The sequence below is a fragment of the Balaenoptera acutorostrata genome, chromosome 5 (assembly GCF_949987535.1).
Source record: "Balaenoptera acutorostrata chromosome 5, mBalAcu1.1, whole genome shotgun sequence".
Lineage (NCBI taxonomy): Eukaryota > Metazoa > Chordata > Mammalia > Artiodactyla > Balaenopteridae > Balaenoptera > Balaenoptera acutorostrata.
The window spans coordinates 55,998,039-56,136,647 of NC_080068.1; the positions used below are offsets into that span (position 1 = coordinate 55,998,039).

At 36.9% G+C, this 138,609-nt stretch overlaps 1 protein-coding gene and 2 pseudogenes across 1 annotated transcript; all 3 read left to right on the forward strand.

Annotated features, from left to right (window-relative positions):
• The first annotated feature begins 17,091 nt into the window (after positions 1–17,091).
• LOC114235477 (U6 spliceosomal RNA) lies at positions 17,092–17,191 on the forward strand (annotated as a pseudogene).
• Positions 17,192–19,442: 2,251 nt separating this feature from the next.
• On the forward strand, positions 19,443–101,922 carry TMPRSS11E (transmembrane serine protease 11E). Its single transcript, XM_028161717.2, has 12 exons — positions 19,443–19,576; positions 29,630–29,684; positions 71,766–71,836; positions 73,688–73,812; positions 78,668–78,789; positions 80,973–81,040; positions 84,526–84,689; positions 92,329–92,367; positions 93,864–94,041; positions 94,895–95,154; positions 95,761–95,903; positions 101,761–101,922. Exons 1-12 carry the CDS (start codon positions 19,443–19,445, stop codon positions 101,920–101,922), a joined length of 1,521 nt encoding a protein of 506 aa, XP_028017518.2.
• A 5,622-nt stretch (positions 101,923–107,544) lies between these two features.
• On the forward strand, positions 107,545–108,462 carry LOC103007346 (RNA-binding protein with serine-rich domain 1-like; annotated as a pseudogene).
• The last annotated feature ends 30,147 nt before the right edge of the window (positions 108,463–138,609 follow it).

Below are 138,609 nucleotides of genomic sequence, written 5' to 3' on the forward strand. Positions count from 1 at the left end.
GTGGCTTTCCTCTTTATTTTCATCATAATTATGCTTTTTTTTTCTGGTTATTTCATGTGAATGTTTATACATATTGCATTTCAAAATGATTTTGTAGTTGCGAAAATGACTATTTTGAAATCTAAAGACAGATGAACAAGCTAACCCTTTGGGATCTGACTGTGTTAGAACTATAAGGTCCCGCTTATTTTTCTTAGCATTTGTCTTCTGGTTGCTGATTATTGTTACCGTTCCTCATGATTTGCTCCCCAAAGAAGCAGGATCTGTGAGACCTGGTTCCTCCGCTTCTGATTTTGATCCATCCCTACAAAACAGGTTAAGTCACAAACTCCCTTGTTCATTGCCGCAATAAGCAGGGTAAGTGAGAATGACCTATAGTACTTTCTTTCAGACGATCAATCATTCAACTCACTGAATGTTAATTACTAATTTAACCCTGGAGAGGGACATTTCCTTTGTTATTCTCTGTAGGAAGATATATTCTTCAGAGATCCACAGTTCTTTTATATCATAATGTAGAAAAGGTAATATATTCTTTTATGAAACACCTGAAATTCCAGCCTCTATTTAATAGAAAATGAACATTAGTCTTTATTTCATTTACCCTTTTTTCTAAAATTGTTTGACATGACTCTATATGAAAACAGGTGATCCTTCTGCTAGATCAGGAACCAGAGCTTCAGTAGTTAAAGAGAAATCATAGAAACTCATCCACAAGTACTGTATTTTTGTAATTTTGGAGTTGCTATCTGCTGATATTCATCAAAAGCTATTGGTTAAAAATGATATTGTGCATATGAGGTCAGATATCTAGGCTCCTATATCTTTGAATAGAGTCAGGTAAAATACTTTCTTTTAGAGGCAAGAACTATTTCATTGACTTCTTTCCCTGGAACCCAGAAATTACCGGGCATAGCTCAGTAAGCGTCTGAAGTAAATGTTTGTCTTTTGTTGTTCTTTTTGCCCAGAGTACAAACTCTCTTTGTATATTTGGGGAATTCTCCACCACAAGCATCTTTGACAGAAGCCCCAGAGGCCATATGCTCTGTATCCCAACTTCCTTTTCAGCTAGGGCGCAGGAACATGACCAGGGCTCAACCAATCAGCTGAACCCACTCGACTTTGCATCGGGAGCTAGTGGAGAATCTACTCTGATAGTGGTAGCAGTGTGTAAGCAACAACCTGTGGCAGGGCACCAGTGAAAGTGGAACCGGTATGGCATATGGTGTCTGGTTGCCAAAAGTGAGTGGCTGTCCAAGTGAGTTGGGGGGGGGGGGGTGCGGGGTGGGGGGGAGTGGAGCTGGAGCCAGGGCTGCTCGAAGAGCAAAGGGCTGGGAGACCCGGCACCTGCCTGCCTCTCAGCTCGGTGTCCTGCCCGCAGGTGGTGCTGCACCCGCAGGGCTACAGGCCCTGCCAGAGGAGCTGCAAAGGCAGCGTGAGCTGCGGGTGCAGGAGGACCTAGAGGAGGCTTAGGTGGTGCCTCTAGGACCTGGAAGAGGCCCTGAATGAGTGAGCCTCTGCCACCATCCACCATCGCCCCAGGGGGACTACAGGCTCCTGGGGCACTCTGGCATTTCTGGGCCTCCGGATTCCCCCACGCATGAAATGGGCTATGATTATCAGCGCTCCCACCCTGGGGCCCTCTGACCCTCCTTGGTTTCGATATTGGGGCCCCACTCCCATCAGGGTCCAGGAGCTCCCCACTGCCCCTGCTTGCTGAGGCCCCAGAGCCCTCTGACCCCTCTCTGCTCCTCTCGCCTGCAGGCCCTGATCTGTCCATTTGCAGTCGAGCAGGATAACGGACAAGGAGGAGCCTTCCAGAGGTTGAGAACATTGGATAATGGAGTTCTCCCCAGAAAACATCGGAGCCTAATCAAGAATTGTCCCTGCCTCAAGGGCCATGTCTGCCCAATGGGATCTCAAAATTGGTTCAAACCAGCGACTGCTGTTTCTTTTTTTTTTTTTTTAAGATTTTTAGAAATTTCATGTAATGTCTGAAACATTTATATTAACATATTTCCATACATATTTCCATACAAATACAAATATAAGATTTTTAGAAATTTCATGTAATGTCTGAAACATTTATATTAACATATTTCCATACATATTTCCATACAAATACAAATATAAGATTTTTAGAAATTTCATGTAATGTCTGAAACATTTATATTAACATATTTCTATACAAATAACCCAATGAAAGTTTAGTATTAGTTGTTTTGTTTGTTTTTTTATACTGCAGGTTCTTATTAGGCATCAGTTTTATACACATCAGTGTATACATGTCAATCCCAATCGCCCAATTCAGCACACCACCATCCCCACCTCATCGCAGTTTTCCCCCCTTGGTGTCCATATGTCCATTCTCTACATCTGTGTCTCAACTTCTGCCCTGCAATCTGGCTCATCTGTACCATTTTTCTAGGTTCCACATACATGCATTAATATACGATATTTGTTTTTCTCTTTCTGACTTACTTCACTCTGTATGACAGTCTCTAGATCCATCCACTTCTCAACAAATGGCTCAATTTCGTTCCTTTTTATGGCTGAGTAATATTCCATTGTATATATGTACCACAACTTCTTTATCCATTCGTCTGTTGATGGGCATTTAGGTTGCTTCCATGACCTGGCTATTGTAAATAGTGCTGCAATGAACATTCGGGTGCACGTGTCTTTTTGAATTACGGTTTTCTCTGGGTATATGCCCAGTAGTGGGATTGCTGGGTCATATGGTAAATCTATTTTTAGTTTTTTAAGGAACCTCCATATTGTTCTCCATAGTGGCTGTATCAATTTACATTTCCACCAACAGTGCAAGAGGGTTCCCTTTTCTCCACACCCTCTCCAGCATTTGTTGTTTGTAGATTTTCTGATGATGCCCATTCTAACAGGAGTGAGGTGATACCTCATTGTAGTTTTGATTTGCATTTCTCTAATAATTAGTGATGTTGAGCATCTTTTCATGTGCTTCGTGGCCGTCTGTATGTCTTCTTTGGAGAAATGTCTATTTAGGTCTTCTGCCCATTTTTGGATTGGGGTGTTTGTTTCTTTGATATTGAGCTGAATGAGCTGTTTATATATTTTGGAGATTAATCCTTTGTCCGTTGATTCATTTGCAAATATTTTCTCCCATTCTGAGGGTTCTCTTTTCGTCTTGTTTATGGTTTCCTTTGCTGTGCAAAAGCTTTGAAGTTTCAATAGGTCCCACTTGTTTATTTCTGTTTTTATTTCCATTACTCTAGGAGGTGGATCGAAAAAGATCTTGCTGTGATTTATGTCAAAGAGTGTTCTTCCTATGTTTTCCTCTAAGAGTTTTATAGTGTCCAGTCTTACATTTAGGTCTCTAATCCATTTTGAGTTTATTTTTGTGTATGGTGTTAGGGAGTATTCTAATTTCATTCTTTTACATGTGGCTGTCCAGTTTTCCCAGCACCACTTATTGAAGAGACTGTCTTTTCTCCATTGTATATCTTTGCCTCCTTTGTCATAGATCAGTTGACCATAGGTGCGTGGGTTAATCTCTGGGCTTTCTATCTTGTTCCATTGATCTATGTTTCTGTTTTTGTGCCAGTACCATATTGTCTTGATTACTGTAGCTTTGTAGTATAGTCTGAAGTCAGGGAGTCTGATTCCTCCAGCTCCATTTTTTTGCCTCAAGACTGCTTTGGCTATTCGGGGTCTTTTGTGTCTCCATACAAATTTTAAGATGATTTGTTCTAGCTCCGTAAAAAATGCCATTGGTAATTTGATAGGGATTGCATTGAATCTGTAGATTGCTTTGGGTAGTATACTCATTTTCACAATGTTGATTCTTCCAATCCAAGAACATGGTATATCTCTCCATCTGTTGGTATCATCTTTAATTTTTTTCATCAGTGTCTTATAGTTTTCTGCATACAGGTCTTTTGTCTCCCTAGGTAGGTTTATTCCTAGATATTTTATTCTTTTTGTTGCAATGGTAAATGGGAGTGTTTCCATAATTTCTCTTTCAGATTTTTCATCATTAGTGTATAGGAATGCAAGAGATTTCTGTGCATTAATTTTGTAACCTGCAACTTTACCATATTCATTAATTAGCTCTCGCAGTTTTCTGGTGGCAGTTTTAGGATTCTCTATGTATAGTATCATGTCATCCGCAAACAGTGACAGTTTTACTTCTTCTTTTCCAATTTGTATTCCTTTTATTTCTTTTTCTTCTCTGATTGCCGTGGCTAGGACTTCCAGAACTATGTTGAATAATAGTGGTGAGAGTGGACATCCTTGTCTCGTTCCTGATCTTAGAGGAAATGCTTTCAGTTTTTCACCATTGAGAATGATGTTTGCTGTGGGTTTGTCATATATGGCCTTTATTATGTTGAGGTAGGTTCCCTCTATGCCCACTTTCTGGAGAGTTTTTATCAGAAATGGGTGTTGAATTTTGTCAAAAGCTTTTTCTGCATCTATTGAGATGATCATATGGTTTTTCTTCTTCAATTTGTTAATATGGTGTATCACATTGATTGATTTGTGTATATTGAAGAATCCTTGCATCCCTGGGATAAATCCCACTTGATCGTGGTGTATGATCCTTTTAATGTGTTGTTGGATTCTGTTTGCTAGTATTTTGTTGAGGATTTTTGCATCTATATTCATCAGTGATATTGGTCTGTAATTTTCTTTTTTTGTAGTGTCTTTGTCTGGTTTTGGTATCAGGGTGATGGTGGCCTCATAGAATGAGTTTGGGAGAGTTCCTTCCTCTGCAATTTTTTGGAAGAGTTTGAGAAGGATGGGTGTTAGCTCTTCTCTAAATGTTTGATAGAATTCACCTGTGAAGCCATCTGGTCCTGGACTTTTGTTTGTGGGAAGATTTTTAATCACAGTTTCAATTTCATTACTTGTGATTGGTCTGTTGATATTTTCTGTTTCTTCCTGATTCAGTCTTGGAAGGTTATACCTTTCCAAGAATTTGTCCATTTCTTCCAGGTTGTCCATTTTATTGGCATAAAGTTGCTTGTAGTAGTCTCTTAGGATGTTTTGTATTTCTGCGGTGTCTGTTGTAACTTCTCCTTTTTCATTTCTGATTTTATTGATTTGAGTCCTCTCCCTCTTTTTCTTGATGAGTCTGGCTAATGGCTTATCAATTTTGTTTATCTTCTCAAAGAACCAACTTTTAGTTTTATTGATCTTTGCTATTGTTTTCTTTGTTTCTATTTCATTTATTTCTGCTCTGATCTTTATGATTTCTTTCCTTCTGCTAACTTTGGGTTTTGTTTGTTCTTCTTTCTCTAGTTTCTTTAGGTGTAAGGTTAGATTGTTTACTTGAGATTTTTCTTGTTTCTTTAGGTAGGCTTGTATAGCTATAAACTTCCCTCTTAGAACCGCTTTTGCTGCATCCCATAGGTTTTGGGTCGTCGTGTTTTCATTGTCATTTGTCTCTAGGTATTTTTTTATTTCCTGTTTGATTTCTTCAGTGATCTCTTGGCTATTTAGTAACGTATTGTTTAGCCTCCATGTGTTTGTCTTTTTTACGTTTTTTTCCCTGTAATTCATTTCTAATCTCATAGCGTTGTGGTCAGAAAAGATGCTTGATATGATTTCAATTTTCTTAAATTTACTGAGGCTTGATTTGTGACCCAAGATGTGATCTATCCTGGAGAATGTTCCGTGTGCACTTGAGAAGAACGTGTAATCTGCCGTTTTTGGATGGAATGTCCTATATATATCAATTAAATCTATCTGGTCTATTGTGTCATTTAAAGCTTCTGTTTCCTTATTTATTTTCATTTTGGATGATCTGTCCATTGGCGTAAGTGAGGTGTTAAAGTCCCCCACTATTATTGTGTTACTGTCGATTTCCTCTTTTATAGCTGTTAGCAGTTGCCTTATGTATTGAGGTGCTCCTATGTTGGGTGCATATATATTTATAATTGTTATATCTTCTTCTTGGATTGATCCCTGGATCATTATGTAGTGTCCTTCCTTGTCTCTTGTAACATTCTTTATTTTAAAGTCTATTTTATCTGATATGAGTATAGCTACTCCAGCTTTCTTTTGATTTCCATTTGCATGGAATATATTTTTCCATCCCCTCACTTTCAGTCTGTATGTGTCCCTAGGTCTGAAGTGGGTCTCTTGTAGACAGCATATATATGGGTCTTGTTTTTGTATCCATTCAGCCAGTCTATGTCTTTTGGTTGGGGCATTTAATCCATTCACGTTTAAGGTAATTATCGATATGTATGTTCCTATGACCATTTTCTTAATTGTTTTGGGTTTGTTTTTGTAGGTCCTTTTCTTCTCTTGTGTTTCCCACTTAGAGAAGTTCCTTTAGCATTTGTTGTAGAGCTGGTTTGGTGGTGCTGAATTCTCTTAGCTTTTGCTTGTCTGTAAAGCTTTTGATTTCTCCATCAAATCTAAATGAGATCCTTGCTGGGTAGAGTAATCTTGGTTGTAGGTTCTTCCCTTTCATCACTTTAAGTATATCATGCCACTCCCTTCTGGCTTGCAGAGTTTCTGCTGAGAAATCAGCTGTTAACCTTATGGGGGTTCCCTTGTATGTTATTTGTCGTTTTTCCCTTGCTGCTTTCAGTAATTTTTCTTTGTCTTTAATTTTTGCCACTTTGATTACTATGTGTCTCGGCGTGTTTCTCCTTGGGTTTATTCTGTATGGGACTCTCTGCGCTTCCTGGACTTGGGTGGCTATTTCCTTTCCCATGTTAGGGAAGTTTTCGACTATAATCTCTTCAAATATTTTCTCTGGTCCTTTCTCTCTCTCTTCTCCTTCTGGGACCCCTATAATGCGAATGTTGTTGCGTTTAATGTTGTCCCAGAGGTCTCTTAGGCTGTCTTCATTTATTTTCATTCTTTTTTCTTTAGTCTGTTCCGCAGCAGTGAATTCCACCATTCTGTCTTCCAGGTCACTTATCCGTTCTTCTGCCTCAGTTATTCTGCTATTGATTCCTTCTAGTGTAGTTTTCATTTCAGTTATTGTATTGGTCATCTCTGTTTGTTTGTTCTTTAATTCTTCTAGGTCTTTGTTAATCATTTCTTGCATCTTCTCAATCTTTGCCTCCATTCTTATTCCGAGGTCCTGGATCATCTTCACTATCATTATTCTGAATTCTTTTTCTGGAAGGTTGCCTATCTCCACTTCATTTAGTTGTTTTTCTGGGGTTTTTTCTTGTTCCTTCATCTGGTACATAGCCCCCTGCCTTTTCATCTTCTCTGTCTTTCTGTAACTGTGGTTTTTGGTCCACAGGCTGCAGGATTGTAGTTTTTCTTGCTTCTGTTGTCTGCCCTCTGGTGGTTGAGGCTAAGAGGGTTGATGGGAGGCTCTGGTGGTGGGTAGAGCTGACTGTTGCTGTGGCGGTCAGAGCTCAGTAAAACCTTAATCCACTTGACTGTTGATGGGTGGGGCTGGGTTCCCTCCCTGTTGGTTGTTTTGCCTGAGGCAACCCAACACTGGAGCCTACCCGTGCTCTTTGGTGGGATTAATGGCAGACTCTGGGAGGGCTCACGCCAAGGAGAACTTCCCAGGACCTCTGCTGCCAGTGTCCTTATCCCCACGGTGAAACAGAGCCACCACTTGTCTCTGCAGGAGACCCCCCAACACCAGCAGGTACGTCTGGTTCAGTCTCCCCCAGGGTCACTGCTCCTTCCCCTGGGTCCCGATGCACACATTACTTTGTGTGTGCCCTCCAAGAGTGGGGTCTCTGTTTCCCCCAGTCCTGTCACAGTCCTGCAATCAATTCCCACTAGGCTTCAAAGTCTGATTCTCTAGGAATTCCTCCTCCTGTTGCTGGACCCCCAGGTTGGGAACCCTGACGTGGGGCTCAGAGCCTTCACTCCAGTGGGTGGACTTCTGTGGTATAAGTGTTCGCCAGTCTGTGAGTCACCCACCCAGCAGTTATGGGATTTGATTTTACTCTGATTGCGCCCCTCCTACCGTCTCACTGTGGCTTCTCCTCTGTCCTTGGACGTGGGGTATCCTCCTTGGTGAAGTCCAGGGTCTTCCTGTCCGCGACTGCTGTTTCTTATTCTCCTTTGAAATGGAGTATTTACTGTGGTTATCTCATCCCTACTCCACCATTGTAATTAGATATGCGTTTGGGTGAAGATCACTTACTTGTCTCTTTGGTTCATTGGTCTCCAGAGCCTAGGGCCTCACATCTTAATTAGATGAGAAGGACTGCATGTCAACTGGAGAGCCTGGATTTTGAGTTCATACAGTTAGTGATTAAAGGTTTTGGGTTAGTGGTGGGGGTGAAGGTGTTTCCTGTGTGGGAGGATGAATAAAAGGGATAATGAGTGGCCAGAAAGGAAGACTGTGGCAGAGACTGACTAGATGCTCTCTAATCTTATTCCCTCCTCTAGGGAATATGGGAATGCTATAGTTCAAAGTGCCTCTTGCAGTTAGATCAACTAGATTGAAGCCATAGGACTTGTGAAATGTGAAACAAAATGGAGTCACTTACGTCAAGGGGTTTTAAAATGGAGCTGATAGGCCATTAAGGAGGTGGACCTTACACAGGTCCTCACTGGGTGGAGCCATGAACTTTTGAACTAGGCCAAACCACAAATATTCCAAGGACCCAGCAAGAATACTTGCAACTTGTCACAGTAACAGACTTTCCCTTCTCCCTAGGGATAGCCTGAGAACTCAGTCATGTTTAGCCAAGACTAGCCTCTGTCTCTAACTCCAATTAAAATTGTTTGTAATGCAAACCTCCCTTCTTTGCCTTTAAAAGCTCCTGACTTTTACTCCCTGGCTGACACTGTTTGAATTGAGTCTGTGTATCTGTGTGCCAGGAATTGTAATCCTTTGATCCCAAATAAACACTTTTTGCTTGATTATTGTTTCCTAGTTTTATTTAGGTTGACAGACTGGTAAAGAGACTGTGGACAGAAGCCATTTGTGCCACTTCCAGACCTGGCTCCTTAAATGTCCTTCATAATTTTCTGTGCACTCTCTTCATTGCCCCAAGACTATAGGTGAAGGATTCTGAGAGAGTGGAGCTTCCCTGAATCAACATTTGGAAGATAGCTGCTGAAGAGAGCTGCCAGACCAACTTTGGATTGTGGCTTTGTCAAATCATTAAGATTTTGATATGGCAAATACAGTAACTGTCACATTCAAAGATACAATACAGAAGAAATTATGTAAGCACAAGTCTGAATTTTATCTGTTGGAATGTTAGAAAAGAAAGGGGATCTTATTACAGGGAATTCTTAGATTCTTTGGAATATAGCAGAGTATATTCTAAGCATAGATAGGATTGTTAGTGAAGAAGTAGATACATGGACAAAGAATATTGCCTGCCATTCCGGTAAAGAATGAATGTTGCCCTCCATCAAGCCATAAGCCACTGCAGTTGCCCCCGACGATGCACACTGAGGGGAATTCAGGATGGAGAAAAACAGGCTACTGGCCCTACATAGTTAAGATGCATATCAAAGGAATAATTTCAATCAGCCCAGACTCTTTCATCTTCGCATATATGGAAAAGCACTAAAATCATTAACTTGAGGTGGTTTTTTTGGTAATTAGCAGTAATCTTTTGATGTTTGACTATATATTTTTTTCCAGCAAAAACTCCTATATATCCTGGCTCTTTCCTTACCTCTTTGGAGCAGTTTCCTCAGAGCTATCTGAGTGGCTGTCTTCCCATGCTATAGTCCTCAGTAATGTCCCCAAATAAAACATAACTCTCAAATTTAAGGTTGTACATTGTTTTTCAATTAACAGAATAGAAAAATGGAAAAAGGTTATTAGCTCTTCAAAACAGAATAAAAGCCAGTAACAAGCAAGGGGAAGATAAGAAGTGGTCTTAGTGATTCCCAGGACTGGGGATGGGATGAGAGGAGGAGATGGGGCGTCACGTAAGTGACTTAAAAAATTTTGGTGGAGGTTAAGGTACTTTTAGTGAGCCCTATGGATGGGAATTATGTGTTCGCCTTACCCAAGGAACAGCTTCGGTGCCCAGGAGGATAAAAGGCTCAGATTTGCTCATCTAAGCCATGAATGGTTAAGAACTCCAAGGAAAAAGTTTATAAGTGCATAAGATGATGGAAATATGGTTTTAAGAGAAGTGAATTATTGGAGAGTTTGCTAAGGAGAAAGAAGAATTGAATTTTTGAAAAGGAGTCAGATTTGCTGACTTTTTAATCCTTAACAGTTTCTGAAATAAATTCCATTTATATTTTTATATTTTACAGCACTTGCTACCTTTCTCTTTAAAATTTACCCTGTTCATAAGGAGATAAGTTAATTTCTTTATCTATGTTTATTTATCATTCCTAGTGTGCAGAGAATTCAAAGTACACTGAATACTCTGAGTGTAAAAAGAATAAAGATTCTAGTCTGTAAGGAGTTTGCAATTCATTTCAACAAAATCTATTAAGCTCAGCAGTGAAGATATAAGGATGAGAAAGTTATAATACCTACCCTGAAGGAATGAACAGTCAGTTCTTAAGGAGGACTATTATTCTTTACCCAATTCCATTGTGTGGGTTTTTTCCCCACACCATCCAGCAATTTTCTATCACCACCTGGGTGTCCCATGATTCATTTCAATTCTGACACTATCTATCCAGAGATAGCATCAGATTAACAGTTCAGTCCAACAAGACTGCCCTCCACTTCATATGCCAATTGCAAGTCCAAGTTGTCCCCTGTGCTTCTGACCTGCTGGCTATAAATCAGAGGTTTCCATGCCCACCCCCTTGGGTTTGACTGATTTGTTAGAGCAGCTCACAGAACTCAGGAAATGAGTTTACTCACTAGATTGCCAGTTTGTTACAAAGGATATTTTTTAAAATATGCAGTAACAGTCAGAAGAAGAGATACATAGGACAAGGTCCTAAACAAAGTAGCTTCTGTCCTCATGGAGTTTGGGACCTGGCACAGACGATGTGGAAGTGTTTTGGTTCATGGAAGCTCTCGGAACCCTTTCCTTTTCATCACAACAGGCTTGAATGATTAAATCACCGGCCTAGGATGATTGAACTCTATCTCCAGCCTCTCTCCTCTCCTTGGAGGTCAGGAGGTGGGATTAAAGGATCCAAACTTCTAATCATGTGGTTGGTTCCCCTGGCAACCAGACCCCACCCTTAGGTGATCTAAGGGCTTCCCAAAAGCCACTCATTAACATAACAAAAGACACTTTTATGGCACTAGTCACTTAGGAAATTCCTAGGGTTTTAAGATCTCTGTACCAGAAATGGGGATGAAGACCAACTATATATTTCTTATTATAAATCATAATATCACAATTACCTACAATGTAAAGAGACTGTTAAAATCCAGTGAAATAGTTAGCATAGTGGTTAAGAGCATAGACTTTTAATCCAAATTGCCTGGGTTCCAAATCAGTTATTTCATTTACTGGGTGCATGGCCTTTGAAGAGTTACTTAACATTTATTTGCTCAATGGGGAAAATAATAGAACCTTCCTCATAGAGTTACTTTGAAGTTTAAGTGATTTAATAGGTTCTTTTATCTAAAGAACCTAGAACAATGTCTAGCACATAGTAAACACTATATGTATTAACTATGATTATAACAGAAGAATTGATGCCGAGCAGGGCCCTGTGCGGCTCCTGGGCAAAGAGGCCTTTTTGTCCCCCGTTTCTCGTAGGCAAGACTCCAGCTTCCATGACTTTTCCTGAGTTCCAAAGGGCGGATTCGAACAGTTGCTAATCAAGGGAGGAGCAGCCAGGAAACCACCTGAGGTCAGATTAAAGGGACCAGAGAAGCTCGTCAAGATTAGAAGACCTGACCACTTGAGACCCTGCACACCCCCTAATCTTGCCAGCAACCCCACCCTTTTGAAACTTTGTGGAAGAAAGAAGAACACAAGACTGTTACTTCCTTGATCCTTATCACATACCTCTGGCCACGAGTCCTGACTCTATAACCTCTCCCTATTCCTTAGTGAAGTGGGCACAGTTCTTGAGTTGCTAGTTTTCCCTCTTTTCCTGGTAAAGAAATAAAGCCACTCTTTCTTTCTCTTCCATAACTTTGTCTCGTAATTCTGTTTGGCGTCGGTGCACAGAAAGCCAAGATTTTGGCAACAGAATCTGTTACCAAACCCAAGTTTGTGTGCCCAATGCACAGGGAGGCCAGACAAATGGAAACATTGGAGTTTGGAGCAGAGAAAGGTTTATTGCAGGGCCAAGCAAGGAGAACAGGTGGCTCATGCTCAAAAAACCCAAACTCCCTAATGATTGTCGGGGAAGAGATTTTTTTTTTTTTTTTTTAATAGTTCAATTTCTGTAAAGACAGTATGTTGTGTGGCACTTTTTAAAAAAAATTTTTATTTATTTATTTATTTTTGGCTGTGTTGGGTCTTCGTTTCTGTGTGAGGGCTTTCTCTAGTTGTGGCAAGCGGGGACCACTCTTCATTGTGGTGCGCAGGCCTCTCACTATCGCGGCCTCTCTTGTTGCAGAGCACAGGCTCCAGATGCGCAGGCTCAGCAATTGTGGCTCACGGGCCCTGTGGCTCACGGGCCCTGTGGCTCACGGGCCCTGTGGCTCACGGGCCCAGTCGCTCCGCGGCATGTGGGATCTTCCCAGACCAGGGCTCGAACCCGTGTCCCCTGCATTGGCAGGCAGACTCTCAACCACTGCGCCACCAGGGAAGCCCCTGGGGAAGAGATTTTATAGGCAAAATCTGGGGGGCGGGATGCAGAGTATGTGACTTTCTACTGGTTGGTTGGTGGTGAGGTAACAGGGCAGTGTTCTAGGAATCTCAATCTTGAGCCTTCTGGTTCCAACCAGTCTGGGGTCTCAGCATGCAGTTACCATCCTCCAGCTGGGTGGGGGCCTTAGTTCCCGTAGAAGAACTCAAAGGTATATTTTTATGTATATTCCTTGAGGAGGAACTAGGATTCTGCTTTCTTGCTGCACTATTGTTTCTTGACTGCTTTTCCTTTGTTTCTGCATTCTCTTACTTCCCTGACTTGCAACTGTTTGAAACTGCCCTTTGGAATTCAGGGAAGGTCTAGGAGACTGAGCCTTTTTCCTACAAACTAGAAAAGGAAAGGCTTTTGTACCCAGGATGACTCCACAGGGTCCTGCTTGGTTTCAAATCTATGATGTACTATGGGGGCAAGGAGAAGGAAAAGGCTAATTTAGTCTCAGTCTGGAGAAGAATCTCAAAAGAGCTGGACTTTGCAGACCAAGGAGGAGATATGTGTATCAAATCATATTTGAGAAACTTTACAGACGTGTCAGTTTTTAGAGTGTATAATCTGGATGAATCCTTTAGCATGAATTCATCATTCAGAGCATGACTCCCTCCCAGATGAGTATATTTATGCCTGTTGGGGTCTTAAATGAATAGCTAGATCTGACTTGAAGCAGCTGTATTATATCCAGCTTAATGCTTACAACTTGGTTTATAATCCCCTCCCCTTTTTAGATCACACTTAGAATTATTATACAGTTTAAGTCCTTATTCAGAAAAAAGAAGAGGATTGACTCACACTTTAGACATTTTCTCTCCATGTTACTAGTTTTAAAACTTGCTCAACTTAGTAATAACAACCAGTGGTTCCTCCCCTGAGGGTCTCATGGTGGTTTCCTCAAATTGAAACCGAGCAGGACCCTGTGGGACCCTCCCAGGTACAAAAGCCTTGTTGTGTCATTGTCCCCACCTCCCCTACCCCCCATTTCTTGTTTGCAGGAAAAAGGCTTCAGCCTCCTAGAACTTCCCTGAGCTCCAAAGGGCAGATTCAAACAGTTTGTGATTAGGGAAATGAGAGAATGCAGAAACAAAGGAAAAGCAGTCAAGAAACAATAGTGCAGCAAGAAAGCAGAATCCTAGTTCCCCCCTCAAGGAATGCACATAACAGTACACATTTGAGTTCTTCTAGAACTAAGGCCCCCCATCCAGGTGGAGGATGGTAAGTACATGCAGAGACTCCAGACCAATTTGAAGCAGAAGGCTCATGATTGAGGTTGTGGGAACACTGCCCTGTTACCCCACCACCAACCAACCAGAAGAAAGTCACACACCCTGCAGCCCTCCCCCAAAATTCTGCTTACAAAAACTCTTCCCTGAAACCCCGTAGGAGAGTTCAGGTCTTTTGAGCACCAGCCACCTGTTCCCCTTGCATGGTCCTTTCTCTGCTCCATATTCTGACGTTTGGGTTTATTTGGCCTCGCTGTGCATCAGGCATATGAACTTACCTTTGGCAACAAAATGAGTCAACAGCATTAGCTCCAATGGCAGGAGAAAAAGATGTCTAAATCACACATCAACGTTCAATTGACTAGTTTAGCTAAAAGAATATGAAAGATCCAACAACTTCTAAGAGGCCTTTTTCCAGATAAGAATGAAAGGATTTATTAATCCACTGATAAATGACTGCCTTTTCTCTATAAAAAATATTCTTTGCTCTTTGAAAATGAGAAACTGTTAAGTTCTCAATTTCATTCCCAGGGACTTTCATAATTTCAGACTTTATTGTGGGTGAGTGTGAGCAGCATTTGGAAGGCTACAAGCAAAGGGAAGAAAGCTGCAGAAAAACACCAGCTTTTGGCATTTGCCCCAGGGCTTTGCAACCAAAGCACCACCGCTTCTTTTTGGGGTGACTACACCCTCTCTTCTCCAGGCACTGTGGTCTCTCCTGTATATATAAGAGCATTTGTCTCTCTGACAAAGTTTCATTGTCAGGGAGTTTCTAGGTAGGGATCTCTGAGTCAAAATTCCGAATTATATGTATCCACCTACCCTTATAGTATAATTACTCTCTTGGGGCTTTTAAAAAATAACTACATACATCAACAGTTTCACAACTGCTTAAGTGAGTGGTAAGATTAGTAGGCAAACTCCTAGAGAAATTATGCAGGTGACAACAGTTATTAATGTACACACTGTTAAAATGTTTGCATGTTGTCATGATGGTACCGAGGGACAAAGTTTGAAGATTTCATCAACATGATGTTATTGGCTTGGCACTTCAGAACAAAAATAAAGGAATTTCTAAGGGTTGCTGCCTTGGCTGAATGATGCCTACTTTGGGGTTTTCCCTCATAAAGAACATTGTGCAGTATTTTGGGTGGACATTAAAGAATTTTTCCTTTAAGAACCACAACTAAAAACTACATTCTGATAGCTGCTTTATTATGTCTATATGATAACTAGTCATCAACAATTTTTTTCTCTATTAATTTTGAGGCAGCAGATCCATGGGCTCTGGCTAGGCATTTAAAACTGGCCTCCTGCTTACATTTCTTGGGGCGAGAAAAAGGTGGGCTTCAGGCTGGACACTTACAACTAGCCTCCTGTTTGCATTTCCTGAGACAGGAGATAGGTGGGCTCCAGGTTAGATATTTACAACCAGCCTCTTGTTTACACTTCGAAATAGAAGTAACAACAGAAACAGGGTAAATAGCCAGGCTTTGTCTTCTGATGACACTTTAAGATAACAGTCATGGCAGGAACAGAGAGGGGCTAAACCTTGTTTGAGTAAAGGATCAAGAGGTCATATATTTCCCATCCTGGGGCTAGGGACACTACACATGCACAGAAAGGCTCCTTGGGCGTCAAAAAGTAAGGGGCACCATCCCATAATATGTGATGCCAAGGGCCCCCCCATAGGTATCTGGGCTGGAATCCATCTTGGAAAAAGTGGCACACCCATGTTGGGAAGGGTCCTAGGGCAGGTCAGGTGTGGAAAAAGAAACCAGATAATTGGCCAAAGGTAAACAAAGACCTGAAAGAACTGCCCTGTATAAATGAGACACACTCTGTCTCTCTGGGTGCGCATCTCTGCCTTGCTTCTGTTTTAGCTAAACCATCTGTTTCTCTGTGTGCTCTCCCACTTGTTGTACTGTGTCTCTAATAATAAACTTTGTACCTATTTTTTACAGTTTTTGCATCCTCGAGAAATACATTTTTCATGGGGGGCAAGAGCCAGGGAAAATTTGCTTCTAGCCTTTAGCCCTTGCTGGTCTAGCGGTTAGGATTCCTGGTTTTCATCCAGGCCACCCAGGTTCAATTCCTGGGCAGGGAGCTAAGATCTCGCTTCACGCCACCGCTCACTGCTGCCTCTCCGAAATCAATTTCACTTTGGTCAAATATTTCCCAGAATGAAATTAGAGGACAGGAATTTCCTGCATATGAGTAAGTTCATTTATTATGAAACAATACACATCATAGACTATTAGAATTGAGAAAGACCATAGAAATATTTATTTTACTAATGAATAAACAGTTTGGTCCAGGAGATGAAGTGATTTGCACATTCTGGTGGTGTAGGGCCTGCAAATTTCCTTAAGTTATTTCTGGGCCTTTTACCTTAATTTCTCACTCAAATTCACATTATATAAGTGATCAGACAGTTCATGGAACAGTGCTTGATACTACGAATAAATTGGGCTTGCTATCTCCGTTTCAAATGCTTTCTAGCTGTCCATCTTTCTGGCCAGATGGAGGGTAGGACTTGGTCTAGCAGCTCACTTTAGTACAGGTGGTGAATTTGCCTAAGTGTGAACTATAGCTTACCCAGCTGGGCCCAGAACATCCTTCTACACTGGTAAGGTAATACTTCTGCCTTTGCTGATTCATCATTTTTAATAGAGTATTTAAGCCTTTTTATTGTGCTGGTCTCCTAAATTCCATCTTTTTATGCTCCCAGCATTCAGGCTAAAAAAATAAACAATTTCATCACCAAAGTCTTTTTAGAAATAAAATAATTATTACTTTTTTCTTATTCTATGTATCTATTGTAAACATTTGAAACATTACATTAAAATAGAAAGAAGAAGAAAATCACTTGATCTGGGATAATCAAATTTTTTGGAGGAAAAAGAAATTTTGTGTTTGTTCTTAACCTCTAGATAGTAAATGAATGCTCATTACAGAAACTTCAGACAATACTGATAATCAAAAGAAGTTAAAAATTTAGAAGTCAGGTAAAGATAGCCACTATTATATTCTTATTTGTGTTTTGTTTGGTTTTTCTGTGTGTGTGTGTGTGTGTGTGTGTGTGTGTGTGTTAATTTGGGACTTGATGATTTTTCAGATCTAAATAATATCAAAATAATAATTAAAAAAATACAAACACCCCAAATAAAAATCTGAGCAAGCCTAGTGCTTGTTTCCACAGCAAATATACTAAAATTGGAACCAGACGGAGATCGGCATAGCCTATACCAAGGATGACACATAAATTTGTATAAGTGTTCTTTGTTTTTCAGTTATGCAAGATAAATATTACAGTTCAATAAAGGTGGGGGAAAAAAAGTCCTAGCTTACATTTTTTCATAACAAGGCTGGCCTTTAATGAATTGTGACAGTGAACTAATCCTTTTTGGCATAGTGCCATTGCTATAGCTACAAACATAGGTGTCACAGCAGATGTTGGCTGCGGAAGCTCCTGAGCTGCTGAGCGCACCCTCATCAGCTTTGTTTACGTGGGTGAGGTGCTTTTCTCTGTGCTCCACACCCTTGCCTCCCTGCAAGATGCATCTGAAGGCAGGATGCTGTCTTCCTCTTGACCTATATTTCTACTCTTGAATTGCAATAGAGTTGGGTCACCGGGAGTTCCGTCTTCTGCCTTGCCATCTGAGATTTGAATAAGGAGGAACCTCTCCTTGGCAGTATGAGGATGTTAACAAAGGCCTCCAGGTGGAAAGCATTTGGCCTTGACATCATGTAGAAAAGAGAGGAGTAGTTGGAGAGACAATAATTCTAGAATTGAAGAGTTTTAAAAAGAGGAGGAAGGATTTCCTCTCCACCTTCTGTTATTCAACCAACAACCTATGAACATATGTACGGCTTTCAGAATGAGGAATTTAATACCAGAAATGCAAAACTAGAGGCCAGCTATGAGCTCCAAGGTTTAGGGGACCTATTTGCTAACCCTCTTTCCCTAAATATCATTTACAGAAGTAAGGGAAATGTGTTTCCTTTTAAGAAAAGCAACCCTGGCAAGATAACAACTTTTCTATAGGAATCAGTCAATTCTATTTTTCTGTTTCTGATTGTCTCCAATTCTTTTTTTTTTTTGAATTTTTGAATTTTATTTTATTTATTTTTTTATACAGCAGGTTCCGATTCTTAAACAACATCTTTTTTTAAAACTCTCCAGTGGTAGTATGGATTAAGCAGGTTTCATTGTCTCCACTGAAAATGAAGTATTGCTTAAGTGGAAAATCATGCCTTGTTTGGAGTAATTAAATGGTTTAAGCTAAGGCTTTCCAACCCTCTACTCCCCCCACCCCCGTGAGAGATATTAATATAGAAAAGTCTGCCACTCTGGTTTGCAATATTTATAGAAACTCCAACTGAGTGCTAGTTTACAAGGAAAGACATCTGCTTATTTTTTGTATTTGCATTTTCTGTGTTACCTTTTAGCATAAGATCTTATATATATCATTTTTCAGTAATAAAACAATAAATACTTATTGAACTAAGAGCTCGAATCAAGGGAAAACTTAATTTTGAGACTTGGAGGCAGAAAAACAATGTTACAAATCTTACTGATTATTTCATCCTTAGTTTGAACATTGGCCATAATTTAGTTGAAATATATGCATTTATATAACCAGTATTAAAAAAGGTTATAGAAAGATCCCCCAAATGTCTCAGCTTTCTCTTCTAGGAAGACTGTATACAAGCATTATAGAAAGTATATATTCCTTTTCACCTTGTAATATTTATCCTTCTGCAATGTGAGGGAGAAACTTTTAGATAGTAGGCTGATCTAAGAAAAGTGATTTATTCTTTTGGGAAATATTTCTAATGCATAATTTACTTTGACATACCTCTCTGGATTCAAGTCTGTGTTGTGTGACGTAAATGAATATTTTCAAAGCACTTTTCAGAAGAAATAGCAAAATATATGTACCCATAGCACTTTTCTTAAGGCAAACTCTCTAGTTGCATACGTGCTGTGTTAGGCAAGTTTCCTATAATGGCACATGTCACACGTCAGGATTTTTGCCGAAGTTAGTTTCTACATATCATTCTGCATTTGTCACGCCTAATGTGAGCTTGTGTATACACAAGTGGCTGTGTCAGGACCATTTGGCAATTAATCCATTAAAAACATTGCTATACTGCTTTTCAAAAAAAAGGGAGGCAAGGCATAAATTATTAATGCATATCCCTTTCCAGAGGAAATGAAAGAGATATCTTAAATTATTTTAAAATCCAAGTAAGGATGTAAATTGATGAATAAATAGTGGAGAACAGATGAGAGAGTTTTCAGATAAGGAAGATCTGAATTCCTTATTTCTTTTCTTTGGACAAGATTTATGAACTATTTGTCTGGTTCCTCGCTGTGGTTGATTTGAGAGCAGAGGACATCTTGCCTTTGACTACTAATGCTTTCCGGTCATCCTACTCCTTTTTTAGTAGATTGAAAGTATCCTGGGACGGTTTTAATCTATTTCTTGGTTGTCATCACCCTCATTTAATTTTACCTGTTGTTATTACCTCATAATGCCTGTGCCTCAGGCAGCAACCCTCACTTCAGCTGCCAAGGTCAGCAGACTACAGTTTGCCAAAGAGGGTGACTCTCCTAGGCCCATACACCAAGTGTATCTAAGGGCCCAGCTGGGCTCTGGTGATAACTGGTAACTTCAAAGTTATCTTGTTTCTTCAGTTTTTCCAGTATATATATATTTTTTGCATACTCTCTAAAGTTATACATGATAATTGGAAAAATTTGAGAAGATAAAAGCAAAACAAGAAAACTAGAATGTATATCAATTAGTTAAAAAAAAAAAACCAGACTGTAAAGAAAATAAAAACAGAAAGGAAGCATTTCAAAATAACATTGGATTAGTGTTTTCTTCTCCTCATCCTCTTCCTCTTTCTTTTTCTCACTTCCTCCTCCTCCTTATATTTCTTCTTTCCCTTCCTTTAAGTAATTTCTAAGATATCCAAGGGCAAGGCTATGCAGTTACAAAATATTCTACTCCTGACTAAGAAGAATATACATTCTCTCTCTCTCTCCCTCTCTCTCTGTGTGTCTCTCTCTCTCAATAGATAGATCTGTATATCCACATGGTAGCATGCAAATTTTTAAGATACATGTATAACATATTCTAGATTGAGTTCCAGCACAGACCATAGTGTTAGGTTCCCGCATTAGGAATACTTGTAGGAATAAATATTTGTTGCATGAATAAATGAATGAACCAATGGCTTACTGTGTGCCAGGTTCAGTGTCATTCTTTTAATGGATAATCTCATTGGGTTCCAACAGTGAAAAGGATGGGAAATGTAGCGTGTTAAAGAGACACTTGTTGACCTCATGGTGAGACCCAGCTCATAGATTCTACAGACCAAGGAGAGACTGTGAGACCTGAATCCCAACCAGTGCCTACTGCATGGTAGTAGGCATGAGCTTGGATTTTGTAGAATAGGACTGATCAAAAATTCTCAATTTAATTCTGCATTCTATGTACTTAATGTTTGAGATCTGTCACATTGTATTGGTGGTACAAATGCTTGTGCAATATTTCAGATATGCCCTATGAGTGCCAGGAAAGGAGTGAAGGTATTGAATATTTCATTTGTCAATATTCCAAGAAACTATTGATTTAGGGAAATTTGTGAAAGAGCTCATAGTGTCCAGTCATACAGTAGACCAATGAAGTACATATCTCTGAGTATAGCTAAAGTTCAAGTCCCTCAGTTAAATCAGCAATGCTTTCAGACATAAGTAAAATTTCTCCCTTCATTAATTGATATTTATGTGCCTATTAAATATGGTTATGCATTGCACATTCTTTGAACTTTTTAACCATCAAATTAAAAATTAATGTGATCCAATTAAAGAATAAAATTTAACCCTATCTCTTCAGTATATAGGGACACTAGGGAAACACAAAGAAACATGTTATATCCTTATTATAGGACGCATAGAACAAAGACGGAAGACTGTGGACAATGTTATCATTTGCATTGTTTCACCATCATAATATTCTGTGACTGTGTTTTGACTTCCTGATACTGTGTGCCTACTTCTTTGGAAAACATAGTCCTAGCACTGTTGAAGTCAATGAATGTCGAGCCACTACTGTAGGTATTCTTTCTCTCAGAACTTTAGATAAATTTAGAATTCTTTTGTGTTCCCAATATCTGATCATCATTTGGTTTCCCTTTCCCCTGCCATTGTATTGGAAAATAATCCTTCCTGAAGTGAGTAATACGAGGAAGGTGATACAGAAATATCCCATAGACAATAAAGTGTGTGAGGAGGACAGTAAATACTAGCAGATTAACTTGGAATAAACACATCGGTGGATTGAGCTAAAATTGGGAAGCCACAATTTAGTATTAAAGATGGCAACCAGGAGTACATGACTGAATTACAAAGCAGGAAAGATTAGACAGAGAAAGGAATGGAATACAAGTGATGGCCATCAGTGAGAAGGTGGCCAGGGTAAAATGAATTATGAACAGGAAAGAAATATTTTAAGATTGACACCATGGATCTTGAACTACAGCCAGAAATATATTGACATCTGTGAACACTGTGGGTCTAGGGCTGAGAATAAAGGCATACATGGTCTGGCAGACCCACTCTGATTTCTAGTTCTGGGATTTTTTCCAGTTCCACTCAATGTCCCATCCTCCTTAAAGTCCTTTGCATCCTATTCTCTTTCCCCCCTAAAAGCCCATAGTTTCTCTGATACTGCCTTCCAGAAACTGGGGTCTTGCCTTCAGAGTTAAGGTTTCCACTGGTAAGAACTCACAGAGGTAGTCACATTGCTGCCTGGATCTCTGCATATTGCCTACTGACTACCTGTCATGCCTTGGCCATCTTCTGTTACATTTTTCTCACCTGGGATTTGATTGTTTTCTTGCCACTATACTTTCCAGGTAGTATGTTCTACTTTGCTTCTCTGAGCAGACACTTGTGTAATGCTGGCTCTGCCCCTACTTGCCTTTTGTTGGAGCTGGTGCTGGACCTGTGTTTTGGACTATCCCAATGGTAAACAAACCGTAGTCCTCATTCATTCATTTATTCATCAGACATCACTTATGCTCCTACTATGTGTTCAGCGTTGTGCTAGGTACTTGAGATATAATGACAGAAATAACCATGGATGGACACAGGAACTCTCACATACTACTGACGGGAATGTAAATTGATAAAGTACATTGGGGAGCCATTTGACACTATTTTGTAAAGTTGCACATGGACACTTTCTATTATCCAGCTATTTCCTCTCTCTGTTTACACTTATAAAAGCACTTGTTTCTCTGCATGTGCTGCACTTTCATTTACCATAGACTTATAGATTACACAAAATTTATAATCAGTAGACATTTTGTATAGGTACTTTTCATAATTATGAAATGAATTAAAAACTAGTCACATCAATAGAATGAATTTGTTAAAAATAACCCAACACACAGAAGCCTTGTTATCCTTTGCTTGTTCTTTTCTGACACGTTGTAGTCTGTACGGCATTGCACAGCTTGAGTTCACAATGACTCTTTAGTGACTTTCCATCAAAACTGAAATACTACTTCTCCTTGGATAATGATGTTCAGCTGGAGCTTCACCTCTTGTGTTTAAGCAGTTCCTTCCAAACAGAGGATACCCACCCCACTTCCACATTACACCCAATCCAGATACTTCCCCTCCTGTCAAAATGCTCAGTCTTGAACTGCAGGGCAGCAGATCCTTCCAAATGCAAATACAAACATACAGACTTATATATTGTCAATTTTTTAACATACAGAATTCTCTTCTTTTTTGGCTGCGCCATGCAGCATGCAGGATCTTCCCAGACGAGGGATCAAATCCATGCCCCCTGCGTTGGGAGCGCGGAGTCTTAACTACTGGACTGCCAGGGAAGTCCCAGAATTCTCTTCTATACAATTCTATTATACATGTGTGCAAAATATTCATACAGATTAAACATTCATGACAACAGAGGAAAGTATAAGTTTTAAGATGTGTTCTCTGTGAGAAGGCGTGACCCACATCTCAATCGGTGATACCCTGTAGCCATTAATTTTGTTACTGTTTTTATTTTTTTCCCTTATTTACTGACTCCAAAGGAAAACTGCTTGATTTCTGTTCTTTTTAAAGCCAAAGCCTGGCAACATGCCTTCTCAAGAAGTTAAGACTGAGTGAAAAACAAGTGAGAAAATGGTTGTAGGTAAATGTGAAGAGGTGACTGTGAGATGACCTCCCCACCTCCTCCCCCAACTTGTGCCGCTTCATCAGCTTGTCACTACAAACTGAGGTTACCTTTTATTTTTGTGTCCGGATAATTACAGGAAAAGATTGTCTATCCACTTGCCAGATATTAGCACCCACTTATCTACCACACTGTTTGGAGAGTGTCCAGGATCCTGCCTCGCATGTGACTAGGAGCTTTGCTGCAGTCTGGTCCCCCTCTGCAGCCTTCCCATCCTGCTGGCCAAGGGGATATTTGTTACCTTTGCTGCTAGTGAAGTTGATCAGACTGCCACTCCGCCTCTAACTGCCCAGCTCCTAGGAGGGGACACTGTTCTTGTAATTCTCCATAAGATGGTTGAGACCCTGCTAGGACCTTTGCAAGGCTTGGGTGGTGTAGCAGTTGTGAACTCAAATGTCAACAGAGGTCTGGCTGGTAATGGAAAGGTGTGAAGGCTGTGTGGTGTAAGAAGAGTGGCCATGACATTTGGCTGCAATATCAGGAATAATGTGGGCGAGAGTGGTGGTGAACTGGCTAGTACACGCCCGATTTAAAGGGAGAAGCTGCTATTTAGAGCCAACTGATTGTTGACCTGTGGGAACAAAGACTTAGTTTTGCCAGATCTGATTTTGCAAGAAAAGTCTGAAAGTCATATTTTTAAATGAAACTTTATTTTTAAACACTGGTACCTGATTCTTTTTTTTTTTTTTTTAAATGACACTGCCATGGCCAAATCAAACTTTTTTATGGGTTTCTATGGGACTATGAGCCACTAGTTTATAATCATTTACTAACAGCTGCCATCATAAGTAGCTACTCTTAGAACCCAAAGCCCAACTATACTTCCAAGTCCCTGCATCGCAACCATCGGACTTCCACGTGGCATGTGTCAACACACACACATATACACAAACAGTGCCTGTGAGTGAGAATTCCGTTCTTAACACGGGATAATCCGCATCCTTTACACTAATGGGATCTGGTTCCGCCAACTACTCGAAACAGTCATGGTGTTTGCCCAACTCCATCTCAAATAATACTTTATGTGAAAGGGCTGCATTATAGTCCAGATGTCAATGTACCAAATTCAATACAGTTTGCTTCCAGTCTTGCCCTCAAGGTGAGGCAAAGGAAAGTTGCAACTGCACATATAATATGATTTCATCACCCGCCTGAGTGGGAACAAATTCATTTTTTTAAAAAAATTATTTATTTATTTGGCTATGCCAGGTCTTAGTTGCGGCATGCAGGATCTTCACTGTGGCTTGCGGGATCTTTTAGTTGCGGTATGTGGAATCTTTGGTTGCAGCATGCGAACTCTTAGTTGCCGCACGTGGGATCTAGTTCCCTGACAAGGGATCGAACCCAGGCCCCCTGAATTGGGAGCACGGAGTCTTAGCCACTGGACCACCAGGGAAGTCCCCAGGAACAAATTCTTAAACAAAAATTATAAACACAACTTCTAAGACCAAAATAATAATTTTCTGGTAGAGGATAGGCTGAATCCAGATTTAAGAGAAACTATCTTCAGCTCTGCGGAAGCTGTCTTGCTAGTAAACCAAATTTATACAATTTTATATTTATATTTATATACACTTAAGCCCAGTGTCAGACCTCTGATGGGGGCTGCTTCCCCACATTCAGGACTCTCCTCAAGAATATTGGAAAGCTACTTGTGTACAAGTGTAAAGGGCCCACCCAACTTCCACATCAGAATGCGGAAAAGCTGCATGCCACTTTCTAATTGGAAGTTTCTCCTGCTTCAAAATTTAAAGTTCACTCTTCATTAGATAGTTCCAGAAACTTGATTGAAGGCAAAACAAAAGTAGAGAAAGAACAATTCAGCCACAGAAGCAGAAACAAGTAGAGTCCCAAAGTTGACCTCCCATAGTAAAAAAACAGCATGACTCTAAGGAGAAGGTGAGAGGTCACCTCTAGTTTTTGGATAAGCCAGCTATAGATATCCATTGTAGGGAATAAACACTGGGTACATTGGAACTCCATAACTAATGCCTTTCGTTCTGATTTCAGGCTCACTAGAGAATATTCTGATACTTTGATTTTCCCAGTAGATTTGCCTCCCAGAAGAGAATGTGCTGGTCAGGCCAAACTGAAAAATATGTCCCACTTAACTAGATTGACAATATTTCTCATTGTAAATTAACAAACAAGTGTTCTGATTAAATACTTTAGTTACACAACTATATTATATAACTATATGTATAAATATATTGGGAGTGTTTTATGTATGTTACATACTCAAATATTTGATAATTTGATTTTAAATAGGCATTCACAGATGGCAACATGGGTAAATTAAAATATCATCTTGTGTATTCATTTTAAACTTTTCTTTATTCATGGACTTGAAAAATGAAATTTTATTTCTATTTCTCAAATTATTTTTCAAGGATAAATAAATTCACATTCCTCTATGAGCAGAATTTGCACTGCTGTTAAGAGGGAGGAATTGGAGAAAATTCACATTTATTGACAGCCTAGTATTGTCTGGCTCCTTAAATATATTATGTCATTAAGTATATTATGTCATTTATTCTGCACAATAACGCTTGGGTAAAAAAGGTATTCTTGGGGCTTCCCTGGTGACGCAATGGTTGAGAATCTGCCTGCTAATGCAGGGGACACGGGTTCAAGCCCTGGTCTGGGAAGATCCCACATGCCGCGGAGCAGCTGGGCCCGTGAGCCACAACTACTGAGCCTGCGCGTCTGGAGCCTGTGCTCCGCAACAAGAGAGGCCGCGATAATGAGAGGCCCGCGCACCGCGATGAAGAGTGGTCCCCGCTTGCCGCAACTGGAGAAGGCCCTCGCACAGAAACGAAGACCCAACACAGACAAAAATAATTAAATGAATTAATTTAAAATAATAATAATAAATTTAAAAAAAAAAAGGTATTCTTCTCATTTGATAAAAACAGGTTTAGGCACGTTTAGTAAAACTTGCCCTGAGTCACACAACTAATAAATTGCAAGGTTAACATTTAAATTTAAAGAAATTAAGGATTCTTTTATTTCTTCTGATTTATTATTGACACATTATAGCCTAAAACTCTAAAAGAACATATAATCTTGTGTGTTTTACTAAAAGTTTCAATCTGTCCTAACCAAGGTTCAAGAGGTATTTGAATGACCCAAATTGGGAGAGGTGGAGACTCAAGTCTGGCAGACATGTGAGATTGTAGAAGGATGGGCTTTACAGACAGGAGATTCAGGCCAGAGACATTAGCCTTCACGTAAAGTTAAAACTTAGATCATTGTTTGTAAGTTGGTGGGGAGGCACAGGGGAATGGGTAGAAAATCAGCATGTGAGCCAAAGGAACAAACTGAGTGTAGCTCCCAAAGAATCAATTTAGTTGCAAAGAAACAAACATATACATGCACACATAGTAGGCAATTGGCAGGAGGCCTAACGGTAGGATCAGCTATATACTATATCTGAAATATATAAACTTATTTACATATTTAATGTTAAACTAAACTCATACAGAATTGGAAAACAAGAGCATCAAATTCTCAATTACTGTTTTCTCTGAAAATGGCTTTGTTTACCCGTTAATTGGACCAGGTATAGAATTTCAGGTTCAAAGTTTTTTTCACTCAGTGTTTTGTTCTGTTGTGTCATTGCAAGCAGCATGCTGATGAAATCTGTTTTTATTATCCTGTAAGGAATCTGTCTTTTCTCTCTAGTGGCCTCAAGACTTGCCTCTTTAACTTGATATCTAAGATTTCATCATCTAGTCTTTGTGTTTCTAATTTTGTGTGGCACTCGTGGCCCTTTTGAAGTCTCATGTCTCTGCAAAGTTTTGGAGAATGCTAGGTTGTTACCGCTTGAAATATTTCTTCTACCACATTCTCTCTAAATCTGCTGAAGGGTGTTATGCCTGGAGGTTACAACCAGAAAGACCTGATGAAGGTCTTCTGGGTTAGGAGTGCTCCTCGTTCCTCTCAGTGTCACCAGCCCTCTAGCATGCTGCCCTATTTCTCTGCAATAAGTGTCCATATTCATCTTTCCTGAAGGGAGGTAGATACTATTTGTCTTACAGGAGCGGGAGGAGAGAGATATGCCAGGGTTGACTTGCCTGGCTCCTCCCTTTGTGGTACTCCAACTAATCATCCTGTCAGTTGCACCTGGGTCTAGCTCCTTTTCTTATATTTCATCTCGAGGCATGGAGTGCTTGTGTTGTTGGTCTTACCTCCTAGGTTAGAACTTTCCCAAGAGAAACCTGGACTCTGACCTTTCTCTTGTCTGCTTGTATTTTTGAAAGGTCAATTACTATTTCTGCAATTCTTTTTTTGTTTGTTTTTTACTATGGCTATTTTATTTATTTTTAATATATATTTCCCTTAATTTCTATGAATTTAGTGTAAAAGGGGAGATCATATCAAATGTTTACCATTTTGAAACTGGAAGTCTGCCCTCCACCCCTTTTTTTTTTTAATTATTATATTTGTTTTGTACTTAATAATATGGTCAAATAATTACCCATGGAATTATCTCAAAAAATAAACTTAAAAAAACTAATTGGATTTTTCCTTGTATTCCATATTTATTCCTTATAAACTTACCTCAGTCTTCATTCCCCAGATCTATTTTCCCCCAAACATACACATACACATCATACACTTATCATAATCATAAACATTTATTACAGGTAGATCTAACTATAGTTTGAAGACATAACTCTTCACTAAAGGATGATGGAGAAGCAATGAAGGCAGATCTGGTGGGTATGGTTGATAGCATTAAAACAATTGACTTTTAACCTATGGTTAGTCATGGCTATGGAACAAAGATGGGTGAAACATTCATTCAGATTTTAAGTTATTTATTTATAGCTTGATAATATTTTTCCTTTTAATTTTTCCTAATGCCTAAATATTAGGGTTTAGGGGAAGAAATCATTTTCTTCAGACAAAATAACAGTCCCAAAAAGCAAAGTTTTTCTTGTTTTCAAAAACATCATTTTTAAAGTTATTAATAGAATAGATCTATTATTAAAACATTTCTTTTTAACTGTAGGTATTTGGCACGGAGAGTTTAGCTGTATTCAACCTTGTTGATTTGTTCCTGCATTTGTGCAATTTTATTTATAGGTTTTCTTCAGTTCTTATATATCAAAAGCAAGTGAGAAATAGACTCTGTATGTGCATGTATTCTGAGTTTTTATTAACTGACTGAAAGAGGCTTTTATTTTAGAAAATAAATAGTATTTATATTGTATCTATCCTCATAGCTATTATTCTACATCCAAGTAAGTACCTTGTTACAGCTCTTATCTTTTACCTCTCAAAGTAATGAAAATGAAAACGTTTATCATTTGACAACTGTCTCAAATCCTTAAGTATACCATACCCTAGATAAAATGTCTACTACTGGTAAGAAGAATGAGCTTTTTATGGGTATGATATCAAGAACTGACAAACAATATGGAATAATGGAGAACACACAAAGGCAGTTCCCAGAAAAAATTATTAGGGATTTGTATTTCTTGTGCTTTGAATATGTTGATAACTAGCCTAAAGGAAAGGATCTCAAATCTCAGACTGGTTTATGGAAGGGACCACTCACTGTCATTATGGCTCCATGAGTATTCATGGAAAGTCCTGTTTGGTGGGACTTATGCCTTTTTCTTACATACAAATCCAAGTTCAATCATGCTTCTCTTTTACTTAGACCTCTTACTTCGATGCTCCATGGTTCTCAGGAATGCTGCCCTGCTGCATCCTCAGCCATTCCTTTCACTAATTTCTCATTTGTTCCCTATCCTCATCCCTGATATAGTGGTTCTGATTTTTTGACACATTGTTCAAACCTCCTACTTTTGTCCTCAGCATATTCCCAAAACAACCTCTGCCTCACAGATCTTCTGTCTTGAAAGTCAGTGCTAATGTCCCCTTAGCCTGATCCAGCAATCTCTTTCTGATTCTCTTTATGGACTCAGATCTGTAGCCAGATGGCCTGTGTCCTAATCCAGCTACACTATTTACCAACCGGGAGACTTGGGGTACATTATTTATCTTCTCTAGGCTTCTGTTTCTTTATCTGTAAAATTGGGTTAATACTTGTTGTGAGTGTTAAGTAAGCTAAACATATAAAGAACTTAGTATAGTGCTCAGCACACTATAGAAAGTTCTCAGTAGTTGGTAACCATTATTGCTGTGGTTGTAAATTTTTCTCATTCATTTGTTCAGTAATATTTATTGAATTCCTATTACATGCTAGGCCCTGGAGCTATAGAGAAAGGAGTCTAGTCCCTGTGTTAAAGAAGATCATAGTCTAGTTAGGAAAATATACAGGGAAAGAGAAAATAACAATGATGTGAGATGAGAAATACATACAATGAACCACCAAAATTGACACTGGACCTAGATTTACTGATATGGAAAGATATCCATAAAATATTGTTAAATAAAAAATAGATAGAAACCCATTTTTAATACATGTTCTATTATTTTTCCTCTAAGCAATGCTGAGCACCTGAAATACTTCAAGTACATGGTAGATACTGGGAATACAGAGGTGAGTAAGACAGACATACATATGGAGTTTGTAAATTTGGTGGTGGGGAAACTGGTACTGAACACGTAATTCCAAGTAGGATGCCTACTATGAAGTAGATGTAAGAAATGCTATACCAGCTTTTCCAGAGCTAAACTAGATTAGAAAATCACTTCTCTGAAAATGTAACATTTAAACTGAGATTTGAATGATAAATACAAGGTACTTCCATGAAGCACTGGAGTAAAATTGTTCACAGCAGAGCGAATAGAATGACAAACTCTAAGGTGGACAGAGCATGGTATGTATAAAGAGGTGAGAACTCCAATGTGGCATGAGGAGGAAGAGGTGGGGAGAGTGGCATATAGTAAGTATGGAAAGGTAAGTAGCGACCAGATCTTTCCTGGCTTTTATAGGTTATAGTAAGGGTATAAAATCTTTCCCTAAAGGCAATATGAAATTTTAAAAGACTATTAAGGAGAGGAAAGGTTTGAATAATCTATAGTTTAAAAAAGATCATTGCCCGCATTGTGGAAAATAAGAAGGGGCACAAACCACATAAGGAGGAGGACATATAGCAAAATGTGTTCACTTGTGGGCACAAAGTGAATATCTGGGATAGTAACAGATTTGACTAATTTGATTCTCTTTAAACTTGTTTTCTATATTTTTCTGAAAATTTCACAATGGATCAGTATCATTTTTTTAATAGTAAAAATCAATAAAACATATATTAAGAATGCTAATACAATATAATAGGTGCTATAGCTAAGGCAAGTACAGATTAGGAAGGACACCTAATCTAGACTAAAGGAGAACACCTACCTAGAAAAGGTGAAAGATGAATTAACTGCTGAGGGATGAGTAGTTCAGCCAGACTAAGAAAGGGAAAAGAGATCTTCTTAATCAAAAGCAGAGCATTTATAAAGATATGTTGATTAAAGGGAAGGTAGATCAGAGTGCAAAGTATGCCATGACCAATGATGTGGCTGAAGAGGCAGGCAGGGGAAAGGCATTAGATATTATGCTAATAAATTTAAAATTTTTTCTTCAAATGGTAAATAGTAATTGAAGAAATTTTAGCAAGAGAGTGACATGGTGAGATTGGCATTTGAGAATGATCATCCTAGCAAGTGGGATAATGTACTGCATGAGAACAAGATCAGATACAGAAAGACCAATTCAGAGTTTGACTCATGTATTCAATAATAATAGTACCAAATGCCTCATAGGTAATAACTATTAGATCAGGCATTGGAGAAACAGTGGTAAACAAGGGAGCTCCAAGGTGCAGAATGGCTCATCAAGAATGTTTCTTCTACTTCCAAGAAAGCAAGTTAATGACATTTTATAGTACATGCTCTTAACAAAAGATCATTTTTCCCCCTTTCTTCTTTTAAAATAAGATATTTTATTATAGGTACTCTGTCTTTGGTGTGTTTTTATTTGCCCTTCTGAATCCACTGTCCATCCTTCACCCCTCTCTACCTTATTCTTATTCCTCTCTATGCCTTATTCTTATTCTACCTTTGTCCTGGGAGGCAGACCTGTTTAGACAACATTAATAGATTCTTACATCTTCTGACTTCCATTTAGTTTCAGCCAATAGGGAGGCATAGCAGTAGATCAGGGACGCGGTAAAGGATGAGATAAGGGTACTTACCTCCTGGCTCCCTCCCTGCAAGTTTGCCTTCTGTGTCCCTCAACTGAAGGTCACTGCTCATCTCAAGCCAAATCACTCTATGTGACTCTTTCTCTCCTTTGACTTCTGGCCTAGGGGCTACAGCTTAGCTGCTACAAAATCTCAGGTTCCTGCATTATACCTTATAATTCCCCCACATCCACACCTTAGAAAATAGTCCCTTTATAAACAATCCTCCCTGAAAATAATCTATTTAGTTGTGCCATCTATTTCTTCTTGGGACCCTGATTGAGAGAAGAATGAATTCATTGTCTAATCCATGACTGATATTTTGAAACTTCACAGTAGAGTCTGACTCAGCTGTACTGAGGGATATCGTACAGAAAGCTTGGACTTGAAGAACACTGAGCTCAAAACATTGTATGAGGGAAGGTCTAAAAGACATGACTTTATGTAGTTTCCCATTGGGCAGGAGGTGGGCATTTTTAGTGGCACGTGAATTATGCTTGGTGAAGACATTTTTAGAGCTATAAGCATGTCTCTGGATATGTGATAAGCAATGGAAGAATAGATTGTAGTGAATATCCACTATGGTTCTATTTTATGCCAATAATTTTTCTTTTAATCTTATATTCATAAAATAATCTGGATTAGGACACTTGCTAATTCAGCAAGACTTTTATTAGAACAAAAGAGTATGATAGGACATAAATTTACCTGTCTGGGGACTTCCCTGGTGGCACAGTGGTTGAGAATACACCTGACAATGCAGGGGACAGGGGTTCGAGCCCTGGTCCGGGGAGATTCCACATGCCACAGAGCAACTAAGCCCGTGTGCCACAACTACTGAACCTGCACTCTAGAGCCCACAAGCCACAACTACTGAGCCTGTGCGCTGCAACTACTGAAGCCCGCACGCCTAGAGCCTGTGCTCCACAACAAAAGAAGCCACTGCAATGAGAAGCCCGCGCACTGCAATGAAGAGTAGCCCCAGCTCGCTGCAACTACAGAAAGCCCACGTGCAGCAATGAAGACCCAACACAGCCAAAAATAAATAAATAAATAAATTTATAAAAAATAAAAAAAATACCTGTCTGTGCATGAAATCTAAAATGATATGAGTAATTGAGATTCTGACAACACTCACCTTAAATTAAGGCAAGTAACCGGGGAAGTAGCACAGATGCATTCAAATTTAGTAGAACACAAATATTTGCAATATTTATGGTTTAATCATGTTCTTTTTATCACGACATGGTATTTGATATGACTATTGAAGTGACTATTCATATTTGAACTATTGCCCCTTTTCACATTTTCTTCACCCATACTAGGAGTCCTTAATAATGAATAAGAATGTTAGGGTTAAAAGAGAAATTATTGTCTAGTCTCTTTAGATAATCCTAATCCTAATCTCGTAATACAATATCTTTTTTGAAAAGATTGCATTCAGTCAAAGAATAATTGGTTAACATGACATATCAAGCTTAAAAAACCCTAAATGGGACCTTCTCAATACCTGTCTTTCCCTACAATAAGCAGAGTTTCTTGAGAGGTCACTATTTTCTGACCCTTCTGAATGATGCATGAGTATACCAGGAAGACAGTCATAACAAATCTCTTGACACTGAGCCCTACCTTTTCCTGCAGCTCAGTGGGAAGGAAGTTTGCATAGCATCCTATATGAGGTGGCAAAATTGTTCTAGTATTGGGTTATAGTAACCTTTTTCCTGATTAAGAGTGGAAAAGAAGACAGTACCATGTAAAACTTCCCATGGATTCACAAGAAAGAACTGCTATCTTGGTGTCAAATCTTGAACTTAGATAAAATGGTTTTGAACATTGTTGCTATCTTATTATAGTGGTCATTCAATGGAGGGGTTGTCCTGCCTTCAGAAAGGGTACTGATATTTAGATCATGTCCTTAATGGATTCATTGATAAAGAACTTCATCCATTTGATAGTACAAGAAGATTGCAATTAAACTTTGGAGATGTTGGAAAGGTATAAGTGCACAATAGAATACTGTATGGGTATTCAAAATGATGCTATAGAAATGAATTTGTTGACATGGGCAGATGTTCATGATATATACACTTAAGTAGACAAAAAGACTAAACTGAATGAGTTAGGATAGTTTTGGCAGCAAGTAACAGAACATCCAACTCAAAATGAATTTAAAATGATGTATTTATTATTATAATTATTAGATGTGTTAATCCAATTGATCTAGTCCAGAGATAGGGCAGGCTTTACGGTTGGTTGATTCAGTAACCTAACAATGTTATCAAGGAAACTACAATAGGCAGAGCTTGTTTCTCTTTGCTCTATCACTCAAAATATCTGCTTTATCCTCCAGCTAGTTCCCCAAATAATTGTAAGATGGATTCCAGGTGCCATTTGGTATAACTACTTGATTCCTCATTAACACTCAGATGGAGAAGAAGAGAATGGCTGACTATCACTTGCTGTAAAGACTGAAGAGGAACCTTTTTAGAAGTCTCTAGCAACCACTTCCTCATTTATCATTGGCTAGAATTGCATCATATTCAGATTTCTAAGCTCATAGTTGGCAAAGGGAATGTGACTCTCTTTAGAGTAGTCAGGCTCACTCACTGAGCTAATATCAATTTCCCAAACCAGAGTATTGCCATTCAGTGGAGTAAAGGTGAAATGCATTTGGAGGGTCAAATACAGTTTTAAAAATATCTATCTATCTAATGTCTATCTTTGAATAGAATAGAAAATTAATCCCACAGTATGATAGCATTGGGCAATGGAATTACATTTCTTTTACATTTTTTTCCTTTTCCTTACCTGTATGTAATAGTCTTCTATAACTAAGCATGCACTGTTGTTGTCTCTTTAACCTTTTACTATGGAAAATTTCAAGTCAATCCAAAAATAAAGGAAATAGTATAATGAACCCTCAAGTATCCATCACCTAGTTTCAACAATTATCAACTTGTGACAAATCTTGTTTTATGCATTGTTTTTGTAATAAGAAAAAAGTTGATTTTAGTTAAAAAAGATGTTAAGATCTAGTCACCTACTTATTTTCTCTAATTCATAGAATTCACCTTTATGCAAATCAGTAAGATTAAGCTAAGGATAGACCAATATTGTTCTTACCAGGTGCCTGAGATACTTCTCAAATTGTGCCCAGTGTATTTCTTTGAAAGTTTGGTTTTGCTCAGCTTCTTAGCCTGCCTATGCTTCTCAGAAATTTGTGCTGCAGTATCCCCAATATCAAGAGGAAAAACACATGACTCTAGGAACTTGGTATCAAAATAAAGTGGCTCACTTGAAAGCATAGAGTTCTTTTGAAATTTCATTTTTACTCTTAAAATCTGTGAAAATGTGCATTTTAGTCTATGTTTAATAGAAATAGAGTGTTCTAAATTACTCACCGTTGAAGAAATTTGATACTGTAGGGAGATGGTCCATGTTGGTCTTATGGCTTCCTGTCTTCCGAGGCACCCTGACAAATACCCCTGTGAACACAAGGTCCCCAGTTTAAGAGGCACAGCCTTTTGAGAGGCGCAGGCTTTTTTTTGCATTTCAGACCCTGATTCTTCCCTTTGACTTTGTTTCCTTGCCTTTGAAACCCCATTCTTTTTAAGGACTTCGGAATTCAGTGTTCTTGCTTTTCTCCACTGCAGACCTCCTCAGTTAGTGTACCCTACCCTAGGGACTAATCCTTAGTTGTCAGCCCTACTGACTCATCTTGGCCAGGTCTGGCCCAGTACCCTGCAGGAAGATCTTGGACCCACAAAAACACAAGGTTGAAGATATGTGTTCGTTTAACAGATCTTTATTGAGTGCCAACTATGTGTCTGGCACTTAGCTAGGCCTTGGGAATAGTGTAGTTAAAAGAAAAGACACAGTTCACTGTCATTAGGGACACAGGAATATACAGACAATTATAAAATGGGCTGAGAAGAAGTGCACATAACATGAAGTATAGCATCCTATGAAGCTCAGAGCAGGGCTCCTTAAGTGGCTCAGGAATGTCTTCCAAGAATGTGATGCAGTATAACAAGAGGGGAGACGAGGAAGGAGTGGCTTGGTGGTAATTTTCTATATTTGAATGAAAACTTACTCAGGTTCAACCACACAGAACGGTTTCTTAGAAGTAAAGGGATAGTCAAAAGTGGCATTCAGTATGGGAAATTGTTTCCAGGGCTCCTTTTACACTGATCTAGAAAGAAGGGACTAGCACAAAGACTTTGATTACTTAAGGGGAGAAATTAGAAAAAACAATTGTATTCCTTTCAGACTGAACTTTTTGGTCAACATCTTACAAGTGTATTGTGTATTTTATTCGAGTCTCAGTGCTATTTACTCGTGCTGTTTCTTCTTCCCGGAATGAATTTTCTTTGTATCTTGGTGAAACCTTAATCATTGGTGAGTCTTTGGCCTTCTACAAAATCTCTGCCAAGCAGAATCAGTTGCTTCATTCTCTTTCCCCTTAACCCTTTGTTTCATACCACAGGTGGAGCTTCCATCCCTATCTGCCTCTCCTCCTACGCCTTCCTGCTTGCAAAAAGCAATTAATCATTCTACCTTCTAACTTCAGAGCTCTGTATAGTATTTAAATATAATAAATGTTTTAAAGAAATATGTGTATTAAACTGATTAAAATTTAGTTTAATTTTCATAGTCAACTGATTATTTTGATTACTCTATCATTAAGACTATACTCTCTCGGTATTCAAAAATTTTGTTTATTTTTCCTTTCTTGTTTCTCAACAAAAGAATGAGGTAGTGGTGGTGACGTTGGCATTTGTTCTGAAATCATCTTGATTAGGTGAATAGGATGTGAGACTGATTTCTCACTGAGTAATTCAGAAACAAACACACCCAAGCAATGGTGAACTCCTCTAAGGTGGAGATAGAGGGATAGGCCTGTCCACGCAGTTAATCAGGGCTGAGGAATGGAGTTGAATGAGAAAACAAATGAAGAAAGGCCTGTGCCTACCCTTTCCATGCTCTTCTACAGATGTACAGTCCTGCACCTCAAGTTACTTAAGCAAAAGACTGTCTTATATTTTTGACTTTTTCTTTTCCACTGTTAGCCCTCCTTTCTCTTCCATTTCAGGTATATATCAGACACAAAAATGCTGTAGAGTGACTCTTGGTACTGGATGTTCCCCCTTAAATCTTTTTCAGACCATGAAAAAAATGGCATAGCATAGCCTGTTCAGGTGTTCTATTTTTAATAATTTGTATCTCATACTTCCACATGTTCCACACAGAGGGCAGATCTCATTATCACTTGTGTATTTTGCTATAACTTTATTAGGCCCAAACAGAGCTACTAATAGGTAGGAAAACATATTACTGTAATAAATTAGGATTTGGGATGGTGACAGGAAGTTGTGGCTTTCAGAGACCAAAATAGCCTTGTTTGTGATCTTAGAGGAAAACCAAGAGTTGTTCACTTAGGGCCAGTTTTAAACAAGCAGAACATCGTATTTTACAACAATATTTCTGGTAATTTTGCAAATGCTTTTGAGTGATCCTGCTGTACTAGGCACTGTGCTAGATGCTTTGCAGAATAAAAGATGAATAAAATAAAGTTATTTCCTTAAAAGAGACTGCAGTATCAGTTAACCTTTCCCTTCACTGTAATCAAAATCATTTGTAACTTCCAAAGAGAGACATATGTGCCAAACACAACCTGCTAGAACTTATTTAAATAGCTATTCTAGGTTCCACAGTTCAAGTTCAATTAATTTAGCATCACTTAACCTCATTTAATTTGGACACTTCTAGTATTAGAAAATATCTTCTATACTATCATCCATCAAATTATTAATATTGTTAAATATCTTCTCCTATCTCTTTTTTAGAATGAGGCTTACATAAAACTATAGGTAAATTATAAAAAGAAACCAACTAAGACTTTTTATCTTTGGATGTTGAATAGTGAACTCCTCCTCTAAGGCAATTTAGATAATTTACATATATATGTATATGTATATATATATATTCTCCTTATGATTAGCCTTATAGATTCAAAAATGGCAATACTTTTGGTCTTGAATTTAATGACTTATCAAACATAACTTAAAGCTGGAAAACCACCAATCTAGAAGGTAAAAGTGCACTATTAAATTATGGTAGTTAACTCAGCCTATAAACTAGAACTAGACTGATTTGGCTCAAATCCAAGATTAGACACCAGTGTGTCACCTAGGTTAAGTTACATAAGTCCTGTCAACACAACCAAAAATAAACAAGTGGGACTATATCAAGCTAAAAAGCTTTTGCACAGCAGAAGAAACAATCAATAGAGTTAAAAGGCATGAGAGAAAATATTTTCAAACCATTTATCTGATACAGGGTTAACCTTCAAAATACATAAGGAACTCCTACAACTCAAAAGCAAAAACACTAGTAACCTGATTATAAAAATGGGCTAAGTATTTGAACACACATTTCTCTAAAGACATACAAATGGCCAACAGATATACAAGAAAAAAAATCACTAATCATCAGGGAACCTAAGTGTCCATAGTCAGATGAATGGGCAAAGAAAAAGTGGTATATAAATACAACTGAATACTATTCACCCTTAAAAAAGAAGGAAATTCTGAAATGTGTGACAGCATGGGTGAAACTTAAGGACATGATGCTAAGTGAAATAATTCAGTCACGGAAAGACAAATACTTTATTATTCCAATTATATGAGGACTCTAAAATAGTCAAATTCATAGAATCAAAGAGAATAGTGCTTTCCAGGGGCTGGGGGATATAAGAAGTTACTAATCAAGGAGCATAAAGTTTCAGTTAAACAGATGAATAGTCTCTAGAGATGTGCTGTACAATATTGTACCTAGAGTCAACAATAATGTATTATACATTTAAAAATTTATTAAGAGGTAATATCTCACATTAAGTATTCTTACCTTAATAAAATACAATTTCAAAAAATTACATAAATCTTTGTATCTCAGTACCCTTGTCTGCAAAATGGAGATGGTAATAATGCCTATTTTATAGGGTTGTTGTGAAGATTAAATCAATAAATGTGTGAAGTCCTTAGAAGAGGCTATGGAACAGGTAAACACTCCATAATTGTTACCTGTTACTATTTTTACTTGAGTGTGAGGGCCTGCTCCCTAATTATACCAGTAGTCTCCTACTGTGACACAAAGACATTGGGTACAAAAAAAAATCCTCAATAAATAATTCATCCAACAAGTATTATTTTTTTAACACCTTTATTGGAGTATAATTGCTTTACAGTGTTGTGTTAGTTTCTGCTGTATAACAAAGTGAATCAGCTATATGCATACATATATCCCCATATCCCCTCCCTCTTGCGTCTCCCTGCCTCCCACCCTCCTTATTCCACTCCTCTAGGTGGTTGCAAAGCACCGAGCTGATCTCCCTGCGCTATGCGGCTGCTTCCCACTAGCTATCTATTTTACATTTGGTAGTGTATATATGTCAACGCCACTCTCTCACTTCGTCCCAGAATACCCTTCCAGCCCCCGTGTCCTAAAGTCCATTCTCTACGTCTGTGTGTTTATTCCTGTCCTGCCCCTAGGTTCATCAGAAACATTTTTTGTTTTTTAGATTCCGTATATATGTGTTAGCATACGGTAGTTGTTTTTCTCTGTCTGACTTACTTCACTCTGTATGACAGTCTCTAGGTCCATCCACCTCACTACAAATAACTCAATTTCATTGCTTTTTATGGCTGAGTAATATTCCACTGTATATATGTGTCACATCTTTTTTTTTTAACATCTTTATTAGAGTATAATTGCTTTACAATGGTGTGTCAGTTTCTGCTTTACAACAAAGTGAATCAGTTATACATATACATATGTCCCCATAACTCTTCCCTCTTGCATCTCCCTCCCTCCCACCCTCCCTATCCCACCCCTCTAGGTGGTCACAAAGCACCGAGCTGATCTCCCTGTGCTATGCGGCTGCTTCCCACTAGCTATCTATTCTATGTTTGGTAGTGTATATATGTCCATGCCACTCTCTCACCTTGTCCCAGCTTACCCTTCCCCCTCCCTGTATCCTCAAGTCCATTCTCTAGTAAGTCGGCATCTTTATTCCCGTCTTGCCCCTAGGTTCTTCATGACCATTTTCTTTTTTTTTTTTTAATTCCATATATATGTGTTAGCATATGGTATTTGTTTTTCTCTTTCTGACTTACTTCACTCTGTATGACAGTCTCTAGGTCCATCCACCTCACTACAAATAACTCAGTTTCGTTCCTTTTTATGGCGGAGTAATATTCCATTGTATATATGTGCCACATCTTCTTTATCCATTCATCTGTCGATGGACACTTAGGTGGCTTCCATGTCCTGGCTATTGGAAATAGAGCTGCAATGAACATTGTGGTACATGACTCTTTTTTTTTTTTTAATTAAATTAATTAATTAATTAATTTTTGGCTGTGTTGGGTCTTCGTTTCTGTGCGAGGGCTTTCTCTAGTTAGGGCAAGCGGGGGCCACTCTTCATCACGGTTTGCAGGCCTCTCACTTTCGTGGCCTCTCTTGTTGCAGAGCACAGGCTCCAGACGCGCAGGCTCAGCAGTTGTAGCTCACGGGCCTAGTTGCTCCACAGCATGTGGGATCTTCCCAGACCAGGGCTCAAACCCATGTCCCCTGCATTGGCAGGCAGATTCTCAACCACTGTGCCACCAGGGAAGCCCCATGACTCTTTTTGAATTATGCTTTTCTCAGGGTATATGCCCAGTAGTGGGATTGCTGGATTGTATGGTAGTTCTGTTTTTAGTTCTTTAAGGAACCTCCATACTGTTCTCCATAGTGGCTGTATCAATTTACATTCCCACCAACAGTGCAAGAGGGGTCCCTTTTCTTCACAGCCTCTCCAGCATTTATTGTTTGTAGATTTTTTTGATGATGGCCATTCTGATCAGTGTGAGGTGATACCTCATTGTAGTTTTGATTTGCATTTCTCTAATGATAAGTGATGTTGAGCATCTTTTCACGTGTTTGTTGGCAATCTGCATACCTTCTTTGGAGAAATGTCTATTTAGGTCTTCTGCCCATTTTTGGATTGGGTTGTTTGTTTTTTTGATATTGAACTGCATGAGCTGCTTGTATATTTTGGAGATTAATCCTTTGTCAGTTGCTTCATTTGCAAATATTTTCTCCCATTCTGAGGGTTGTCTTTTCGTCTTGTTTATGGTTTCCTTTCTTGTGCAAAAGCTTTTAAGTTTTATTAGGTCCCATTTGTCTCTAGGAGGTGGGTCAAAAAGGATCTTGCTGTAATTTATGTCATAGAGTGTTTTGCCCATGTTTTCCTCTGAGTTTTATAGTGTCTGGCCTTAGATCTAGGTCTTTAATCCATTTTGAGTTTATTTTTGTGTATGATGTTAGGAAGTGTTCTAATTTCATTCTTTTACATGAAGCTGTTCAGTTTTCCCAGCACCACTTACGAAGAGGCTGTCTTTTCTCCATTTTATACTCTTGCCTCCTTTATCAAAGATAACGTGACCATAGATGTGTGGGTTTATGTCTGGGCTTTCTATCCTGTTCCATTGATCTATATTTCTGTTTTTGTACCAGTACCATACTGTCTTGATTACTGTAGCTTTGTAGTATAGTCTGAAGTCTGGGAGCCTGATTCCTCTAGCTCCATTTTTCTTTCTCAGGATTGCTTTGGCTATTCAGGGTCTTTTGTGTTTCCATACAAATTTTGAAATTTTTTGTTCTAGTTCTGTGAAAAATGCCATTGGTAGCTTGATAGGGATTGCATTGAATCTGTAGATTGCTTTGGGTAGTATAGTCATTTTCACAAAGTTGATTCTTCCAATCCAAGAACATGGTATATCTCTCCATCTGTTTGTATCATCTTTAATTTCTTTCATCAGTGTCTTAAAGTTTTCTGCATATAGGTCTTTTGTCTCCTTAGGTAGGTTTATTCCTTGGTATTTTATTCTTTTTGTTGCAATGGTAAATGGGAGTGTTTCCTTAATTTCTCTTTCAGATTTTTCATCATTAGTGTATAGGAATGCAAGAGATTTGTGTGCATTAATTTTGTATGCTGCTACTCTACCAAATACATTGATTAGCTCTAGAAGTTTTTTGGTAGCATCTTTAGGATTCTCTGTGTATAGTATCATTTCATCTGCAAACAGTGACAGTTTTACTTCTTCTTTTCCAATTTGGATTCCTTTTATTTCTTTTCCTTCTCTGATTGCTGTGGCTAAGACTTCCAAAACTATGTTGAATAATAGTGGTGAGAGTGGGCAACCTTGTTTTGCTCCTGATCTTAGAGGAAATGGTTTCAGTTTTTCACCATTGAGAATGATATTGGCTGTGGGTTTGTTATATATGGCCTTTATTATGTTGAGTTAGGTTCTCTCTGTGCCCATTTTCTAGAGAGTTTTTATCATAAATGGGTGTTGAATTTTGTCAAAACCTTTTCCTGCATCTATTGAGATTATCAGATGGTTTTTATCCTTCAATTTGTTAACATGCTGTATCACATTGATTGACTTGCATATATTGAAGAATCCTTGCATTCCTGAGATAAATCCCACTTGATCATGGTGTATGATCCTTTTAATGTGCTGCTGGATTCTGTTTGCTAGTATTTTGTTGAGGATTTTTGCATCTACGTTCATCAGAGATATTGGCCTGTAGTTTTCTGTTTTTGTGACATCTTTGTCTGGTTTTGGTATCAGGGTGATGGTGGCCTCATAGAATGCATTTTGGAGTGTTCCTCCCTCTGCTATATTTTAGAAGCCTTTGAGAAGAATAGGTGTTAGGTCTTCTCTAAATGTTTGATAGAATTCACCTGTGAAACCATTGGATCCTGGGCTTTTGTTTATTGGAAGATTTTTAATCACAGTTTCAATTTCAGTGCTTGTGATCGGTCTGTTTATATTTTCTATTTCTTCCTAGTTCAGTCTTGGAAGTTGTGGTTTTCTAAGAATTTGTCCATTTCTTCCAGGTTGTCCATTTTATTGGCTTATAGTTGCTTGTAGTAATCTCTCATTATCCTTTGTATTTCTGCAGTGTAAGTTGTTACTTCTCCTTTTTCATTTCTAATTCTGTTGATTTGAGTCTTCTCCCGTTTTTTCTTAGGCTAAAATTAGTCTGGCTAATTTTTTTTATCTCCTCAAAGAACTAGCTTTTAGTTTTATTGATCTTTGCTATTGTTTCTTTCATTTCTTTTTCATTTATTTCTGATCTGATCTTTATGATTTCTTTCCAATGCTAATTTTGGGGTTGTTTTTTTTTTGTTCTTCTTTCTCTAATTGCTTTAGGTGTAAGGTTAGGATGTTTATTTGAGATTTTTCTTTTTTCTTGAGGTAGGATTGTATTGCTATAAGCTTCCCTCTTAGAACTGCCTTTGCTGCATCCCATAGGTTTTGGATCATTGTGTTTTTGTTGTCATTTGTTTCTAGGTATTTTTTGATTTCCTCTTTGATTTCTTCAGTGATCTCTTGGTTATTTAGTAGCGTGTTGTTTAGCCTCCATGTTTTTATTTCTTACAGTTTTTTTCCTGTCATTGATATCTAGTCTCATAGCATTGTTGTCGGAAAAGATACTTGATACAATTTCAATTTTCTTAAATTTGCCAAGGCTTGATCTGTGACCCACGATATGCTCTGTCCTGGAGAATGTTCCATGAGCACTTGAGCAGAAAGTGTATTCTGTTGTTTTTGGATCGAATGTCCTATAAATATCAATTAAGCCCATCTTGTTTAATGTGTCATTTAAAGCTTGTGTTTCCTTACTTATGTTCATTTTGGATGATCTGTCCATTGGTGAAAGTGGGGTGTTAAAGTCCCCTACTATTACTCTGTTACTGTTGATTTCCCCTTTTATGGCTGTTAGCATTTGCCTTATGTATTTAGGTACTCCTATGTTGGGTTCATATATATTTATAATTGTTATATCTTCTTCTTGGATTGATCCCTTGATCATTATGTAGTGTCCTTTTTGTCTCTTGTAATAGTCTTTATTTTAAAGTCTATTTTTTGTGATATGAGAATTGTTACCCCAGCTTTCTTTTGATTTCCATTTGCATGGAATATCTTTTTCCATCCCCTCACTTTCAGTCTGTATATGTCCCTAGGTCTGAAGTGGGTCTCTTGTAGACAGCATATGTATGCTCTTGTTTTTGTATCCATTCAGCCAGTCTATGTCTTTTGGTTGGAGCATTTAATTATTCATATGTATGTTCCTATGACCATTTTCTTAATTGTTTTGGGTTTGTTATTGTAGGTCTTTTCCTTCTCTTGTGTTTCCTGCCTAGAGAAGTTCCTTTAGCATTTTTTGTAAAGCTGCTTTGGTGGTGCTGAATTCTCTTAACTTTTGCTTAGCTGTAAAGGTTTTAATTTCTCTGTCAAATCTGAATGAGATCCTTACTGGGTAGAGTAATCTTGGTTGTTGCTTTTTCCTTTTCATCACTTTAAATATGCCCTGCCACTCCCTTCTGGCTTGCAGAGTTTCTGCTGAAAGATCAGCTGTTAACCTTATGGGGATTCCCTTGTGTGTTATTTGTTGCTTTTCCCTTGTTGCTTTCAATATTTTTTCTTTGTATTTAATTTTTGATAGTTTGGTTAACCTGTGTCTTGGCGTGTTTCTCTTTGGGTTTATTCTGAATGGTACTCTCTGTGTTTCCTGGACTTGATTGACTATTTCCTTTCCCATGTTAGGGAAGTTTTCAACTATAATCTCTTCAAATATCTTCTCAGACCCTTTCTTTTTCTCTTCTTCCTCTGGTACCCCTATAATTCAAATGTTGGTGCATTTAATGTTGTCCCAGAGGTCTCTGAGACTGTCCTCAATTCTTTTCATTCTTTTTTCTTTATTCTGCTCCCTGGCAGTTATTTCCACCATTTTATCTTGCAGCTAACTTATCTGTTCTTGTGCCTCAGTTATTCTGTTATTGATTCCTTCTAGAATATTTTTAATTTCAGAAATTGTGTTGCTCATCACTGTTTATTTGCTCTTTAGTTCTTCTAGATCCTTGTTAAATGTTTCTTGTATTTTCTCCATTCTTTTTCCAAGATTTGGATCATCTTTACTATCATTACTCTGAATTCTTTTTCAGGTAGTTTGCCTATTTCATCTTCATTTATTTGGTCTTATAGGTTTTTACCTTGCTCCTTCATCTGTAACAAATTTTTTTGTCCTTTCATTTTTTTTTTTGGATGGGTGGTGCTGTATTCCTGTCTTACTGGTTGTCTGGCCTGAGACCTCCACCACTGGAGTTTGTAGGCACTTGGATAGAGCTGGGTCTTGGTGTTGAGATGAGGACCTCTGGGAGGTCCAATTGATATTTCCTGGGATCTGAGGTTCTCTGTTAGTCCAGCAGTTTGGACTCAGAGCTCCCACTCCAGGAGCTCAAGCCTGACCTCTGGCCTGGGAACCAAGATCCTGCAAGCTAGTCATTGGAGGTTCCTCCCATCCCCTTAGGTGTCTGTAGTCCCCTACTGGTGCCTGGTAGGTGCCCTAGTTGTCCAACAAGTATTTGAGTGCTTATGCTTCAGGTGCTCTGTAGGTCCTAGGGATAGAGTCAAAGAGAACAAGATAAAGACTTCAGCTTAAGGGCTTTCATTCTAATGAAGGAAATTGACAATAAAAAAGAAACACCTATATATAAATAATTTTAACAATTAATAAGTACTTTGAAGAAAAGGCAGGCTAATGGGATGAGGACTGATGGGGGATATTAATGGGACAGACTGTTTCAGATGGAATGGTCAGGACTCTTTTGAGGAGATGTTATGTGAGCATAGATATGAGTAAAGTGAGAGAGTAAGTGCTAGGAAAATCAATGAGAAGAAAATTCTAGAAAGTGGGAACAGCAAGTATAAAGGCCATGAGGCAGATCTGAATTCAGGGGTTCAAGAGCAAACAGAAGGCCCATCTAGTATTTGGAAATGAGGTAGGAGTAGCCAAATAATTTTGGATTAATAATAGATATATTCACTGAATCAACAAAAATGATGGAACATTATGATAAAAAATACCTCAAGAAGTATAAAATCTTATAGAAATTAGAGGATATACTAGATATATTTGTAAACAAGATTTTAGCTTTCTGAGTAGGACTTTTTCTGTTGCTTATAATTGAAAAGAACAGCTAAGTAATACCCTTCCTATGAAAACCTCCAAAGAGATGCCAAAAATTGGGGTCAGTCACTGCCCTCCACCAAGGGTAGGCACACTGTGAGGTAAAATAACCTGCTCTCCTAACAACAACCAGCACTCAACTCCTCATATGTATAAAGAGAAAACTAGGGAGAAGAGTGGTAAGAGCCAGCAACTCCTGAAGATCACAGACCTCAGAGGAAAAGGTTTCTCCTCTTCCCAAGGGAAGAAAAGAGATTATTCTCTTCTCTTCCTGAAGCCAAATGATGGCAGCCCATTGGGAGAATCATGTGTAATGAATGTCTGTGTGTCTCTGCAAGAAGCAAGAGAGGTCAACCTGGAGCTGCTATGGCAGAGCCCTGTTGTGAAAGTCTTCTTGGGGAAGTTAAGCATTTGCCATCTGATGTTTAAGCACCACCTATGAACCAAAGACAGCTGCTCACTTCTAGTCTTCAGATTTTTGAAGAGGAGGAGCTCACTGCATTAGCTCACATTAACAGGGAAGTAAGGGACTATGGTCTGGAGTTTGTTCCTGAGAGGGAATACATAGCCCCCTCTAACCCATGCTGGTGTTCTGTGGCTCTTGGAGGGTTCAGAAGATGATGTCAGTGGTTACCTTGACTATATTTGAAGCAGCATAGAGGAAAAGAAAGGGGCAGGATAGCTGCTCAGTGAGGCGAGGGAGTCAGGAGCAGAACCGGTGTCAAAGCCCAAAGTGGACATGGTTACCTTTCCCTGAGGGATTCCTCAGTGATTGGGAGGCTAGGATAAAGCTGAACACCATCCAAAGAAAACTAAGCACATCATCAGCAAAAAACTCTCAATAACAGAATCTATTAGCAGTAGACAAAACTGGATTGAACCAGAGAAAGACCTGGGATGCTTTCCCACACTGACACATAGCTGATTATGTAAAATTTCTACTACCCTATCTCCCCTGTCTGACCCCAAGCTAGAAGAAATAAGCAGTGAGGAGGAGGAGCCAGACCTCCTTCCAACTTCTCTACTCCAAGCAGCCAGCATCATAGTTTATGCTTGTGTTAAGGGAAAAAGGAGGTGATTGTATTTGTATCAGATTCACTATTGAAGTTTTACACTAGACAAAGGTTTAAAATTAGACTATAATTAACAGAAAATGATCGTATGTACCAAGATTTCTTTAAGGAATATGAAAAGGAGATTTGGCACATCATGGATAGACGCTTTTATTGGAATAAAGATTAACCTATTTTGCATTTATGCACCTATTGAGATACATTATACAATTCATCAAACTATGAGACATAATAATACAAACTACACAGGAGCTAATAAGGAGTCAAAGTGCACTAATCTAAAATCATAGTCTCATGGGGTTTTATGTTATTTAAAAGTAAAGTTTCCTCTAGCTCCTCAGTTTTGATAAAGTATCGATATTGTCAATTGCCTCTTTGGTGTAACAAAGTAAATTAATCTTCCCTCAATCAGCAATGCATAATCCTAACTCTCCAGGCCTTTGTCAAGGATATGAACTCAGAATCTCCTTTTCTGTTCTTATAAAGGTCTTCTGAGAGAAGTGATATTTAGGAATGTTCATCTAAGGAACATAGTATCCCTAGTTAAGGTAATTCAAGTTCTACCTTTGGATCAAGCTAGACCAAAAAGTTTTTTCTTTTCTATAATGAGAATTGTCTAAGTTTCTGTTGTTATCCTTACTGCCAGGAAGTTCAAAGCCAAATTGCCAGCTCTATCAAAGCAAGTATAAACAATATAGATAGGATACTTGCATTTGTAGTTTTTCTTGAATTTGATCCTTATTTTATCAATATATTTATACATCTTGGGGTGTCTACTTGCAAAGAGGTAGAGTGTAGATAAATAAATTTAATTAATATCTCAGGAAGAGTCTGTTCAGAAGACTGAAAGGTGATCCCTCAACATGAAATTGATAAATCTTAAAAAATGTTTTTTAAAGACTAATTTAAAAAAAATGTTTTAAAATTAAAATGTGTCCAAAAATGTTATCCTCATTCACTCACTAGTTTAACAACATTAACTAGTCTATATTGTATATCCCAATACGTTAAACAATAAAAAGATTGTTTTAGCATTGTTATTGTCTGTTAATTGTAAAAACCATGTCTCTGGTTTTTGCTATATGTATCACTATGTATTGTAAAGCTTAGCAGATCCTCATGTCAATGGCCAGGAAAACTATCCCTAGCATCATGGAGATAGATATAGCAGGTGCAAAACATCTTATAGAGGACTTTTTGTTTTTCATTTTATAACACTTTATTTGATTAAAAATTTGCCTTTTCTGTGTACACTGGAATGCTTTATTCCCTATGTATTTTACAGAGTTACAATCTCTCATTTTAAATATTATCCCAAAAGTAATTTCAGAAAAAAAAAAGGTTTTGTGAAACTAAACTTGACTTTAAAAAAATCATATGGACAAACAACTCTCAAACAAAACTGGATTAATAATATTTCTTGCCTGTTTAACTACATGATAGATTTCTTGTCCCTGTCCCCTTTCTCAAAAAAAAACATCATGTGGAAACTAAGCTAGAGAAGATTCTTCCCTAAGGCAGTTAAGGGAAAGGGAAGGGCCAGAAATTTCTTTGGCAAACAATTCTATCCATAGCCATTTGTGTGTAACTGTTTTGCTTCAAGTACAGTACACTCTTTGGAGGGAAGGTGAGATGTTGTTCAGAGTGGGAGTGGTACTCTCCAACCAGCTGAAGTGCAGGAAGTCATCTACAGTCATCTACAGCCTCTTCCCCATGCTTGCGGCTGCATCTTGGAATCAACTCTGCCAACCCTATGAGTGCAATACCAGGTTAAAAGCCAATGCTAGTTTGGCTAAGATAGTCTCTTCCACTGCAAAACAATGGATAAGATGGGACTGCGAAACAACCACTACATGATGACACTCAATAAAAAAGGTTTAGGGGAGATAAAAAAAGGATTTCAGAGACAGGGACAGATAGGCTGGTGAAAAACAAATCACATTTTTGCTAAGAAAATTAGATAAAGGAGAGTGACAGAATGGTGATAGCTTGTTCTTCAGAGGAGCTCTGCATGATCTCTTTTTGCTGAAATAGAGGCCAAAGGTTAATTAATTATATTAATGCTCTTTGTTTTCTCAGCTTAAACAAACTAAGGTGCATGTGTACCTTCAAAACAATACATGATAAGGGGAAATGGATCCACAAATGACAATATAGCTATGTTTACTCTGATAACTAGCTCATTCACTAGTTTAACATTGGTCTGTTTGTCACATACAACCCAATAAACTGGCCAATGAAAGGATCGCTTTAGCATTACAGAGACATAATCTAGGTATAACTTTGAGGGTTTCCGTAAATTAATCAGATTACTATCCTTAAGCATCCATGCATTGATATTATCAGGCATAAAAGAACTTGGTTCAAGCCAGGGGGCTTGAACCATCCATGACTAGCCACACTGGCACTATACCTCTTTAGCATATTCATCCTTGTGGCCATCAGATGCTTCATTGCTATGACATTGCTAAATATGTAAAGAACTATGGAATAGTTTGTTGGCTGGTAAAAATGCCTGTGGTCTACTTGCTATTTTACTAGTTATGCAATGTGACATATCTACTGTGGGTTTCTAAGAGACTCGAATCCACAAATATATTCCTCCTGACTCTGCTTCCACATTGCACAGAAGGACACAGGGAAGACAGATTGTCCTATCTCAGACACAAAGAGGTGGATAACTCTGAATACATTTTCTTCACACCATAGTTTAGGGCAAAGGATTGCAGAATAAAATTTATGATTTCAGAAAAACAGTGTAAAGAAAATAAATATTTGAATGAAAGACAAATTTTTGCTCTAAGATACTTTTTTTTCCCTCTTAGAGATCAATTAATTTAAAACTGATTGGCTTTGTTTTTGTATCCCATAACTCTAAGAATGACTTTTTTTTCTTTTTCTTTAATTTTGAATTTTATTTATTTTTTTATACAGCAGGTTCTTATTAGTCATCAATTTTATACACATCAGTGTATACATGTCAATCGCAATCGCCCAATTCAGCACACCACCATCCCCACCCCCCCATGGCTTTCCCCCTTTGGTGTCCATACATTTGTTCTCTACATCTGTGTCTCAACCTCTGCCCTGCAAACCGGTTCATCTGTACCATTTCCCTAGGTTCCACATACATGCGTTAATATACGATATTTGTTTTTCTCTTTCTGACTTACTTCACTCTGTATGACAGTCTCTAGGTCCATTCACGTCTCAACAAATGACTCAATTTCGTTCCTTTTTATGGCTGAGTAATATTTCATTGTATATATGTACCACCACTTCTTTATCCATTTGTCTGTCGATGGGCATTTAGGTTGCTTCCATGACCTGGCTATTGTAAATAGTGCTGCAATGAACATTGGGGTGCATGTGTCTTTTTGAATTATGGTTTTCTCTGGGTATATGCCCAGTAGTGGGATTGCTGGATCACATGGTAATTCTATTTTTAGTTTTTTAAGGAACCTCCATACTGTTCTCCATAGTGGCTGAATCAATTTACATTCCCACCAACAGTGCAAGAGGGTTCCCTTTTCTCCACACCCTCTCCAGCATTTGTTGTTTGTAGATTTTCTGATGATGCCCATTCTAACTGGTGTGAGGTGATACCTCATTGTAGTTTTGATTTGCATTTCTCTAATAATTAGGGATGTTGAGCAGCTTTTCATGTGCTTCTTGGCTATCAGTATGTCTTCTTTGGAGAAATGTCTATTTAGGTCTTCTGCCCATTTTTGGATTGGGTTGTTTGTTTCTTTAATATTGAGCTGCATGAGCTGTTTATATATTTTGGAGATTAATCCTTTGTCCGTTGATTCGTTTGCAAATATTTTCTCCCATTCTGAGGGTTGTCTTTTCGTCTTGTTTATAGTTTCCTTTGCTGTGCAAATGCTTTGAAGTTTCATTAGGTCCCATTTGTTTATTTTTGTTTTTATTTCCATTACTCTAGGAGGTGGATCCAATATGATCTTGCTGTGATTTATGTCAAAGAGTGCTCTTCCTATGTTTTCCTCTAAGAGTTTTATAGTGTCTGGTCTTACATTTAGGTCTCGAGTCCATTTTGAGTTTATTTTTGTGTATGGTGTTAGGGAGTGTTCTAATTTCTAAGAATGACTATTAAAGAAATACCTTGAGTGCATGAAAGGCTCCATTCAGTGGATAATTTTGTATAATGTTTCATTCCTCCTTCTTTCCCTGTTATTCTTCAAATTTATATTAAAAGGTAAGTAATATCATGAAATTTGATAACACACACTGTTAATGCTCTTTGCGTAGGGTGAATGAAGGCCTTCCACTCATCCTCTATTTACATATCCTTAGTCTCTGGTTTTCTATAATTTCTAGCTTATATTCATAGGGTTTTAAAAAAAATTCATGAAAGCCCTGTCATTCTTTTCATTTACATGTTCAGGTATACATAAACTTAAGTAACAGGACCATAGGAAGGATTTATTTGAGTTTGGAGTCTGGATTTTGGTAAAGAAAAAGAGTCATGGGGTTCTGTTAAAATGAGTCTGACAAGTCTTGGCCCAAAGTCACTGAGGAAGAATATGTCTTCCTTTGAAAGCAAGAGTATAATCAATATTTTCATAAAATATTAATATGAAGTAGAATATAGTATGTCAAGCCAGTATTAACATTTCATTAATGAGGATTTCATTTTTTAAAGGCTATGTAACAAGAACAGATTAATCTCATAACCTGGAAGTTTTTACTTCATTATTGTTTCTTCTTTATTTCTGGCTAAATTGTACTTTCAAGTGAGTAGACAGAAACATGATACTATATATTGAATAACTTCAAGTAAATATCCATGCTGTTCTTCAGTGTTAAGTGATCTCTTGGCTAGAATAAAAAGGGTAGATGTGATGCTCTCTCTAGTCCCAAGTACAGTGTGCGCCAACGTAGAGGTTTCTTGAGTTACTGTTAGAGAATGATTCCAATTCTTGGCAGCCTAATCCCACACTTCAGTATGGATCCCAACTTCTACATCTGTTCAGATGAGCCATTGGCTAAATGCATCTGTTCAGATGAGCCATTGGTTAAATGGCTGTGTAGCAGTATTCAACAGTATTTATTTGTCTTCTTTATGGTGATTTTTAGGACTGGTCACACATACCCCCTTCCTCCTTCATTCCCTCTCTCTTTTCCATGCATATTTTTGAGAGCCCATATGTCTTAGGAATAAAGTTACTGTCTGTTAAGAATTCACAGTCTACTGGGGTTGAGATAAAAATAAAAAATTCTAGTACAATATGGTAAGTGTTATGATACCATGAGAACACAGAGGAGAAACACCTAATCTAGTTTATGGGGATTAGGGGAGGCAATTTAAAGATTATACTTGACACAAATACACAGATATTTGCATATCCATGTGTCAGCACACATTTTAAAAAACTAGGTTATTATCATTTCAGAAATAAGGTAGTAATGCCTCAGTGTTGGCTGATATGCCTGTCTCTACCATAGTAAAAGAAACACACTCTTAATTGGGGGTTAATATTTGCAAACTACTTCACTTTTCTACTAGAATGGTGGCACATAATTTTGAGATATTAATGCTTTTCTAATCTCTGTTGTATTTTCAACAGCTGACTTATAGTAAATACCGAAATAAAACTTTTATAATATGCATGGTAGAGTGGAAAGCATGTCAGATTAGTTTAAAAAAAAATAGGTGTTAGTCCTATATAGAGGAAGTAACTAAGTGATTTTGACCAACTTAACTTAATTAAACCTCAGTTTCTTCATTGGAAACATGAAGAAGCTGAGCAAGATGATTTAAAAATTTTTTTTTCTATATTTAAACATCTGACTTTTATTGAAAAAAATCTGGTTTATATTAACATTTTGAAATCATTATAATAATGATCTGAAGACAATAGATTTTAAGTTCCCACTCCTAGGAAGTGCTTATATTATTTATGTTCTCTCCCTTCCTATAAAATTTGACTTTATCTTACTAGTCACACAGTTCCCATCACACTAGCCAAGACCCGTCAGACTGGTTCTAGTTAAATCATCAGTGACTTCTTTCTTCACCTCAGTCTAGCCTACAAAGCTGCTGATAGAGCCTGGATACACACACTTGATGGCAGACCTCGGTCTCCACAGGATCATTCCTTTCTGGTCAGCAATGTATCGGTGAGTTTTCTTCTCTTTTCCTTTGTCTTAAGTTAACTTGTTTTAAATGGCATGAACCACACCAAGGAATGTGTAGATCTCCAATTTAGATTTGTTTAATGTGGAAAAATACTTTTGATATTTAACATGAAATTATGTCAAGAAATAGGTTTCTCTTCTTTCTATACTAGTGTTCCCTGTCCTCTTGTGTCCCATCCCAAATGTTTATGTACTTTCAGAAGAGTTCAACAAAAGATAAAGGCACATGGTGTTTGACAACTGTCTTTTAGTTTGTTTTGTTTTGAGAAAAATAGAATGTGTTTTTAGCTTGGGTTTTATTTGTCCCAAGTTATATTATATTATATTATATTATATTATATTATATTATATATTCTATTTAATACTCAAAATTATACATGAGAAAAAAATCTAAAACCATGAAGATAAAACTTACACCTCTTCCAGTAAGTAAGTAGTATAAACTAAAAAAATTATATATGTTTTAAAAGAACAAGAAACAATTTAAGAAGACAATGTGATTAAATTATCATAGTTGGATTTTTAAAATAAATCCAATGATGTACCTGGCCACAATCAACTTCTCTAATAGAGAAGTCATAATTATTCTGAGGTTGTTTTCTTTAAAAGTTAGAAACTAAACAGTAATAAGATTTCAGTGTACCAGTTTGGGCTCTGAAAATAATTTTATCTTCATGTTAAAAATTCATTTTCTCTGATTGAGATATTGGCATGCTCTTTTTTATTAATTTCTGTTTTGAGAAGAAAACAGTTTGAAAAGTATAAAGCTTCTAATGGAATCTTAATAGTGAAAAACACTCAGGCTCTGTAGTTGTTAGGAAGAAAGTTCTACATAGTCCTCATGAGAAATTTAATACTCTCTATATTTGTTGATGAATCAACTAAGAGCTACAGACATCACAAATTAAATCAGACTTTTCAAGGCTTCTTGCCTTCTGCAAGTACTTCTCTATAATCCATGAAGGTTTTGTGTCCTACCCTTTTTACCTGGATTATCTTTAAGAACATTACTATAGAAAACAGTGCTTTTATTTAAACATATAATTTCTATCAAACTCAAGATTCTAAATTGATTTCAGGCTTTGTCTATGCTAAATCTGAGTGAGTCTGGAGTTTCTGTAGGGGAGTTATAATTCAGAGGTATTGGAAAGAATTTTTCTGAGTATAGTCTCTAATTTGAAGCAAAGATGTTTTCAGTCTTGCTTCAGAGTAGATGGAAGATACCTCTCAAGGAAAAACAAACAAACAAAAAACTCCTTCCTGATCTAAAAATTGTATACAAAGTGGAGCATATCAATGTTTGAGTCGGCCTAGGAGATGTTCAGAGAATGGGCTAGAGTGAAAAGGGATTAAATTTATTAGCACATTTGCTGGAATAAGTGTACCAACAAGAATGCTTTGAAAAAAGAGGTATATTGAGATATATAGGCAATTCCTTTTTAAGGCCATTTGCTCATAACTGGGAAGGCATATCAGAAACAGGTGGAGAGTTTTATCAAATGGCATGTTCCTTCCTCTTTGACCAAATTTTTGATAGCCCCTTCCTCACTCCACCTGTTCTAAATGAAAACCACTATGTTAGAATTTAAAGGTTAGAAGAAATTTGGACCAGGTAAACATTGTTCTTCAGATGCTATCGTTTTCTCCAAACTCTAATTTTATACTATCCTCTGAATATGAAGAAATCAACACATTAATTTTATAAAAACACATACAACAGAAGGTTAAAGAAAACTTTTTCAGGTATAAGTTTATAGGGAAGAGATTTGAGAAGAGAAGAATATATTTATTAAATACATTTATTATTGATGGGAATGTCTGCCAACTGTATTCACCAGCAACCATTGACAACCAGCAACCACTGACAGCAGACCAAGTTTGTAGACATTAATATCTACACATGTTTAGATAGATGAAGGTAAACTGAGTAATATTCAAATGAAACAAAATGGACAACTATAATTTTTACTTGGTAGGGTAAGCATTATCTCTCAACATGTGACCCATGGACCCCCTCCATTAGATTCACTGGGTACTTATTAAAAACAGAAAAGTCCAGTTCTCATCCAAGAAATTCCCATGAATCTCTGGTTGAGGCATGGGAATTGTATTAAAAGTTACACAAGGTAATTCTTATTTACTGTACAGTTTGAGAAGAACTGATACAGTACAAAGCCATAAAAAAAAGGAACTTGTAAGATAGAAAGAAATTAAAGCAGAAATGAAATAGGTCAGTTTTTGAAGTGGTAGCTCTTTGTTTTATTTAAACTGGTATAATTATACCTCAGTGGGAGGTGTTCTCTCGCAGTTTACCTTTTCCTCCAAGGGAGAAGAGTAGTCATTTATGCGACATAGTGATGATTAAGGAAAAGAGGATAATTTCAGGATGTCTGGAAAACTGAAGGGAGGATACAGACATAATTTGGGTAGTTTGTGTCAGACAGGGAGGGTGGTCTTATTTGGATTAAGAATCTATTTGTTTACAGGGAAAAATCTCAATGTAAAATTAATCTATTGCAGCAACCTCTTCCTTTTTGCCCTGAAATTAGTCAATAGATAATGATACTGAAGGGTCCCTCTACTGAGGTGTAGGTCCAGAGTTGCTTTATGATAGTGCTCCAAGCATTCAATGCTGTGCCTCACTTCTTTGGCTAAGATCAGTCCTGGTCCATGTAACAACTTTTAATGAGTTCTCATTGTGTACTAAGTTCTGTATGGAAGAAAACTTTGTTGAGCACCTATTATGTATTGCACATTTTGTAAAATGCTATCTGATGGAATTTTGGCAATACTCTGAGAAACCATTATTGTTATCTCTCCTTAAAAAGATGAAATAACTGCAGCTCAGATTGTCCAGGGTTAGTAAGTGTTGGATCTAGAACCTGACCTTGGCATTTCTGGCTTTAAAGTCTATATTCTTTCTACTGTAACACACTGTCTTATCATGTGTGGGAAGCTAAAAGAAGAGTCTTTGGAAAGTTTGTCCTCTAACAGAGAAATGGAAAACGTGCACACATGCATATACACACACAGAGAAAATGTGTATGTATGTGTAGGCATACATGTTTGTATAATGTATAGGCAAAGAAATAGGTCAATACAGGTTAATATGAAAGAATGCACATATATGCTGAAGAAGGAAGGGTGGTGCTATAATTTTACTTTCATTGACAGGTCTTTACAAATGTTTTGAAGAATGCACAGACTGCCGTTATTTAATTTTCTTAAAACTGTCTCTGTATTTAAACAAGATAAGAACATGACCTAACTTTTCCGCACTATCTCAAAGGTGATCGGTGACTGCGAGTACAGCACTTCAATTATATCATCACTGTTTTCTAAAAAAGATTGCAACATTTGCTATTGCGTGAAAATCAAGTTCATCTTAGTGAACCATTTCATGGAAGGAATTCATCAGTCTGTTATAACTGTCTAGTGAACCTTTGTTATTTTTTCATTATTGTCTGCTTCCTCCAAAAATATCATTGCTTCAATATAATAAGGGAATAAATAGAAACATTCAAGAAAAAAAGCAACATCATGTGCCTCCTTGTCAGCACTGAGATTTATAATTATGCCTGATACTTTTGTGCTTGAGCATGGGGCTACTGGGCAGTTGTGGAGCAGGTCTTCCAAGATGGTCGGTGGCGAAATGAGTGCTCTGTCTGCGTTTCATGGCTTTGTCAGGGTTAGATTTTAGAGGAACTCCACTAAGTACGTCTCAAAGCACACTCCTTTGAACGTATTCTCATCGAAGATGGTGGATAAGAATTGTGAAGAATGGTGTCACGGCTTCAAGCATAATTTGATAGGTTTGAAATGAGTGGATTAGAGGGTAGGAAAATTTTAAGAGGTTGAGAAAAAAAAATGGGCTGCAGAGATACCAGGTCACGCCAGAACCTGCAAGCCCAACCTTCTCCCAGGTACATATATGGCCTGCATGGTTGAGCAATTTCTGAGATTTGTAGAATAGTAATTCTGAGATGATAGAACTAAGCTTAGGGGAATCCAAAGTATCAGTCACCATTAAATTCTATCTTGCAGTCTTTCAACATTTTATCTGAAGATGTCAGATGACGTCTTTTTTTTGAAGCTGCAAAAGCAGATACAGAAGGATTTAGCACTCTGTTTAAAGTTGAGCTATGAGTCAGTGCAGAACAAATAACAATTGCTATCATTTGTTTCACATGTACTGTGTACCAACTACTGTTCTAAAATAGCATGCGCATTTAATCTTTATAACAAACAATGGTTATATTATTGTACCCATTTCACAGATGAGGAAACTGAGGCTCAGACAGTATTTGCCCAGAAGTGATAATGGCAGAACTGGGAATTAACCCAGGTCTATCTGACTCCAACCCATGCTCTTAATCACAATGCTATAGCAGCCCCACAATTCCTCCTTTATCTACCTAGGTGATGCTACTGCTATGCTGCTTTAACTGTCTTATTGTGTTAAAAGATATAAAAGTTATATTTACAAGGAACAATGTTATTGTTCAATGGATAATCTTCTAAGTAGACCTCCAAGGCTTGTAGACAGGAAGCATCTCTGTCTTCTATAAATTAAGGGATACCACAGTCAAAGATTAGGTAGTTTGCATGTGGTCACAGGAATGGGTGAGTCAGTCAATACTAAAGCTCGAATCTGTCCTCCCAGTTCACCTGTGTACCGAGTCCAATGCTGTCAAGTAGAAGAGTTAAACCAACACAGGTGTCTACCTGACCCAGGAAATATTATTGTTACTGTTATTACTATTACCGTTTGAATTTGTATAGACTTATATGGACTTTTAAAAATTGGTTATTGCACATTAAAAGTTTAGCAGGTCACAGTAAAATTCAGAGTGTATATATAGTAGGATATATATGTATATACACATATATAATGTATGTTCTTTACACATAATTCCAACATATATTCTTATTTGATACCTATCAACAACTGTGAGGCAGACAATTTTAATATTATCATGACTTTACAGATAGGAAAACCAAAGATTAGGAAGACTGAGACTTCCAAATCTCTGAGTAAGTGATTGGTAGAACTGGAGTTTGACATACATTTCTAACTCTGGTCCTGAACTTTCTAATACTCCCTGCTGCCTCCACTACATCATGATCCCTGGAATCACAAGCGTTCCCTTGGTTAAGCAGAGATAACTTTCCTTTCTCTTTAAACAATTAGCTTAACCCTTGTGTCTCAACTTTCCTAGTCTAGAAAATACCAAAGATAATAAATAATACGTCTAAAATATTTCAAACCAATCTTTCAAACCTTACAGTACATTCAAGTTGTAATTAAGCACTTGGATATATATTACTGGATTCAACAGCAAAGCTAGATTTGGGCTTCTTAAGTAGAGTTCTAAATCCTTGCACAAAACTGTATACGTCATGGCTGACCATTGGCTTGATGTATAGATTCTTAGAGCTAGAAAGGTCCAAAGATGAGTAGTTTTACACATTTTCTTCACCAGTTGAATCCCTTCCGCACATAAGGCTAATGCAAGCCCCTGCTGCGGGGAGCACTGTTGCTCCGGGTGGAGTGGGAATAAGGCTTGGGAGCCTCACCTGTTCCATCTTCTCCTTATCCCCTCAGTCACATGAGGCAATTTGAGGGATTTTTCAACCTGTTTTGAAAGCAAATTAATTCCTCATTATGAAGGAAGAATAATGACAAAGCCAACATTTGCTGTGCATGTCCTGTGTACTTGGCACAATGCCAATTGCTCTATAAGTGTTATTCCATTTAATCTTTAGAAGAACCCTATAGTTAGGTTCTATCATTATCCCCATTGATGGGAGGGGAAACGTAGACTTAGAGAAGGTGAGTAACTTGCTTGGAGCCATCTAGCTAGTAAGAGGTAGAGCCGGGGCGAAACCCAAGCTGTTTGAAGCAAAAGCCCAGACCTACATCCACTAAGCAAGAAAATAGAAGTCATTTGCTTAAAGTTGTAGAACTTTTTACAATGAGATCCTCGATGAAAACTTGGTCTCCTTATTTATTAGTATCAGATTTATTACTTGTATCTCAAAATTGTGCCGCTAGAAAATATTAAGTAAAAATATTTTATTAAGTAAATATATTTCTTGAATGTCCTCTTCTCCCAAAGATAATTACATAAAAAAATCACAATTTACCTTGATTGCAAGTAATCTGTCTTGCATATTGCAATAGTATCAGCTTAGATATGAGTGACAGGAAGCTTAGGATAAGTGGCTTACATAATATGTCATTTTATTTCAGTTTAATGTAAAGCAAGTCTGGAGATAGTCAGGTAGGGGCTGATAGGGAGGTTTACCAAGTAATTAGGAATCTAGGCTTCTACTGCTGTGCTGTCCCATCAACATGAATATATATCCTCCCAATCATGGTTTAGTATGGTTGCCTGAGCTCCAACTAGCACATCAGGATTCTACCCACAGGAATAGAGACTCCATTGGTCAGAACTTATATTCATAGGGAGAGTCATGGATAAAGGACATTATTCTATTTTCCAGGGGGCCATATGCTCAACCAAAAATCAAAGATTCTATTATTAAGGAAAATATTTGGGATAGGCACCTATGAGTCTCTAGCACAGACATGCTTAGTTCGAATGATGAGAGGTATATCCTGTTGTGATGAACAGTAGGCAGATGAATATATGGGTCTGAAGTTTAGACAAGTGATCTGTATTTATAGATTTGGTAGCCATCAGCATTTAGATATGAATTAAAGACATGGACATTAGTGACTGAAAATATTTAGTTCTTTTGGATAAAATAATACTTTTTAAAATAAATTTATTATTTTTGGCTGTGTTGGGTCTTCATTGCTGCGCACGGGCTTTCTCTAGTTGCGGTGAGCGGGGCCTACTCTTCGTTGCGGTGCGCAGGCTTCTCATTGCGGTGACTTCTCTTGTTGCGGAGCACGGGCTCTAGGCGCACGGGCTTCAGTAGATGCGGCACATGGGCTCAGTAGTTGTGGCTCATGGGCTCTAGAGCTCAGGATCAGGAGTTGTGGTGCACGGGCTTAGTTGCTCTGCGGCATGTGGGATCTTCCTGGACCAGGGCTTGAACCCACGTCCCCTGCATTGGCAGGTGGATTCTTAACCACTGCGCCACCAGGGAAGCCCTGGATAAAATAATACTTTTATAATTTTATGGTATTTGAACAGTAAATTCTACCTTATTCTAATATGAATCTGAGCATATTTCACTGTTATTATTAAAATATCAATATATTGAAGTATAATTAAGTAAATATATTATTAAGTAAATATATAATGATCAACTTCACAAATTTGTGTTCCATCCAAAAGTTAAGACTCAAAACTTCCATTATATTATAGGTCAGCAACTGAGGCAGGAAATTCATTAATCAAGAAATCCCTCTTTTGGAAGAATAATACAAACACTAACAGTCAATACATTTCCAGTTGTCCCTCATTGCTAAATTAATTCAGATAGGGTTTTATTATATACAGAAATTTCTAGATTAGCTGAGGGATTCTTTGTGTATGGCTTACAGTACTTGCCAGGGAAACAGCAGCCAGGAGAACACCACACAGTCTAGCACATGTTGCAGTTGGCACACTCCAATTTTAAGGCCCATCCGTGGCTTGCACAAAACGCAGTCTTACAAGTCTAGGAATTTTAAAACTGGCTTAGGATGCAAGTAGTCAAGAAACTTAATGACTTCCTCATATGAAACTTGGATTATTTCAAATGACTTGAAGACTCTTAATCTGACCATTCCAAATGATCTGGCATGTAGCCATGAGAAAAATAACGTGAAAAATTATGTTAATGTTGATTGTTTAAAAAGTGCTAAATTTTAATTATAATAATGTTGAGCATTTTTAGGTTATTTGAGGCATGGAAGGAGAGCTTTGGTGGAAATTAAAGAGCAGCCAGATCAATTAAAATTCTCATTGTTTTCTAACAAATGAAGAAAATGAGAGCGTACTCAACATCATTTAAGTTGGGGGTTACAGGATGCTGGAACTTCCATGATGTTGAATATGCTCTCAGATTTCTCATCTGAGAAACTTAGGACTTAGATGAAAGGACTTAGTCTTTCAATAAAAGTTCTAAGATGGAGACACAGGTCACTGGTCTTTCAGTTCAGAGTTATTTCCACCATATCATGCCAACTTGCATAAGAGGCATCTAGACAAAGTCATGAGAAAGATTTGGTAGAAAGATATCTAATGTTACAAAAAACTTCTGAAAGGCAGTGCCATACATTAGCAGCTTCAAGAGTGTCTCTAGCTCAGGTTTCTCAACTATTTTTTCTTCTGATACACTTGCCACAACATAGTCACACACTCCCTGTTAATGCTTTTTTTTCCTTCCACATTTTAAAGTGCATACGATTCCCTATGACTAGCTGCAACGGTGTCTCTTTTCAACATTTCTGTGGGAAACTGCTGCTTTTAAAATTGCTCACTCAGATCATTTTGACTTATTATCTTGAACTGCAAAGAGTGTGAAGAAAATAAAGCAAATATGTTAGTGTAATTAAGGGTTAAAGTAGCTCACTTTATAATTCTATAGACCCATACCTAATTACTTAATAATATCTTTAATTTTTTTGCACCCCATCTATCTGTGACTGTAAATTTCTAGAGGTCAGGCAGAGTGCCAACCTAAATCTCAGTTTGTAGTTTCCTGTGCTGCATCATATCTGGCTGGGAACTTAATAAAGAGCTAGATGATAACACAGTGGAGATCAGAGACATTCGTTATGGTTGAATTGTCATTAATAGTTATATAACACACATGTTCAATAAAAGCCTGATGATACCATATTTGTAATCACAAATTCCTTTTAAAGTAGGTGGGAGGAAAGATATTATCACTTGAGTTTTATGGTTAGTTAAATATAGGAGTCGTTAAGCTATGGGTTTTACCGAAGTTAACAGTCAGTGGTAGGGTTTTCTTTCATTCCCAATATTGATTAAAAACTTACTATTGCACTAAGCAATACTATGCTTATTAAAAACTTATTATGGTACTAAGTAATACTATATTTTCAAGTCTAGGATTTCAACCTGTAGGTACTTTATAATGTGAAAATGCCACACAGAGCCATTTCAATAATTCGCAAAGTGTTGTCAGGTATTTTAAAAAATTATCTTAGAGCTTGGTATAAATAATTTCACACTGCTTCCCCCACATAAAATTGCTTTTACTGAATAGTCATTGGTGCCATTTTCCAGTATTGAGGGGCATACTAAGAGTATTCTAAAACTAATTTTTGTTTCTATGCTAAGAATTATGTGGAGAATAGAGTTCATGATATTACACAGTATTCTTTTTATTAGAATCTGAAAGAATTGTATTGCGGCTAAGTAATTGATCAGTTTTAATCTTATGGGTGACATGAAGAATGTACCTGAATAGGGTTTAGTTATTTTCTTGTTTAGTTTTGTTTAGTGTTGCTTTTGAGTTGGCTGCTAGAAAGCTACAAAGTTTGTTCTCTGACTTAAGGAAATAGCTAGATAGGAATTATGATATGTAGTTTTAGCACTATTCTCATTTTGTGTTTTCACTTATGTTTTGCTTTATTCTTGCATCTCTATGTTTAATTTAATACCATATATGTAAATGTAATTTAATACTATATATCATTTAATAATTATATAAATGTAAATATATATCTTTATAAGCTACCTTAAATCAGTCTAGAACAAAGTAGAATATAAATAAAAACATTTAGAATAAAAACGAGTTTCCCACCATTTGTCTTGGTGCTATAAAAAGAAAATGGAAACAGTTGTCTGGTAATTAGACTACCACCTTGTTATGATTGTAATTTCTCTTTGAGAACTATTCATAGTTATTATGGTAGGGAAAGCACACATAATTCAGTCCAAGGGCCTGGCTGATGCTATCAGACACTTTATAGTTATGTTTGTATAACAGTGGACATGACAGCAGTATGTTATTCGTAATTTATTTTTTGAATTTTATTTTATTTATTTTTTTACACAGCAGGTTCTTATTAGTCATCAATTTTATACACTTCAGTGTATACACGTCAATCCCAATCTCCAAATTCATCACACCATCCCCACCCCGCGCCGTTTTTCCCGCTTGGGGTCCATACGTTTGTTCTCTACATCTGTGTCTCAATTTCTGCCCTGCAAACTGGTTCATCTGTACCATTTTTCTAGGTTCCACATATATGCATTAATATACGATATTTGTTTTTCTCTTTCTGACTTACTTCACTCTGTATGACAGTCTCTAGGTCCATCCACATCTCAACAAATGACCCAATTTCATTCCTTTTTATGGCTGAGTAATATTCCATTGTATATACGTGCCACATCTTCTTTATCCATTTGTCTGTCGATGGGCATTTAGGTTGCTTCCATGACCTGGCTATTGTAAATAGTGCTGCAATGAACATTGGGGTGCATGTGTCTTTTTGAATTATGGTTTTCTCTGGGTATATGCCCAGTAGTGGGATTGCTGGATCATATGGTAATTCTATTTTTAGTTTTTTAAGGAACCTCCATACTGTTCTCCATAGTGGCTGAATCAATTTACATTCCCACCAACAGTGCAAGAGGGTTCCCTTTTCTCCACACCCTCTCCAGCATTTGTTGTTTGTAGATTTTCTGATGATGCCCATTCTAACTGGTGTGAGGTGATACCTCATTGTAGTTTTGATTTGCATTTCTCTAATAATTAGGGATGTTGAGCAGCTTTTCATGTGCTTCTTGGTTATCAGTATGTCTTCTTTGGAGAAATGTCTATTTAGGTCTTCTGCCCAGTTTTGGATTGGGTTGTTTTTTTTTTTGTTTGTTTGTTTTTTCACACACACACACACTGTATTTTATTTTTACAAGAGATAAATAAACTGACACCAAGCATTGTAAATGGATGACCACAACAAAAGCAACAATGATTGCAATTACCAAACAAACTCATACTATGTCATAATATTGACATTCAGTCCAGTAATCCTCCACTGTAACAGCTCCTTTACTTTGCAGTGAAAATTGATTTATATATTTTTTGCCTCTGAGTCCTTGTGGGATTTTTTCTTTTTATTATTCAAACAGAAAGTCACAAAAATTATAATCATCCTCATCAGTTCCCTCAGTCCCATGTAATTTTTTTTTCATCTTGATCTTTTGTTAGCACTTTTATGAATTCATCAGCTTTCCATTAGTGTTCTGAAAATGCTTATTCATTCAGTTCAGCAGTATAGTCAGTTACCAGAAACCTGTACTTGTCAGAGTCTTTTCCATGAATTCCTTGAAGATGAAACCCCTTTATAGGAACATATTTGCAAAAGCATCAGAGTGGGTTGTTTGTTATTTTAATATTGAGCTGCATGAACCGTTTATGTATTTTGGAGATTAATCCTTTGTCCATTGATTCGTTTGCAAATATTTTCTCCCATTCTGAGGGTTGTTTTTTCATCTTGTTTATGGTTTCCTTTGCTGTGCAAAAGCTTTGAAATTTCATTAGGTCCCATTTGTTTATTTCTGTTTTTATTTCCATTGCTCTAGGAGGTGGATCCAAAAAGATCTTGGTGTGATTTATGTCAAAGAGTGTTCTTCCTATGTTTTCCTCTAAGAGTTTTATAGTGTCCGGTCTTACATTTAGGTCTCAAATCCATTTTGAGTTTATTTTTGTGTATGGTGTTAGGGAGTGTTCTAATTTCATTCTTTTACATGTAGCTGTCCAGTTTTCCCAGCACCACTTATTGAAGAGACTGTCTTTTCTCCATTGTATATCTTTGCCTCCTTTGTCATAGATTAGTTAACCATAGGTGCGTGGGTTTATCTCTGGTCTTTCTGTCTTGTTCTATTGATCTATGTTTCTGTTTTTGTGCCAGTACCATATTGTCTTGATTACTGTAGCTTTATAGTATAGTCTGAAGTCAGGGAGTCTGATTCCTCCAGCTCCGTTTTTTCCCCTAAAGACTGCTTTGGCTATTTGGGGTCTTTTGTGTCTCCCTAAAAATTTTAAGATTTTTGTTCTAGTTCCATAAAAAATGCCATTGGTAATTTGATAGGGATTGCACTGAATCTGTAGATTGCTTTGGGTAGTATAGTCATTTTCACAATATTGATTCTTCCAATCCAAGAACATAGTATATCTCTCCACCTGTTGGTATCATCTTTAATTTCTTTCATCAGTGTCTTATAGTTTTCTGCATACAGGTCTTTTGTCTCCCTAGGTAGGTTTATTCCTAGGTATTTTATTCTTTTTGTGGCAATGGTAAATGGAAGTGTTTCCTTAATTTCTATTTCAGATATTTCATCATTAGTGTATAGGAATGCAAGAGATTTCTGTGCATTAATTTTGTATCCTGCAACTTTCCCAAATTCATTGATTAGCTCTAGTAGTTTTCTGGTGGCATCTTTAGGATTCTCTATGTATAGAATCATGTCATCTGCAAACAGTGACAGTTTTACTTCTTCTTTTCCAATTTGGATTCCTTTTATTTCTTTTTCTTCTCTGATTGCCATGGCTAGGACTTCCAAAACTATGTTGAATAATAGTGGTGAGCGTGGACATCCTTGTCTTATTCCTGATATTAGAGGAAATGCTTTCAGTTTTTCACCATTGAGAATGATGTATGCTGTGGGCTTGTCGTATATGGCCTTTATTATGTTGAGGTAGGTTCCCTCTATGCCCACTTTCTGGAGGGTTTTTATCATAAATGGGTGTTGGATTTTGTCAAAAGTTTTTTCTGCATTTATTGAGACGATCATATGGTTTTGATTGTTCAATTTGTTAATACGGTGTATCACATTGATTGATTTGCATATATTGAAGAATCCTTGCATCTCTGGGATAAATCGCACTTGATCATGGTGTATGATCCTTTTAATGTGTTGTTGGGTTCTGTTTGCTAGTATTTTGTTGAGGATTTTTGCATCTATATTCATGAGTGATATTGGTCTGTAATTTTCTTTTTTTGTAGTATCTTTGTCTGGTTTTGGTGATGGTGGCCTCATAGAATGAGTTTGGGAGTGTTCCTTCCTCTGTAATTTTTTGGAAGAGTTTGAGAAGGATGGGTGTTAGCTCTTCTCTAAATGTTTGATTGAATTCACCTGTGAAGCCATCTGGTCCTGGACTTTTGTTTGTTGGAAGATTTTTAATCACAGTTTCAATTTCATTACTTGTGATTGGTCTGTTCATATTTTCTATTTCTTCCTGGTTCAATCTTGGAAGGTTATCCCTTTCTAAGAATTTGTCCATTTCTTCCAGGTTTTCCATTTTATTGGCATAGAGTTGCTTGTAGTAGTCTCTCAGGATGCTTTTTATTTCTGCAGTGACTGTTGTAACTTCTCCTTTTTCATTTCTAATTTGATTTATTTGGGTCCTCTCCCTCTTTTTCTTGATGAGTCTGGGTAGTGGTTTATCAATTTTGTTTAGCTTCTCAAAGAACCAGCTTTTAGTTTTATTGGTCTTTGTTATTGTTTTCTTTGTTTCTATTTCATTTATTTCTGCTCTGATCTTTACGATTTCTTTCGTTCTGTTAACTTTGGGTTTTGTTTGTTCTTCTTTCTCTAGTTCCTTTAGGTGTAAGGTTAGATTGTTATTTGAGATTTTTCTTGTTTCTTGAGATAGGCTTGTATGCTATAAACTTCCCTCTTAGAACTGCTTTTGCTGCATCCCATAGGTTTTGGATCATCGTGTTTTCATTGTCATTTGTCTCTAGGTATTTTTTGATTTCCTCTTTGATTTCTTCAGTGATCCCTTGGTTATTTAGTAACGTAGTGTTTAACCTCCATGTGTTTGTGTTTTTTACGTTTTTTTTCCCTGTAATTCATTTCTAATCTCATAGTGTTGTGGTCAGAAAAGATGCTTGATATGATTTCAATTTTCTTAAATTTACTGAGGCTTGATTTGTGACCCAAGATGTGATCTATCCTGGAGAATGTTCCATGTGCACTTGAGAAGATAGTGTAATCTGCTGTTTTTGGATGGAATGTCATATAAATATCAATTAAGTCCATCTTGTTTAATGTGTCATTTAAAGCTTCTTTTTCCTTATTTATTTTCATTTTGGATGATCTGTCCATTGGTGTAAGTGAAGTGTTAAAGTCCCCCACTATTATTGTGTTACTGTTGATTTCCTCTTTTATAGCTGTTAGCATTTATCTTATGTATTGAGGTGTTCCTATGTTGGGTGCATATATATTTATAATTGTTATATCTTCTTCTTGGATTGATCCCTTGATCATTATGTAGTGCCCTTCCTTGTCTCTTGTAACATTCCTTATTTTAAAGTCTATTTTATCTGATATGAGTATTGCTACTCCAGCTTTCTTTTGATTTCCATTTGCATGGAATATCTTTTTACATCCCCTCACTTTCAGTCTGAATGTGTCCCTAGGTCTGAAGTGGGTCTCTTGTAGACAGCATATATATGGGTGTTGTTTTTGTATCCATTCAGCAAGCCTGTGTCTTTTGGTTGGAGCATTTAATCTATTCACATTTAAGGTAATTATTGATATGTATGTTCCTATGACCATTTTCTTAATTGTTTTGGGTTTGTTTTAGTAGGTCCTTTTCTTCTCTTGTGTTTCCCACTTAGAGAAGTTCCTTTAGCATTTGTTGTAGAGCTAGTTTGGTGGTGCTGAATTCTCTTAGCTTTTGCTTGTCTGTAAAGCTTTTGATTTCTCCATCGAGTCTGAATGAGATCTTTGCCGGGTAGAGTAATCTTGGTTGTAGGTTCTTCCCTTTCATCACTTTAAGTATATCATGCCACTCCCTTCTGGCTTGTAGAGTTTCTGCTGAGAAATCAGCTGTTAACCTTATGGGAGTTCCCTTGTATATTATTTGTCATTTTTCCCTTGCTGCTTTTAATAATTTTTCTTTGTCTTTAATTTTTGCCACTTTGATTACTATGTGTCTCGGCATGTTTCTCCTTGGGTTTATCCTGTGTGGGACTCTCTGCACTTCCTGCACTTGGGTGGCTATTTCCTTTCCCATGTTAGGGAAGTTTTTGACTATAATCTCTTCAAATATTTTCTCTGGTCCTTTCTCTCTCTCTTCTCCTTCTGGGACCCCTATAATGTGAATGTTTTTTCATTTAATGTTGTCCCAGAGGTCTCTTAGGCTGTCTTCATGTCTTTTCATTCTTTTTTCTTTATTCCGTTCTGCAGCAGTGAATTCCACCATTCTGTTTTCCAGGTCAGTTATCCGTTCTTCTGCCTCAGTTATTCTGCTGTTGATTCCTTCTAGTGTAGTTTTCATTTCAGTTACTGTTTTGTTCATCTCCTGTTTGTTTGTTCTAGGTCTTTGTTAAACACTTCTTGTGTCTTCTTGATCTTTGCCTCCATTCTTTTTCCGAGGTCCTGGCTCATCTTCATTATCATTATTCTGAATTCTTTTTATGGAAGGTTGCGTATCTCCACTTCATTTAGTTGTCTTTCTGGGGTTTTATCTTGTTCCTTCATCTGGTACATAGCCCTCTGCCTTTTCATCTTGTCTATCTTTCTGTGAATGTGGTTTTTGTTCCACAGGCTGCAGGACTGTAGTTCTTCTTGCTTTTGCTGTCTGCCCTCTGGATTATTTGTAATTTTATAAGTAGTAATTTATTTGTATTTCTTTAAAAAACATAGCAATGAAAACATGATCCATGAGCATGTATTCAAAATTTTAGTTCCACCTTGGATATTTTAATAGTCTTGTTCTAGACTATAATAAGAATCTAATCTTATAAGATTGAAGATCTCCCCAATGCCAGCTGATATGAGTCTTCCACAAAGCACAAAGCATCTGAAGTTTTTGTGTGAATAAGACAAGCAGGCACAATCTATAAGGTAAAGAAATGAGCTAGTGCCAAATACACAACAAAAACTGAATAAATATTTATTAACTAATATTTTAAAACTTAAGCACTGACTTAGGGAATTAGTAATGTCATAAGGTACTATGCTGTTTCTTCATTGTGGTATCTTTCCTTATGCTTTTGTTTGGATATTGTAATTATATACAGACATTCAATGACCGCAAATAAGAAGTGTCTCCTGAAATTAATGTCTCCTTATTTTCATTTATCACTTTCTGTACTATGATAACATTTACAGTAGATAGATAAAATCATATTTGCAAAATTATATATTTTAAACAGGTGAAATAGACATATTAAGCACAACACTTGATTATTATATAAAGTGTTTTATGGAAATCAGGCTTTACTTAAATAGTAATTATTCTTCACAATGTCTGACCTTTCTTTTCTTTTTGTAATATTCCAAGTTCTTTTCTAAGACTAAGGCAGAACAGAAGTGCTTTGAGAGAGGTTGAAACCCATATTGTGGTACTGACAAATGGTCAGTTCAATTTGGCTTAATCAACTTCAATTCAATCCCCTCTGTGAATATATATTGAGCATCAGAGTGGTCAGAGAATAAAGAGATAAGTAAGGCACAGACATTATCCCCAAGAAGCTCAAACTGTATATTATGATGTGATACTTAGGGGTGAATATAGCTTACTGAAATAAAGGGGACTTTTCTGAACTGGCTCTTAAATGCACAAAGGCTTTTATGATGCAAGCAAATTACAGACTCTGAGTTACTCCATATAGGAGGCAGCAGGAACAAAGGCAAAGAGCTAGAAAGCTCATGGGGAAGAGGGGTAATGCCAGGCTAACTGAGGCCAACTTGGGTTTCAAGTGATCTCAGCCACTGGATCTATCACTTCCAGAAAGAGCACTTACTGTAATGGACAATGATTCAGAGATTGGGGAGGCAGACGAGAAACCTGTTATCGAGCTGCACGATGAGTTTTAGTGACAATTATCAAAACAAAGTTAGTGGTAATGGGATTGGAGACACACTAAATTAGATTTGCCATGCAGTTGAGACTAAAAAATGAAAAGACTATTATAACTTCCCAACACAATTATCATTGACTTGTAGGCTATTGCTTATGTCAGCCATCAGTAAACTATGGCCCAAGGGTGAAATCCAGCCCACGACCTGTTTTGAGCTTGAGTTAAGAGTGATTTTTATACTTTCTAAATGGTTGAAACAAATCAAAATAAAAATAATATTTCATGACAAGTGAAAATTATACAAAAGTCAAATTTCAGTGTACAGAAATAAAGTTTTATTGGAACACAGCCATGTTCATTTGTATATGTATTGTCTGTAGCTGCTTTTGCAGTACAGTGGCAGAGCTGACTAGTTGCAATAAGGAGTGTGTGGTCCAGAAAATCTAAAATAGTTACTATCTGGACCTTCACAGAAAACTTTGCTGACCTCTGGCTTAAGTAGTTAATGATGCATTAGCATCACCAGCTTTATAGATACTGTGCCTGTGTTCATTCAAAACAGCTCAGCTGGACTGAGCTGGTGAAACATTCCAACTAAGAATATCAGCACTGTTTACCATTACAGAGAATGGGCAACGAGTTGGACATCTACTATTAATCGGTCCATGGTGGTGGTGTTAGGAAAGCATTTGTTCTGGTAAACTTTCCTCTGAAGCACTGTGAGCCTTGACTTATGGTTCTCCAGTGCTTGCCATGTGGTTTATTTCTGGTAGTATGTTTTTTCTCCTCCTCTTTTTGTTGTTGTTGCTGCTGCTTTTCTTTCTTATACTATTCTAGAAAAAGACACATTAAGAAGAGATAATGATAATGCACCTCTGGACTTGTCCTCTGGCAATTTGGAGCTTATAAAAATATAACCATATTTTAACTGCTATATTCACCTGCTACATTCACTGTCTAATTACACATCCTCAACTGAAAAGAAAAATCATAGAAAGAAATCTGATACCACTGAAGCTATTAGAATTTATCCAGTCTGTCTGAAGGTGGTTTTACAAGAGGAGGTTCATATAAGTTTCAACAGGCCCCAGTAATGATTGGACAAGTGTTTATGTGCAGGAAGAGGTTAGTTACACAAGTGTCTGTTGATATGTAAAATAGATTTATTCCTCCATTTTACTAACTTTTTTTAGCACACTTCTACTACATCTAATTTGGAGCAATTCAGTATGGAATCACTTGCTGAGAAAGCAAACAAAAAAAGTGATTAAGAAACAGGATGAATCAGTTTGAAAAGCAATCTCATACAGACTGGGAAGGGAAGAGATAATGTTTCAAATGAAAAAAATCTCAGTAATGTGGTCATTACCATTATTATTAATAATTAAAATAATGATGATAATAATAATAGTCTTTACTATTTGTACAATGATTTTCTACTGGGCAGCTCAAAGTAATGAAATACTTCATTATTTTTATCTCTAAGAGCTCATCAAGTTAGTAAGGGTCTGGAATTCTTATCCTTGTTTTTCATATGGAGAAAATAAGGGAGAGAAATGAATCTGCTGGTACCACACTATACAGTAGGTTGGTGGTCAGAATCAGAAACATACTCTCTTAACTGTTTATTCAAAGTGTTTTTGATGGATTCTCTTTTTTCTTTATCCCATACTATCCCTATTATTTCCCTCAAAGCCACCAAAGACAGAGCAGCCCTAAAATAGTGTTGAAAGGTGGGAGACAGGAAAAGAAGACACAGCAGTACCTCAAACAAGATAGTGATAGGAACTCCATGAAAAGACATGTATAACCGTCCTCGTTACTTTCTCTCTCTCTTTTTCTCTCTCTCTCATTTAATTCAAAAGCATGATGTTTCTTTTTTTTTAAAAATCCATCATAACATAAAAAAGTACATAAATTAAAATTAAAGTTGCTCTCTTACTTCTGTTATTCCACTTCTTACTGTTAAAAATTTTGTGTGTCTTTCTATATACTTCACTATGCATCTACACATATAGTTTTATTATGTACAAAAACTGGAACATAGGATGCATATTATTCTGCAATATTTTTTCATTAAAATATATCATTGACATTTTGCATGTTAATACGGGTAGCTCTACCTCATCAATTTAATGGCTGCATTGTTTTAATTTTCTGTCTTGATTAAGAGTTATTGTAGAATAAATAGAACTTCTGTCTTATATTTCACAGTTCTACATATTCTTTTGACGATTATATCAATATCAATTGTTTCCTACATTTACAAATTCATATTCTTCATCTGGCATGTATTGAAACTAGTTGAGAAGCCCTTCCCTCCCCATATTCCCTCCAAACTTTTGCTTATGTCTGCTATATGCATCTCCTTTCTTCTGCAGCAAATGAATAGCAAGCATTCAGGGATGAAGGAACAGGAGTCAGTTTATAAGTTTCTTATGCATGTTTTCACGTAAGAAATGTGCAGAAGAGAAGTGGAGAAGTGTTTTTATATTACAGTAATTGTCATTCTAGGAACAGGTGCTTGGAATCCCACTCAAGGGAGAACTGGAGATGGAAGAGATTGGGGAGAGAAAGATAGTTTCCTCGGCTACAGCCCCATGGGGATATAACAGAAATAAGGGAGGAGACCAAGTAGAATCCCTGGAGCCTTCCACTACATTCCAGTGACTTCAGCAGGGCAGAGTCATGTGGCGATGACACTGTTGACTTCTGCAACAGTGTTCCCGCCAAACAGGACATTGAGACAGACCCAAGATGGGATGATGGTGTGCCAGGGACCAGAATGATTATGTCGCTTCCTGGTCTTGTATCATCAGGAAACGGAGTTCCCTTGATTTCTGTAAGCAACGATTATTTATTGTGAAATGCTTCACAGTTTCCAAGAAGTTTTCACATTTATGATCTCATTCTGGGTCCCACAGTCAACCATGTGCTTTAAACAGAATGGGTAGGCTGTCTCTTATTGACAGATGGACAGACTTAGTTCAGAGTCTAAATAACTTGTCCAAGCTGGTAAGGAAAGGGCTGGACTTGGAATTCTCTTTATTCTGAAGCAACCCCAGGTGCTCCTTCAGGATAACACTGCCCTTTCCCTCAGTTCTTGTACCAGACTGCTCTGAAGATAAGAACACATGCCTTGATTCTACCAACATGCTAAATACCTCAAGAAATTTAAAATAACAGCATCGTATTTAAACAACTTGGCCAACTCTGACTTATTTCATTTTCTCTAACTTTTGAGTTTGTTTAGCAGCTATTTTAACACAAGGGAACGGCAACTTTACTAATCAAACAAAAATCAGGTTGATCAACATTTTTCAGTAACATGTATTTTTGAAGGCAGAACAAATGGGAGAGGTTGAGGAAGTTTCATGCAGAAGGGATTTCCTGCAGCGTTGCTGAAGTTTAGAGGTCAATATTAGCTCAAACACTCAGGTTCTTTAGAAGAGACCTCTAGTTTTCTCTTATGTGTATCCTCTAAGTTTGTTTCAGAAAAATAGTAAGAGAATAGAATTAGAAACTCTGCCCTGAACCTAATATGGTTCAAACTGTAACATATGTCATAGGCCATTTAAGATTCTACAGTGGAAGTGCCCGACTTGGTATCTTGCACATAGCTGGCTCAGCAAATCATAGCTAACTCTTAAATACCACTTTCTACATGCGAGGCACTGTTGTAGTCACTTTACATACAGTAATTCATTTAATCCTTACAATAATCCTATAAGATTGGTACTATCATTATCATCTTCATTTTTTTAAAAATTATTTATTTATTTATTTATTTATTTTTTGGCTGTGTTGGGTCTTCGTTTCTGTGCGAGGGCTTTCTCTAGTTGCGGCAAGCGGGGGCCACTCTTCATCGCGGTGCGCGGGCTTCTCACTATCGCGGCCTCTCTTGTTGCGGAGCACAGGCCCCAGACGCACAGGCTCAGTAATTGTGGCTCACGGGCGTAGTTGCTCCGCGGCATGTGGGATCTTCCCAGACCAGGGCTCTAACCCGTGTCCCCGGCATTGGCAGGCAGATTCTCAACCACTGTGCCACCAGGGAAGCCCATCATCTTCATTTTTTGAACGAGGAAACTGAGATACAGGGAAGTCAAATTACCTGCCTAAGGTCAAGCAACCAGAGCCAGGAATGGCTTCAGCAGCCGGGGATTAGGGTGTGTTCTAAGACAAAACAGTACTCTTCCTTCTAACTGAGTGTCCTGAATTAGTTCCCCAGGAATATCTACTTCACCTAAGGAGTGGGTATGGGTGTGCACTGTAATATAATCCATCTGTTTGCTTTCTTTCTCAGGCCAGCTGTGGTGAGGGCCAGGACGAGAGCTTGTTTGGAGCCCTGGGTTATTGGCCTCATCACCTTTATATCCCTGATTGTCCTGGCAGTGTGCATCGGACTCATCGTTCATTATGTGAGATACAGTAAGTATGGGTTGCCCTGGCATCATGTGATTTACCTCAAATATTTCCTGATTACATACATGTTTTGATTTGCCTCAAGCTGATTCATTCATTACTATAATTTGTTTGCATAGCTGGTACAAAGAACTCTTCACCTGCCTTGTTACTCATTTAATCCTCACAAGCCAAGGAGGATTCTTTCTTCTATCTTTGATGTAGCAATGCTTCCTGCTGGGAATAGCATGCTAGCTTTCATATTCATTAACAAGCAATAATCAAGTCTTAATTAAGGGAAAACCATAGGAAAGCTACAGTCCAATGTTTGGAGTTGTTTGAGGTCATAGGACAATCATCTTGATTTAAAATAACTCTAACTCATTGAAATCCTGACAGCTCAATAAATTGTACAATCAGGGGTCATAGGGAAGTAGGCTCTATTTTGTACTAGTTAGTCGGGAAAATGCCTATAGTAACATATTGTTGAATAAATGCCTATTCATTATTTTAAAATCATCTTGGTATATATTGCAAGTGATTAAAGAAGATAGGATATGCTGAGAATATTAATTACAAAGAGGTTCACTCTGTGGTAATCAGGTACCTCCCTGCTAGATGAACCCTGAACACTGCTATGTTATTAGAAAGGTCCCCAGGGTACTTCAGAACTCTTCTTCTAGGGCATAACAACCCTTCTGAAGTTTCCTTCTTACTCTGTCTCAGGTTTTAATTAGTTGACTCCACTTTGACCTATTTGTTTAATATCTCCCTTAGTGACTAGATAATGCTTTGATGTTCAAGACCCTGTAACCAAAGAAGCTAATCACTGGATTCTAATTTAATTGGGAATTTGCAGCAGTTGCTTTTTTGTAAAGAGAGATGGTGATCTGTAAATTGGTTATCTTCTACTAGCAGACACAAATCCAATCTTACTTTCCTAAACAAGGTGGATTATTCCTGAAAGAAAAAGTATTCAAAGATTTTTTTTTTGGGGGGGGATAGAATTTGCCCATATGCAGGTCTTTGAATTTGGACTATCTGCATTTTGACAATTTCTCTGGAGCATGTTTTTTAGTATAAAAAGAATAGCTAAAATAACTTTATAATTCTACAGTTCTGTTCTGAATATATTAAGTCCCATTATGTTGTAAGCATCATTATTCCTCTCCATGGATGCCTATGTTTTACTCATTTTTGTATTTCTAGAACTTATTAAAGAACTTATTAGGCACATATTAGATAATTAATGTTTACTGTATACTGAATGATAAAAATAAATGAATCATACCTATGATATTTTCTTGGGGTATATTTTGGTTTGTCTGACTTAACAAGGAATTCCTAGTCATCTTAGGGATCTTATTACTTCAGTGAGAGAAAATGTTCTTACTACTTCTCCTTTGCCTCCTCCCAAGCCAAGTATTATAAGGCTTACAAATCTTACTCATATGCATACAATAAAAACCTGGTAAGATTTCAGTAACCTGTTCCTGTGTACCCTATTGTTGGGATGATAAGCTGAGTAATACACAACGTCCGCTGCCCACACAGCACACCTGAATAAACAGCAATAATAAACACATATGATATGTGTTATTGTCATATTTGTGACCTGTCTTTTGTTTAGAGATGTAACCTAAGAACAGAGTAGATATAACATGAGAATTTAGGTGCTGGCACGCCTAGGTAACCAAACTGAGCCAAACGAATCTATTGTAGAAACAGGCAGATAAAGATTGAGGTGATCAGACTGCATCATTTTGGCATAAAACCCAGGACAGCATAGAACTGTGTGTTCAGTTTTTATCCAGTGGCCTTTGGGACTGCGTTTCTGTCCCTTTTGTGATTTGAATGACAGCAGGTGAATCTATTATGAACATCATTGTAGGTTATAGAATCACAAAGCTGTTAGAAAATTATCAGCAAACTCATGTTCATCCTTATTTTTCTTTTCTGTTAATATTCTCAATAATATTTTTGAACAACTGCACATGCCGTATAATTCTGGTAACTGGAAATATGTTTTGAAACATATTTGAGTCTATCAGGCAAATTAAAATATTGACTATAGATAAGTTGTTCATTTGGTTGAAGCATATAAAATTGCTGATATTTGACCATTTTTAACCTATATAAATGGCAATTTCAAATAATTCAATCTAATAACTGAAAAGAAACAGGTCTAAGGATGTAGAAGAGTATGTTCTCCTCCTCTTTAGAACCTTACTATTCAACATGTGCTTAGGTACCAGCAACATCAGCCTCATCTAGGAGCTTGTTAGAAATGCAGAATCTTGGGCCCAACTTTATTTCTTTAATTTTTTATTGGAGTATAGTTGACTTACAGTGTTGTGTAGTTTCTGCTGTACAGCAAAGTGAATCAGTTATACATATTCATATATCCACTCTTTTAAAAATTCTATTCTCATATAGGTCATTACAGAGTATTGAATAGAGTTCCCTGTGCTATACAGTAGGTTCTTATTAGTTATCTATTTTATATCTAGTAGTGAGTATATGTCAATCCCAATCTCCCAATTTATCCCTCCCCCCATTTCCCCCTTGGTAACCATAAATTTGTTTTCTACATCTGTGACTCTATTTCTGTTTTGTAAATAGGTCCACTTGTACCATTATTTAAAATTCCACATATAAGCAATATCATATGATATTTGTCTTTGTCTGACTTCACTCACTATGACAATTTCTAGGTCCATCCATGTCACTGCCAATGGCATTATTTCATTCTTTTGTATGGCTTTCTTATTCCACTGTGTATATGTACCACATCTTCTTTATCCATTCCTCCGTCGATGGACATTTAGGTTGCTTCCATGTATTGTAATAGTAAATTTACAATACAATACAATTTACAATACAACACAATTGCTATTGTAAATAGTACTGCAATGAACATTGGGGTATGTGTATCTTTTTGAATTATGGTTTTCTCCAGATACATGTTGGGCCCAACTTTAGACCTAAAGTAAACTATTGGTCAATATTTAGATAAATTAAAAACGTTACTTGAAATTGTATATATTGTGATCTGCTTGCATTTCAGGTCAAACAGTCCATTCAGGGCAAGGGCAAGGTCATTCAGTGAAAGAGAGGGAGGAAGGCAAATCCTCCCTAGACCCTCACTTGAGTGGCTGATGCTCAGGAGACCCTGACCTTTCAGTGTCATCCATCTCCTTTATGCATAACCAACCCCTCCCCAGGCCTTGTCCGAGTCTGACCAGAGACTTCCCTTTCTGTCCCAACAAATCCTCTGGATGGCTAGAATGTTCTTTTGGAATTTATTGGTAGTTTTCTTTTTTCTTATATAACTCTCATGTAAAACTAGAGATTTCTCCTATAGCCTCAGTGAGTGTATTTGGCTTTTCCCACTCCAAGAACCAATATATAATGAAAATTTGTGCTTTGGGAGTTAGACCTTAGCTTGAAACCCAGTTCAGTCTTTTCTGGCCATGTCATGTTGAGGTTGGGCAATTTATTTACACTTCTGAGATGGTAGTCCTTATCTGTTAAATGTGGATAATACTACTTTCTTATGGGGGTTGTTTTAAATTGAATGAGATACGCAAATATGCTTGGGACACAGGTGTCTAATGTTAGTTTTCTTTCCCTCCGGGGTTTAAGTGAGGGAAAGGATGAGAAGCAAGAGAACAACTGAGATTGATGAGGCACACTCCATTTTCCTATCATAACCATACGCAACCATCGTGTTCTAGATGCTTGGCACAGAGTCTCTCACAGAAAAGATAGTCGGCATGAATATTCATGGAATGAATCTTCTGAGCTCTGTGCTTGCTTCATGTACAGGAGGGTAGAGGAAAAGCTGTGTTGCACTAATTCTTCCGCAGACCAAAAACATGGGCTGCTTGAACTGGATGCAGAAAGTGGAGACAATGGCTAAAGAAACAGACAAACCAATTCCTATGGCTGGTGGGAGAAAATAAATGGAGTGACAAGGGAACCAGGTGAAACTAAGTAGTGTCTCTGGAGGGTTATGGCCGGTGGCAACTCTACCTCCTTAAACTTCTATATACTGAGCTCCTAGCATTTTAATCCCTACCCTCATCTCCTTATCCAAAATAAATATTCTTACACTAGAGTCCCTATGGCAAGAATTGATGTGTAGTTTATGGAATTGGAAGAAATCTACTTTTTAAATATAAAAATGCATTTACTCTTGGGAAGCTTCTGAATCTATTCCTGTTGATATGCTCAGATGGTGTGACTTACTGCTTCTTGTGGCTTATTCAGGAATGGATAACACATGACTAATTAGCCTACAGGAACACCAAGCATTTCATATGGCTTTTATACTCTAAATCTTATGATGATGAACGTTGTTGTCTTTTTTTTTTTTCTCTTTTTTTCTGCCTTCTCTGGTTTATTTATTTATTTATTTATTTTTATATTTATTCTTGGCTGTGTTGGGTCTTTGTTTCTGTGCGAGGGCCTTCTCCAGTTACGGCAAGTGGGGGCCACTTCTTCATCGCAGTGCGCGGGCCTCTTCACTATCGCGGCCTCTCTTGTTGCGGAGCACAGGCTCCAGACGCGCAGGCTCAGTAACTGTGGCTCACGGGCGTAGTTGTTCCGCGGCATGTGGGATCTTCCCAGACCAGGGCCCGAACCCGTGTTCCCTGCATTAGCAGGCAGACTCTCAACTACTGTGCCACCAGGGAAGCCCACGTTGTTGTCTTTTATTTTGAGATAACCATAAAGGTCAGAACAGGATGATGGAGATGATGACCAGGGTAGGACATTGTTTCCTGTCTCAGTCTGTCTAGCAACTACCAAATGGGGAAATGATGATGCTTTACACACATCTGATAAAAAGTATGATGAGTTTTTTCCTCTATCCTTGTAGATCAAAGGACGACCTACAATTACTATAGCACATTGTCATTTACAAGTGACAAACTATATGATGAGTTTGGAAAAGAGGCTTCTAAAAATTTCACAAAAATGAGCCAGAAAATTGAATCAATGGTAAGCATTTTATTCCCATTTCTAGAGTATTTGCTATCACTTTTTACCATAATTTTTAGTATCCTAGCTTCTCAAACATCCATTCAACTGATCTTGTATATCTTGCAAAATGGGGAGAGGCCCTACCTGAGAGATATAAGATAAAACTAACAATACATGACTTGGAGGAATATGCCTTACAGGGCTAAACCTAGTGACTCTTAGCCATTTCTTTTTGTACATCCTACTCACCCTTCCTTAGCTAGTGCTACAGTATTGATCAGCAGCGTCTAGAAATTCTGAGAATATTAGGGTGACCCAAAATACAGTTGTTGTATTACTGATTTCCTAAAGAAGAGACCTTTAGCAAAAGGACACAAGATTGAAACTATTCAGACACATACTTGAGAAGTATTTTAGTATTTAAAAACATCCAACCTTGGACAAGTTTTTGGCACATAAGTCTATAGGAAATCCTTGGATATTCATCTTTATCCTTAGGGCATCAATATTCATCCTGAGGAATGAATTGAATATTTTAAATAGTGGAAAATTTAGCAGTATAGGCCAAAAGAGCAAGAGCCTGGGTGATGACTTCTCTTCATTGTCAGACTACTTAGAGAATAATTTAGACTTTTCCTGGTAGTCTGTGAAGTAATTAGTGAAATGATGTGATGGAAAGCACCCTAAACTAGGAGTTGGGACACCTAGTTCTAGTACCGTTTACTAGCCAGTGATGTGTCATTGGCATATCTCTTTATCATTCCGGAAAAATTCTCTTATGTGAAAATTAAGGCACTAGACTAGAAAATTTCCAAATTGTCTTCCAGTTCCAATATCCTGAGTGAGAACAGAATGGCAGTGGCCCACCTGGAAACTGCCTGGTAGACTAGGAGCTGGAGGATTTGGATACTTTGCTGAGGAGAGGGTCAAATCGTGGTTGTATTTGTACTTGTAAACACCAAACCAGGGAAATAGCAAATAAGCTCTTTTTAAGGAGCTATATTTTAGGATATATACACATATATATGTACATATATCTCCTTAAAATATAACATATACTAAAGGAAAGGAAATGGAACTAAAGAGATCAAGTAAAGATGCAACTATTTTCCTTGTTTTTTGTGCCATTCACTAAAATTTTTATAAGATCCAGACTGACTTAAATATATAGGAATATAAATAGGACTCTAATACTCTTAAAAATTAATAATTTTGAAATTGTTTGATAAAAAAATAAACCTTTAAATAAATATTTCCAAGTGAATGCTGTCATTAGAGAACTCATTTGAATTGTGCTGATTTGTCTCATAATTGAAGTAACTTTCCTTGGGCACAAAGACTCAGAAGTCAAACAAAATGTAAGAAAGGATAAAAAGGCTCATTGTTTCTGTCAGTCAATTACCAGCTTGTAGTATCTGTGTTTGGTAAATATCCATACAGTGAAAACAAGAAACACTTGATGTGTTTATCTTGACTTTTAATTTAAAAATTTAAGTTGGTTAGAATTCTTATTTGTAGTAGTAAGAAATACCTCCATAAAATACATTCTTCCACCCTATTAGAGTAAACCTTATAGGAGGTATTAGGCTATGTATCCCAGTTCACCTGGGCCTTCCTAAGAGCATCTTGAGTGCTGAATTGAGTGCAGATTATGACAGGATATTTGGTAACTTTTTCACCAGGTTTGAGAAACATGTGACACCATTATGCATTCATTTCCCCCTTCCAAGTACTAATCAAGCCCGACCCTGCTTAGCTTCTGAGATTAGATGAGATCCAGCATGTTCAGGATGGTGTGGCCATAGATTGTTCTTATTTTTATGACCTACCACTTGACAGAGTTTTTTCATTTCCTTTGTTTATCTACGGTAACAGTCTGTATCTCACGGTGTGGATGCTTACTCTTACTTTTCAAAACCCAATCTGTTTATTGTCTTTTGTCTCTTTCTGAGTGTAATGCAGAAGATGTCACTCCTGGCCCCCCTACTATGGTCCCCCAGCTCCTATAATTCCTAAGGCAGAGTTCAGTTGAAATCACTGAGTAGAATACAAAAAGAGATTCCTCAAGTTCAGCACATTGTGAAATGTCAGTCAATGTGTTTTGTTTTTAAGTTTTTTAAAAATGTTTTTAAGCTTTGAATCAACTTGCAGAATTTCAGAAAATTATCCTTGCTGACGTATTTTGAATATTTTTGGAACAGGTGAAAAATGCATTTCATAGATCTTCATTGAAGCAAGCATTTGTCAAGTCTCACATTATCAAGTTCAGGTATGTAGATCTAAAATGCTGACTTCTGAATATAATTTAAAACTAAAGCTGTTAACCTGGTCAGTAATAAATACTGTTTGAAGTATTAATGATATGATATAATTCAATTCAACAGACGTTAATTTGGTACCTGTTCTGTATAAGTCATGGGTTACAATGTGCCTTACTCATTCTTTAAATTCAAAAGATAGCATTTGCAAGATGATTTTGAGGGACAGAAGTATTATTGGTGGTTATGTTATAGAACTGTTTTTTTGTTTGTTTGTTTGTGTGTTTTTTGGAAACCCTAATTAGCACAAATAGGGACCTAAGCCACATCCCTCAGTTTAATAGCAAATAAGTGTCCTATGTAAAATAGTGTAGTAGATGAGATTTTTCTTCTCCTCTTGGTTCTCCTTCCTACCAATTTTCTTTCCTTTCTTTCATTCCACTCGTTTTTTTCTACAAATATTTAAGATCTCAGATCTGATCATCAACCATCAATAAATAGAATCCAGAGCATAACATTTTAAGCAAAATACTATATGAGGATCTTAAGTAATGTATTGTCTTAATACAAATTATTGGTATTTTTCAAAATAAAACAAGAGCTATTTCCAACATTATTTCAATGACAAAAACTCCAAGTTACTTCTCATTCTATTACTTAGTTGACATCTCTGAGGTGTTAGTTTGCTCACTTTCTTCTGAAAATTCCATACTGTTTGGTGTTTGAAATTTTACTTTTTCTTAGATCTTCTTCTCCAGTTCTTAAATTTTCACTCTCTCAAGGGGACTTCATCCACCCACAACATGGTTTCATGTGCTATTGAAACCCAAGTTTCTATTTCCAATCTAAACTGTTGTCCTGATTTTTAGAACTATATGCCTGCCCACGCACACCTCCACATGGAGGTTCCACAGAATATTCTTAAACTCAAGAAAAACCCAATCACACTAATGAGAAACCTGGAAGTCATCCCACACTCCTCCCTTTCCTGGGCCCCTCGCACTTTATGAATAACTAAGTTCTACCAATTCTGTCTTCCAAATAACTTTCTATTTTGTTTACCCCTTCATCCCAGAAATCTTGCTACTCATTATTCTTTCTTCTGTTACTACAATATGAGAAGTGTAATTTGTTGGAAAGATAAAGTCAGTCTTAGAGATGTTGATTTGAGGTACTATGGGACCTTACGAGCCTGAAATATGCATCTGACATAAGGGAGGAAATGGAAACTGAGGTGAAGACATAAATTTGCTCAACATCAACTCAAAGTATTAGAAAGTGTGGGTGTCAACAGAATTTCTCAGAAAAGGGGTAATGCAAGAAAAAAAAGGATGATGAAGAAAGCTTGAAGAACGACAGTATTTAAGGAAATAGAAGAAAATAGGGAAATAAGGAAGGAGGAGGAAAAATGAAGAATCAAGAGAGGCACCACTGAAACTAACAACAGAACGTTTCAGGGAGTGAGTGGTCAGCATCCACAAGACTCCTGAGATGCCAAGTTATGTGACTAGAAAGAATCCATTGGAAATGTCAATGAGGAAGTCATTAGTGTTCAAGCAGAGAAACAACTGAGTGGAACAAAAGGGGAGGATGCAGACTGCAATGAAGTAAATATGAGGCAGAACGTAATTTACCCATTTAAGAAGGTTTTCTGTGATATGAAGGTGTGAGATAAATTGTATAGCTGGGGTAGAGGGAGAGTTTTGTTTGTTTTTGTCTCTATTAGCCAGCCAGTATAGGAATAGTTTAAGAGAAAGAAGAAAGAGTAAGTAATAGATTATAGGGTTGCTGAGGCAGTGAAATAGGATGAGATATATAAAAATAATCTCTTTAAAGTCCTATTTGTTTTTTTAGATTACAAAAACAATAGAAAATTTTATAAAATTCAAATAACACAGTATTACAAAAAATAGAAAGCGAAAGCCCCCTCTCCAATAACTTCACACCCAGAAATGATACGTTTTATTAACAATTTATATTTAACATTTTCCCAATGACTGCATATAGATCTATTTCATTCTTTAGCTGGCTGTATAGTATTTCACTACAAGTATATGTCAAGATTGATTTAGCCAATGCCCTTTTGATGAACACTTGGGTTGTTATATATTTTTCTGATTTAAAAATAAGGTTATGACAACATATGTGTACATATCTTCTTGCAAACAAAAGAGTGTATTTGAAGATTAAACTTCTAAAAGCAGAAATGCTGCATCAAAGAAGATGGATAATCAAATTTATAACAGATAAACTGCCTTCCAAAAATGAGATTCTAATTTATATTCCCACTTACAGTTTGGGAGCATAGGAGTTGATGCAGTATACAGTGAGGAGTAAAATTGTTTGGGGTTCTGGTTCAAGATGGTGAAGTAGGAAGAACTGAACTCACCTTCTCCCATGGACACACTGAGTCTGCAGCTACATAAGAAACAATTTTCTCTTAAAAAAAAAAGTTGGCTGAGTAAATACTACGCATTGGGCAAATGAGAAGAAAACCACATTGAAGCAGGCTGGAGACACTGGGACACAATCTTGTCATAAACTCCACCCCAGCAGAGCAACCCACACCAGAAGAAAACTCAAAACCCAGAGATTCTCCCTGGTGACTGAAGGGTTCGAACCCCATACCAGGCACCTCAACTTTTAGGATGTGCACTTGAGAGATGAGCCTCCAAAACATCTAACTTTGAAAATGAACAGGGTTGGAGTCCTGAGATCCACAAAACTGTAGCCATCTGGGAGATGCCTCCTTAAAGGGCCCATGTACTTGGACTCACCCATCCCAGGGCCCAGCACTGAGGCAGCTTATTGCACCCAGACTAAAAGGGAACGGATTGCATTTGAAAAGAAGGGGTAGAGTAACTGACAGAGAATGAGAAAGTGTAGTCAAGGATGATTCCAAAAAAAAAAAAAAGGATGATTCCAAAGTAGTAACATTCAAATAATGCTAAAGCTAGTTAACACTCTATCTTGGAAATATAATCATGTGAAGTCAAAACAACTTGCTCAAGCTTTCTAATGTCCTTAGGATTGGGAGTTGTTTAGGAGAGCCTGAGGCTGCTTAGGAGAAATCACTGGATTTAATTAAGCCATTGGAAATTAAGCCTGAAAGCCAAAGCCAGAGTTGATTTCATATTTACCATACATTTTATTTGATAATTTTGAATGGTTGACAAGAGAATTGTTTTTTTATATTAATAACCCAAGTATTTAACTAGATCCTGTGGTGGTAAGGGAGATCATGAGCATACTAGTTAGTTATCAGAGAGGCTGAGATGGGAGTTCTATATATGGCAAACAATAGGAGTATAGAAGAAAACAAATTAGGTCTTTTAAAATTACATTTGTGGATTTGTTTTGTGTGTGTGTTTGTGCTTCAAATGAATGATAAAGAAAAAAATAAGAGTTTGATATTACCATAAATCTTAATTGGAACTTTATTTTTTAAAACCATCTTTCTTTTTTTTTTTTTTTTTTTTTCCTTTCTGGTCCACAGTCAGGAGGAACATGGATTGTTGGCTCATATGCTGCTGATTTTTAGATTTCCCTCTACTGAGGATCCTGAAACCATAAGTAAAATTATTCAACGTGTTCTACATGAAAAGCTGCAAGATGCTGTAGGACCCCCTAAATTAAATCCTGAATTAGTTGAAATTAAAAGTAAGTTTATTTCCTATTATGTAGTTCAATTCTCTTGCATAGAATAGCTCCATGTTAAGTCTGGTCTTGGGCACTGATTTTTTAAAAAGTTTTTGGATGTCTTTCATTGTGGGGATCTTGTCACCAACAGAATATTTCTTTGGGACTAAATTGGTTCTAATGAAGTTTAAAATTTTTTAATACTACCTTAAACTTTCACCACCCATGCAAGTCTGTCATTAACCCCTGAGCCTGTGTTCTTTTCCTATATTGGGGCTTACACTTTAGCTATAGAATCCAATGATAAATGGAGAAAGTGGCTTTGTGTATTTATTCCTCTTCTTTTTCTTGTTGCTTACTTTTTATGTTCTGAGTATGATGGGTGGAAAGGTTCATGCCATCCACATATTTGCTTTCAAATGTCATTAATAAACCTTGTTAGCTTCTTTACTTAGGCCCTTTACTGATGAAAAGTTTGTAATTTAGTTTTTGATATAAATTATTTTTGGTATATTTTACAACTAATTTGAAAAATCTGAGGTTTTTGTTTTTGTAAGGGCAGGGGGACAAGATAAACAGTGATAAGTCCTCATTACTAGAAAGTAAAAAAAATAGGAGATCCTCAGGGGAAATAAAAGACTGGTTAAAAGCTAAGTCATGTGCTATAGAACAATGCTAGTCTGTAGAAATAATGTGCCAGCCACATGTATGATCTTAAACTTTCTAGTAGCCACATTAAAAAAGTAAAAGTAAACATGTAAAATGTATTTAAATAATTTATATATTTAACCCAATATATCCAAAGTAGTACTATTTCAACAAGTAGTCCATGTAACTGACTACTGGTTGAAATACTAATGTAATTTACATTGTATTCACAATGTAATTTATATTGACAAATAGCCCACGTAAATATTATTCATGAGATTTTTTTTTTTGTAATAAGGCTTTGAAATCTATTGTATATTTTATATTTACAGCGCATTTCAGTTTAGCCACATTTCAAGAGCTCACTAGGCGCATGTGGCTAGTGAATAGAATATTGGATATGGCAGCACTAGAAACTACAGAATAGGGGACAAGTAGAAAGAATGAATACAAGTGCTGATATAAAAGCTGACAGATGGAACTAGAGGCCTAACCTGATGGTCAGCCCCTCTACTTGCTTAGAAAAGGAGGGTCACTCATCAGGGCCAGCTACGTAATTTGTGGGGTCCAGTGCACAGAAAGTGTAGGACTCTTTGAAAAGCAATTAAACAATGCTGTTAAAGGTACTAAGATATAAGACTTTGCTTTCTTTCATGGTCTCTCTCGACTTATCATGGCATTTTTATTTGTTCATTAATGATATTCTAAGTGAAAAAATCCAAACTTTAAATTACTAGCATGAGTTTTGCTGTTCACCTTTATATTGTGAAATGTCAACTTCAAATGTAAATATAAAAGCATTTAATTTTTATTTGGAATCATGAAAATTATACAACTGTATTTCATAGCTCATCCGTGCATGTATTTTGGTTCCATACAATGGAAACACTACAGAAGTCTAGCTCAACATTTTTTATTTCCCTTCTTGATACAGGCACGTTTTACCAATGCTTTCTACCTTCAGCTTATGTGAGGAAGAACCAAAAGATCCTTCTATGTCATTATTTTCAGCTGAAGCTGTTGGTTAATACAAAGAAATAATGGGAGCAAGAAAGGATATGAGAGGATCCCTTAGTAATTCATGTTTATTAGAATGCCATTGCCTTCTTTTGTGTTCTAAGCAAGTTCTGGTTCAAACAGAAAACAGCCTCCTGAGACTGTCACTACCCTCTGCTTACACAGTGGTAGACATCACACACTTATCTCATACTCATTTTGAGTTTGCTAAACATTGTGGGTCCACTGGAATTCTTAGTTCGTAGGATATTGTGCATGATATATACAAACGGGGTAGCAAGAATCCATGGGCACACCTATTGTGTATATCTCCTCTGCCCATGCCATCTCTATTATCCTGTCAAACTTCACTTCCAAACATGTTATGAGATAAAATTATTATGAATTTCAAGACAGTGAGCATTAAACCAAGTGAGAGGTCATGCTGAGAGCAGGACTCAGTGCAGATACACAAGTCACACACTCATGAAGTCAGCCCTGTTAGTAGTATTGTAAAAAAAAAAAAAAAAAAAAAAAGAAATTCAACTAAATAAATTTAAAAATCTAATTGTCTTTATTTAGTGATTCACAAATTGTGCAGTATTCTGCCTTAGCAGATAGATAGGAACTCTGAGGAGCTGTACAAAATGGAAGATTTTTATAGCCAGAAGGAGGTGAGACAAGGAAGCTTTCTAACGGAGTGGACTGTGTCATGAAAGGGCAACTTCATTTGGGAGTAGGTGGGGTCTATCAGACAGATTACTTCACTGGTGCCGACCAGGTAATTCCAGATAGACTGATTAAAGGTCACATTCCTGAGACACGCTGAAACTGCAATTAGGCTAGGTATTAGGTGGTTTGCTGATGTAGGACTTACCACAAGTCACTCCATTTTGAGTCTCCTTATTTCTTTTTTTAACAGTATCAACATGCAAAGCCATTTAAAGCTTGTGTTTCCATATTTATTTTCTGTTTGGATGATCTGTCCATAGTGTAAGTGGGGTGTTAAAGTCCCTTACTATTATTGTGTTACTGTCAATTTCCCCTTTTATTGTCATTAGCATTTGCCTTATGTATTGAGGTGCCCCTATGTTGGGTGCATAAATATTTATAACTGTTATATCTTCTTCTTGGATTGATCCCTTGATCATTATGTAGTGTCCTTCCTTATCTCTTGTAACAGTCTTTATTTTAAAGTCTATTTTATCTGATATGAGTATTGTTACTCCAGCTTTCTTTTGATTTCCATTTGCATGGAATATCTTTTTTCATCCCCTCACTTTCAGTCTGTATGTGTCCCTAGGTCTGAAATGGGTCTCTTGTAGACAGGATATATATGGGTCTTGTTCAATGATACAATAGACCAGATAGATTTAATTGATATTTATAGGACATTCCACCCGAAAGTGGCAGAATACACTTTCTTCTGAAGTGCACATGGAACATTCTCCAGGATAGATCACATCTTGGGTCACAAATCAAGCGGTGGAAAATTTAAGAAAATTGAAATTGTATCAAGCATCTTTTCCAACCAAAACGCTATGAGATTAGAAATCAATTACTGGAAAAGAAACTGTAAAAAAACAAACACATAGAGGCTAAAAAATATGTCACTAAATAATCAAGAGATCACTGAAGAAATCAAAGAGGAAATCAAAAAATACCTAGAAACAAATGACAACGAAAACACAATGACCCAAACCTGTGGGATGTAGCAAGAGGGAAGTTTATAGCAAAACAGTCCTACTTCGAGAAACAAGAAAAATCTCAAACAAACAATCCAATCTTACACCTAAAGCAACTAGAGAAAGAAGAACAAAGAAAACCCAAACAGTAGAAGGAAAGTAGTCATAAAGGTCAGAGCAGAAATAAATGAAATAGAAATGAATAAAACAATAGCAAAGATCAATAAAACTAAAAGTTGGTTCTTTGAGAAGATAAACAAAATTGATAAACCTTTAGCCAGACTCATCAAGAAAAAAAGGGAGAGGACTCAAATCAATAAAATTAGAAATGAAAAAGGAGAAATTACAACTGACACCACAGAAATACAAAGGATTATAAGAGAATACTACAAACAACTATATGCCAATAAAATGGAAAACCTCAAAGCAGTGGACAAATTCTTAGAAAGGTGCAATTTTCCAAGACTGAACCAGGAAGAATTAGAAAATATAAACGACCTATCACAAGTAATGAAATTGAAACTGTGATTAAAAATCTTCCAACAAACAGAAGTCCAGGACCAGATGGCTTCACAGGTGAATTCTATCAAACATTTAGAGAAGAGCTAACACCCATCCTTCTCAAACTCTTCCAAAAAATTGCAGAGGAAGGAACACTCCCAAACTCATTCTATGAGGCCACCATCACCCTGATACCAAAACCGGACAAAGATACTACAAAAAAAGAAAATTACACACCTATATCACTGATGAATATAGACGCAAAAATCCTCAACAAAATACTAGCAAACAGAATCCAACAACACATTAAAAGGATCATACACCATGATCAAGTGGGATTTGTCCCAGGAATGCAAGGATTCTTCAGTATATGTGAATCAATCAATGTGATACACCATATTAACAAATTAAGGAATAAAAACCATATGATCATCTCAATAGATGCAGAAAAAGCTTTTGACAAAATTCAATGCGCATTTACAATAAAAACTCTCCAGAATGGGCATAGAAGAAACCTACCTCAACATAATAAAGGCCATATATGACAAACCCACAGCAAATATTCTCAATGGTGAAAAACTGAAAGCATTTCCTCTAAGATCAGGAAGAAGACAAGGGTGTCCACTCTTGCCATTATTATTCAACATAGTCTTGGAAGTCCTAGCCATGGCAATCAGAGAAGAAAAAGAAATAAAAGGAATCCAAATCAGAAAAGAAGAAGTAAAACTGTCATTGTTTGCATATGTCATGATACTATACATAGAAAATCCTAAAGATGCCACCAGAAAGCTACTAGAACCAATTGATGAATTTGGTAAGGCTTCAGGACACAAAATTAATGCATAGTAATCTCTTGCATTCCTATACACGAACCACAAAAGATAAGAAAGAAAAATTAAAGAAACAATCTTTTACCATTGCAACAAAAAGAATAAAATACCTAGGAATAAACCTACCTAAGGAGGCAAAAGACCTGTACTCAGAAAACTATAAAACACTGATGAAAGAAATCAAAGATAACATAAACAGATGGAGAAATATACCATGTTCTTGGATTGGAAGAATCAATATTGTGAAAATGACTATACTACCCAAAGCAATCTACAGATTCAATGCAATCCATATCAAATTACCAATGACATTCTTCACAGAATTAGAAGAAAAAGTTTTACAATTTGTATGGAAGCACAAAAGACCCCAAAGAGCCAAAGCAATCTTGAGAAAGAAAAACTGAGCTGGAGGTATCAGGCTCCCTGACTTCAAGCTATACTACAAAGCTATAGTAATCAAGACAGGATGGTACTGGCACAAAAACAGAAATATAGATCAATGGTACAGGATAGAAAGCCCAGAGATAAACCCATGCACATATAGTTATCTAATTTATGATGAAGGAAGCAAGAACATACAATGGAGAAAAGACAGCCTCTTCAATAAGTGGTGTTGTGAAAACTGGACAGCTACATGTAAAAGAATGAAATTAGAACACTCCATAACACCATACACAAAAATAAACCCAAAATGGATTAAAGACCTAAATGTAAGACTGGAGACTCTAAAACTCTTGGAGGAAAACATAGGAAAAACACTCTTTGACATAAACCACAGCAAGATATTTTTTGACCTACCTCCTTGAGTAATGGAAATAAAAACAAAAGTAAACAAATGGGACCTAATGAAACTTAAAAGTTTTTGCACAGCAAAGGAAACCATAAACAAGACCAAAAGATAACCCTCAGAATGGGAGAAAATATTTGCAAATGAAGCAACAGACAAAGGATTAATCTCCAAAATATACAAACAGCTCATGGAGCTCAAATCAAAAAAACAAAAAACCCAATTCAAAAATGGGCAGAAGACCTAAACAGACATTTCAGCAAAGAAGACATACAGATAGCAGTGAGGCACATGAAAAGATGCTCAACATCACTAATTATTAGAGAAATGCAAATCAAAACTACAATGAGGTATCACCTCACACTGGTCACAATGGCCATCACCACAAAATCTACAAACTGTAAATGCTGGAGAGGGTGTGGAGAAAAGGGAGCCCTCTTGCACTGTTGGTGGGAATGTAAATTGATACAGCCACTATGGTGAACAGTATGGAGGTTCCTTAAAAAACTAAAAATAGAACTACCATATGACCCAGCAATCCTAGTACTGGGCATATACCCTGAGAAAACCATAATGCAAAAAGACACATGCATCCCAATGTTCATTGCAGCACTATTTACAATAGGCAGGACATGGAAACAACCTAAATGTCCAATGACAGGTGAATGGGTAAAGAAGATGTGGTACATATGTACAATGGAATATTTCTCAGCCATATAAAGGAATGAAATTGGGTCATTTGTAGAGATGTGGATGGACCTAGAGTCTGTCACATAGAGTGAAGTAAGCTAGAAAGAGAAAAACAAGTATCGTATATTAACGCATATATGTGGAATCTAGAAAAATGGTACAGATGAACCTATATGCAGGGGAGGAATAGAAACATAGATGTAGAGAACAGATATGTGGACACAGGTGGGGAAGGGGAGGGTGGGACGAACTGAGAGATTAGGATTGACATATGTATACTACCATGCGTAAAATAGCTAGTAGAAACATGCTATAAAGCACAGAAAGCTTGGTGCTCTATGCTGGCCTAGATGGGTGGGACGTGGGGTGAGTGGGGTGTGAGGGAGGTCTAAGAGGGAGGGGATATATATATACATATAGCTGATTCACTTCACTGTACAGCAGAAACTAACACAACATTGTAAAGAAAATATACTCCAATTAAAAAAAAATGCAAAGCCAGAATTTTCTCTAGGAAAAGCTTGAAATAAAGAACAGGTTATTGAAATAGGGAGACTAGTGGTGGTGGTGTTTTATTTACTGAGAATAAATGGTCACTTCTTCCTCATTTTCGTCATTTTCTCCAAATATAGCCAGAATAGAGAAAGTCAGAAAGAAGCCTCTTAAGAATACAGACTTTTTTTTTTTTTGGTAAATCAATACTATTAAATACTAAAAGAAAAATTAACTTTAAAATTTTTGCATTTAGAACTCCCATCTTGCCATGTTCTAAGAAAATAGGTTGGGCCATTGGAAATCTACTGAGTCAGGAAATTTGAGTTCTTAAAGTTGTATGTATCTGTCAGTTGGTTTAGTGTTTGGATAGGATTAAGACCTGATTGTTGACAGGTCAACAAACTAAGGAGCCACTGGCTAGAGTTGAATGACAATTTGAGGGCAAACTGTCTTGCTAAAACTTCAGCAGAAAGAAGACCTGGAAAAGGATAACATTTGCTTTTAAATGGGAGTAAGGACAAATTTATGGATATGCCACTGGAATATGTTATACAGATGGAACTATGCCTATGAGTTTGGTAAAAAAAGAAAATCTGAAATAATGGTCAATAAAAATATCATCGCATCTGGGGAATCAATACTCTGGTTTAGAATAGTATGTTCCCCCAAAAGGCTGGACTACCTGCATCTTATTTCTGGCTATAAAATTCAGATTCCTGGGTTTTAGCACAAAGCTACTGAGTCAGAATCACTGGGAAGAGGAACAGGAATTTACAGTATAAAGATGCTCTCTAGGTGACTTTTAGCCACACTAAAGTTTAAGAAACACTGTTCAAATCTCCCTTCTCCCCAAGACAATGAACGTATTCTATCTATGATAAACTAGCTGTGTTGCTTTTTTTTTTTAACAACATAGAGATACTATCTAATAATGGAATTGAGCAACCTTTAGTATTTGAAGTACTCAGAGGCATTATGAAATTCTGATGTGCAGACCCTGTTCTATTCACCATTTCTGTGTGTTTCAGAAATCAACAAGACAGAAACAGACAACTTTCTGAACAATTGTAAGTTTAATATATTTATTAAAATTGCATTACCTGAATGAAAAAATTTAACTCTAGATTAGTTAGGTTTTGTTGGTATTATAGGGTCAGAATAAAGTTTGATCTGTGCACAGCTCATGGTATTTTATCTTATTTCTGAGGCACATTTTATTGCAAAAGGATAAAAACTGGGAGGACTTTGTAATGGATGTATGGGGCTTGTGGCAGATGTGTAGTGGAAGAGAGTAGTACAGTTGTTAAAGAAAAGGCAAAAATACTTCTCAATGTTTTGATTGCAGATATCTACAATATACTCTCATGAACATTTTCTAAAGATTATATAAAAGTAATCTGTATGTTGCTATTTGTCAGCTAGAGGCAGAAATTTAGTGTTACTCTACACTAAATAAAATCTTGATGTTATTAATCCCTATTGTAAAAATTGCAGACAATTATGGGGTTGGAGTATAGATTGATGAAATTATCGAAGGCCCAGATAATATCTTCACCCATATTTTAAAAAAATACTGACTCAAGGCTTAGTGTTTCCTTTCCCCTATAGCAGAGTACCCTACCATGATTTAGAGAATACATTTGATATTTAACAGAATTAGTACAAAATACATTTATGTAAAAAGATGAAAGGAAGTGTGTTATTCACCAGCTCAGAATGTTGGTTAATTCACAGACTTAACTAAACATAAAACCAAAGGATAATCCCATTACCTAAATGGCATATATTTTTGTCACCAATATTTAGTGGGAACTTGCTATTTGCTAGTGCTGTGTTAGTCAATAGGGATATAAAATGGATAAGATTTACTCCTTGCTTAAGGCAGCTCATACTCAAATGAGACTAGATATATGAGACTAATGCATAAACAGAATTCTAAAATCATATTTCTCAAACAGGGGCAATTTGGCCCCCAAGTGACTCTGTCCTGCTGTGGCATTTTGGTTATCATGATTGTAGGGGGTGGGGATGTTATTGGTACTAGTGTATACAGGCCAGGGATCCTTTAAACATCCTATTACGCATGAGACGGCCCCCCACACAAGGAATTATCCATCTAACAGTGTCAACAGTGCCAAGATTGAGACATCCTGTTATAAACAATATCCTCATACTAATATTAGATATATATACATACAATAATATAAACTAATATATATTAATCTATTATATAGAGACATATATACACACAGAGTATTATTATTGTTATTATTATTGTTATTGTTATTATTATTTTGATGTAAGCATCAAGAAAGTCGTAAGTAATCCAGTCTGGAGGCAAGGGAATTATTAGGGAAGGCATCCTAGAGAAGGTAATGACTGATTTAAATCTTACAAGATGAATAGGGGTTAAATAAATGGAACACTACAGTTTAAGCAAAGGTAAGAACAAGAGAAAATATGTGATACTGTTGGAGCACAAAGTATAAGAAATTTGAGACGCAGTAACACAATTTGATTACTTAAAAAATAACTGCTAACTAACGCATCATCTCTTTTGCAGGCTGTGGGACACGAAGGAACAAAACTACAAGACAGAGTCTCAGGATTGTTGGTGGGACAGAGGTACAAGAGGGTGAATGGCCATGGCAAGCTAGTCTGCAATGGGATGGGATCCATCGCTGTGGAGCAACTTTGATTAATGACACATGGCTTGTGAGTGCTGCTCACTGCTTTAGAACGTAAGTCCTGAACCTTGAGAATGACCAAGGGTAAGCAAAGTGCACTGGGGCTTGGCAGGAAGGAAATACCTCATGAGAGATGAGTTTAATACAAATTAAAGATCATATATATATGAGAGTGGGAAACTCATAAACCTTAGTAAGAGGTTTTATAGTTTAGAAATGGAAATGGTACCAAAGTACATGTAGATAAATTATCCATTGACAACTACACAATAATTTATCAAAGGAAGCAGGAATTTGAGAGTCATCTATCAGAGATGGAGGCTAGGTGGATTGTAGGTTTGACCCTGATAGGGAAATTCCACGTTGTAAGAAAAAATTAAATATGAAGAAATTTGGTAGTAACAAATTATACAACTGAAAAGGTCGACTAGTTATATTTCAAGGAATTTCAATTCAGTCTTCCAACCCAGTGCAAAATGCCTACAGTATACAGGATGAGTAATGCTTTGTTAAATTATTGTATAACGTTTTCGATTTTCAGAGAAATGTGTGGATAGGCAACATGGTGCACATAGAATACATTCAGTTCTCTCATTCGGTACAGGATATGCTTTCCATATGTCCCCTGGAGTCAACTGATGCCCAGAAATGTCAAAAGGTCCTAGGATCTGGAGTGGGTGACTCAGCATGCTGAGTGGTGTGCATATCCTGAGAAACATGCCAAGGTGGAATTTCCACCTGATCTGACACCTGAGCCTTAGATTGGAAAGAGTTTGTATCTATGCATAGAAACCATCATTTTAAAAAGAAAACTTATATTGATACTTTTACACTAAATTATTTAATATAAATAGTTATATTGGTAAAAATGGTAAAGTAGGATTTGTTCCTCATACTTTCTCCTCAGGTATAAGGACCCAGCCAGATGGACTGCTTCCTTTGGAGTAAAAATAGAGCCTCCAAAAATGAAACAAGGCCTCCGGAGGATAATTGTGCATGAAAAATACAAATATCCATCACATGACTATGATATTTCAGTTGCAGAGCTTTCTAGCCCTGTTCCCTACACAAATGCAGTACACAGAATTTGTCTCCCTGATGCATCCCGTGAATTCCACCCTGGTGATGAGATGTTTGTGACAGGATTTGGAGCACTGCAAAATGATGGTGCGCATCTGAGGAGAAAGTCAAATCATAGTAATTTAATTTGGTATTCTAAGGCATTTAAAGAATGGAATGCCATTACGCCAAAATATGTTTGTGGGTTGGTCATATGGACCTGGGCCAAGTCAGGCCCTACTTGTGAACTAGGTCATTTAGAAGACACATAAGTTCCTTCAGGCCTTAGGTTACTATCAAATGCATCACTACCACTATAATAATTGTGCTTGGTAAGGTGTCTGAAAGAGTAAATATATCTGAAATTTTTACTAGGGTATTAACCACATAAGAGATTAGGGATCATTAATACATACACCCAGTTGTGAAGATCAGAGAATCATAAAGCCACCATTCTCCCCTGCTGAGATTATCTTCTAAGCTTAACAATGACAGAGAAATTACTTAAACAACTGGAGGTTCTTTCCTAGGCACCTAACTTCATTTAAAATAGTTAGAAAAGAATTCATTTCCCAAATTTTACTGTATCCGAAAAAATACATATCCTAAGATTCTATGCCACCACCTTATCCAATAATTAATTATAAAAGACTTTCTTCAGATTTATAGAATATATGTAGATTTATAAATATGAAGTCTATTTTTTTCCTTTAGGAAGCAGTCAAAATCACCTTCGGCAAGTACAGGTGGATCTCATAGACACTAAAACCTGTAATGAACACAAAGCTTACAATAAGGCCATAACTCCTAGAATGTTATGTGCTGGCTCCTTGAAAGGAAACAGAGATGCGTGCCAGGTAAGTGGTTGGCTACGTAACTTTTTGTTCACCTTTTATTTTTAAATAATTACAGCTTTACAGGAAGTTGCAAAGATAGTACAGAGGGGTCTCATCTTCCGTCACCACAGAGGTCTGTCTCCCTTTATAATAACATCTGTTTCCCTCCCCCAACACTTTACCATCACTAACACCTGGCAATCACTAATCTGTTCGCCCTCTATAATTTTGTCATTTTGAGAGTGTTATCTAAGTAGAATCATACAGTAACCTTTTTTTAGAATTCCATTTTGATTTATTTATTAGTGTTTTTGACCAGACTCTCTCTTTGTAAGAAAATTGTGTGGTTCCTCTAAGTTAAATACACATAACTCATCACAGTCTACTGGCATTGAGATTTTACTAGTTTGAGTGGGGTTTAGAATAGAAAATGTACCTCCCTCTAAGTCTCTTTAACCCTCCCTCACTTATAATATTAAATATTAATAAATACAAATATTAAATATTTCCTCTCTATATGCTGAGAGCCACATCAAACAATGTTTCTGCTTCAAGTGCCAAATGTAACTTAGAAAACTCAAGAGGAGAAGGGAAGTCTATTTACTCATAATTTGTTCTTTCTTTCCTTCTGGTTTTCTAAGATTCTTTTTATATCATTTCTTTTCTGTTTCAGAAACTTCCTTTAGCCATTCTTTTAGTGTAGATCTGCTAGTGACAAATTCCCTTAGATTTTCTTTGTTTGTAAAATTCTATATTTCCTATTCATTTCTAAATCATAATTTTGCCAGATATAGAATTTAGGATTGACAGTTTTTTTTTTTTCCCCCAGCACTTAAATCATGGCCTCTGTGATCTCTGATGAGGAATCTGCTGTTATTAGAATTGTTTTTCCCTAAAAGATGAGGTGTCATTTCTCTCTTGCTGTGTTCAAGGGTTTTTTTTGTCTTTAGTTTTCAGAAGTTTGATTACGTATCTTGTCATGGATTTCTCTGGGTTATACTGCTTAGGGCTTGCTCAGCTTTTTAATCTGCAGGTTTATGTCCTTTGACAAATTTGGGAAATTTTCAGCCATTATTTCTTTGAAAACTTTTTCAGCCTTACTTTCTTTTTTGTCTCTTTCTGGAACTCTAATAACAGGTACATTAGCTCTTCCATTATGGTCTCAGAGATCTCTAAGCTTCTGTTCTTTTTTTTTCCACTCCTCTTTCTCTCTGTTCAAATTGAGTAATTTCTATCATTCTGTCTTCAAGTTCATTGATTTTTTTCTTCCATCATCCCCATTCTTCTGTTAGGCACTTCTAGTGAGTTTTTTGTTGTTGTTGTTGTTGATTATTGTATTTTTCAGTTCTGAGATTTCCATTTGATCCTTTATGTATGCTATTTCTTTACTGAAACTTCTAAATTTTTTCATTTATTTCAAGCATGGTGGTAATTGCTCATTAAGACATTTTTGTGATGGCTGCTTTAAAATCTTTGTCAGATAACTCCAACATCTGTGTCATCTCAGTGTCAGTGTCTATTGATTGCCTTTTCTCACTCAAGTTAAAATTTTCCTGGTTCTTGGTATTGAGTGATTTTCAGATGTATCCTGGACATTTTGGGTATTATGTTATGAGTCTCTGTGTCTTCTGTTTTAACAGGGCTCCTCTGATATGACACCAGAGGGGGTAGGGAAGTGCTATCCTATTCCCCACTCATTGTCCTCTGACACCAGGGTGGTGAATAGTGCTTTGTTACTGCTGGATGGAGGTAGAATTTCAGGCTCCTCACTAGGCGTGGGTTTTTTTGGTTGTTGTTGTTGTTGTTTTTTTAAAGGTTAGAGAAACTTATTAAATTTCATTTTCTTTAAATATTTTCTTTTCCCTATCCTCACCAACTTGTTGGATGAACAGAAAAACCCCCACCCCTTCCATTTGGGGGATTCCACATGTAAAGCCTGAGACAGTGAGGATGAGGTATCAATATAAAAATAACACTCTGGACGGGGGCATCTTGTTACTGCTCCCCTTGTGGTCTCCACTGACCTCATGGGGTAGTGGCCTCATCACTGCTTGGCTCTCCACTAGGTCTCTTCTGACATCACCCTAGTGGGAGAGAAAGTTATGCCTCCTTACCATTGGGCGGTAGTCCAGGCTCCCCAGCTGGTCACCACAGAGGAGGCAGAGGAGGGCTTCATCATCACCTGGCAGGGATGAAAGAGTGGCTCCCCACTCAGCCTTCTCTGACATAAGTCTGATGGGGGATTGGGCCTCATTAGATCCTGGTAAGGCTGGAAGTCTAGGCTCCCCAACTGGCCCTTGCTTATGGGGGTTGGAATGGGGCCACAGTGTTTTCTGTGATAGGCTGGAGTGTTTACTCATCACGCAGCTTCAACATTATCAACTCATGGTCGATCTTATTTCATTCCTATATATTTTAACCCCCCAACCTTCTTCTCCCCACCCTAAACTCTAGATCTATTTTGAAATAAATCACAGATGTATATGATTTCACTTGAAAATATGTCACCTATTCTACAGTGCCATTTTGATAATAGTATTAGATGTGAATGTCTCGTAAATTTGGGGAATTAAAGAGGAGGAGCCAAGTTTAGCCTTGTGATTATGATAGCCTGCTTTTCTATTTCAGGGGGGACCTGGCACTCATTTTTCCCCCTCTTTTATGTCTACTCTCCACAACTTTTGCCACTTTACTGCCTCCATATATTTTAATATCTCAAAAATCATTAATAACTTTATATGCAAAAACCTTTACTTGGGTCTCCTACTCCTTCCCATCTCAGTGGCATGTGGCTACCTCCTCTTCAAATATGATCTTTCTTTGGGTTCCATGATCCTGAAATACGGTGATTTTCCCCTCCCTCCTTCTCCAACAACTCATTCCTGGTTCCTTATTTTGGTTTCTCTTTCTCTTCCTCTTCCTCTCTCCCTCTCTCTAAGCCTGGCTGTTCCTCAACACTCATTTTTTTTCCTCTCTATATACTCACTCAAAGAAATTATCTTTTCTTTAAGTCAGCTGTCACTTTAATGACTTCCAAACCTACATCTCCAAAATTAACCTCTTGCCCAAATTCAGTCTCACATTTTCATGTACTACAAAACCGTTTCCATTTATATGTTTTAAGTTGTTGTTAGTATAAGACTAAAATTTATGTACTTGCCATTTTAAACTCAACAGGCATCACGAAATGTTACCTGTTTTTTCATTTCAAGTTTCTCATTTATGTGGTTGGCTTTCATTATTCTTGGAATCTTCTTTTACTCTTAAATCTCCTTCACATGTAATCAATTAAGTCATAGAATATTTTTCCTCTATACTATTTCTTCCAAATTTATCTCTTTGTCTTTATTCTTTCTGTTAAAACCCTACTCTATTCCTTAATTACTTCATATCTTGATCACTAACATTGGTTTCTAGTTTGGCTTCTTCTAGTTTTAAAAGTTTCTGTTGTGATATATATATATATATTCTTTTTAAAAAAATTTTTTATTGGAGTATAGTTGATTTACAATGTTGTGTTAGTTTCTGCTGTACAGCATAGTGAATCAGTTATATCAGTTATACATACACATATTCTTTTATTTTTTCTTTGGCTATTTTGGGTCTTCGTTGCTGCAAGAGGGCTTTCTCTAGCTGCAGCGAGTGGGGGCTACTCTTCGTTGTGGTTCTCGAGCTTCTCATTGCAGTGGCTTCTCTTGTTGCAGAGCTCGGGCTCTAGGCGCGCAGGCTCAGTAGTTGTGGCTCACAGGTCCTAGAGCGCAGGCTCAGTAGTTGTGGCGCGTGGGCTTAGTTGCTCTGCCGCATGTGGGACCTTCCCGGGCCAGGGATGGAACCTGTGTCCCCTGCATTGCCAGGCAGATTCTTAACCACTGCACCACCAGGGAAGTCCCATACACATATTCTTGAATAAACTTCCTGTTATGTTTCTCACTAAACCCACTCACTAAAAATAACTGAATTTATGGTAAAAATAGGGTTAGATACAGACCAACAGACCCCTCAAAGGCTATGCAACTTTGTAACCAGAGAATTAACAACATCGACAACAACAAAAATAATTGTACCTTGAAAAATAACTTAGACAATGTAGGTAGACAGAATGCCCAGGGTGGCTGGTGGCTGACTTAAGGGAAGTTAAAAATGCACAGAAACAACAGAGTAGAAATACTGACTTGCTGAGGCTGAGATAATGCACGTGGGAGTATAGCTCTGGGCAGAGGAGGAACTCCAACCTGCCAGGACCCAAGAATTAAGCAAGCCTGGGCTGTGCCACTCTGGGCGGGGAGAGGGGTTCCTCAGCACAGACACTCTTAACATTTTCTTAAAATAGAGCCTCAAAGGCTTCCGCCTGTGCAATAGTCGAGCTGAGGCCTTTTCTTCTGATGGTTGCAATTCTACTCCCATTATCCTGGCTCCCCTGCCTAAGACAAAAACACATATAAGCCATGAAAACTTCCACCTTATCCTGATATAACTTCCCTATTCACCAATCGCATGTGAGCTAACTAATGTTAACAGAACCCACTATATCTTTCTCTATTTGATACTTGCTGGCATTACCTTAGTTTTCAGCTTGTAATGCTGTTAGACTCACTGCTGTCTTTTTTTCCTTAATTACTTTATTCTCAGACTCATTCACTCTTGTCTCTTAAACAAATTTAAGCTTTGTTGTCTCTGGCAATTTTCTATTTCTTTTTTCTAATCTGCTATGTCTTCACATATGCCTGGGTTTCAATTATCAAAGTGATTTGTTTTCAAATAGCTTCATATAGTACATTTTATTTCTATAAGCAGATTGTACACTGCTTGAGAGGAGGGCTCATGTGTTTATACTCTTTTTACATCTCCTACCACATATGAGAGTATAAGTAAATACTTATTGGTTAATTGATTTAAAAATTACAAACACATTATTTTTAATTGAGTTATTATTAGTATTAGTTAATATTTTTATGTGGACAAAAGAAAATTCATAAGGAAGTTAGTATAATGTAAGGGGAAAAAAAGCATAGGCTTCTGAGTTAGATCCCTCTGGATATTGAATAGCATGTGATATCAGGAAAATTGCTTAACTTCTGTTGGCTTCAGTTTCTTCACTGCTAAAATGGAGAAAATGAAACCTAACTCCATGTTTTGTTGCCAGAATTACATGGGTTAATGAAATAATATATTAATTAATAGTTTCATATAGTGCTGAACACTTAGTGGGTGGTCAGCAACTAGAGATCCCAGGATTTTTCGGGAAGATCAGTCAGCACCTTGTTTTTATGACCTGTATAAAGAAACAGCCCACTGGCTGTTTTTCACAAGGCACAAACAATTGGAATTTGTGGTTATATATAATATTTACTAAGTTCTGTTTTGTGCCAGGGTCTGTGCTGAGCACATTGCATATGATGTCTTGCATAATCTTCAAAATTATCATTGAAGATAGGTATTATTAGGAGCATTACAAATAAGCAAATTCAAGGTCTTAGCCAGCTTGGAAGGGCCAGACTTGAGATTTAAACCCAGGTGTCTGAACCTAATGTCCATACTCTTTATCAGTAATAAATTCTTCACCCTTCTTTTGGGAGCTGTGTCAAACTGATAAAGAGTATGGGCAGTTATTTTGTCAGATGTATCAGACTAGTACTGTCCTGCCAAGAGATGGAGTCTTTAATCTCTGTGTACTGAGCCCTGAGTCTAAGCTGTTCTCCAGGTAGGGGAGCGCCTCCTTTATGTGAATTACTGGCATAGATAAAAAGCATTGCTTCTCATTTGAGCACACTGAAGATTTTTGAAAACCGCCCCTTTCATTAAACTCATGTTAGAAAAAAAGCACATTTCTCTGCGATAAACTGAAATACTAATTACCAATCTCTCCCTTCTCCTTTAGGGTGACTCCGGAGGACCACTGGTTAGTCCAGATGCTAGAGATATCTGGTACCTCGCTGGAATAGTGAGCTGGGGAGATGAATGTGGGCATCCCAATAAACCCGGTGTTTATGCTAGAGTGACTGCCTTCCGGGACTGGATCGCTTCCAAAACTGGTGTCTGAGAGAGAACAACCTAGAAGAATGGAACACATTTTTGTGTAGAGGCCGTTCTTAGAGATATAGAATTGCAGAAGGAGTCATGCAGATCACCTGGATGTGACTGATCGAACTAAACTACCTGCTATTTCCTTCCTACCTCTGCTTCACATAGCATCCTGCTTCTGCCAGATGGATTCTGTCTCAACTTGCAGTCACTTGTTTTCTCGGAGTTTTCTGTCATCAAATTTTGGCTTGTTGACATAAATTTCTCATGCATACATACAGTTTGAAGTGATCCCTTCCTTCATTTTCCCAGCTTCTCTCATCTCAGTAAATTTCCACTTTCAAGGTGCAGGACAAAGAGTAAAAGGAAGTATGAAAAGGAAAGAACTACATTATTACGTACAGAAAAGTATTAGGTGTTTTTTTTTCTTTATGGAATGAAGAAAATGATCTTAATCATTATGAAAGCTCAAGCAAACAGACAGCGGCATACCAAACACTTCATGACGGCAAAAGAATGGGAACTAAAGTTAAGGAAACAAAGAGAAGCCGAGATACAACTTTATTTTCATTTGCAGCCAACAACAGAGATAAATGTGGGGAAGATTCTGTTTTCTTGTGGCCTATAATAATTATACAAACTCTATATAATGTACTTATTCTAAGTTAAAGCAAATAATATTTATTTAACATTGCACTATTGAGAATGTCAATATATAATAATAAAAAATAAATATCATCAATTTGCTTGATATTATAATATAATAATCCATGAGAAAAGGGAAGATGGGGAAAATGTCACCAATCAATTTATTGCAAATTCTTTTAAAGTCTGAGGCTAGAATGAAAATTCACTTAAGAACAACCAGCATACCTTATGTGGTAAGATTTTTGTATGGTTGGATAGGAGGAAATAAAAACAGAATCAGTGCAAACTACTGAATGAAATGGAATTATCACCAAGTGCTTGTGTATTTGTATTTAAAGCTTTTCCAAACTGCAAGGCCTTGAAGGGGAATAAGGTCCAGGTGTTAGTGTGTAGCTGTAGTTGTGCAAATGAAGCTAGAGGTCAGACCTCTATTTTGAAATGACTGCAGATTCCCCTTCCTACCACTCCCTCCCCCTCCTCCACATTTCCAGTCTGTGCTTGGACCATGGGCCTCTTAGACTCTTCTGGGCTCAGAGGGAAGACATCATCACAAAAGCTGCCTCCTGCTACCTCTAGCATGACACTGCATTGCTCACTGCCTAGATATAAAGTTGATGAGAAAAAGCCTAATATCAACCACCTTCATAATTTCAGCTTTGGTAAATTATCACTGAGTTGTTAGATACACAACATTCAAGTGATCTAGGCACTATGAAGTTAGGACGGGTGCCATGGCATACGGGCCTGTTGGTGGTGAGATTTCACGGAATTTTTCCATTACCCTTTCCTCATTGTGTATAGCTACTCATGTGAGTTCTGTATTGTACCGTAACCACTTTGAAAAAAAAAATTAGTAGAAAAAAATTGACTTTTACCAACCTAAATAACACTGGTATATGAACAGATAAAATTTAGGGACTTGGCTAAAATAAGGTAGGAAATCTGATATGAATTGACAGCATTAAATATTTTGCAAAAACATTTTTCATTTAATGAACTCTTTTGAAAAAAATTGAGGAAAATGTTGAATTTTAAACAAAGACTTAAGTACATGTCAAACTTAATTTCTCTCAGTGTTCTGTAAATTGGTTCCCCTTGTTTGAGTATGTTTGGCAGTTGGGCCTCTAGGTAGCACCCAGGTAGATACAGGGAAGCAAGCCCTTGGGATGTTCAAGTAATAATGAAAACTGTAGTAAAACCGAAAGAATACAATTCATCTTTGCGAAGGCATTTAAAAATGAATCCATATGAATTGACACCATGAGTAGTATTTTCCAGATTTCTGGACGTGACTTTCCAAATTAAAATAAATTTTATAATGTGATAATGAGGAATTTCTTTGGCAAACAAACTTGAAGAGATTTAAATTAAGGAGAAATTTTAGAAGTTTAATTTCACAATGGCATCATATTTCTCAGAGAAATATCTTTGATATTTTCTTTTACAAAAGATTTGAGAAATAGAGGTTAGGCCACAGTGAAAATATGAGCAATAGTTCAAATTTTATGTGCACAGAGAAATAGATAATACAGTATCGTATTTTTAAAATAACTTTCTTTGAAAGATAACTTATAAAGGGTTTCAGCATTCTTGGACATGTCTGCTTTAACCATCTCGTTGGAAAAAGTTAAGAAGTCATGACTGAAATAATATTTATTAACTGTGCAAGAGGGCAGGCCATTTCTCAGCTACATCTTTTATTTCTCTTCCCACAGTACCTAATAAAATGCTCTGTATATAATAGTCTTTCAATAAGTGTTGTTGAACTGACCTTTTATTTTTGTATTATGCAGAAAATATAGCTTTGTTATTATTTACACATTGATTTAACACATTTTTGACCGGAGACATATTACGGCCACAAGCGTTAGTTTCTGCAAAAATCCCCCAGTTAATAATGTGTTAAGAAGTAATCGCAGATTTTACATTGTGTGACTTAAGCCAGTTATTTTAAACACACTAAGCCTCAATGTACTCACTTATAAAACAGGGATAATAATATTTACCTCAAACATTGTTGTAGAGATTAAAATGAGATATTTTAAAGTGCTTAGCAAAGTTCTTGGAACATAGTAGGTGCTCAAGAAACGGTGCTATTATAACTGTTGCTGTAACTACAGTCTTATTTTATACGATTGCTACTCGATCACAATAGCTTGAATAAGTATTTTCAAAATGAAGAGATGAGTAGGTCAACAGAATGCGCTGACTTCTTGTTTAATTCTAATTCTACAAAAGAAGTTTTATTGGGATCATTCCAAAAGAGATTGTCATGTTGTTCTCTGTTATTCAAAGTTTTCATTTCAACTTTTAAAAATGATAAACCTTATTAACCATAGAGTTACTGGATTACATGAAGATCTACAGTCTAGTTCAAATGATGCCTCCTCCATGAAGCCTTCCTTGACTCCCTCAAGTGGAGATAACATTCTTTTTTCTGAAATTTCTTACCACTTAAAAACAACATTTTATTTTCAGATAATCATAGACTCACACAGAGTTGTAAAATGTAATACAGAGAGATCATGTGTATCCTTTATCCAGTTTCTGGCAAAGGTAACATCTTGCTTAGCTATAGTACAATATCACAACCAGGAAGTTGACATTGAGACAATCTATTGACCTTTTGATATTTTATGTTTTTAAAACACGCAGTTATTTGCATGTGTGTGTGTATTTAGTTCCATTTAGCTTTATCTCATGTATGGATTTGTGGACCACCACCACAGTCAAAATGCAGAATAGTTTGATCACAAGGACACTTCATGCTACCCACGGCCATCTGGCTCCATCCCTACCCCTGTTCCCAGTCTTTAACCCCTGGCAAACATTAATCTGTTCTCCATCTGTATAATTTTGTCATTCCAAGAATGGTATATAAATGGAATCATACGATATGTAAACTTTGGAGGTTGGCTTCTTCACTCAGCATAATTCCCTTGAGATCAATCCAAGTTGTGCATGTCACACACACACAATAATTCATTCTTATTTTATTGATGTGTAGTATTCCACAGTATGGAAGCACTGCAGTTTGTTTAATCATTCATACATTGAAGGGCATTCAAGTTGTTTATAGTTTTGGGCTACTATGAATAAAGCTACTATAACACTTGTATGTGGGTGTGTAGGTTTTTTTGTGAACCTAAGTTTTCATTGTATCTTCCCATTTTTTTCTCAATCTTGTATAAAGTACTATGCAAACACATATCAATTGTCAACCCTAACCTCCTTTGGTGTACAAATTTTACATTTACCACTGTTCCTGGTGCATCATCCTATGTACTTACACACTTAGAAACTTCGCAGGACCAATTATATGTTCAAATACAATAAGACTATATCTTAATAATAGTGTTATTATCTTAATATCTTTTCATGTAAACATAGGGAATTTAATAATTAAATTCTGTGACGTTCAAGAAATTCACAAGACATTTTCAAAGAAACAACTTTTAGGAGAAAGCCAGTGCAGCAATGATGTTTTTTAACTCTAGAATATTTCTCTTGTTAGTTCTAGCACTTCTGGTGGTGTAAATTAACAAACACTACTGATGTTCAGGTTTCTTCCTGCAAAATGAAGCACCCATACCATGGATTGGGTTACTTTAATAAACAACAGAAATGTGTTTCTTGCAGTTCTGGAGGTTAGGAAGCCCAAGATCAAGGTGCCAGTTATAAGATAAATAAGTACTAGAGATCTAATGTACAATATTATTAATATAATTAATGCTAAAAAGTAATTTTATATTTAAAAATAAATATGAGGACAGTATTAAATAAATTGCACTCAGGGTGCCATTAAAAATGGATTTTTTTGACGTAAACAGACATTTCTCCAAAGAAGACATACAGATGGCTAAGAGGCACATGAAAAGATGCTCAACATCACTAATTATTAGAGAAATGCAAATGAAAACTACAATGAGATACCACTTCACACCAGTCAGAATGGCCATCATCAAAAAGTCTACAAACAATAAATGCTGGAGAGAGTGTGGAGAAAAGGGAACCCTCTTAACACTGTTGTGGAATGTAAATTGGTAGAGCTACTATGGAGAACAGTAGGGAGGTTAATTAAAAAACTAAAAATAGAACTACCATATGATCTAACAATCCCACTCCTGGGCATATATAAAGAGAAAACTATGGTTCAAAAGGATACATACACCCCAGTGTTCATTGCAGTGCTGTTTACAACAGCCAAGACATGGAAGCAACCTAAATGTCCATTGACAGATGAATGGATAAAGAAGATGTGGGACATATACACAATGGAATATTACTAACCCATTAAAAATAATGAAATAATGTCATTTGCAGCAATATGGATGGACCTGGAGATTATCATACTAAGTGAAGTAAGTCAGACAGAGAAAGACAAATATTATATGATATTGCTTGTATGTGGAATAAAACAAAATGATACAAATGAACTTATTTACAAAACAGAAGCAAACTCACAGACTTAGAAAACAAACTTATGGTGACCAAAAGGGAAAGGCGGGGAGGAGGGATAAATTGGGAGTTTTGGATTGTGTGAATACACACTACTATATTTAAGATAGTTAACAATCAAGGACCTACTGTATAGCACAGGGAACTCAGTATTCTGTAATAACCTAAATGGGAAAAGAATTTGAAAAAGAATAGATAGATGTATATGTATAACTGAATCACTTTGTTGTATGCCTGGAACTAACAAAACATTGTAAATCAACTGTCCAATATAAAATAAAAATTTTTTAAAAATGGACTTTTATCGGTCCGCTTTGCGGCGGGCCCAGTGAGGCCCCCCGGAATTCGGGGCAGCCGGGAACTCGGCCTCCGCCCTCGCGGCCCTCTCGCTGGGGAGACCCAGGCCGGCAACGCCGGGCCCTACCCTGGAAGGGCTCAGAGCCCGGCGCCTGGACTGGGGACTTGCTGTACTTTGGCGTAAATTGCAATCGATTAGGGATCGTTTCTCAGACTCAAGTTAGAAGTGAGAGTTCAGATAAGTGAGGCTGCCACTGCTGCTTTGAACACCTCAGAAGGGGAGAATGCATTTATCAGGAGTGAAAAAGAAGGGCTTGCTAGGAGTCAAAGAAAATAATAAAAAGTCCAGCACTAGGGCTCCTTCTCCTACCAAACGCAAAGACCGCTCTGACGAGAAGTCCAAGGATCGCTCTAAAGATAAGGGGGCCACTAAGAAGTCAAGCGAGAAGGATCGTGGCAGGGATAAAACTCGAAAGAGGCAGTGGTAGCAGCAGCACCAGGTCTCGGTCCAGCTCGACCTCCAGCACGGACTCCAGCAGCGGCTCCAGCTCATCTTCAGCATCGAGCCGCTCAGGAAGTTCCAGCACATCCTGCAGCTCCAGCTCCGGCAGCTCCCCTGGCTCTCCGAGTCCTTCTCGGCACAGGCAGGACAGCAGGCAGCGTTCCCACTCCAAATCCAAACCACCCAAAAGAGGTGAAAAGGAAAGGAAAAGGCAGAGCCCTTCCCCTAAACACACCAAAGTGCACATTGGAAGGCTCACCAGGAATGTGACCAAGGATCATATCATGGAGATATTCTCCACCTATGGGAAAATTAAAATGATTGACGTGCCTGTAGAAAGGATGCACCCACATCTGTCTAAAGGCTACGCATATGTGGAGTTTGAGAATCCAGGTGAGGCCGAGAAGGCGCCGAAGCACATGGACGGAGGACACATGGATGGCCAGGAGATCACTGCCACTGCTGTGCTGGCCCCCTGGCCTCGGCCACCACGACCCCACCCCCCGGCGATTCAGCCCTCCCAGGAGAATGCTGCCACCGCCTCCCATGTGGCGCAGGTCACCCCTACGGATGAGGAGAAGGTCGCGTTCCCCTCGGCGCAGGTCCCCCGGCCGCCTCAGCCACAGGAGCCTCTCCAGTTCCAACTCCTCCTGATAAGCAGGGCCACCGAAGCCCTGCACTGTGACTTGCATCCCATCCAACTCACTTTTGTCACTTTTCTAGCCGAAGGAGGATCGGTAGGAAAGAAATCCCTCACTCAGGGGCAGGCTTTGAAGGTGAAGGCAGTAACTGCCACATTTCCCCTGGCGGCAGAGTTCAGGCTGCAGGAGTGTTGCTGCTTTGGGGTCGTGCTTATAAAGATGCCCTCCAGTTTTCTGGTTGGAAGCCTTCCACATTTCTCGCTCCTGAGAGTCAGTTTAGTGGCAAAGCCCGCAGGGATAAGCAGGGGGCTCCAGAAGGTGGTACAGCCCCAGCCTGGCAGCATGTTTTCCCATTCCACAGATGACCTGGGGCTGATCCGGTGGCCTGCTCGTGCCCTAACCTGTTGGCCTGCAGGGTCCCACAGGAAAGGGTGTGCTCTTATGCAATTGCCGTTCCTGTGAGCCTGGCCCTGCTCCCTTGCTTGAGTCCTCTTCTAACCTCTAGTGCCAAATACCCAAAATGGTTCTTTTCATGTGTACTCATGTGTGCACACACACACACACACACACACCCAAGTCTCCCTTTCTCTCTGAAACTGGTAAGCTGAGAGTCACCTCTGTCGGATCATTACAGAAGCCCCCCGTTGTGTTGGTATTCATGGTGGTCGTGGAGGTTACCTTGGCAATGTGTACACTGCTTTTTTGGCTTTTATTGTACAGTCAGTACTATACATTTTCTGTTTTGAGTTTTGTAACTTTGTATGTAACATTTTAGGTAATATTGTGTTTGTACTTTGTTGTGTAGAGGACAGAATTGTGTTGAATAAACCTAGGATTAGAGTGCAAAAAAAAAAAAAAAGAGGATTTTTTGCCCACAGAGATATATGCAGGTAGAACTCTAGATGGTGCTACTAATCTGCAAATCAGACTTTCAGCCAGGAAAGAGGACCTGCTGGTCCAGGTGGAATAATTCTGAGGGGACAATTAGAATATCTATACTTAAAAACTATGATAAAAGAAGAGAATTCAGACTGAGCTCTGACCACCACAGCAACAGTCAGCTCTACCCACCACCAGAGCCTCCCATCAAGCCTCTTAGATAGCCCCAACCACCAGAGGGCAGACAGCAGAAGCAAGAAAGAGTAAATCCTGCAGCCAGTGGAACAAAAACCACGTTCACAGAAAGACAGACAAGATGAAAAGGCAGAGGGCTATATACCAGATGAAGGAACAAGATAAAACCCCAGAAAAACAACTAAATGAAGTGGAGATAGGCAACTTTCAATAAAAAGAATTCAGAATAATGATAGTGAAGATGATCCAGGACCTCAGAATAAGAATGGAGGCAAAGATCGAGAAGATGCAAGAAATGTTTAACAAAGACCTTGAAGAATTAAAGAACAAACAAACAAAGATGAACAATACAATAACTGAAATGAAAACTACACTAGAAGGAATCAATAGCAGAATAACTGAGGCAGAAGAACGGATAAGTGACCTGGAAGACAGAATGGTGGAATTCACTACAGCGGAACAGACTAAAGAAAAAAGAATGAAAAGAAATGAAGACAGCCTAAGAGACCTCTGGGACAACATTAAATGCAACATTCGCATTATAGGGGTGCCAGAAGGAGAAGAGAGAGAGAAAGGACCAGAGAAAATATTTGAAGAGATTATAGTCGAAAACTTCCCTAACATGGGAAAGGAAATAGCCACCCAAGTCCAGGAAGTGCAGAGAGTCCCATACAGGATAAACCCAAGGAGAAACAGGCCAAGAAACATAGTAATAAAAGTGGCAAAAACTAAAGACAAGGAAAATTATTGAAAGCAGCAAAGGAAAAATGACAGATAACATACAAGGGAACTCCCATAAGGTTAACAGCTGATTTCTCAGCAGAAACTCTACAAGCCAGAAGGGAGTGGCATGATATACTTAAAGTGATGAAAGGGAAGACCCTGCAAGCAAGGTTACTCTACCCGGCAAGGATCTCATTTAGATTTGATGGAGAAATCAAAAGCTTTACAGACAAGCAAAGGCTAAGAGAATTCAGCACCACCAAACCAGCTCTACAACAAATGCTAAAGGAACTTCTCTAAGTGGGAAACATAAGAGAAGAAAAGGACCTACAAAAACAAACCCAAAACAATTAAGAAAATGGTCATAGGAACATACATATCGATAATTACCTTAAACGTGAATGGATTAAATGCTCCAACCAAAAGACACAGGCTTGCTGAATGGATACAAAAACAAGACCCATATATATGTTGTCTACGAGAGACCCACTTCAGACCTAGGGACACATACAGACTGAAAGTGAGGGGATGGAAAAAGATATTCCATGCAAATGGAAATCAAAAGAAAGCTGGAGTAGCTATACTCATATCAGATAAAATAGACTTTAAAATAAAGAATGTTACAAGAGACAAGGAAGGACACTACATAATGTTCAAGGGATCAATCCAAGAAAAAGATATAACAATTATAAATATATATGCACCCAACATAGGAGCACCTCAATACATAAGGCAACTGCTAACAGCTATAAGAGAGGAAATCGACAGTAATAATAGTAATAATATATTACTATTACTATATGTAACAAGTAATCGACAGTAATAATAGTGGGGGACATTAACACCTCACTTACACCAATGGACAGATCTTCCAGAATGAAAATAAATAAGGAAACAGAAGCTTTAAATGACACATTAAACAAGATGGACTTAATTGATATTTATATGACATTCCATCCAAAAACAGCAGATTACTTTCTTCGCAAGTGTGCACGGAACAATCTCCAGGATAGATCACATCGTGGGTCACAAATCAAGCCTCAGTAATTTTAAGAAAATTGAAATCATATCAAGTATCTTTTCCGACCACAACGCTATGAGATTAGAAATGAATTACAGGGAAAAAAATGTGAAAAGTACAAACACATGGAGGCTAAACAATACATTACTAAATAACCAAGAGATCACTGAAGAAATCAAAGAGGAAATCAAAAAATACCTAGAGACAAATGACAATGAAAACACGACTATCCAAAACCTATGGGATGCAGCAAAAGCAGTTCTAAGAGGGAAGTTTATAGCTATACAAGCCTACCTCAAGAAACAAGAAAAATCTCAAATAAACAATCTAACCTTACACCTGAAGGAACTAGAGAAAGAAGAACATGCAAAACCCAAAGTTAGCAGAAGGAAAGAAATCATAAAGATCAGAGCGGAAATAAATGAAACAGAAACAAAGAAAACAATAGCAAAGATCAATAAAACTAAAAGCTGGTTCTTTGAGAAGATAAACAACATTGATAAACCATTAGCCAGACTCATCAAGAAAAAGAGGGAGAGGACTCAAATCAATAAAATTAGAAATGAAAAAGGAGAAGTTACAACAGACACTGCAGAAATACAAAGCATCCTAAGAGACTACTACAAGCAACTCTATGCCAATAAAATGGAAAACCTGGAAGAAAAGGACAAATTCTTAGAAAGGTATAACCTTCCAAGACTGAATCAGGAAGAAACAGAAAATATCAACAGACCAATCACAAGTAATGAAATTGAAACTGTGATTAAAAATCTTCCAACAAACAAAAGTCCAGAACCAGATGGCTTCACAGGTGAATTCAATCAAACATTTAGAGAAGAGCTAACACCCATCCTTCTCAAACTCTTCCAAAAAATTGCAGAGGAAGGAACACTCCTAAACTCATTCTATGAGGCCACCATCACCCTGATACCAAAACCAGACAAAGACACGACAAAAAAAGAAAATTACAGACCAATATCACTGATGAATCTAGATGCAAAAATCCTCAACAAAATACTAGCAAACAGAATCCAACAACACATTAAAAGGATCATACACCACGATCAAGTGGGATTTATCCCAGGGATGCAAGGATTCTTCAATATACGCAAATCAATCAATGTGATACACCATATTAACAAATTGAAGAATAAAAACCATATGATCATCTCAATAGATGCAGAAAAGGCTTTTGACAAAATTCAACACGCATTTATGATAAAAACTCTCCAGAAAGTGGGCATAGAGGGAACCTACCTCAACATAATAAAGGCCATGTACGACAAACCCACAGCAAACATCATTCTCAATGGTGAAAAACTGAAAGCATTTCCTCTAAGATCAAGAATGAGACAAGGATGTCCACTCTCACCACTATTATTCAACATAGTTTTGGAAGTCCTAGCCACAGCAATGAGAGAAGAAGAAGAAATAAAAGGAATCCAAATTGGAAAAGAAGAAGTAAAACTGTCACTGTTTGCAAATGACCTGATACTATACATAGAGAATCCTAAAAATGCCACCAGAAAACTACTAGAGTTAATCAATGAATTTGGTAAAGTTGCAGGATACAAAATTAATGCACAGAAATCTCTTGCATTCCGATACACTAATGATGAAAAATCTGAAAGAGAAATTATGGAAACACTTCCATTTACCACTGCAACAGAAAGAATAAAATACCTAGGAATAAACCTACCTAGGGAGACAAAAGACCTGTATGCAGAAAACGGTAAGACACTGATGAAAGAAATTAAAGATGATACCAACAGATGGAGAGATATACCATGTTCTTGGATTGGAAGAATCAATATTGTGAAAATGACTATGACACCCAAAGCAATCTACAGATTCAATGCAATCCCTATCAAATTACTAATGGCATTTTTTACGGAACGAGAACAAATCATCTTAAAATTTGTATGGAGACACAAAAGACCCCGAAAAGCCAAAGAAGTCGTGAGGGAAAAAAACGGAGCTGGAGGAATCAGACTCCCTGACTTCAGACTATACTACAAAGCTACAGTAATCAAGACAATATGGTACTGGCACAAAAACAGAAATATAGATCAATGGAACAAGATAGAAAGCCCAGAGATAAACCCATGCACCTATGGTTAACTAATCTATGACAAAGGAGGCAAAGATATACAATGGAGAAAAGACAGTCTCTTCAATAAGTGGTGCTGGGAAAACTGGACAGCTACATGTAAAAGAATGAAATTAGAATACTCCATAACACCATACACAAAAATAAACTCAAAATGGATTTGAGACCTAAATGTAAGACCGGACACTATAAAACTCTTAGAGGAAAACATAGGAAGAACACTCTTTGACATAAATCACAGCAAGATCTTTTTGGATCCACCTCCTAGAGTAATGGAAATAAAAACAAAAATAAACAAATGGGACCTAATGAAACTTCAAAGCTTTTGCACAGTAAAGGAAACCATAAACAAGACGAAAAGACAACCCTCAGAATGGGAGAAAATATTTGCAAACGAATCAACGGACAAAGGATTAATCTCCAAAATATATAAACAGCTCATGCAGCTCAATATTAAAGGAACAAACAACCCAATCCAAAAATGGGCAGAAGACCTAAATAGACATTTCTCCAAAGAAGACATACAGATGGCCAAGAAGCACATGAAAAGATGCTCAACATCACTAATTATTAGAGAAATGCAAATCAAAACTACAATGAGGTATCACCTCACACCAGTTAGAATGGGCATCATCAGAAAATCTACAAACAACAAATGCTGGAGAGGGTGTGGAGAAAAGGGAACCCTGTTGCACCATCGGTGGGAATGTAAATTGATTCAGCCACTATGGAGAACAGTATGGAGGTTCCTTAAAAAACTAAAAATAGAATTACCATATGATCCAGCAATCTCACTACCGGGCATATACCCTGAGAAAACCATAATTCAAAAAGACACATGCACCGCAATGTTCATTGCAGCACTATTTACAATAGCCAGGTCATGGAAGCAACCTAAATGCCCATCGACAGACAAATGGATAAAGAAGTGGTGGTACATATATACAATGGAATATTACTCAGCCATAAAAAGGAACGAAATTGAGTCATTTGTTGAGACGTGGATGGATCTAGAGACTGTCATACAGAGTGAAGTAAGTCAGAAAGAGAAAAACAAATATCGTATATTAACGCATGTATGTGTAAGCTAGAAAAATGGTACAGATGAACCGGTTTGCAGGGCAGAAGTTGAGACACAGATGTAGAGAACAAACGTATGGACACCAATGGGGGAAAACCGCAGTGGGGTGGGGATGGTGGTGTGCTGCATTGGGCGATTGGGACTGACATTTATACACTCGTGTGTATAAATTTGATGACTGATTAAAAAAAAAAAGACAATAAAATTATGTCATTCTGTTTCAGAAGCATGGATGCAAAAATCCTAAACAAAATAAGATATGAAACCCAGTGACACACAAAATGTATCATATTTTATTTGCAATCAAGTTGAGGTTATTCTAGAAATACAAGGTTGGTTTAACATTTAAATATCAATTAATGTAATTCACAATATTGGTCAAATAAAAGTAGAAAAATGATATGATTATCTCAATTAATGCAAAAAAAAGCATTTGGTCAAATTCAAAATTCATTTATGATAAAAATTAGCAAACTAAAAGAAAACTTCTTTAATCTGATAAAATGATAACAAACATCCTATTTAATGGTGAAATACTGAAAGCTTTTCCCTGAAATTAGGAACAAGAGAAGGATGCCAGCTATCAACCCTTTCTATTCAACAGTGTACTAGAGTTCTATGATGTAAGAAAATCAATCAGCCAAGCAACCAAAAAAAAAGAAAATATAAGCAATGAAAAGGAAGTAATAATACTGTTTTTATTTGCAGATGTAGGTGTATGCTAAAAATCCAAAATATTATACAAATAGAGGGCTTCCCTGGTGGTGCAGTGGTTAAGAATCTGCCTGCCAATGCAGGGGACACGGGTTTGAGCCCTGGTCCGGGAAGATCCCACATGCCGCGGAGCAACTGGGCATGTGCGCCACAACTACTGAGCCTGCTCTATAGAGCCTGTGAGCCACAATTACTGAAGCCCACGGGCCTAGAGCCCATGCTCTGCAACAAGAGAAGCCAGCGCAATGAGAAGCCCGCACACTGCAACGAAGAGCAGCCCCCACTCAACGCAACTAGAGAAAGCCCGTGTGCAGCAAGGAAGACCCAACACAGCCAAAAATAAATAAATAAAATAAATAAATTTTAAAAATATATATATATACAAATAGAAAAAATAAATGAATTAAGTTTTCTCAATACAAGGTCAATAGACAAAAGTCAATTGTATTCTATATGTCAGCAATAAATATAACATGAAATTTAAGGAATAATACCATTTACACCAGGATAGAATAAATCAAATACATGAGACTGAACCTAGAAGAACATGTATAAGACTTCTATTCAGACCCTTGTGAAACACTATTGAGAGAAATTAAAGAAAATCTAAATAAATGAAAGAATGTACCAAGTTCACAGATTGGAAGCTTCAATATATTAAGAAGTCAATTCTTCCCCAATTGATCTATAGGTTCAATGTTATATCAACAAAAGTCTAGAGATTTCTTTTTGGAAATTGATCAGTCAATGTTAAAGTTTATAAGTAAAGGCAATGGACTAAAAATAGCCAAGATAATTTTGAAAAAGGAAAACAAATATGGGCTTACATACCAGATATCAAGTGTGAACAGAGAAAAACAAAGTGTTTTCTACAAGGATTAAGTCATAATCCACTACATTCGCTGACCTACTGCAATCTGAGAAGAAATTAAGAGGATGACAGGCTGAGGCTCTCTGTGTTTTGGACAAGCAGCCCCCTTAGATAGTTAGATAAACATCTCCAGAAGAATTTTAATAACCCCGGATTCCTGCATCTTCCCATACATAGAAAAGCACTAAAATCACTGACTTGAGATATCTGTTCTTTGTGATACAGTAAACTTACCAAGATGTATGCTTGATTGCATGTATTTCCTAGCCAAAAATCATATATAAACTGGTTTCTCCCTTACCTCTTTGCAGCAGTTTCCTCAGAGCTAACTGAGTGGCTGTCCCCAGGCTATAGTCCTCAGTAAGACCTTGAATACAACTTAAACTCACAACTGTTATGTTGTGTGTTTTTCTTTAAGTTGACACAAGACATTCTATAACTTCAATAATTAAGGTGGTGTGATATGGCACAGTAATAAAAAAATAAATCAAAGAAACAATAAAAAATTCAGAAAGAGACCTGCATTTGATTTATACTTGATTTATAACAGAGGTGGCTTTGCAGGGCAGTGGATAAAGAATTGCACATGCATGATTTCAATAAGATGTACAGGGTCAATTAATAGTCATATGGAAAAAAATGCACCTTTACTCCTACTTCATAATATACACACAGATGAATGCAATGTGAATTGATGACTTAAGTGCAGATGGTAACACATTAAAATTTTTAAAATAAAACATACAAGTATATCTTTATAAAAGGCAAGGAATTCTTCAACAAACTACATATATATACACATAAAATATTAACCTTGAAAGGAAATATTGACAAATTTTAAACTAAAATTAAGAAATTCTGTTTTTTAAAAGTCACCAATAACTAGTTCCACTTCCAGCAATGATGAAATTTCTTATATCAAGCCCTTCTAGGGTTAATAGTTATAAACTTTGGAAAAAATATAAAAACCATATGAAGGCAGTACAGAGTGACAAAAAACTGATAAAAACTGTTTCAGAGTCAATTCATGAAGGGAAGGGACTGTACTGGGTAAGATTTACATACATATGGTTTCTTGCCAGAGGGCACTGGCCAGTCCAGGTGATGTAGAGGAGCTAAAAAGTTAAGCAGAAAGCCACAGTCTTACTGGCTTTAAGAGTCAGAACACAAAAAGTGGGGCTGCAGCATGGCTGAAAAGTGAAGTATGTGAAATAATGATCACAATGATCATTCTCACTGGTAATTTGGGAATGAAAATATAAACTGCAATTAAATAGAATTTCATTATATCAAAATGATGGCAATATTAGTTATGTTAAAATCGGTACTTTGTGGAAAGTCTTCTGTCAGAAACTTCTACATAGTTACAGCTGGTTTCAGTTGAGGAGGAAGAAGCCAGAATGATGGAATTGGTCAAACACAGAGTTAGGATTATCCTGATTTACCACAAAGCTGTTTCTTGGGTGTACATTTTAAGTGACTATTCCAAGACTAGGCTATTACTTTTTTCTAAATAGCCAAGTCAAGGAAGTTTATCACCCCCTGGATGACTCCTATCTTGAAACCATAGAAATACGACAGTCATTAACACTAGTCGGACAAGTTTCATCTTATTTGTTCTCTATATTTCACCCAGCCCATAAAAACAAACCAACCAACACTGGATGTAGCACATAAACCTGTGAAACACTGATCATCTTAAAAGCTACACCAGAAGGCCCTTATTTTTATTACCACTATCATCACTGTCATCATCAATCACTACCCTTGTCCCAGACATCACCACCACAATCAGAACATTATGTTCAGGTAAATGGGATTTTATTTGGGAGATTAAGTCTAGAAAAGCTAACAGGTTGCTACAGAGTATTTTCTAGTTTTTTGTTAATTGGTTGCTTTTTATAATTTAGATTTTTATTTCTGGACCCATGCTATTATTTCTGAGGTCTAGAGGCCCTGTAAAGTCTCTGGGAAAGTTTCAGAAATTTGGAAAAAAATAATCAAAGTTCAGCAAAATTTTGCTTACTTTTTAAAAATAATCACTCATAAGAATACTACCATTTTTGTTCTCTAATAGTGTAACTAAAACCATATTTTCTAACTTGAATGTTTTTTAGAAATAATTTTAAAATCTGAATGCCATTATAGATTTTTAGAATAATGTACCTTACAACACAGATCCTAAATTAGCACTTGACAAACTGCAGTGGGCCCACAAAACTTAATAGATTTTCAAGTGAGTTCCTTTCCACGGACTCTCGGCTTTCCTCGAGTTCCAGAAGAAAGTTGTTGGTGGAGGCCATTTGCTTCATTTGATCATTAATTTCTTTGTTCCTTATTCACAAGCCTCTCCCTAATAATTTAAAGTCCTCTATGAAAAAAAAAAAAAAGGTTTATCTTTATATGATTTGAGGAATTTTGCTTTGGAATTTTTTTTAACATTCTTCACTGTATAACAGAAATCAGGTTAATCCAATTCAAATGGTTGGAAATGAAGTTTTAATAAATTAAAACTACTGTTTGTAATACTTTGCAGCTTAACTGCTAATGCAGTATCAGAATGTGGTTATAGGGAAGTCTAATCTAGGAAACGATACCTGGTATGGGCTGTAGGAGATAAATTAAAGTGAGATTGATGTTTCAAAATTGTGAATAATGTAGTTACCATCATTTTTTAACATTATTGTAATTTGATTAAGGTGAATGGTTGATTATACTAGAATAGCAATGAGCCCTTCTTTGAAGTAAATTCAATCCAAAAGTGAGTCAGGTATAGTTTAGTTAAGCATATGGAGTTGGTTAAATTCATTGAAGATTAATTTTTAACCTATTCTCTTTGTTAAATGAGGGGTTCATCCAAGAACTCAAATTCCTACCTTTAAAAAAAATTATGGCCAAACATTTTTTTGATAGATGAGAGAGTAAATTGTTTCGTGAATGGACTTTTTTGGATATTTAGAACATGATTTTAACAATTTCAGCTATTATTAAAAAATAATAATCAATCTTTAGAGTCCATACATCATATTTACTAGAGGAGAGATTGAATAAATCATAAACTCTTGTGATCTTTTAGATATAAAAAATCTCCTTAATTGTTTTTAACAGGAAGAAATTCACAATGAAGGGGAAAAAGCAGTATCAGTGCTATAGTCAACAATATGTATTCTTTAGAACTTTCAAGAACATCTAAAAGGGGTCTTCCAAGAAAAGCATTTTATAAGCTGTAATATAGTGATTATTTGTATAGAAACCATCTCAGCTACTTTCTGTACTATGTACATAACTTAGGCTACATAGTGTTTGAGTCCCTCAAACTAATATTCATGTCTCAGAAAGACTAAGCTACCAGGCTAAGTTACAACCAGCTAATCCAAAGCAAATTTGAGACTTCACTATCACAGTAAATTTTTCTACTCATTAGAAGACACAAATGATCAGATATTAATAAGGTTATAAATATTGTTATTATTTACTTTAATTGTATACTCCTTTTAAAGTGTGATTTATCTAGTATAAGAGGATGAGATTAAACAAATGAATTCCAGTATAAAAGCATACATGGAATGTGGGGAGTTTCTTTGAAGAGCTTTGAGAATGTTGGCTCAGGGAAACATTAATTAACAAGTCATCAAAAGAGATAGAAGGAAGAGTAGGATTAAGAACTGAGAACAGAACAGAGAGGAATAAGACTGGGTGGAGTTGCACAGGTGTGGCATAGGTACTTATTACTCATTTTTAAAGGATCTTCTCTACCTAAAAGTTAATTAGTCCTGGAGGGATAAGAACAAAAATGTTCTCCTGCTCATAGGAAATATCTAATTTGCCAAATATATCCACTGCTTACAAACTCTTCTGTTTTGTAAGTTTTATTTAGGATAATGAAGAGATTGAAGAGATTGAAGACCTAGTTGAGGCTATTTTGAAACTTTAAATCAGATTTGTGTGTGTGTGTGTTACAGCTCTTCGTCCAAATGGACTATTTCATGACATCATGTATTTCAAGATACGAAGAATAACTAATGTCCAAACCTTATAAAAATTAGACTAAGGGTGGCCATATGACCTAACTCTAACCCTAGACCACTCTATCTGTATGATGCCAAGTTACAATATTTTCTGATTATTTTTAATCTAATTGATTGGTTTTGATGATGAAACGTATCTGTTAAATTATGTTATACAAATAATCCTTGTTTATTGTCGAAACATTAGAAAGTATAGTTAAAGAAAAAGTAAACAAAAAGAAAAAAGTCTACCCATAATCTTATAACATGGGAAAGTTGCAATTGACATCATGTTTTCTTACACATTTAATTAAACATATAAATGATGTTATATATTTGTGTTTATAAATCTATATATGTCCATGTAGATGATGTGGCTTTAGTTTGCAAGGATAAAATCAGATCACATGTAATGTTTCATAACTTTCTTTGGATAAATAAAAAAAGCAAATCAATTTCTCCTCATCAACATGAGTACACAAACCATGCTATTTTGCTCACTGTTGTATCCCTAGCAGCTAACATAGTACTCCAGGATGATTTGTTAAATGAATGAGTATTAGGGTCTATCCTCTTTGACACATTTGAGGCTTCTATGTTTTAAGCTAATATAAAGACCTGATGTATAAGTTATAGATTGTGTTGTATGAGTTGGCAGAGAGACAGGTAGATTTAGAATATTTATCATCTGATTTGAGCCACTTTCCTCCTTTCGTAGGTACAACATATCTTCCCAGAGATCTTGGCCACTGTGGATGACAATCCTTACTTTTCTTGGAGTGATGACAGTCTTGGCAGTAACTTCGGTCTCCTTGTCCATTTTCTGGCAGTTGGTCAGTATTGACACTTCAATTTTCACCCTTACTACTAAATCTCTTTTAACTCTTAGAAATTGACAAGAAACAACAGAAATGTTAAATTTCTTTATGGAAACTTTCTCATCTACTTACTACTTTATTTCAACATAATAACTTTTTATATTATTTGACACCAAAGTTTATAATATTTTGGAATCAGATGCCTCTTTGATCCAGTCTATAAGTTATACCAACAGCTATGGGAGTATGGGCAAGACTGAAATGCTCAATACTTTGATGCCAATATTCATTGTCAATAAAAGTGCTTATATAGTAGGTTTGTAGTTAAGTTGTACATCTTTTAGTAAATATACCTCAAACTTTGGAGATCTCTACTCTTCTTGGCTCATTTCTGATATTGGTTGTTAAGATATAATTGATAAGCAGCAATGGATAATCCACTAATGGGTCTTCTAATAGTGGATAGTCAAGAGTAGTTAAATGGCTGAATGCTCATACTAACTTGATCTTATTTTTAATAACTTTTATTAACCCTACATCCAGAAAAGCATGTTTTTCCAGCTTATTTTTACCTTTCAGAAAAGTAAACCCTTAAATATGAGTAACCATTTAATGTTTTTAAAGAAATTTGATATCCATTATTCTGCTTGATCCTCATACTAATCCTTTGAGCCTGGGAGGGCAGGTTTTACTATTATCCTTATTCTCATATGCAAGAAACTGAGGCTCAGTAAAGCCAAGTGACTTCCTAGATATCACAGGCTTTTAAGTGGCATAGCTGAGCACAAATCCACATCTTAATACTTTAAGTGTATTATTCTATTGACTTTATCATGATTTTTCTGTTTTATTCCTCTGAAACATATCACCCTATACAATAATGCAGTGTGGATACATTTTGCTTGATTCAATGAAAATTCCAGTTCTCTTCCAACCTAACCTCTTCTCCTTTGCTTCTTCCCAACCATCTTAGTTTCAAATTTAAAAACTTATCCTTCAGAAGCATAGTGGTTGCTCACAGTCTCTTGCCTGCCATGTCTACCCATAAACTCTCTGTAGTCTGAGTCTTTCTATCCTCTTCTTGACTCTACTCATTAAAAACTAACTTTATTCACATAATTTCCTTATTGATAGTGCTCTGAGTTTTCCAAATCAAACTCTCGTAAAGAAGCCCTGTCAGCATGTTAGTGAGGACCAGTAGCTTAACTAGCTATCCTTCCAAAATATAGTTTGCATTTAACATTGTTTCTTCTTCTGGAGAAACAATGACTTAGTGGAAAGGAGTGATGCAAAAGGGAGAACTACAGGAATCCTGGCTTGAGCAGGAAGTGTGTGGGATGAGAATTTACTCTTGAATTTCTCTATATGATCAACTACCTACAATTTCAGATACAAAGCTGGACGAGCTTATATTACCTGAAGTTAAATTAGTTGAACTGGGCTTCTTGAAGTAAAAATAGACACTCAAACTCTGTTGTAAAGGTTGTTTGAAGTCATTTTGGAAGATGGGTTTACTCTAGGATTCTGGCTTAGGAGCTAACACAATCTTTGTTAATATTGAGAGTAACTAGAGTTGGATGAGAGCTAGGGGAATCTCTCATTCAAGTGGTAGTAAATTAATTTCCCTGTCTGAGTATATCCATTGAATATTAATTTTGAGATAAAGATATGGAGGGACTTGAGTTCACTTCCTATTTTAAAATTTTCTAAGTATTTCCTTATTTCACAGGAAAGACTTACTATTACCAAGGTGATTTTCATATTTCTGGAGTCACATACAATGATAATTGTGGAAAAGCAGTTTCACAAGTCAGCACAGATCTGAGCAAATATATTGAGACTAAGGTAAGTCAGAGATTTATCTTACTAATTTTATTATAAATTTGATTGAAACATGTGGTGGCGTCCTTTGTTTTTTTCTCTTGACAGATGTCTGATGCATTTCAAAATTCTGGTGTATACAAAGAATATATCTACTCTCAAGTCATGTTTGATGGAGGAGTCATGTACCACAATGTTCATTGCAGCACTACTTACAATAGCCAGGACTTGGAAGCAACCTAAGTGTCCATCAACAGATGAATGGATAACAAAGATGTGGCACATATATACAATGGAATATTACTCAGCCATAAAAAGAAACAAAATTGAGTTATTTGTAGTAAGGTGGATGGACCTAGAGTCTGTTATACAGAGTGAAGTAAGTCAGAAAGAGAAAAACAAATACCGTATGCTAACACATATACATGGAATCTAAAAAACGAAAATGAAACAAAAAATGGTCATGAAGAACCTAGGGGCAAGATGGGAATAAATACACAGACCTACTAGAGAATGGACTTGAGGATACGGGGAGGGGGAAGGGTAAGCTGGGACAAAGTGAGAGGTGGCATGGACATATATACACTACCAAATGTAAAATAGATAGCTAGTGGGAAGCAGCTGCATAGCACAGGGAGATCAGCTCGGTGCTTTGTGTCCACCTAGAGGGGTGGGATAGGGAGGGTGGGAGGGAGACGCAAGAGGGAGGAGATAGGGGGATATATGTATATATATATAGCTGATTCACTTTGTTATAAAGCAGACAGTAACATACCATTGTAAAGCAATTATACTCCAATAAAGATGTTTAAAAAAAGGAACTTATAAATGAGTTGCATGAGGCCTGTGGGCTTGAGGGTGTTTATCTCTACTATAAACTCTTTTGTCTGCACTCTTGTAGTCAGCCTACTATGTTAGCTTTGCCAGATGCATATCCTTGATCTTAAATTATCTATAGCAGTGGTTCTCAAACTGTGAGCTCTTAGGATCGATTTATATTCTTCAAAATTATTAAGAACCCCAAAGAGCTTTTGCTTATATAGGATATAACTACTGATATTTATCATATTAAAAGTTAAAACAGAAAAATATTTAAAATATTTAATCCACTTAAAATAACGATAATAAACTCATTACATGTTAATATAACAGAATTTTTATTTAAAAAATAGCTAGATTTTCCAAGACAAAAATATGAGAAAAATGGCTTGCTTTATAGTTTTGCAAATGTCTTTAATATATAGCTTAATAGAAGACAGCTGGATTCTCATATCTGCTTTTCTATTAAATTTGCTGTTTTGGTTAAAGTATATGAAGAAAATCTGACATTTACACAGGTATGCAGTTGAAAAAGGGAAGAGTATGGCAATAATATTTCTAGATATTCTTCATTGAAAATATTACTCAACAAGTGGTAGTTTCTTCCAATGTGGAATTTAACCTTATCAATGAACTTTTGGTGCTGTTATATTAAAATCCATTAGACTACCTTGTATTTTGAATGAATCTTTTATCCATAAGTGATTTTGTTACAGCATTTATTAGTCATTTTGAGTTATTCATATGTTCCAAGTATTGACAGCTTTCATTATATAATACCAAAAAAGTCATATTCATCAATATCAGAACCAACCTCATCATAAAGTCTTTCATTATCTGGGGGCTGCCAAGTTCACAGAGGCACATATACATTTACCACAATTCTAATTTTTCACAATAAATCTCAAATTTTATCATTAACAACAAATATTGTTAGTTGTTTTCCTTGTTTACTTTATACATTTACTTTACTTTATACATTTTCAAGATAATGTCTACCAAATACTGATTCTAAATAACCATAGTTTTCAGTCATTCTTTTCAAATAAAATGTTGTTGCATGACAAAAGTGGTGACTTCAGCTTATAAACTGTACAATTGCTCAAGTGCTTTCACTCAAGATTGCCGTTTTAATTTAGTATGCAGCAAAAGTGCTTATGTGTACTTCTCATTTTGTCATTTAGAATATTACAAAGACAGATATTGAGTGTCAAGATTTTATACAATTTATAATTTTTAATGTTTCATTCAGGGCATTCTTGATGAAACTTGATATTCTCCCCTGTGAATATGTGGCAGTGAAAATACTATGATACAATGACTCCTAGTATAGTTTGATTCCACTAACTTGATTTGTTAAAGTACTAGCAGTTTTAGTGGTTACTGCTTTCACACCATTGGTTTGATTTCACAGACCTCTTGAAAGGATCTTAGAGACACTCAGGGGTTACCAGACCACACTTTTAAAACCACTGATCTATGCTAATTGTTCTCAAGGGAAGTGTACATAACCAATTCCAAAATAATCTTATCAATCCATACAAAACCAAAAATCACTAATCTATATACTCATGTATGACAGAAGCATGTGGAAGAGGCAATTAACCCAGAAAGGGGGATGAGGGCAATCAAAGGTTTATCAGAGGAAGTGCCCCTGAGATGAACAAGAAGATGAACAAGAAAAATCCAGGAAAAGAGTTCCTGGTAAAGGGGTGGAGGTGCTTGGGAGTGGCACCCAAAACAGAGAAAACACATTGTCAAACACTGTGACTGGACATAGCATCGTGTATTAGTCAAGATAGGCTAGATTATATTGTGCTAATACACACCTAAATCTCCATAGTTTAGCACATCAAAATTTATTTCTCCCTCATTGACTATTACCAGTAGGACAACACTCTAAGGCAGCTGGATCAGCAACCCAGGCTTCTTTTGTGTTGTGGCTATGCCATGTGAACACGTGGCTCCAGAATCCACGGCAGAGGAGGAGAAAGCTGCTAATAATAGCTCCACTAATAGAACTGAACAAATATCCACTAATGCTCCTAGACCATTAGCCATAAGCCCTCAAATGTCCCCTTCTAACTTTAAGGAGGCTGAGAAATGTGAGAGAGGGCTTGGATATTTGGAGAGCCTTACATTTCTATGGCTTAACCTATTTCCTTTAAACAGATCCCTGGCACACATAATTTCTAAGAGTAAAGAGTTAAGGGCTCTGTTAATCAACCAGAATGATGACTAGTAGAAAGATCCATACTGCAGTTTCAGACCAAAAAGGAGTATAAGTAGAGGAGGGGAGATCAGATAAAAAGCGAGAGATTCTTTATGGTATAAAGATCAAAATCTCCCTCTGATATCGGAGAGCTAACTTTTTTCTTTAAATGGGTAAAAGAGGGAAAGAGAAACAGGTACTATGTAGAGAGAAGTCTAGAATTACACAAATTTATATCATAATGCTAATAAAAAAAGTTATACTAAACTACTATGTAGTTTGTCCCTACTGTGTAAAATATGCATAAAAAGACTAAAAGGAAATACAGGATGATTTCAACAATTAATTCTGGTGATATTTCTATTTTCCATAATGAGCATGTTTACATTATAACCAAGGGAAAAACTTAAGTTTCATTTTAAAAATGTCAATCTAAATGATACATTTTCTACAAATGAGTCTGATATTGAGATGAGATATTCATTAATACAGTGAACATACTTTCCCCCACCTTAAGTTGGGATGTGTGGCTTGATATAAATTTGACAAGATTGAAAATTTTGCATTAAACAGTCTTGGAAAATCATATGGCTGCATAGCCACAAAGAACTGAAAAGCTGTAATTATTCTTCTTTAAGCTCAAATGGGACATATTTATATATATGTATATATACATAACATACATATAATGTATATATAGATATACATATGTATATATGTACATAATGTACATATATATATTTTAACATACATCCTTGCTCTCCACAGAGGTGTTACTGAAATTTGTGTTAATCCAATTTCTGTAAACTGAATTATGTTTTAAATTACCAAAATAGCTTGGTATTTAAATAATGCATTATTTGGAATTATTTTTCTGTAAAAGATATATATATATATATGTATACACACACACACAAACACATATTTGCTTAAAGGATAATAAGCATCTCATTTTTACCTCTGAAATCTGGGCTTTTTTTTTCTTTCTTTCTTTTGCAAACAGGAGAGAACACCTATGTTCTATCATTTCTCCCAGCAGAGCACTACAACCCAAGCATCATGCTTCACAAATTCAATCTTTATTTTGGGTAAACGAGGAATATAAGCTGAGATGATTTGTGCATATTCTTATCAATTTGTGTCAGATGTCAAGTGTGTGGAGACAGCTAACAGCCCAGAGGGCAAACAGTTTTTAATGAGGGTGTCATCACATCTAGGGAAGGTTAAAAATGGTTCTGGGAAGAAGCACAGGTTAAGTTCATTTTTTAAAATCCACTCTTGCAAAGGACAATATCAAGTTCCATGATAAATAAAGATATATCTATTACGTAATGGATTCTGTTCTAAAAAACTCATGATCTAGTGAAGATAAAGTATAAATACCCAGCAAACTCAGATGCAAGATAGCTGTAATAACTGCCAGTTTTAGACCTCTAAATACCATTTCATATCTCTGGACACCCCTGAGGCAGACGCCCCTGCAGGAGAAGACAGGGCACAGCGGTGCATGTTTCTTCTTGCACTTCATGCCCAGGGGACAGCAATTTTTGAGGAAGTCAGTGCAGATCTCTGCCTGAGGGACACGTAGACATGCCTATAGGGACAGTAGCTGTTACTGCAAATCCCCTGAGGCAGGGGCAGTGCTCTCCTCAGTTGCACCTGCCCAAGTGGATGTAATAAGTGCAATACTCCTCCTTCTTCTGTTGCTTCTGCCTGGTCTACCAGACGATGGCTGGCTGGCCTGGCTAGCCAGGGAGCAGCTGCAGGTGCTGGTAGGCTCCAACCCACCTGCATGCAGGAAGGGCCTGCTGCCCCCAGTGCAGGTGGACCACCAAGTATTTTCTGAATTTCTATTTGTTCAGAACCATAAACATTGTTATTGAATCTGTTGAAGAAGTACAAAATATGTTTGCTGCCTACAAACTTGGGGAGTATAAACTAAATACTACATGAAATACCAGTGGACAAAGCAAGGCAGAACAAAGTTGGGAAGTGTACTTTCTGTAAGCATTCTAAGATGGTAAAATCATATCAAGATGGAATAGTTGTCCCAGAATGATTTAAAGCATGGATGTCAGAATCATCAGACCTGAACTGGAATTCTGTCCCTGCTGCCCAGCTGTATGAATTAGACAAGTTTCTTAAGCTCCCCAAGTCCCCATGTCTTTGTCTACAAAGTAGGAATGATAATAGTACCAAGGCTCATAAATAACATAACGAATGTAAAGTATTTAACACAGTGCCTAGTGCCCCACCATATGTGTACGCGCGTGCGCACACACACACACCCGCCCCAAATGGTGATCTATTGTTAGAGAAGCTTTAGGGAAGTTTAGGCCTTGATGTAAAGGGAGAATCTGGACAGGTAGAAACTGTGGGAAAAGGCTGGCATTTTGGGTGAGGGGAAAGATGAACTTGAACAAAGCAACGATGGTGGCACATTTGAGCACACTAGGAAAGAAATGCACATTAGGGACCATAGGGATGGGATCTGGCATATGGGGTTAATCTAGAGAAGTGCCTCTCAGTTTTGGAGCCCTAAAGGAGGGAGTGGGATGTGTAGCTATCATAAGGAATCCTCAAATCTATTAGTGTTCCAAACAATGCCTTAAAGTGAATAATATGTATTACTTCCCACTTCCAAATATGTATAGATGCTATTGAAATTCATAAAATATAAATTTATTTAAAAGAACTGTTGAATTAAGGCTATTTTAACATTTATCAAAGAATACCATTCTTCAGGTCTCAACTTAAATCTCACATCCCCAGAGACTTTTCTCCTCATTCCACTACTTGAAATAGTGCCCAGGCCCTCATCACTTTCTGCCCTCATTTGCTTTGTTTTTTAGCAACAAAACCAACCTGGAATGATGTGTTTATTTGTTTACTCCCTGTCTCCTCTCTTTGTAAGCTACCATGAAGGCAAGGACTTTGTCGTATTCACTACCAAAACACCAGCACCCAGAACAGTGCCTCTACATGGGGGGCCTCCAGTAAATATTTGCTGAATAAATGAACAAGTCTACAAAATACTAGATTCAAATGCATGCTACAAGGCAAATAAATTATGTTATATGCATCATCTTTGTCTTCTCAATGAATAATTTAAATTAAAATAGCAGCAGAAGACTCTTCACTTCCTTTTTATAGTCATCATCAGCCCTTTGCATGAAATGACAATTTCTTATTAATATAAGAGATGTCACAGAAGAATTGGCCCAATTATGACACACATAAGAGGGAAATGAGTCTTTGTTCTAAGAGGCTGCAGCTTAATCATGTGAAAGAACATTGCTTTTGAGATATAAGTATATGACTTAACTATTCATTTCAGTGCTCAAATGATAAAGACATTAATCAGAGCTTCCCCTAACCTCAGACAGGTTAAACCTCTGCCATATTATTTAAAATTAGGTAATATGTATTGTCACTTGGATGCCTAGTCATCTATTACCAATACATTTTGAACTCCTGCAACCCCAGACACCTTAAGAAAATGATCGCATGTCATGATATTGTTTAAAGGCATGATAGAAACAAGATCTGTTATTATATATTAAACAAGCAGGTCATCAAAGGATATACTGAACATTTGATGAGAAATTTGGTGTGATCCAAAGTACTCAATATATAGTATTATGTCAGGAGGCATCTGAATTTTTAATATCAGTGTCATATTATTGTTCCCTGGTCATGTTTATTCATTTCCCTGACCTTTATTCTGACATAATTAGATTACCGCTAATTGTAGGGCAAAAGTTGATAGTTCCATTAAAGTATTTTATGTTACTGAGCTTCCTCTCCCAAGAATTTGACAGGGTTGTTTTCACTTCATTGTCTTCCTATGAGAAGAATGTGAAAATAGTGGTCATGCTGTGCTCTTTTCTTCTCTCTAGTCTGATTTAAACACATTACACTAGCAAATTTGCTCTGGTTATTTGGCCACAAATGAACGGTATGCATTAGTATAAATCAAAATAGTAATCAAATAAACAAGTACACATGGGATAACCTGTTTATCTATATACTCACCTATTACTACATCAGAGTTTCTGATATGTCTGTCCCTAAAACATCCTAAACTCTACCTCTTGCAAATCAAGTAAGATTTTTTACAGTGCTAATGACTTGAATAGTTGCACGTATAACTCCCTTCCACCCACCAAACCATCGGTTAACCTATGAAATTTGTCATGGTTCTCCTAGTAGGACAATCTCATCTACTTTCTTGGAGCCCAGTAAATATGATTCTTCTGTTCCTCTTTTATCTCTCAATAAATTAACTTTAGGTAAGTCCACAAAGATTCTGTTTCTGCAATTTAAAACGATTGCTGATTTTTTTAATAAGGTGAATAGGACTTGACTCTAGGCAGAAACCCTAATCACAGGGGATCTTAGGATCACCAACTATCTTAGTCTGGATTTCTTAGAAAACAGATCCTGAAGCAGAAAGCCTTACTTTGGGGGGTTTGCAATTCTAGGGAAGAAAGAGTGAGGGAAAGGGGCCAATGAGCAGGGAGGTATGGAAAGCAAATGCAGTGAGGAAGATTACCAGTCTGGCTAGAGCTTTATATCAAGCTAATACAATATCTTCAGAATATCTACATGAGCTACTGTGTTTCTGCATAGACTGACCAGGGAGAGAGAGGAAGAAGAGTTTATCCACCTTCTCCTATCTGCCTTTGAACAAAGTTCACCATGTAGTGAATCAACAGTGACACACTTTTAGGTTGTACCACCTGGTCCTTCCAGTAGCCATGGGAAATCTAAATCCCAAGACAGCAGTGACAGCATTCATAACACCAGCCACACGGCATGAGGTGAGCTAGTGAACAGAAGCGAGTCAGTGATACTGCCTACCTGTCCATGTATAGGCTTCAATCTCACAGACGCAGCTGGGCAAGCCAGTGCACCTCCTGTGTGTCTCAGGCAAAGGAAGAGCCCAAATGGGAAGCATGAGGTGTAGTGTAAAGAATGAGACGACATGTTGTCAGTCTTGCTTGAGAATCCCATGAACGAGGGACTGGGAGCAGTCACCTCGATGTGACTGCCTGGCCAAGCAAGCAGAATACCATGAAAACATGGCTCCCACCATAAAGACATCAGCAAGCTTTCCTCCAACAGAGTCTGAAACTCCTCTTCTATGGTCTATGCTAATGTGTAGGTGCCAGGAAATCTGGAGGATTATTAGGACCAACCAGAGAAAACTATGGTCTAGAATCCAAAGGTTGAACAAAAACTGGGTCTAGTCATAACCCAACAGAGCTAGAAGGGAGTGAGCTCATGAAAGAGTATTGCGGCCATTATAAGAAACCCCCCCCCACTATTTATGGAAATTAAGCTTGTAAAAGAAGTAGGGGAATAAGCCACTCTTAATTCTTACCTGTTCAAACTAAGTTCATTAAAGATATCCAACGATTTTACAGTATTCACTAAAATGAGGCAAAGTAAACCAAAGCAAGTAGTACCCCAAAGAATACATACAGATGGCCAACAGGCACATGAAAAAATGTTCAGCACCACTAATCAGAAGAGAAATGCAAATCAAAACCACAATGAGATATTACCTCACACCTGTCAGAATGGCTATCATCAAAAAGACCACAAATAATAAATGTTGGGGGGGATGTGAAGAAAGGGGAACCCTTGTACACTGTTGGTGGGAATGTAAATTGATGCAGCCACTGTGGAAAACAGTATGGAGGTTCCTCATAAAACTAAAAATAGAACCACCATATGATCCAGCAATTCCACTCCTGGGTATATATATCTGAAAAAAAATAAAAACATTAATTTGGAAGGATATATGTACCCCAGTGTTTATAACAATATTATTTATGATAGCCAAGATATGGAAGAAGCCTAGGTGTCCATCAATAGATGGATGGGTAAAGAAGATGTGGTATATATATATATATATATATATATATATATATATATATATATAATACTCACACATGTGTGTGTGTGTGCACACACCCACACCCACAATGGAATACTACTCAGCCATAAAAAAGAATGAAATTTTGCCATTTGAAACATCATGGATGGACTTGAAGGGTATTATGCTTAATAAAGTAAGTCAGGCAGAGGAAGACAAGTACTATAGGATATCATTTATATGTGAAATCTAAAAAATAAAACAAACTAGGGCATAGAGCAAAAAAAAAAAAAAACCAGACTCACAGATATAGAGAAAAAACTAGTAGTTACGAGTGAGGAGAGGAAAGAGGGGAGGGGCAAGATAGGAGTTTGAGAGTATTGAGAGGTACATACTACTATGTATAAAATAAATGAGCTACAAAGAAATATTGTAAAGCACAGGGAATATAGCTAATATTTTATAATATCTATAAATGGAGTATAACCTTTAAAAATTGTGACTCACTATGTTGTACACCTGAAACTTATAGAATATTGTAAGTTAACTATACCTCAATAAAAAAGAAAACAGTACCTGCACCATGGGAAATGTGAGGCACTGTGAGGTAATGAAAAGAAAACTACTTGGAAGTAAGAAAAACTGGATTCCAGTCCCAATTTTGTTACTCATATTGTGGCTTGAGAAGTTTACTCAACTTCCCTGATCTCAGTTTGCTTTCCAGCTTTGTGCTGTACACTTCACAGTGATGTGAGGATTAAAGGAAACGAAGTACTGAAAATGTTCATTACAGCAAAAGGAAATCAGCAAATCTTGTTTAAATCAGAAACTGCTCTTGAACTATATTTTGTCACAACTTTTTTTCTTCTCCAATATTTAACTTTACATGCAAATATGTATACTAGTATCTCTCACCATCTATGTGACATTAATTGGTTGGATCTTGCTATGAATTAGTTATTTTGCTTTGAATTAGTGAATTAGTGAAAAATTCAACTGAGGTGATACAAACATTCTCTGAAGAATGATTGTTCTCGGGCATCAATATCTGGGCACTGACAATTACTCCTCAATAACAGTACTTAACTATTTATTGGGCACTTCTTATGTAACAGGTGGTAACCTAAGTGCTTAATATAGGTAATCTCATTTAACTTCCTAGTAGCCCTATGATGTAGAAACAGGTCAGCTACATAATTTGTAGGGCCTAATGAAATGTGAAAATTTGAGGTCCCTTAAGCTTTTTCCTCTGAAAACATCTTATTACTGATAAAACATAATAGGGATATTGGTGTTGTATGAGTAACATTATAAAATAATAAATGGCAAAATATATAATTATTGCTATCACAATAAATAGCAACACTTTGTAATATAATTGTTATAAAAATTTGGGGTTTACTTTTATAAAAATTCATTTGTTAGCTTATTAAAATTTATACTTTTATCAACCTTGTTTTCAACTGGTATAATTAAAATTTATGTCAGTAGCTCTTGGCAAGATCACAATTTTTTTTCTTTTTTAAAAGGTAAAAAATTTAGTTAAAAGTTTATTTTAAATAAACGTAATTTTTGACAGTTGTAGGTTTACAGAAAAGTGCAGTGTCTGTGTCCCCACACAGTTCTATTGTTACCGTCTTACATTAATATGGTTTATTTGTTATAATTATTGAACCAATATTAATACATTATTATTAGATAAAGTCCATACTTTACTCATATTTCTTCAGGTTTTTTTTCCTAATGTCCCTTTTCTGTTCTTGGACCCCATCCCAGCTACCATAGTATATTTAATTGTCATGTCTCCTTAGGATCATTTTGTCTGTGACAGTTTCTCAAACTTACCTTATTTTGATGACCTTGATAATTTTGAAGAGTACTGGTCAGGTATTTTGTAGAATGTCCCTCAACTAGGGTTTGTCTAATGTTTTTCTCATGATTAAATTGGGGTCACAGGTTTGGGGGAAGAATACCACAGAGGTACAATGTCATTTTCATTACATCATTATGTGCCATTTACATGATTTATTACCGTTGATGTTGACCTTGTTCACCTGGCTGAGGTAGTGATCGTGTGGTTTCTCCACTGTAAAGTTACTCTTCCTCCTCACCTTCCCAAAGGGTACTCTTTGGAAGGAAGTCATTCTTTGCAGCCACCCTTAAGGAGTGGAGAGTTACATTCCACTTCCTTGAGAATGGAGTATCTACATAATTAGGAATTCTTCTACATGAGAGATTTGTCTCTTCTCCCTCACTTATTTTTTTTTTCCAAGCATTTACTTATATCAGTATACACTCATGGATATTTATTTTGTACGTTGAGTTATAATCCAATACTTTGTTGCTCAAATTGTTCCAAATTTAACTTTCGAAGCTCTTTTTTTTTTTTTTTTTTAGTAAATTTATTTATTTATTTATTTATTTATTTATTTATTTATTTATTTATTTATTTATGGCTGTGTTGGGTCTTCGTTGCTGCCCACAGGCTTTCTTTAGTTGTGGCGAGAGGGGGCTACTCTTCATTGCCGTGCGTGGGCGTTTCATTGCGGTGGCTTCTCTTGTTGCGCAGCATGTGCTCTAGGCGCACGGGCTTCAGTAGTTGTGGCATGTGGGTTCAGTAGTTGTGGCTCGCAGGCTCTAGAGCGCAGGCTCAGTAGTTGTGGCGCACAGGCTTAGTTGCTTTGCGGCATGTGGGATCTTCCTGGACCAGGGCTTGAAACCGTGTCCCCTGCATTGGCAGGTGGATTCTTAATCACTGTGCCACCAGGGAAGTCCTAGAAGCTCTTTTAGTTGCCTCCTGTGTCCAAACTAGGTGACATACTACCATCACTTTTTTTGTTTTGTTTTTTGGGGGGGTTTGCTTGTTTGTTAGCACTTTCTTTCTGGAACTACAACGTACTGTAGGCTCATCTTATGTATTTTCCTGTCCCAGTTCTAAACTCAGCCATTTCTTCATGGAGCCCTGGTGCCTTTTATTGGAGAATGGTATTAGAAATCAAGATCTGGGAGCTAAGTATGTCTGTGGCTACTGTGTTTCCTTGCTTCTAAATCCTCTCAGCTGAAAGAAGGAGGAAATATGCCTACATATATACATACATAGTATATACATAGTAAATATATGTTTGTATACATATGTGTTATACACTATGTATACATATTTGCAAGCATAGTGTATACATAGTAAATATATGCGTGTATATGTATATATATATCCAGTGTATATGTGTCTACAAATATCTCTCTGTGTAGCAATTTGTATCCATATTAAACTAAACATGAATTCATAAATCTAATCCATTACCACATGGATCATTCTAGTCTTAACATTTTTGAGAATTTTTAATTTTGAGAAGGCTCTTTTCACTGATGCGACTGCTACTGGACCTCTTAAGAGTATTTTATACAATCTGACATCATTTAGATAAATTTCTAATAAATTATTTAAAAATATATGTTTTAGTATCTCTAGAGCTGATGATTCTCACATGACTAAAAAGATTTTTCTAAAAAGAGTTAACTTTTCATAGAAATCAGTTCTGAGTAAGTCTGAAATTAATTTTAAATTCAAATTTATACAATGAAATTTTAATGTTTCTTCAGACATTTCTTGTAACTTGTGGAGGCCATACAAAAAATTGAAAGTGGCATCATGATTGTATATAATTCAAAGTGCCTATACAAAGAAAACTTAATTTAAAAAATTTTTTTCAATAATAATCACTTCATTCAAAGTACCATGTGAAAATAGTTTTCTTTTCCATTGAATGCAATGATCTTTAAAGATAATTTCTATTTCTAAGACTATAGGTATTTGTTTTGCAATGGTGGAGCAATTTTCAGAATTGGAAACTCTATACTTTTTAAAGAATTCTAATAACTCCTTGATATACTTTATTGCAAAGTCCATGTGTATGACTTTATTTTGTAATAATTTACTGGGAAAGTTTATTGATTGAATGCTTGCAGTCCTTCTGACAAAGCTCAGGCTAGAGAGTTAATATTTGTGCAGACTTTGCAGGGAGAGCTCTGGAACAGAAAGATGAGCTGGTCTTCTACCACCGTCTCATCCCTGCGTCCATGTGAGGACCTTTCTTGGGCAATGGCCACTACCACTGCTACTGCTACCTCTATTGCTGCTGCCACAATTGTCACTACCAACCTGAACCAAGGTCCCATTCTGGCAGCCCGCTCAGACACGCACATGTGCTCCAGACAGTGAGGCCCACAGCTTGTCACCTATACTGCCCGTGGTGCCTTGGGACTTGAGCCTACAGATGTGGGCACTACTGCTTGATCACAGTCATATGTGCTCACTGTTACCCAGTGTATTGCCTCTGCTCATGCACATGTTCACAGTTAAAATAACTAAGAATTTCAAGATGGCACAGTAGAACATTAAACCAAGTGGGAGCCCTTCTGGTAGGAAGTGTCCTGTAAGACTATACAAGTTGTACTCTCATGAACCTGTCAGTAGGATAGAGACTCTTAGTAGCCTTATTAAAAAAAAAATTAGAAAACTAAGGTTTGAAAAGTCATCTGCCCAAGGTTATATAGCTAGTAAACAGCAGAGCTAGGGATTAAACCCAAATATATCTAATCCAAAAATTAAATTCTTAGTTATGTGCTGAGCCATATAGAAAAGCTCACTCCATCTTAAACTTCTGGTTGGTCACAGAAACTGCTGATGGCTTATTCTGTTGAAGCAGTAGCACTGTCTTTCTATAGGGTAATGTCTTATTCCTAATTCCAAATAAAAATAAAAATTAAAAAAATAAGTCTGTAGTACTGACATCTTTAGTAGAGTAAATGTTATAAAATGAATGAATGGTTGTGGATGTGGTTTATTCCTTCAATTACAGTGGTGGAGGAACCATATAACCCACACTCCAGGGGTGCACTAATCAGATTTGAATCCCAGTGGGGCCACTAACTTACTAGGTGACCTTGGACAAGTTGCTTAATTTCTCTTTGCCTTTTCCTCCCACCTGTAAAATGGTAGGAACAATAATACCTACCTCATAGGGTTTTCACTGAGAATTTAGTGAGTTAATTCCCATGAAGCACTTAGTAAGCTGCCTGGCATATATATTTAAGTACTTAATAAATGTTAGCATTTGTATATCTTTAAATTTTTATAATAATTTTATATTTGTAGGTATGAGGAGTGAAGAGAAAGAAAAATTCGGGCATAACTCAAAATTTTAACAGTGATTACTTCCAGGTGATGAGATTGTGGATATAAAAGTTTTCTTTATACTCTTATGTATTTTCAAAATTTTGTGTAACATATATACCAATATTATTATAATACAAAGAAAAATAAATTCTATTTTAGAAACATAAAATAATATTTCTTACACCTACTCCACCTGGAGTCATCTACAGTTCATCCCTGTCTCTCTCCACACAAGCACACACAAACACACACACACACACACTCATGACAATGCACATCCAGAGAAATATATTCACAGATCAATCATACTCTGTTTAATTTGAATTTCAGTAAACAAAAAATAGTTTTTTAGTATAAGTATATTTCAACTATTGCTTGTCCTTGCAAATAAATGACTCAGCTGGGTTTCAAACCTGGGCTGTGCAGCTGTGGAATGTGGGAGGATGTCAAATATGGCATAAAATATACTTACACTAAAAAAATTATTTATTGCTTACACGAATTTTAAATTTAACTGGGCTTCCTACATTTTATCTGTCAACTTAACTCCTTAGGCCCCATTGATAGACTAATGCTGATTTTCCTCCCTTTTTCTAACCAGATCTAAATATAACCAATGGAATGAATTTTTTCAAATCTTTTGATTAGAGTTGGCAGCTCAATATTACTCAACAAAAATAAAACAAAATGCTTCAAGATTCAAACATATAATTTTTGCTCCCCCTCCAGCCCTGAGTTCTTATTCTATCATATACACAAACACACACAAAACCACACACTCAGGAACATTTCCCTCCTTCTCCACCACCTCATCATCTCCTCATCTCTTCCTCATCATAATGACCCACCATTTCCATTCTTGTGGTCTATACTATTTTTTTAAGGGAGTGAAGGAAACAGAACTAAAACATCACACTAAGGAAGTAAAGTAAAATAGTTTGAATCAGAGGAACACATCCTGTTTTTCTTGTCCCTTGTGTCTGTGAGGTGTTTTTTCAATTACTTTGTGAGTCACGGTCCTTCCTATGCTTTGTTGAATCACAGATAGTCCTTAAGTAAATGCTCTAGTGTCAGTTGTTATACTGATAAAGAACTTTTTTTTTTTGAGAGCTAAATGAGCCCTGAGCTGAGTTCTTCATTCCTTTGCTGCTTGCTTCTTTGCTTATCATTTTCACTGGTTTCTTTTCAGCTGAAGATTCAGACAACTTGGTTAGTTAAGACTGTGACTTGCAACTTACCCCAGCTGTTCAAACTATTTATCTTGGTTTTATTTCTTTTTAAATTGATCAACAACTATTTGCCATTTGGGTTTCTACACTATCTTCTTCCCAACCCCATCTTTCTGTGGCATTCCTTCTTTTTAGACAACAGAGTCATTTGAATTTTCAAAAATTGCCCTTCAGAAATGCTGACATGAGTCAGTCATTTCCATCAGGAAGTCACCAGATAGACCTGTGAGGTCCCCTATTTACTGGCTGGGATTTGACAGTTCTTACACCTGTGGAAGTAGACACATAGGTGAGAGAGATAAGCAGTCACAAATACCACCTCTTCACAGCCCTTGCTTAAATTATGGAAAGGAAGCATATAGAAAACTTTAGTACAGAAGAGACCAACATCTATCAAGATCTCTCCTCAAATTAATAGCTGACATAGCCCAATGGAAAAAGCAAATGTTTATAAGTTAAAATCTTGGCTCTACCACTTACTATCTGTGTGACTTTGAGTTTATTAACCTCTCTGAGCATTGATTTCTTCAACTTTTAAAAGAGGACAGTAAAACTTACCTCCAAGTGCTCTTGTATGGACTAGAAATGATATAAAAAAGC

What these genes read in the sequence shown, in the direction of transcription:
- TMPRSS11E (XM_028161717.2), top strand. Translation starts at nt 19,443, where the DNA reads ATGCCTGTGCCTCAGGCAGCAACCCTCACTTCAGCTGCCAAGGTCAGC. An exon ending in TTTCTTATGCATGTTTTCAC is followed by an intron (nt 71,837 to 73,687) that starts GTAAGAAATGTG and finishes TTTCTTTCTCAG; the next exon opens with GCCAGCTGTGGTGAGGGCCA. An exon ending in GAAACAGAGATGCGTGCCAG is followed by an intron (nt 95,904 to 101,760) that starts GTAAGTGGTTGG and finishes CTTCTCCTTTAG; the next exon opens with GGTGACTCCGGAGGACCACT.